Raw genomic sequence first — 138171 nt, 5'->3', positions numbered from 1 at the left:
GGACCTGAAGTTTGCCCCTCATCAGGTGTTTCATTTATTGGCCTGGCTGGTTTTCACTGAGCCCCTGCCACGTGCAGTGGAAGAGACAGACAGAGTCTCTGATCTGGCATTGCTCAAAGTTGAGCAGGGAAGACAGTCTATTAGGTAGTAACCACACTAAAGGGTAGTGGCTGCAGAGGACTGTAGGAGAACTCCAGGAGGGGCTGGCCAGATAAAGAGGGCTGTGAGGAAGGGAGAAGCAAGGGATCTGTTTGTGGTACATTCAGGGAAAGGAAAATAGTTGGGACTGAATTACTGAGGAGTGTGATGCAAGAAGAGGTTGACAAGATAAGCAGAGATCAGTCATGTGGAGCCTGGTGAGCCAGGCCAGGGACTGAACTTAGTGCTGGGTGTATTGAAATGTCAGTGGTGGAGGATTTTTGTGGGTTTTCTTTTGGGGAGAGTGTCTGGGGAGAGAGGCCTGGGTTCGACACCCTAGAAAAAGGAGAGAGTACAGACGAGGAAACAGGTTCAGAGAAGCAAAGTGAGTGTCCTGGCTAGGCTCAAGCACAGGGATTTAGAGCACGTGCTTTGGAGCTAGCAGACCTGGTTTTGACTCTGGGCCCTACCACCTACTAGTTGTGTAAGTTATCGAGCCCCTACGGCCTCCATTTGCTCGTCTGAAAAATGGGGGGAAATGCAGAGTTGTAATGATGAAATGAGACAGTAGGGGGGAAATTTACTGTGATGCTGGGGTTAGGGAAAGGTTCAGGAAGTTAAAATCTTCCCTCCTAGCCTGTCTCAGGGTCCTCACTATCTCTCCATGACAGGGCCCTGAACAATGCTACTTCCTCATTTGCTTTTTCGAGATCATCAAATTCTTGAGAACAATTCATGACATGTTTGAGCCCTCGTGAAGTAGCTGAATCCCCATTTTCAGAGCTGAGCAACCACTTTTGACTCAGGAAGTGAAACCCTGAGCAAGCTCTTGTAACTAGAGGTTCTAGGAAAACAGGAAAAACCTATGTGTGGCGATCGGTCCAATCCTGGCCTCTCCCCACAAACCTAAAGTACCCAGATTCCATCGCACTTGCTGTCAAGGACCTTTGGCTGAGTGAGGGTAGCTGAAGAGAGCCTTGCCTTCCTGTTTTTTTTTTTGTTTTTTTTTTGAGACAGAGTCTCACTCTGTTGCCTGGGCTAGAGTGCTGTGGCGTCAGCCTAGCTCATAGCAACCTCAAACTCCTGGGCTCAAGCAATCCTTCTGCCTCAGCCTCCCGAGTAGCTGGGACTACAGGCATGCGCCACCATGCCCGGCTAATTTTTTCTATATATTTTTAGTTGGCCAATTAATTTCTTTCTATTTTTAGTAGAGATGGCATCTCGCTCTTGCTCAGGCTGGTTTCGAACTCCTGACCTCGAGCAATCCGCCCGCCTCGGCCTCCCAAAGTGTTAGGATTACAGGTGTGAGCCACCACGCCTGGCCCTTCCTGGGTTTTTAGTAGTTTGGCTGAGCAGGACCTGCCATCACACTCTTCATCTCCCTTAGAAACTGTAGCTTCCACAGTTCCTGTCTCTTCAATCCAGTGTAGTCTCCAAGCTTCTTCTTGATAATTCCTCTCTTAACAGTAGTCCCTCACTGTTGCCTGTCACACCTGAGGCCAGGAGCCTGAAGTTGCCCTTAGCTGGCAGTATGGGGTATCTCACTTGCCTCCCTCCAGTTCTTCTGAAAATTGGGGACAGGAAATTATCCTCTGGCAGAGTGGGGAAGGATTGCTTATGTTTGCCTCCTTTTCTCAGGGGAGATCTTCGAGCTGAAGGCAGAGCTCAACAGTGACAAGAAGGAGAAGAAGAAGGAGGCAGTGAAAAAAGTGATTGCATCAATGACCGTGGGCAAAGATGTCAGGTGTGCAGGAGTAGGCTGGGTGGTAGCAGAAGCTGGCTCTCGGGAGAGTATAGCTTGTGTCCATTTCAGATCTTTCCTTTACAGGTATCTAGGAAACTGTGTCCCCTCACGTGGCTCCCTTCATGAACCTCCTTTCCCAGCAGGAGATTTTGTTTACACAGGAGTCACGAGCTCAGAGGCTGATGGGTCAGGTGGTAATGGAGCCAGTGAACTGGACTAGGTTGAAAAGGCAGCAGGCAATGGAGTGAGTGTGGCAGCAATCCTCTACCGCAAACTCCAGAGGATTGCTGCCGACTGGGGAAGAGGACCCAGTGCGGCCAGGTCTTCTGGCTTTTAAAAGAATGGGAAATCTGGATTTTTTATTTTAAACCTCTCTGTTTTAAATGGCCAGATGATATTGAGCAAACACTGTGTGGCCCAGGGGAAACACGACTGCAGATTGGATTTCTCTAATTTGTCACCAGTTTGCCACCTCTGGTTTGCACCTGCTGACCAGAGCAATTGGGTGCAGAATGGCTGATATACCTTTGCTCTTGCTTCCCACTGCTGGGAATGCCCGGTGACCTGGCTTGTTTTCCCATCTTTTAAAACCCATTCAAGGTCTGCCTTGCCCTAGTTGCCTTCTCTCATCACCCCAGCCTACTGCCCTGAACTCAAAGCATGTGTTTTGTATTCCTGTCACCCAGCACTAAATCTAGATTGTTCTCTTATGGGTACTGTGTTTACCTGCCCACCAGATTGTAAAGACTCCAATCCAGGGGACAAGAGTTTATGACAACTTAATGTTGCATGGTGTTTGAGAATCTACAAAACACTTTCAGATTTTCTCAGAAGTTCCGTACAATTGCCACATTGTGGGTAATGATGTTTTTACTGCCAGAGAAATAAGATAAAGGAGTAAAATGACTACCTATCAGTTGCATCATTTATGTCAGACCAAGGACTCAAGCCTAGCCCTTCTGAAATCCAAGTCCAGGCTGTTTTTGCCCATACCCTCTGCTCTGTGCCCTCATGGTGCCCAGCCCTGTGCCTTGTAGCCAGGGTGCTGACATGGAGCAGCTCCTCATCCAGGTACTATGACAGGATCACACTGCCCCAGGCTTCCCCATGCATCGCCCTATCGCATTGCCACCCTCAGCAAGGGACCTCCTGACAATGACTCAGGAGATGCAGCTATGCAGAGAGCAGCAAAGGGAGCAGGTGTCTGCTAGGAAAGCAGGCCACCTCCTAAGTCAGATTCCTTCCAGGACAAAGCCGCTCTCCTTCAACCAGAGCCCCACTGTCAGCTCCTCACAGAGGAAACATCTTTGTTCTTCTGTCTCAAAAGAGCTTGGTTTCCTGATGTGACAGACCCAAAAGAGCAAGTCAGGCTCATCACAGTTCTTCCTTCTCCCCCTTACCCTGCTCCCCACTCCCCGTTCTTCCTCGTGTGTCATCATCCAAGGTGACACATCCATTTCAGCTTTAGCTGGTCTCCTGCCTGTTGGGATTCAAGAAGTTCACTTTGACTGTGTTGCCATGGCCTTGCCTGTAAAAGCATCAGAATTCAGCAGGAAGGTGATGGTTCTAGAAATAGAAAATTGATCTCTAACCATATTTCACATCTCAAGAGGGCCTGTGACTGCGACCCTGGGTACCATGTTGGGAAGTGTTCTACCCAGTAGTCATGAGCATGGACTTTGGATTCAGACCTGGCTCCTCAGGCAGGTTATTTGACATTTATGAACCTCAGTATGTCTTCTGTGAAATGGGGATAATCCCCAGGCTTCTCAGAGTGGTTAAATGAGATCAAGGATGTAAAGCTCTTAGCACCAAGCCTGGTGTACAGCATGGGCTCCATTTGTGCTGTGCTAGTTCTTATGAGTACCAGGGCTGGCTCTTGTGGTGAAAGCAGCATGGTCCATCCCTGCTTCCTTATGACCTTCCAGAACCAGCAGCCCAATGTAAGGGGCCACGTTAAGTATCAGCAAAATCATTTTCATTTTACTCAGCACCTCTCAGATATCAAGGACCAGGTATCTTAACTATATTGTCTCATTGAATTATCACAATGGGCTGGGCATGGTGGCTCATGCCTGTAATCCTAGCACTTTGGAAGGCTAAGATGGGAGGATCACTTGAGGCCAGAAGTCTGAGACCAGCCTGGGCAACATTGCAAGACCCCATCTCTACAAACTAATTTTTTAAAAATTAGCCAGGCACAATGGTGCACACCTGCAGTCCCAGCTACTCAGGAGGCTAAAGCTGGAGGATCACTTGAGCCCAGGAGTTCAAGGTTACAGTGAACTATGATCACACCACTGTACTCCAGCCTGGGTGACAGAACAAGACCCTGTTTAAAAAAAAAATGAAAATTATGAGGGTCCTGTGAAGTGAGTTTCTGTTGTACTTTTCTAGCAAATGAGGAAACTGAGACTCGAGAAGAATACCATACAGCTAGCAAGAGGCAGCTCTGGGTTTGATGGACTCCTGAGCTCATGTTTGAACTGTGTGAAAAAAATCTAAGGACTTTTTTTACTTTTAAAATCACCCTTTGGGATTCCATTTCTACCCATAGGTGTTTGTTGGTAGCATAGCATCACTGATACCACCCTCCCTTTTACCACGAGTCCTGTCTGTCTTTCTCTTCCCTCCTACCCACTGTCCCCGACTCCCTGATTCTCAGCCTGAAAATCTTCCTCTTCCTTTCTTTAGCCTTCCCCATGCTGACACCATCTTGACCTTTCAGTGCCCTCTTCCCCGATGTGGTAAACTGTATGCAGACGGACAACCTGGAGCTGAAGAAGCTAGTGTATCTGTACTTGATGAATTATGCCAAGAGTCAGCCTGACATGGCCATTATGGCTGTCAACACCTTTGTGAAGGTGAGCAGGAGCTTGGTGGGAGTGGGGCATGAGGTGTGTACTGCTCCATCTCCCCTCAGTCTCTTGGGGTGTGGCCTGGTGGCCCCAGATGGAAACACTGAAGCTCCTTTCCAGACTGCCTGCCTCCTGCTGCCCAGCCTGAGGGCCTCTCCCACCAGCAGAGGGCTCCCTCTTGCAGACAATCAGGTGCTAAAGACCCTGCCTGACTCATCCCATGTGAGGTGGTACAAGGCCTGTTGATCCCCTCATGTCCCTGGGGGTGGCCATGGCCCTGCATACTCTGCCAGGGAAGTTTTCAGCAGACATCTGAGAGCTTCTGTGTTCCCTTCTAGGCTGCTCCTTTCTACATTTTCTGTAGAAAGTGTAGCTCTGTACACCTTCAGAACCTTAGCTCCACTAGCTCTGTCAGTGCTCAGATATGGGAAAATGAGGGTTTCTGTGTCCCAGTGGAAAGACTGAGGGTTGTGGTACTAGATGGATGTGGGTTTGAATCACGGCTCTGCTCTGTGACTTCAGGTGAGCTCCCACCTTCCTGAGAGCCTCAGCCTCCTCACCTGGGAAACGGGGGCCAGTATTGTACGTCTGCTGTGAGGATCAAAGGAGACAACGTGCATAGCCCTGCACAGTATCTGGCAGATGCTAGGTGCCTGTTATATGGCATTTACTTTTGGTACTGTCACCTGCGGTTGCTGGAGATCCCACAGCAACTGTCTGGTCGTTCAGCCCAGCAGTGCTCAGAGCTGCAGGTCAGGGAGAATTTGAAGCCACAGGTGGCTCATTCTGTCCCTTCCCCTGGCCTATGGCTTGTTCCCCTCAGGACTGTGAGGACCCTAACCCCCTTATTCGAGCCTTGGCTGTGCGGACCATGGGCTGCATCCGCGTCGACAAGATCACAGAGTACCTGTGCGAACCACTCCGGAAGTGCCTGAAGGATGAGGATCCATACGTGCGCAAGACAGCCGCTGTGTGTGTGGCCAAGCTTCATGACATCAACGCCCAGCTGGTAGAGGACCAGGGCTTCCTGGACACCCTTAAAGACCTCATCTCAGACTCTAACCCTATGGTAAGCCACTGCCACCCACCATGCCATCTCTACCACCTCCTGGGTTGCTTGGGAAGACCTTGGCTTGACCCTCCATGAGGCAGCCCCTGGTTCTTAGAAGTCAGAGAGCCCTGCTGGGTGTATCACTTGTTCTTGTGCTTTGCGGTGGTTCAGGTACCATCTTTAGAGGGAGCTAGACCTGGATTCCCATCTCTGTGCCTCTGACTAGCTGTGAGAACTTGGGCAGGCTGCAAGCTGCCTACCCTTGCAGATCCCTCTTTTTTTTTCTTTTTTTTTTTCTTTTTTTTTTTTTGGCGACAAGAGTCTAGCTTGGTTGCCCTGGCTAGAGTACCATGGCATCAGCCTAGCTCACACCAACCTCAAACTCTTGGGCTCAAGCCATCCTTCTGCCTTAGCCTCCTGAGTAGCTGGGACTACAGGTGCACACTGCTACGCCTGGCTAATTTTTTCTATGTTTAGTAAAGATGGGGTCTCCCTCTTGCTCAGCCTGGTCTCAAACTCCTGACCTCAAGTGAGCCTCTTTCCTAGGACTCCCAGATGGCTAGGATTATGGGCGTGAGCCACTGTGCCTGGATGGTCCTTCTTTTCTTTATCAGTAAGATGTATCTAATTGTGCATGGCTGGCGGAAGTGCTGTGAAGGTAACATGCATGGCATGGTCTGGCACACAGTGGGTGTGCGATCAGTACTAGTGCCCTCCTTCCCCTTCCTGTCACTGTCATTGTTGCTGTCTTCTTACCAAGACCGTCTGCAAGTGCCAAATGTGAGGTGCTTTTCCTTTTCCCCACATCTGTATAGGACTATAGAGGGTCACCCTTGAAGTAGCATAGCCTGGGAGACAGGACGTCAGGATGTGGCTGGATGGGACTCTAGTCACTCATGGTGGTGACAGCAGTTTGGAGGGCAGTTTATCAGGACCTGTTTAAAATGAAATACACAAATGCCTGGGCCCAGCCTTCCCCACTGTGTATCCTACAGAAACACTGAGCAACTGCCACAAATGGACACTGAGCAGCCAGTACAGGGATGGGCATCTGAGCAGTTTTTCACAGGGAAAAATTGAACACAGTGCAGAAACACACTTAAAAATAGCGCTCTAGGCCAGGTGCAAGGGCTCATGGCTATAATCCCAGCACTTTGGGAGGCTGAGTCTGGGGGATTTCTTGAAGCCAAGAGTTCAAGACCAGCCTGGGCAATATAGTAAGACCCCATCTCTACAAAAAATAAAAATTAGCCAGGTGTGGTGGCATGCGCCTGTAGTTCCAGCTGCTTGGGAGGCTGAGGCAAGAGGATTGCTTTGAGTCCTGGAGTTCGAGGTTGCAGTGAACTGTGATCATGCCACTATACTCTAGCCTGGGCAACAGAGTGAGGCCCTATCTCTAAACAAAATAATAGTATAACAGCTGCTCTAGTGGAAACATGTTAAGGGCCCAGAGCTTCACCTGGCAAGCCCTTCTATTCTCCAGCCCCATCTGTTCCCAGCAAGTTCAAGGAGTTCTGCAGGAGTCTTCTAGCTCTGAGAAACACAATTGACAAGCAATGAAATGAACTGTTATAGCTGGTAGACAGAGGCTGTTGTGTTTAGGTAGCTGGGAGTGCTTTCTATTGCCAGACACTTGGAGGTAGATCTTTCTTATTTTTTAGATGGTAGGTATACTTATTTTACTTGAAGTTTGCAGAGGAGTTAGCAGGGTGAGTGCTTGGAGTGGGTCATATGGGTCCAGGTCCTGCCTATGGGGTCATATTCCTTTCAGTATGTTCCACCTCTGGCCAGCCAGCATCATTACCCCACTGCCCCCTGGCCTATGAGCAGTACCTCCAGCCTCTGCCCCTTCCACCCTCTTAACCAGGTGGTAGCAAACGCAGTGGCCGCCCTGTCGGAGATCGCCGAGTCTCACCCTAGTAGCAACCTGCTCGACTTGAACCCACAGTCCATTAACAAGCTACTGACAGCCCTAAATGAGTGCACCGAGTGGGGCCAGATCTTCATTCTGGACTGCCTGGCCAACTATACGCCCAAGGACGACCGTGAGGCCCAGAGGTGAGCAGGTTGCCCACTGCTTGCCAGCCCAGCCTGAGGACCCGCAGACCTGGTCCTCAGGGGCTTCCAACCATGAGCTGGGTCATAGACCTTATTGGGCCCCTTTCCAGGGCCTTGCCCCACAAACCATCCTCAGACACGCCTCAAGGGAGGCCAGCTGCTTCCCACCTTTCCAGAACCTGGCAGTCAGTAGTGTTGCCTCAGGCAGCCAGCTTACTGCTCACTGTGGGCACAGGCAGGGCCTGACTTGAGAGCTGATGGTGACCCTGGTCACTTTGGCTGAGTCAAGGAGATGGGTAGCAGCAGAAGCCACCATTCATTGACTTATCAGTGGTGCCTAAGGCTCTGCTGCGTGCTTTCCGCACATTAGAGAATCTTTAAAGCAACTCTGAAGAAGGTCCTACCACCATCCCCCCTTTTATAGATGAGGAAACTCCAGCTTAGAGAAGTGGAGGGAATCGTGCATTCATCTAGCTGTGACTCACCTGACTTTTGGTTTTAAGCAACATTATATTCTGCCCCACTGGCATGCCCTAGCAACAGATGGAAGGGAGGGAGTTGCACTCAAGGAATATTTACCACGTGCAAGGCACTGTGCTCATCCTTTACCTTCATTATCTCACTTAGGCCCCTGGCAACTTTGTGAACTAGGCATCATCTCTATTTTATAGATGAGGAAACTGAGAGTCAGAGTAGTTTGAACCTGCTTGGGGTCTGTTAGCAGGCAGCAGAGCCAGGATCTAGATCTCTCTCCTACAGAAGACATGCTATTTTGATAACTAAAAACAGGATATTTTCCCTTGTCTATCTCTCCTATGTGCCCCATTGGAATGGACGGACCCCAGCATCTGTGAGCGGGTCACCCCCAGGCTCTCCCATGCCAACTCTGCTGTGGTGCTCTCTGCTGTGAAGGTGCTGATGAAGTTCATGGAGATGTTGTCTAAGGACCTGGACTACTATGGCACACTGCTCAAGAAGCTGGCCCCACCCCTGGTCACACTGCTGTCAGCCGAGCCAGAGCTGCAGTACGTGGCCCTGCGCAACATCAACCTCATCGTGCAGAAAAGGTACTGGAATCACCATGCACTTATGCGGCATGCATCCCCGGGGGAGTTCTTCTGCTCGGAACAGGGGCTCTCAAGGGAAACAGACCTGTCACCATGCGGAAGTTTTAAAGCATAGCTTAACCCAGGGGTTCTCAATCACTGGTGACTTTGACTCCCGGGGTCTGGGGACATTTTTTTTTTTTTTTGAGACAGAGTCTTGCTTTGTTGCCCAGGCTGAAGTGAGTGTCGTGTCATCAGCCTGGCTCACAGCAACCTCATACTCCTGGGCTCAAGCAATCCTTCTGCCTCAACCTCCAAGTAGCTGGGACTACAGGCATGCACCACCATGCCCGGCTAATTTTTTCTATATATATATTAGTTGGCCAATTAATTTCTTTCTGTTTATAGTAGAGATGGGGTCTCACTCTTGCTCAGGCTGGTTTCGAACTCCTGACCTCGAGCAATCCGCCCGCCTCGGCCTCCCAGAATGCTAGGATTATAGGCGTGGGCCACCTCGCCCGGCCTGGGGACATTTTTTGATTTTCACATCGGGGAATGGTACTGGCATGTCGAGCGGGTAAGGCCACAGATGCTGATCAGTATGCTACAATGAACAGCGTGGCCTCTTTAACAAGGAACTTTCAGGCCCAAAATGACAATAGTGACAAGGTTGAGAAGCCTTGGCTTAACCTAACCAGGAGCAGCAGGTTGGGTTAGGCTGACTTGGGACTTCTTAACCTGCACATTGGATGGTTTTAGAGTCCACAGAACCCTCCTGAAATGAGTTGTAAGATTTTGCGTGTCTGTGTGCATTTTTCCTGGGGACGGAGTCCATAGCTCTAGTCCAATTCCGTGAGTTTGGAGAACTCCGAGATGGTAAGGACTGTTGAACTTTGCATCAACAGTGAGGCCTAGGGGAGGAGTTTATCAGAGTCACTCCAAATGCCATGCAGCCCGTTTCCCTCCTCCCGTGAGAGTGACTGCAACAGTAAGTCTTTTCCCAAAACAGAGGGTCTGATTCCAGGGTAGGCTGGAACTGAAAAACAGTTGAACACTACAGAGTCTGAGGAGTTCTCTGGAACAATCCCCTCCTCGTCTGAGGCAGCTGAGTAAGGGAGCCCTGCAGCTCTAGGGATTGGCCTCCTTAGTTCTCCTCCCAGCCTTGTTGGTCCAACGGCTCACTCAGCAATCAGGACTTGGCAGCAGCAACTAACTGTTGAGTATCCATGTGTTACCTCAGGCCCGTTGCTATGAGCGGGGATATGCAGAGACTAAAGCTTCTCGTAGTCATTCTCTCTTGGAAGAGAGCATGCTCTCCTTGTCCTAGCTTCAGTCTGGTTCTTAGTACTCCCTGGGGGGCCCAGATATATTGGTTGAATAGGGACATTTGTGAAGGTTTTGGAGGTAAACATGGGAAAGCTTTCTGAGTGTCTAAACCAAGGAATGAAACTAGGGCTTCCCAGTTGCAGTGTGGTTTTTTTTTTTTTTTTTTTTTTTTGAGATAGAGTCTCACTCTGTTGCCTGGGCTAGAGAGTGCCAGGGCATCAGCCTAGCTCACAGCAACCTCAAACTCCTGGGCTCAAGCAATCCTTCTTTCTCAGCCTCCAGAGTAGCTGGGACTACAGGCATGTGCCACCATGCCCGGCTAATTTTTATATATAATTTTAGTTGGCCAATTAATTTGTTTCTATTTTTAGTAGAGATGGGGTCTAACTCTTGCTCAGCCTGGTGTCGAACTTCTGACCTTAAGTGATCCACCCACCTTGGCCTCCCAGAATGCCAGGGTGAGCCACCGCACCCGGCCTGCAGTGTGGTTCTTTACACATAAATGCCCTTAATAAGACTTAATAAGGTGTAGTGACTTGTAGATCTAGATCAGTGTGAAGGGCTCCCTGTGCTATATTTAACATGATAAATCTCTTAAGTTGTTCATGTCACTGAGACACAACCTGGCCTGGTCCTGGAATGTAGTTGGGCAGCTTTTGCCAAGTCCTGATTGTAGAAATTACCTTCTTGCTACCCAGCTCGGGGTCTCCCTTGTCCCATGGGGCATGACAAAGGCTCCTTGCTTGGCCAGTATCTCCCCATAGCTTGTGTACCCCATTTCTCCTCCCCATAGCACTGAGCCCCCGGGTTCCTCCTCTCTCTCTGTCCTGTCTTCTTCTTTACCCTTTGTCCTCATTCCTTTTCTTTCCTCTTTTCTGTTCTGGAAAGGGCATAGGAGGAGGAGTCAGGGGGTGATGGCTCTCGTTTTGCTGCCATCCTTATTAGCATTAGCCGTGTGACCTAGTACAGGCCTCTCAACCTCTCTGAACTTTCCTTGTCTAAGAAAACTGCAGTGGGTGGTGTCAGTTGAGGGCAGAAGGGTGTTGCCTTTGAGGGAGGGGCAGTGATGTGTGTGACAGTGCTCCACTGGTGACAGTTCCTGCCTAGCAAGTGCCTTCTCTGAGGTGGGCATCAATCATGCTAGATGCTTCTTGTCTAACTTTCATAAACAGGCCTGTTATGTAGGTGTCTGTGTCGCGGTCCCCAAGACCATCCCCACATTCAGAGATTTGTTAGTAGGATTCATAGGACTCAGTATATAGCTGTGCTCACAGCTTAGATTCGTCAGAGCAATGCAGTCAGGATACAAGGTGGGAATCCGTAAGAGACTTCCTTATGCTTTCTTCCACCCATGGGGGTGTCGCACAAAGCACACTCCTCCCCCAGCGACAAAATGCAGCAACATGTGTGTAATGTTTCTGCCTGGGGAAGCCTATTTGAGACTGAGCACCCAAAGTTTTTATTGGCTGTAACTAACAAAATTCCAGACTCTCAGAAGGAAAGCAGGTATTTAGCATAAACCTAAGTGTTTATACAAATAGTCTTGGCACAGTTAATCATTTAGGGAATAGAGAACACTCCTGAAATCCGACTTCCCACATGCCAGGCCTTTCTATGATTAGCAGACTAAGGTCTGCAGTGATAATGCTTTTCTGCAGTGTCATTCCCATTTCATGGGTGAGGAAACAGAGGCCTAGGGTCACAGGCTAGGATTGGGGCCAAGGTCTGTCTGATTCCCAAGCCTGTCACATGGTGCCTGCTGCCTCTCAGATGGGAACTTCTCTTGCTGTATTTCCTCTTCCCTTCCTGTGATGTGGTCAGGTAGGCAGTAACCAGTCAGAACCTTGCTCAGGCCAGTCAGTGGCCCTCTTCCCAGGAGCTTGCAGCCAGAGTAGTGACTCTGCCTTCACAGACATCAGACTCCACCTCAAACCCTAGAAATGTCCTGGCAAATGTGGAGGGGTTTTCTCATAAAGCTTAAGCCTTGCTTTTTGCTCTCTGGGCATCCTGCCCTACCACCAGGCCTGAGATCCTGAAGCATGAGATGAAGGTCTTCTTCGTGAAGTATAATGACCCCATCTACGTGAAGCTGGAGAAACTAGACATCATGATCCGCCTGGCCTCCCAGGCCAACATCGCCCAGGTCAGCAGAGCGTGGTTGTCAGGGCACGGGCGTTGGTGTCGGACAGCTCTGCCACCAACGAGCTGTGGTCTCTGGGCCAGCTGATAAGTCTCACCATTAACACTTTGTTTCTTAAAGAGTGTTTAGCAAGGGGCTTTGTAAGCAAGTAAAAAAAACTAATATTTTTGTTACTAAAGAATGTTCTTGGGTGGGGCAGGAGGGGCTACAACAAAAAGTAAAAAGAATGTTCTCTCTATTATTACCTGTCATCCATCCATTAAAAAGTGTTAGTTGGCTAGATCAGCCTAAAAAGTGTTGGCTAAATCAGCCTAAAACAAGGGTTGTCCAACCTTGCTTTCCTTTTTGGCACCTGACAGCTCCCTCCCTCCCTTGGGCCTTCTCCCTTGAGCAAGAGGCAGAATCCCATCCTTCTAGGGATCTATGTATACCTACTTCCCAGGGGTGTTCTGAGAGATTGCCCCATCAGATCCCCTTGGACCCCATCTTCTCTGTTTGGGCCACAGGTGTTGGCAGAGCTGAAAGAGTACGCGACAGAAGTGGACGTGGACTTTGTTCGGAAGGCTGTGCGCGCCATTGGCCGCTGTGCCATCAAGGTGGAGGTGAGGCTCTGGGACTCTGTCCTTGGCCAGGGAGGAGAAGGGAGCCAAAACCAGGAAACCAGTCTGATTCTAGCAGAATCTACCAGCTGCTTGTTGTCCAGGAGGCCCTGAGTGTCACCACTGGAGCTCCCAAGGCACCCATTGTATAGATCTGGTTGGTCTCCTTTTCACTCTGTAGTCTCCTTTAGGTCTTCAGGTTGCTGCAGATAAAATTAATCCATCATAATCATAGTTTACCTGCAAGATTAGCTGAGATGCTGGGTCAGCCATTAGCTGGTGGTGGCCCTGGTAAACTTAGCTTTCACTTCACAGAGCAGGGGCAGGGGCTCTGCCTGTTGAACTTGAGCTGCCCGTGTACCTCTTTTTCCAAGCTCCCCAGGGCCACTCCAGACCCTTGTGTCCTGGCATTTCGTCCCCTCCCATTCTCTGCTTGTGGAGACATACCTTGACCCCTGAGCCAGACTCACTTTAAATGAGTCTACTGGTGGCTAGAGGATCTTGAGACAGGATCTTGGGTCACCTGCAGCCCAGACCCTTGGTGCCTATAATGGTCTGGCCATCCTGAGAAATTTCCCTCATCAGGCCATTAGCACAGTGTGTGGGAATAAAGGTGGAAGAGCTGGTCTAAGCAGAGACTGTGTGAGTGTTTTTGGTCACAAGAGCCTATTTTATGAAACAAACAAAAGAAAGATGGCAGGATCAGGCTGGAGTATAGTCACTGTGCCCCCACTTGCCCTAGAGGAGCTCCAGGGACCCTCCCTGTTCTCAAGAACTCTGCCTTTGGCTTCTCCTCAGTCTCATTATGTCTCCCTATATCCCTGCCATCCCAGGGCCTTTATTTGGCACTCGTTCTCCCCCCTGTTACCTAGACATCAGGTTCTCCTGTTCTCCTGCTGTGATTAGGAAGATGAGTAAAGAGCCCCTGGCCAAGGCGTGGTCATCAGAGGCTTTCTTGGAGACAGGGTACAGGGTCCTTGCCCACACTCTCCTCCTCCTCCTACACAGCAATCTGCAGAGCGTTGTGTGAGCACTCTGCTTGATCTCATCCAGACCAAGGTCAACTACGTGGTCCAGGAAGCCATCGTGGTCATTAAGGACATCTTCCGCAAGTATCCCAACAAGTATGTGTCCAGCCCTCCCAGGGAGAGAGCAATCCTGCTCTGTTTGGGGTGGGGGGGGGGAGGAAAGTATGGTGGGAAGGAAAGGGAAGGGGCTGCTTTTCTCTTTCTTACTTGTCTGCTACAGACAGCATGCTCAAAAGAAACCCTTTGGTTTTTTCTTATTTCCCCTGAGCTGCCTCGTCTCTGCTCCCTGGGCCAAAATATGAGCTAAAGCATAACAGATAAAACTCAAATCCCCTTTATTCACATCTCTCGGGTCTTGCGGGGCAGCTGCCCATCTCTTCTGGCTCCTACTGGGTTGCCTGGACTCCTTTGGTGCTCACATGCCAGCTGTGTCTGGCCTTCCAGGTACGAGAGTGTGATCGCCACACTGTGTGAGAACCTGGACTCCCTGGATGAGCCCGAGGCCCGGGCTGCCATGATCTGGATTGTGGGCGAGTACGCCGAGCGCATCGACAATGCCGACGAGCTGCTGGAGAGCTTCCTTGAGGGCTTCCATGATGAGAGCACACAGGTGAGCCGACTCGGGCCAGGGCTTGAGTCATGACTGGCAGCTTGACCCCACTGTGGTCCATCCTGCCCTGGAACCCTCCCCTCCTAATACTGCATTGAGGACAGACAAGTGAGTGATGCATGGGTGATAGTCATGGCCCCTTTCCCTCCTCCACTGCGGCACCTCAAGGGGACACGTGGGACAGTCTCTGGTAGCGTGCATGGAAGCCAGGCAGAAGTTTCTGGTTTTGTTTTAATTTTATATTTATATTCCAATAGGTAGTACATTGACTCAGTTCAAAATTGAAAAGATACAAAAGGACGTATAGTGAAAAGTCTCCCTCCTCAGACTCTTCCGGCCACCAGTTCTTCTCCCAGAGGTCACCAATGTTCTTGTTTTCTTGGAGAGACTTCCAGAGATCAGTTAGGAATACACTAACAGATACACACACACACACACACACACACATACAAATATACACACACATATGCAGTCAATTCTCATTGTTCATGGTACTTTTGTCCCATAGTCACCACAAATGCTGAATTAGCAAGTATCAGTACTTCTAATACCATTGCTTCTAGGAGAAATACCAAGTTATGTTTCTGTAAGCATCTGGGTACACATTTTTGTCAACCAATCAACTTATAACCTTGTTTTTTGTGTGTTTTTGCTTAACAACACCCTATTTAATATGTATTGTTGATTTGTTAACATCGGACTAATGGCCGATAGCACTATAACTCGTGCCTGAATGAAGTTTATCTAGCACATGTATTTTCTCCGTAAGGCACATCACAGCCTTCTTATGCTTAGGAACATTAGACAGTACTTCAACACTGTACTTCGGGACCATTTTAAACAAAGAAATCATCAACAAAAAACTCAAAAATGTGAAAAACATGACACTAAATAGACTGCAGAAAGGACACTTGTTTACAGTATGAGAAGTGAAACAAGAAGGCAGAGAGAGCGCTGCCTTGTTCAACCTCAGCTGGGAACGTGTGTGTCAGGTGACTCAAGGTTTTCCCCACTCTGCACATGTCTGCAAATGACCACAAAAGCCCAAAGTGTTGATCTGGGGGCTACAAGTACATTTTAGCAAGTAGGATTCACAAATATGGACTCCACAAATAAGGAGGGTCAACTATATATATGTAATATGTCTTTTTCTCTTATTTATTTTAAGCACTACTGATAGCATACTATGCAAATTCACATTGTTCAGCACCTTGCCTTTTTCCCTTACAAATATATCTGAAGGTCATACCGTTATTAATTTATGCTTTATTTAACAAGCTTCTGCTGATGGATGTTTACATGTCCAGTCTTGTGCTCTTTTAAACAGTACTGCTATGAATAACCTGTTTAACACACATCTGCAAGTATATCTGGAGGATAAATTTGTAGCAGCAGAATGCTTAGTCAGGGGTCCTCAAAATTTCTAAACAGGGGGCCAGTTCACTGTTCCTCAGACCGTTGGAGAATGCGCACTGTGGGCCCGGGACGAGTTGGCTGCTAAGCAGGACAGGCAGTGGCGGCAAAAATACCTGGAGGGCCAGATAAATGTGCTAGGCGGCCCGTGTGTGGCCCGTGGGCCGTAGTTTGAGGATGCCTGGCTTAGATGAAAGCCTGTGCCTTGGAGAGCTTGGTAGCTGTTGCCGATTTCCCTAGGTGTAGAGATTGTGCTGACTTGCACTTCTAGCGTAGGTAGTAGGTTGCCCTTGCCCCCTCACCAGCCTAGTGCATCCTCATACTTTGTTTTTGCCAAGCTAAGAGATAGCAAGGGGTTTCGTTTGTATTTCTGTTATGAATGAGGTTGAACATCTTGTCACTTGTATTCCCTTTTCTCTGGGAACTATCAGTCTGTGAGCATAGAAGCCTGAGTTGCCCAACTAGGACAGTGTAACCACAGTGGATTTGAGTATGGGCCTTGGAGTGGGAGATCCCAGAATCCACACCCCTCTTCTACTTCTTCCTGGCTTGGTGACTTCATGCTTATCTATTTACCTCTGTGAACCTCAGTTTCCTTATTTATAAAATGAAAATCAGGCCGGGCGCGATAGCTCACGCCTGTAATCCTAACACTCTGGGAGGCCGAAGCAGGCGGATTGCTCGAGGTCAGGAGTTCAAAACCAGCCTGAGCAAGAGCAAGACCCGGTCTCTACTATAAATAGAAAGAAATTAATTGACCAACTAATACATATAGAAAAAATTAGCCGGGCATGGTGGCACATGCCTATAGTCCAGGAAGGAGGCTGAGGCAGCAGTATTGCTTGAGCCTAGGAGTTTCAGGTTGCTGACACCACGGCACTCACTCTAGCCCGGGCAACAAAGCGAGACTATGTCTCAAAAAAAAAAAAAAAAGAAAAGAAAATCAGTAAGACTTCCCTTCATCTTGTTGTGTAATGCTGGGATGCTTTGTGTAATGTCCTTAATACATACCCAGCCCAAAATAAACACTCCTTCTTGGCAGTATTTGTTTGGGTCAAACTTAGTTTCAAAAGCAAGCAAGCCTGTGGTGACACACATGTGCAATCCCAGCCACTTGGGAGTCTGAGGCAGGGGGATCCCTTGAGCCCAGGAATTCAAGTCCAGCTTGGATGACATAGTGAGACCCTGTCTCTTTAAAAAAAAAAAAAAAAAGGGTACTGAGAAGCAAACTGGCCAAAAAGGGGTTCATGTAGCTGGCAAGTCCAGGCAGCGTGCCCTCTTCCAGCACTCCTGGCTGAGGGTGGCATCGGGGCTGTCTCTTTAACCCTGTGGTGGCTTCTGTCTTGGGTAGGCTCCCAAGAGTGGGGACCACAAGGGCTGAACAGTTCCAGGCTACCTCCTTACAGCTTCACAACCCCCATGGAAAGACTTTTTCCCCTCAGTATTTCCAGCAAAAGTCCCAGGACTATCTATACAGATAATACTCTGTATTATCCTGAGCCAGTCACTATGGCTCTGATTGGCCAGGTCTCCCAGGTGCTGATCCCGGCCTGTGTGGATTGAAAGGGACAGAGAAGGGCGAGTCTCTGGAGCAAAGCCAGTGTTCTGTTCCCAGAAGACGGAATAGATGCTGGGTGAGCAAAACAACAGAACAGATGTCCATCACAATATCATAGTAATAATTCCCACCGTCACCCTCTCCCACTGCACCTGCCTCCAGGTTGCCTTCACTTCCAACACCGGCCTCTTCTCCCTTGTCTCTGAGAAGCAAAGCCCAGTCTGTGATGGCATCTGCCCCTGGGATCAAGTCCTGCTGGGGGTTACTGTGAGGATGTCCTGTAGGGGTGCGTTTCTGCCCATGTATTACAGTCCATCTTTTGCATCCTCTGCCTGCTCAGCTAAGCCGCTAAAGAGCTGGGATGAGAGAATCTGGACAGGGAGAACTGAGCCAGGAGTCTGGTGTCATGAAAAAAAAAAACACAGGCTCTGAAGTTTTGAATCCAGGCTCCTCCCGTTTTGTGCCCTGGAGTATGTTACTTAAACTTGCCAAACCTGTTTCCTAGTCTCTAGTACCGGGTTACTGCAAAGACTATTAGATGCTGAATGTAAAGTGCCCACTCCAGAACTCAGTAAACAATAGCTGGGTGGTGATGGTGTTTTAATTGAGTAGCCTATTTTAAGAGTACTTGTTTAGGCAGTGGCTCACGCCTGTAATCCTAGCACTCTGGGAGGCCGAGGTGGTAGGATCGCTCAAGGTCTGGAGTTTGAAATCAGCCTGAGCAAGAGCGAGACCCTGTCTGGGGTCTGGGGTCTGGAGTTTGAAACCAGCCTGAGCAAGAGCGAGACCCTGTCTGGGGTTTTATATATATATATATAAATAAAATTAGTGTCGCATGCCTGTAGTCCCAGCTACTCGGGAGGCTGAGGCAGAAGGATTGCTTGAGCCCAGGAGTTGGAGGTTGCTGTGAGCTAGGCTGACGCCACGGCACTCTAGCCCAGGCAACAGAGTGAGACTCTGTCTCAAAAAAAAAAGAAGAGTACTTGTTTAGTGTTTGACAATTTGCAACTCATTTTAGATTGTCTCTTGGAACCTCCTCATCCTTGGCTTCTTGGCCTCTCTAGCCATGGACAGGGAGCTCAGGGAGCTCAGAAAGTCTTGCCAGGGTAGTGCCTCAGCCCGGTCCACATCTTGCCCCTGTCTTGCCATCCCATCCTGTCTGGATGGCAGGGACTGCGGCATCATTGCATGAGAGCTGCCGTGTATATGCAGACCAACGGGGTGTCAGCGTGTTGTGGGAGCTGGGCAGGTTACTGAGCCAGGGGCCCCCGGCTCGTGGCCAGAGCACCCTCTGGCAGTAGAGCACAAGGCGTACCTCCGGGAAGCACAGCAGATCTGATGGTGATGAATAATCTAGGCAGCCCACTGACTGGGTTGGGGAGAGTCCCTGTGTGATGGTGTTGGTGGTGACTGCCGGGATGACAGCTGTTATGCAGTGAGCAGAATACACAATAGCTTTTTCACATTTGTTGTCTCCTTGACTCTTCCCATTAACCCTATGAGGTGTTATCCCCATTTTATAGATGAGAAAACTGACTCAGAAAAGTTAAATGACTTGTCCAGGATCACCCACCTGGGAAGTGATAGGACCAGAGTTCCAATGAGGTACGATCTGAATCTAGCTCCAAGTAAGCTGCCATAAGTTGCCATTTTGAAAGCCTGAAAACCTCTCCTTCACAGATTAGGATAAATGGCTTCCCACAGCTGCCCAGCCAGGGGCTGGAACCAGGTTTGGAAGCCAGATACTGGGTTGCCTCCTGCCTTAGAAACAGCCAGCCCACTGCTCCTCTGCCACTGGCCCACGTGTAGCCAAATTGCAGAGACCCAGGATCAATTAATTGCAGAAACAGACCACCTCCCCTCCACTCTGCCTCCCGCGGTCAGCCTGCCCTGCACAGGAGCCCTCCTGTTGGACAGCCCCGGGACATGCTGCCAGCACCGCCGCTGCTGAGCTTCCTGCACACACCCACCCTGCACACACCCACCCCGCAATCCTCCTGCCGCACGCCTGTCCCTGGCACAGCCTGTGGGCTCCTGGCGCTGCCCTGGCTCCAGAGGCATATGCTGTCCTCTTGTCCTAGGACTGGCAAAAATGAGAGTGTGGCTAAGGAAGACTGTGCGCAAAGAATTGTTTTCACATGGATGTTTTTTCAGTGAGCAAGTATTTCTTAAGGACCCACTATGCACTAGGCACTAGATTGAGCAGTAACTAGTGAGACAGCAGTGAGCAAGGCAGACATAGTCCCTGCCCACGGGGAACCACTGCCACAGGACAGCCAGCAGCTGGGGGTGCCGATGAGGATGGTGGAGGAGGTTGCAAAATTATGGGGGCTGAGCCAGGGGGTCAGCAGAAGAGCTGAAGGGTGAGGAAGTGTTGGCCAGGCTGCAGGAACAGGAGGCATGTCCGGGTGAACAGTGGGGACTGCTGGAAGGCCAGGCAGGGGTGGTTCCCACCCTGTGGAAGAAGTGTAGCTCCTAGATGGTAAGCTGGCTCTGTGGGCTGTGCTGGCATTGTTGTCACTCGTGGACAGATGGTCCCTTTAAGAAGCAAGCGCATGGGAGCTTCTCATGGTGCTATGGGGCTTAGAGCTCTGACAGGTTTCTAGGACCCTAGGGCTGGGCAGCAGCCCCCAGCCTGCCTGGGTTTGCTCCTTCCTGAGTGAGTAATGCCAAGGGCTGGGCCGCCCAGCAGCACCAACACCCCCTGCTGGCCTTAGCATGTGTGCCATGGCTAACCCCAAACCTAGAAGAGCTGTTCTTGGCTTCAAGGTTCTTTGAACACCCTCTTCCTCTTCAAGCCCTCATTTGGTTTCCCATTATCCCTGTGTGAAGCCAACACACTTCCTCCTTGGAACCTGTCTCCCTGCAGGTCCAGCTGCAGCTGCTGACAGCCATTGTGAAACTCTTTCTGAAGAAGCCAACAGAGACCCAGGAGCTCGTGCAGCAGGTCCTCAGTTTGGCCACTCAGGTGCGTGCTCCAGCCTCTGTGCTGTGCCTGGCACAGCCTTCACTCCAGCAGGGGGAGCTTTGGCCCAAGGATTCAGACATGGAAGCCAGTCCCACCCCTAAGACTGGCATCTCTGGGGGTTTGGCCCCAGAGTAACTGAAGTTCCCTGCCTTTAGGGAGCTCAGAGTCACACAAATAAAAACAGAGTGGGGTTAGTGGTAAAGTTGAGACAGACTAGGTGAGAGACAAGGGGGAGGTTTGTGGGAACCAGAGGGTTTGCATGGACAAGGAGGGCAGGCCATGGAGGGCAATCGGGATTGGAGACAGGAGCGGACGTGGCCTGCCTGAGCAAGCCTAGGATAGAACACCATGGGAAGTGAGCCCCGATGCTGGGATGGTTTTATTTAAGTGGTCTAGGGACAGGCTTATGGAGTGAGCATTGCTGTCATCAGCCAGTCCTGTGACCACACTAGATCATGGGGCTGTGGGAGGGTCCCCTCTCTTCACCTTCACCCAATTGCTCTGCTCTGAGTTTCATGTGTTTCTCATCACTGTCCCGCCCCTACCTTCAGGACTCGGATAACCCAGACCTGCGGGATCGGGGCTACATCTACTGGCGCCTGCTCTCCACAGACCCAGTGGCAGCCAAGGAGGTGGTGTTGGCTGAGAAGCCGCTCATCTCGGAAGAGACGGACCTCATCGAGCCCACGCTGCTAGACGAACTCATCTGCTACATCGGCACACTGGCCTCCGTCTACCATAAGCCACCCAGCGCCTTTGTGGAGGGGGGCCGGGGCGTTGTGCACAAGAGCCTGCCACCCCGCACTGCCTCGTGAGTGAAATCGGCCAGTCGTGGGCCTGAGCCTCTGCCCCTGCTTCCCACGTAGGCCTGGTGTGATGTGCCCTGGCAAGGCCTGAGTCTAAGGGAAACTATGATTCTAGAACCTTTTATCAAATGCTTATTACTATACACAAGATGTTTCCATGACGTCATTTGATCCTTATAGCAGCTCTGAGAGAAAATGTCCCCATTTGACAGATGGGGACAATAGGCACAGACAGTCTGAATGACTGTTCTAGGATCCCACAGCTAGCAGGGCTGGGACTCAGCCTTGCTTCTGTCTTTTTCCAGAGCCCCGTTCTTAACTTTGTCCTCTGCCACTCCCAAGTGGCTGGTCTGGCCTGGTGGCATAGTCCCCTGGGGACTGGCAACCAGTTTTCTCTTAGCATGGGCCCCTTTCCTTTACTTATCCCCATGGAGCCTAAACGATGGATCAGACATGGGAATGAGGAGGGAGTGGGGTTGTGTAGCTGGCCCTCTCTGGGCCTGCGAAGAAACCCAGTGCTGTTCTGGGGGAGCATCCTGGCATCTGAAGTCTCTCTGACTTTCTAAGACAACCCGACACCCCCACCCTGTTGACCCTCTCCCTTCCGTGTCCTAGCAGGAGCGAGAGCACAGAGAGCCCTGAGACAGCCCCTGCCGGAGCACCCCCTGGCGAGCAGCCGGATGTCATCCCCACCCAGGGTGACCTGCTGGGTGACCTTCTCAACCTGGACCTCGGTCCCCCGGTGAGCGGTCCACCCCTGGCCACCACATCAGTGCAGATGGGAGCTGTGGACCTTCTTGGCGGTGGCCTTGACAGCCTGGTATGTCCTGGAACCCTTCTGGGTGATGTTGGTAATGATCTTCAGAGGAGCCATCATTGAATGCCCCTCTCTATGCCAGACACCAGCCAAGTGCCTCAGGTACACTATGTTGAGTCCTTACCGTCTGCCCTCAAAGGTGGCTTTGTAACTTTGTACTTACATATGACAAACTGAAGCATAGATGGATCAGACAACCTTCCCTGCAAGACAGCACAGCCACTGAGTGGCACAGATAAGATTCAACCCCCTTGTTGGACCCCTGAGTCCCAGCAGACCTGGGGCATTGGAGGGCCAGTCCCAGCCCCTTCCTCTGACTCTGGCTCCACAGTCATCTTTGCCTGGTGAGGCTAGATGTTCTGGCCTTGAAGAACCAGACCTGTATCTACTTACCTACATGCTACACCAGTTGGGGACAGCAGCCCAGCCAGGCCTATCTGAGAAAGGCCTATGGGAGGTCAGGGAAAGAACTTCCTTCTGCCCTGCAGCGAGGGGAGTGGTGAGACTGCCCTGGGCACTGCCCTGGGCCTTCATCTGGCAGCTGGTAGGGCCAGGTGGCGGGGGAAGCTGGTCCCCAAAGTTCCAGCATGGGGGCAGGAGATAGGTGATAAGTGCCACTAGGGCAAGCGTAGGAAGAGTCGTGGTAGTCACATAGGATGTGAGGGTGGTGGGGTGAAACGGAGGCTGGGTAGAGCCTTTCGCAGAGACGGGGGTCTGGGCCTCTCGTAGGCTGAGGCACAGCCTCATACCAGACTCCTTGCGGGTGGGGCAGCGGTTGACTAATCATTTCCCTCTTTCCCTTTCTCTCTCTTGTCTCTCTCTGTCTTCTTTCCTGGCCTTCTCTCTGCATGTTGCTGCCTGTTCTCTTCACCCTGCCTGCTTCTGCTTGGAGATGGGGGATGAGCCTGAAGGGGTACGGTTCAACCCCATGTCACCAAACCTTCTTCGTGCCTGCCCCTCCCGAAAGCACTGGTCCAGCGTCCCATGAGGCAGATGAAGTCAAATCAGTCCCTCCCTGCTGAGCCATGGTCCTTGGTCCAGTGTCTTGGCAGCCTCTGCTTTGACCACTAGGCATCCAGCTGCCCCTGGGCCCCCACATCCATGAATTCTTTGCCTTGTCCTCATCACCCCATGACACGTTGCCTTGTCATTCTGAGGATTGCTGGCCCTCTTTAGTCCCCAGGGGCCCTCTCTGACATTCTAGACGGAAAACTTCCATCTGCTAGCACGTCCCCACCTAGCAGCATGTCTTGAGTCCCCATTTTATCCATGGGCTAATTGCTAGTTTAGGAGTGTCCCCAGCCCTTTCTCGGAGGTCACTCCCTAAGGCTCAAGGCTTGCAGTGCGCAGGAGGACTCAGCCTCTCTTCTCCCCACCTCCCTGTCTCCTTTCTACAACTCAGAGTTGATGTGGAGGCTGTGTCCCACCCCTGCCCCCCACTGTTTTCTAAAGAGCCAGGTGGCTCTGCTCATGCCGGGCCTCCGATGCCTGCCTCTGATGCTTTCCCTTCCTTTCCAGATTGGGGGCCCCAACTTTGTGGCACCCCCAGCAGCAGCAGTACCAGCCAGCCTAGGAGCACCCATCGGCAGTGGCCTGAGTGACCTCTTTGACCTAACCAGTGGTGTGGGCACCCTGTCAGGATCATACGTGGCCCCTAAAGCAGTAAGTGGCTCCCCTTCTTTCTTGGCAGGAGCAGAGAGGCTGTAGAGTGATGTGTGGGCCCTGGTGCTGTGCCTCAGGCCAGTATTGATGAGGGGAACTGGGGCCATGGGATTGCCGAGGAGAAGGGGCTGAGTCAGGCTTGGCAGGGGCCCCAGGAAGGCTTCCCCGTGGAGGGGTCTTAGGAGCACGGGCCTGCAAAACAAGTCAGGAGAGAGAAAGCCAAAGAAACGGCCTATGGCAAGGTCTGGAGGGGACAGAGAGCCCTCCTCTGTCAGGGAATCGGCAGAGGGCTGGTCCAGTAGGAGCCGTGGTTTTTAGTGTGTCAGATCCAGCGCCTTAGTTAGAACAGACGTTTTACAATGTCCCTGTTCCTCTCCTTAAATGGTATTGGTGACTGTGTAACCTACCTACACATTTAATTTCAAAAATAATCAGATGCTTAGCCAGGCATGGTGGTGAGCACCTGTAGTCCCAGCTACTCGGGAGGCTGAGGCAGGAGGATTGCTTGAGCCTGGGATTTGAAGGTTGCAGTGAGCTATGATCAATGCCTCTATACTCCAGCCTGAGTGACAGAGACCCTGTCTCAAAAAATAACAAATATTTTTAAAAATGAAATGTTTCTACTGCATGAAGGAGACATAAAAGAAAGAGAATACAAGAATATGTTTAAATGTCATAAATGCTTGGTCACACCCACCTGGCCACCTCAGGAGACATATGATGAAGTTGCCAGTGTTTGCAGCAGGCAGAGAGTCACCGTGACTGTGACAGCTGCAGATGGTGTTGGTAGCTCGGGAGCGTGCATGGTGTGGCCGGTGGTGCCATTATTCTCTGAAGTGGTAGCTACTCCCAGTAAAGTTCTGAACAAGACAGACAGGGTCCCTTGATTTCCATGATAGTTGTGCCCCAGGAAATATTAGGGCATATTGAAACCATGCAGAAAATACTCAAAAGGATGCAGGACAGTTGCTCATTGCGGGGACTGTTGTCTCCATGGCAGAAACTTCAGCATCCCTGACTCTGGCCCACTAAGCTGGCACCCCCACATTGTACCACCTGAAGATGCCCCACAGATGCCCACGGTGCCACCTAGGGCAGTACCACCCCCGAGACTCCTGGCTAGACTAGAGATTAGCGGGGGAGGAAGCTGGCGAGGTTGGCAGGGCCAGGCTGAGCTGTTTGCTCTTGATCCTGGCACAGAGGGAACCGTTGGAAGGTTTTAAGCAGAGGGATGAAACGGTCCAATTTGCACTTTAGAGAGACGGCTCTGGCTGCAGGAAGGGGTAGAGGGAGAATTCTGTGGCAAGGACAGATGAGCGCTGCTGTGGCCTGGGCGAGGACCTGAGAGCTCCCTGGGAGGGAGCAACAGCAGGATGTAGGGGTAGGGATGGGGGAGCAATGGGGCCAGAGGAGATGCTGGGTTGGGGGCACAGGAGTGGATAGGGCTGAGGGAAGGAGAGCTTATTTTAGGGTGAGAGAAGTACAGGCCTGGCACTAGGGAGAGCTCAGTGTGGGCTGCGTCATCAGCGTCAAGGAGGCTGCCAGAGGGGACACACCTGGCCTGATTCTCTCACAAAACTCGGATAGGAAGCCATGTCTGCCAGAGCCCCTCTCTCCTCTCAGGTTCCCTCCCCAGAGCAGGACACAGCTGGGCTTCAGGGGCATGGTAACATCTCTGTCGTGACCAGGGAGCCGTGAGCCAGTACCTGGCCTTCCCTGCAGTGTGCCCGCTGCACCTGCAGTGGTAGTGGCTGGAAGCCCCTCCCACAGCAGACAGCAACTCTGTTACTAGCAGCTGCACACATACATGCCAGGCCACGAGCATTCCACAGCCACCATCCCACTGGATCCATGCAGCGGCCTCATGCTGCTCGTTCCCATTTTGCAGTTGAGAAATCTGAGTGCTTTTGCCTAAGGTCATGTAGCTGGTAAGTGACAGAAGCTAGAATTGAATGCAGGACTTTGCTTTGGCACCAAACCTCTGTTCCCAACTCCTGTGTGACTATGGCCCCAAAGTGTTTTAGAACCACCTGTGCGCCTGCCTTCATGTGGTGGAGTGTCAGAATGAGCAGGACCGCAGAGAACACAGGACACGTGGCATGATGCACAGCATGCTCAGCTGATGAGTCGCTGTGTGGATTGGCTGCACCGAGGCATGAGGCTGACCTGTACCTGTTAAAAGCCCAATGTCACAGACTTCAGGCAGGACTGAGCGACACAAGAACAGCCGAGACTCCCACAGCCCCATGAGTGCCAGCCCTCACCAGGCACTGCAGAGCTACCAGGAATGTAAGGCCTGGAGCTGGCCTTTGGCAAGCTGGCCCTCTGCTTGTGTGTGCGTTCTAACAGGTGTTCTCACTGCTTTGTCTTAGGAGGGCCTGTGAGTGTTCTGGACTGAGTGCCGGAAAGGAGCGGCAAGGAGCTCACTATGTCAGGAGTGATCAGGGCAGGCTGCCTGGAGGAGGAGTCCTTGCAACGTGGGCAGGACTTTCCTCACTATCGTACGCACCAGGGGGTTCTAGGATGTGGGCATGCTCTCCCTTCAAAAGCAATAAATATTTCTCCAGAAATGTGAGCTCTAAGAAAAGAAAAAATAGGGGAAAGTAGCAGTAGGTAGGTCATCTGTATTTTCCTAACAGCCCTGTGACTACCTAGAATTATCTGTCATTCTCCAACCCCCTTGGTCAAGGGGACAAGGGTCAAGTTCCTCAAGCATTTGAGTCAGTGGGTAGTGACAGTTCACTGGTCCACTTGTAAATATTGAGAATTAGTTCTATTAGGACCTGTGCTAAACTCCACAAACCCATGGTGACCAAGAGCAATGAAGTCCCCATCCTCAGCCATGGGTGGCTAAGAGAGGGCCAGGCGAAAGGAGGCCTGATGAGGAGGGCTCGGGCAGTGTTTGTGAGAGAGCTGTGCCCAAGGTCAGGTTCAGCAGCCCTCTGCGTGCTTACTGCACGCCAGCTCACAGCTGAGAACTAAAGCCAGGCGATTTCTGCCCTCTCAGATGCGTCCAGGGGATGCGAAGGGTGCTGAGGGGTAGCCAAGTAGGGTGGCGAAGGGGCGGGGAAGTGCTTTCCAAGCAGAGGGAACAGTGATGTGAGGTCCCGGGGTTGGGGGCAGGGGCAGGCTGGGTCTGGGTAGGGGTGGGAATCAGGCTATGGAACCAGGGCCAGTGGAGGTCACTGCAGGATTGGAAGGGGTTTCGCAGAGTGCCATGGTCAGATTGCACAAGTCATTTCACAAGATGACTTTAGCTGCTATGGGAGGAGGGGAGAAGAAATGGGGCAGTCACCTGGGCAGCTGCTGTCATACCTGGGGAAGTCTGGTGGTTGCTCAGACACCAGTGGCACATGTGGAGATGGAGAGAAGTGGAGGCCATGGGGGCAGGTGTAGGAGGTGGCCTTGACATGATGCGACTTGGGCTGCCTCTCTGTGGCATGGTGGCAGGGTGGGGCTAGGGCTGGTGCCTACTGGCTCTGTGGTTCCTGGCACTGACAACTTGAGAGATGGTGGGACTTTCGTTGACAGCAGGTGTACTTTGGGAAGCTGTCAGGTGGGACATGAGCCTTTTGACCCCGAGGGGCCTATGAGCTGTCCAAGCGAGAATCACGGCCTAAGAGTTGTTTGGGTGTCCATGGGATGACGCTGGTAGATGTCCTTGGTGGGCAGGGCTGTAACTCACGCTGTGTACTCAGCAAACACTCCTGAATCCCGGCTCCACGCAGGCTCCCAGCCAAGGATGTGACAACAGAGAAGCAGAGCCCTTCCCTTGGCGAGCTCGCTGGGCACAGGGGAGACAGACACGGAGTGACCTGCCTTACATTCACACCCGGCTCACTGGGGTGCAGATTTGGGGAAGGAGCCTTCGTCAGGCTTCCCAGAGGAGGTGGCTCTTGAGCTGAGACCCAAACAACAAGGGCAGCCAAGCAGCAGAGGGCCTGCCAGCCTCGGGGTCCTCTTAGGTACTGTCCTTGGTCAGACCAGTTTCTACAATTAAAGGCCAGCCCTGCCTCCTGCAAGGGAGGAACAGGCTGTGACAGGCAGGAAGTTCTCGGGCTCTGGCCTGGGTCCAGGATGCCGTCGGGCACTCGGCTCTGTCCTTGTTCCGTCTCCTTAGCCCTACTTCCTGAGTGTTTCCTTCATCGACCTCTGAAGACTCACATCAGCCCTTGAGAGCACCAAGCGCCTGCCTATCCCCGGCTGCTCCAAGAAGCAGCCACACCGTGGCGGTGGCCCTAGGTGGGCCACAGGATTGTTCTCCTCATCCTGATATACATCCCAGTTATCCCCTCATGGTAAAGGCAGGTGTGAACTATCTGGGAGGCCCCTTCGGTGGCTGTTGAGTTAGGGTTGGGAGAAGAAAAACATACCTGCCCTCCCCACCCTCTTCCCACAGGTCTGGCTCCCAGCCATGAAGGCGAAGGGGCTGGAGATCTCGGGCACCTTCACCCGCCAGGTGGGCTCCATCTCCATGGACCTGCAGCTGACCAACAAGGCACTGCAAGTCATGACCGACTTCGCCATCCAGTTCAACCGCAACAGGTGAGCTGCCTGAGCCCCGCGTGCCGAGAGTCTGTGCTGGTGACTGCAGGTGGGGGCCAAGAGCTGGGATGTTCTCACCACCCCTCAGGCCCAAACCCTAAAGCAGTGGTTTTTCTCCCCAGTGACCCTTTATGGGGACTCCAAAGTGCTAGGCAGAATGGGGACAGCATCTCCCCTTATTTTTGCCTCCACTGTCTAAAGGAGTGTTTTATGAAGGGAAACCCCACACTCCAGCCTTGGAGCCTGCCTCTGACAAGCACCCCACATATCAGAAGGGGCCCGTCCCCCACTGATGGGAGCTTGGGGCCTCCTCTCCCGGGCCCAGGTTGCTCCCATCTTAGGGACCAGCTCTAAGAAGGCTGGTGGGGAGTGGGCCTGCCTGTCAGCCTCCCCTGTGTGACAAAGAATCAGATTGACACAGAGTCTCTGGGAGTGGTGGCTGCTCCAGGCCCCTTACCTCTACCAAGTCCCCTACACTGGTTTCAGTGGGGAATGTCACCTGTCCCACGCCAGCAGGGCTCTCTGGGGAAGCCTAGCAGCCCTCCTGATGATTCTTCTTCCTGAGCGCTCTAGTGATGAGCAAACTGAGCCTCTAAGAAGTTGACTGAAGGGGTTGCTTCCTCAGGGGGACCCTGTGGGCCTTGCCTGACCAGGAGGCGGGGGTCAGCTCTACCACTTACCTCAGATGACCCTAGTGGCCACAGAAGTGCTCCAGGCTCTTAGGGGTAGTCCCAGTTATTCCTTGGTTGTGCTTAGTAGATGAGGACACCTGGGCTCAGAGAGGGCAAGTGCTTTGCCCAAGGTCACACAGCAGGCAGCGGTGGAGCTCCCAGGAAAGCCTGGAGCACTGAGCCACCAAGCAGGCCTGGGGTTCCCTGAGTGGCCTCCTGCTGCATCCCAAACAGGCCTGATTGGCCTCATGGGCAAAGCACTGGCTGAGAAGGCAGCTCAAGCTGTGATTGTCAGTGCCACTCACTCCACAGGGTCTCAGACTCTGTGTCTTCACCTGGAAGGTGGAATAATGTAAACCTGCCCCTGCTTTTATTAGGATAGAAAGTTGTGTGATATCAAACACCCAATGTGGGCATCCTGAGCACTCAGTTCATAGCCCCAGCCTGTACTCAGTGACTCACCTTTCAAGAGCCTTCGGCTGGGTGTCTCTTGCTAATGCTGAGAGCTTCCTAACCTGCCAGTGTGCTGCCTTACAGGGGAGCGGGGCTTTCCTGAATTTCTGTGGCCATCACGTGACCTGGCCAGTTCTGGCCCAGACAGTAAAACCCAGTATGTCACTTGGGTCAGATCCCTCCTGGAGGATGTGGATTGGCAGCAGGGACTGGGCAGTCCCAGAGCTTTCAAGTTAAAAGGAGCTTACGGGCCAGGCCCCTGTATTAGACGGAGCTCTGTAAGGGCAGGACAGGGCCACTGAGGGGTGGGCAGCGGGGGCCGGGGGTGGGGGGGGGTGCTTGGGAGCATGTCTGTCTGCTCTAGGCCTGGAGCTTGGGTAGGCTGGCTTAGTGGAAAGGCTCCTTGCCCCAGCTCTGGACCCCAAGGAGCCACCTGTCCTGCCTCAGCACCTCCCCCTGCCATCCCCGCGGGGCTTCTCTCTCCCCAGCTTCGGCCTGGCCCCCGCCGCCCCGCTCCAGGTCCACGCGCCACTCAGCCCCAACCAAACTGTGGAGATCTCCCTGCCTCTCAACACGGTGGGCTCAGTCATGAAGATGGAGCCTCTGAACAACCTCCAGGTGTGTCCCAGACAGGGCTGAGCACCCGGTCCTTGCCCACCCCCAGCCCCAGGGGAGGAGTGGGCTAGAGTGGCCTGGGGCTACTGGCCAGGGTCAGCAGACAGCTGCATCTGTGGAGTCCTGCTCTTGGCCACAAATGTGTCAGGGGGAGGTCCAGGTCAGAGAGGCGACGGCGTGGTTACCAGGGAGGGTCGTGTGAGATCAGGGATGCCCTTCCTGGGGCCTCAGAGGTTGGCGTCAGCACAAGACGCCCAAGGACTGACCGGGACCCCCCATGCCTAGGTGGCCGTGAAGAACAACATTGACGTCTTCTACTTCAGCACCTTATACCCACTGCACATCCTCTTTGTGGAGGATGGGAAGATGGGTGAGTCACGAGGGACCCCCTCGGGTGCCTGGAATGGGGCTGTGGCTGGGGAACTTCGATGATGGCCTTGGTCCAAGTCATCTCTCACTCGCCACAGAGCCCTATGAGGCAGGCTGTGACTAACGAGCAGGCTGTCCAGGGCCACAGGAGGAGGAAGCCATGTGTGGGAAGGAGAGATCTGAGGCCCAGGGTCATTTGGGAACAGCACTGGTGTCCTCCTTTACAGAGCTGAGGGTTTGCGCAGGGAGGCGGGAGGTGCTGTGGGGGAGCTAGTACTTATTCTCAGACCCATTTCCTGCTGAGTGCTGTTGAGGGGCCACAGATTTGTCAGGGGCCCATCTCTCTCCCCTGGCCCCTTTCGCGCCCTGCAGACCGGCAAATGTTCCTGGCCACGTGGAAAGATATTCCCAATGAGAATGAAGCCCAGTTCCAGATCAGAGACTGCCCCCTCAATGCAGGTGAGGATGTCTGAGCCCCTGAGGCCATGCCACCCCTCACCTGTACCCAGGGTCCCCATCACTGATGGGCTTTCCACTGGCCGTCTGGCCCCACAGAGGCTGTGAGCAGCAAGCTGCAGAGCAGCAACATCTTCACCATCGCCAAGAGGAACGTGGAGGGCCAGGACATGCTCTACCAGTCCCTGAAACTGACCAACGGCATCTGGGTGCTGGCGGAGCTGCGGATCCAGCCAGGCAACCCCAGCTTCACGGTGAGAGCCCCACACTTGCCCTGCCAGCCCTGAAGCCTCCACCACGCTGTCCTGGGCAGCCACCTGCCTCTGCCTGCCTCCCAGGCCAGGGGGTGGCTCTGGTGGGAAACATTGTGCCAAGGGTCCCTTCAAGCTTGGCATGAATGAGAGTCAGTTCTGTCCCCCGAACAAACCTTTCTAGAAAGCTTCAAACTCAACCCCATCAATTTACCCAGATAAGACACCAAACTGGGTCTCAGAAAAGTGAGTTGAACTAGAAGATTCTATAATATTGGGCCCTATGAAGTGGCACAGTTGGCTGGGGCCCCCGACCAGGAAATGGCACTGCCGGGCCCTGGCCCTGCTCCAGGGTGAGTGCTTGAGTGCCTGGCCTCCTGCCAGTCAACTGCCTTTGAGTCAGACCCGTCAGGAGCTGGTGTCCATGGGCACGTGGTCATCCTGGAGGCCTGAGCTGCCTCTCTCAGCCCTGGAGAGCCCCATGCTTTGCTTCTCCCTGCACCCCAAGTCTCTGGCAGGCATGGCCCTCCAGACATTGCCTCTCCTGGGCCCCGCCGCAGCGTGGGCACCGTGGTTGGTGGGGGTCTGCGGTGGTGGCTTCGGTGGTGGTAATTTCTGTCTCCCTGTGTTTGGGTGCTGCATGTCCACCTTCCCTGCTGGTGCCCGTGGTGCAGGACTTGGAGGTTAGCAGATTGCTTTTCTCTTCCTCTTTCCCCCTCCACCCGCCCCAGCCATGTCTTGCACTCCCCGTCTCACGGCCTGGCCCCCACGCACTCCAGGTCTCCTGTCTGCACCTTGTCTCTTGCCTTTGCCTCACCCGCTGCTCCCAAAGCCAGGCAGACTCGTGTGCAGGCTGCCGACGCCACACTTTCGGCCAGGTGGCCCTGATCAAGGCGCTGATGCCCCCGCTTGCACATGTCCACAGTGCACAGAGCCCTTCTAGGCAGACCCAGGGGACCCCATGGGGCCACTGCTGCTGACTGCCAGAACTCCATTTCCCCCTTCCTAACTGCACCCTTCAGAACCAGCGATTTGGGGTGGACAGGGTGGGTGGCTTCTCTCTCCACTGCCTGCGTTCTCAAGCGCATACCTCAGAGCGGAGGCAGAGTCTTCAGTGTACCTGCTTCCTACGCAGGAAACTTGGATTAACCCCAGCACCCCTCACCGGCTCTCCCAGCCCTCTATGCCCCTCAGGATTCCCTGTCAGGCGTCGGTCTTGAGGACCCGGACCTCCGAGAGCTGTAGGGGGGCGGGCAGGCCTGCAGGGTGGGGCCAGGTACCCCCCAGCAGCCTCTGGCTCGTGACTCATGCCACTTGCCAGCGGGGCTCTGGTGGCTGTGCTGACAGCAGGTGTGTGGGCTGCAAGTATATTTGGTCCACCCCCTCTGCTGTACCTCACATCTGCCCAGCCTCAGCTGCCACCCAGCCACGTGTGCACACCACCCTCCTCCATCTGGCTCCTGCTCTGTTTTCCCTCCCCTCCCCTCCCCTCCCCTCCTCTCCAGAGAGGACCCCAGGGATGAGCGCTCTCTTCCCCCAACCCCTCTCCCCCTGCAGCTGTCCCTGAAGTGTCGAGCACCAGAGGTGTCCCAGCACGTGTACCAGGCCTACGAAACCATCCTCAAGAACTGAGGCTCCAGCCAGCGCCCGCCCCAGCCTCCTGCCAGCCCCACTAAGGAGCCCCCGGGGGATGGCGGCACCTCCTTCTCCTCATGGAAGGGCCAGGCGGGGCTCCTGGCCACCCAGGGGGCCCCCTGGTTCTGACTGCAGCACCCACCTGGGTTCTCAGGGCAGGGTGGCACCCCTCCCCGGGGTGCAATCTCAGTGCACTCCTGTGTTCCGGGACACCCCTCTTCCATTGCTGCTGACGTGTGGGGTCAGGTGAGGAGGGGACCAAAGGAAACAGAGCCAGAGCGGCGGCAGAAACCAGTCAGGGAGGCGAGGGTTCTCCTTTCCCTTTCTCCTGTGCTGCAGGATGAGTGTGGAGCTCACGCCTCAGGCTCCAGCCCCACCGCCTCGCCCCTTATCTCTCTTGGGTTGGTGTTAGGGGTCCCCCACTGCTACCTCGAGTGGGGTAGGTCCTGCCAGGCAGGCCTGGGTATACAGGGAGGGTCCCCTTGGTACCAGCAGAGCTGCTGACAGAGGGGCAGGGCTGAGCTGGGAGGAGCCCAGGGCCTGCACCCCGCTCCTGCATCTACCGGCCTGGTGCCCTGCCGCTGTGCCAGTCCAGCCGCAGCCCCTGAGCACTGCCCTGCATGGTCTAGACCAGGCAGAAGCTCCCAGAGCCTGTCTTCAGGCCCCTGCTCCCCACTCCTGCCTGAGGACTGTCACTGCCTGTGATACATTCCTTGGTGTCGCCCCAGTGAGCCCTGGGCTCCTGGAGCAGACAGGGCCCCGGATGGGGCCGCGGGCGAGTGGGTGTGCTTCCTGTTTGGGGTTTCTTTGGGGTTTCTCGTTAGTATCTGCTGCCCTCTCCCTGGCCTCCCAAGTTTCAGTTGTGTCTGATGGAGCATTAGGTTTTCCTGTTACTGCTGTTTAATAATAAAGAAAGATTCTGCTTTTGGCAATCACGGACACTTTTTTCCCCCTCCACCAAATGTCAGAATTGAAAACTGCCTCCAAGTGGCTGGGGACAGTTTTCTGACTCCTGCAGTAATTATATCTAATATATATACATAGAAAATATATATTGTATGTTTACTCTTATTTTCAAAAAGAGAAAGTGAATAAAAATGATAACATCAAGTGTGTCCCTGGCCAGTGTGTCAGGTCTCGAGGCTCTTCTGGGTGGGGGTCCTGGGCTGCAGGGACCCCAGGGTCAAGGGCTTGAGCTCTGTGCCTAGCTATGGCCCCTCCCCTGTCACTGTGAGGACAACGCTTTCCCTCCATCCTCTCCTTGGAAAACTGACTCCTGGGGCCTGGTGTCCCTGGCACGTCTCCCACCATCAATCCTGACTCCCCAGCTGAACTGTCTTGGCTTTTGATGCTGGCCAGAGGGCTGGTGTTCCCCTGACTCAGCTCCCAGGAGGCTCCTGAGAGTGGAGGGAGATGCTCTGATGGGAGAGGGGGTGGGCGTGATGTGGGCCATCCACCACTGAGGACACCCCTGGTGGCCCCGGTCCTGGTGCTGGCCTGGCTTCCAAGGGAGGGCAGCCAGATCCCAGGCAGGGCCCCATCGGTACAGCTGCCTCCTGGCTGATGGGGCCTCAGCCCACTTCTGTGGGGGCTGCTTCTGCCTGCCCTAACCCCTTGTACCCCCGCACCCCACCCACCTCAGACTCCGCTGCTTTGCCAGCTGGGCAGAGATGGCTGCCACTCTTGCTGGGCATCAGCAGGGGCACCTGGCCTTCCACTGCTCACCTCTGACCCCCTCGGTGTCACTGAGCTGCCCTGGGGACCATTGAGGCCAAGGCCTTTGATTGCACAGCCCTAGTTCTTCCCTCCCCTGAAAGTCCCAGCACAAACACAGCTAGCATCCCTGTCCTGTGGAACTAGAGGAGCAAGGTGGTGAGCCCTTGAGAGAGGCTGTCACCCTGGGCTGTGTTGTCCCCTGCCTCCCCTGACCCAAATGCCCTGAGTCACTGGCCCTGCAGCCTGCTGGCTCAATTAGCAGGACCTCAGCACTTCGTGTCCCCACCCTTCCACCGCAAGGCCAGGAGAATGCACGTGCAGGATGGCTGTCCCCACTGGAGGCCCAGGACAAACCACCTGGGGTGAGGAGAGCTGAGGAGAAAGGTGGGCTGCCTGTTTCGACAGAGGGCCTTGGACTGTCCCTGGACACCTCCTTGGGTTCACCCTCCTGCTTCAGTCTATGCTTGTGCCTCAGGTGAGTGTGGGCAGGGCCTAGCCGTGCTTGTGCCCATCTTTCACCCAAATAGTGCCTGGCATAATGGAGCACATGGGGAAACTGAGGCAGAGGGCCTCACACTCCCACTTCCCAGTATCACTGCATCAGGAAAACAAGCATGCAGGGCTGCCCTTTGGGACCCAGGCCTTTAGGAAAAGTGCTTTCGGGGGTATCCGATCTGTGCCCAACTCTGCCCTTCAGCTTCTCTGTCCCTCGCTCTCACATGTCACTGCTGGGTCCTGATGTGCTTCTGCCTCCCCGCAGGCCTTGGCAGCCCGCAGCCCGGAGCTGCCTGGCTCTCCTTGAGCCACCCGAGCCAGTCGGGAAATTCAACAATAGCAACCAGTTATGTCTGCAGGGTCCAATAAATACCTGAGGACCTTGTTTGACACTTTTTAATCATTGACTAGTGGTTTGCATTTGTTTTTTAAAAAATGAATGATTCAGGTGTTTGTTTTTACAGGAAACGTGGTTCAAGACCGTGGTGAGATCCCCCTCCTCCTCCTACCTCTTCCTACTTAGTTTTCCTCCCTGAAGCAGACGTTGCTTGATTTTGGTTTCTTGCAGGGATCTTCTGTGCATGAGTATAAGCAAATCCATGTAAACAATTGCAGCACTCCTAGACACTGCCACCCGTTTCTTCTCTGACCTAACAGTTATTTCGGGAGCTCTTTCCCTATGGGTACAAATAGACCCCCTTGGGAATCCTTGTGTGGAGGGGCCACCATTAGCCAGTCCCTGCGATGCACACTCAGGCTGTTTCTGTCATCTGTGGCCCAGGCAAGGCTGCAGTGAACATTGCTACATCCATCCATGCTCATGGGCACAAATGTACCTGTAGGATCTGGCCCCAGAAGGCATAACCAGTATACACATTACGTTTTATTAACAGTTGTTTTGAAAAAAATAATACATTCATATGGTTCAAAATGGAAATGGGAAAAAAAGAAGTAAAAAATCTATACCTTCCCCTCATTCCTCTCCCCAAAGGAAACCATTGGAACTGTCCAAAGATGCTCAACATTGTCTAATGTGGTATTTTCCCTTTTTATACACAAATCATAGCATGGAATACACATTTATATTTTTTTATAATATATCTCTGTGTTTATATCTCAGAGGCTTTTCCATTACTAGCCCACTTACACTGTCCTCATGCCTTTTTTTTTTTTTTCGAGACACAGTCTTGCTTTGTTTGTTGCCCAGGCTAGAGTGTGTGCCGTGGCATCAGCCTAGCTCACAGCAACCTCAAACTCCTGGGCTCAAGCAATCCTTCTGCCTCAGCCTCCCGAGTAACTGGGACTACAGGCATGCACCACCATGCCCGGCTAATTTTTTCTATATATATTAGTTGGCCAATTAATTTCTTTCTATTTATAGTAGAGATGGGGGTCTCGCTCTTGCTCAGGCTGGTTTCGAACTCCTGATCTCAAGCAATCCATCCGCCTCAGCCTCCCAGAATGCTAGGATTACAGGCGTGAGCCACCGTGCCTGGCCTTGAAATTGTTTTTAATATAATTTTCTCTTACTCTTTTCTTTCTAGTAGTTGTCTGATCTTAAGCTTTTGCATTTCAATCCTCTTCCATCTGGGCTTTATGTAGGAGTCAGGTAGGGATCCAACTTCCCCTTCTCCCCAGATGGTTCCCCAGTTGTCTCCACACCATTATTGAATAATTTATCTTTTCTCCACAGATTTAAAATGCCATTTTTATCATATACTAAAGTTTTCACATATATTTGGGTGTTTTCCTGGACTCTTTTTTCAAAGACAGAATTTCACTGTGTTGCCCAGGCTGTAGTGCAGTGGTACAATCACAGCTCTCTACAGCCTTGAACTCTTTTTTTTTTTTTTTTTTTGAGACAGAGTCTCACTTTGTTGCCCAGGCTAGAGTGAGTGCCGTGGCGTCAGCCTAGCTCACAGCAACCTCAAACTCCTGGGCTCAAGCAATCCTCCTGCCTCAGCCTCCCAAGTAGCTGGGACTACAGGCATGCGCCACCATGCCCAGCTAATTTTTTTCTATATATGTATTAGTTGGCCAATTAATTTCTTTTTATTTATAGTAGAGACGGGGTCTCACTCTTGCTCAGGCTGGTTTCGAACTCCTGACCTTGAGCAATCTGCCCGCCTCGGCCTCCCAGAGTGCTAGGATTACAGGCGTGAGCCACCACGCCCGGCCATCCTTGAACTCTTGAACTCCTGGGCTCAAGCAATCCTCCCACCTCAGCCTCCCAAGTAGCTGGGATTACAGGCTCACACCACAACACCCAGCTAATTTCTTTATTTTTTGTGGAGACAGAGTCTTGCTATGTTGCCCAGGCTCGTCTCAAACTGCTGAGCTCAAGTGATCCTCCCGCCTCCACCTCTCAAAGTGCTGGGATTATAGACATGAGCCACCACGCCCGGGCAAGAATTGACATTTTTATAATGATGCCAATAATAATGCTGGGTATTTATATGCAAATACAGGAGTAGGTGCTTTTCCATTGATTCAGGTTTTCTTTTACATCTCTGTAATATTTTAAATTTTCTTCATTTAAAGGTTCTTGCATGTACATTTGTTCTTACATATTCATGAGTATTTTCTATTTTTGGAATCCTTTTGTACATAGGCCCTCTTCCATTCTTTTCCATCTATTTATAATGTAAATATATGTTTATATAAATATATGTGAATATAGAACCAATATATTTATAATTAAATAAATAACAAATTCTATAATATAATTTTTATTGGGTTTTTTTGTTTTGTTTTTGAGACAGAGTCTCACTCTGTTGCTTGGGCTAGAGTGCTGTGGCGTCAGCCTAGCTCACAGCATCCTCAAACTCCTGGGCTCGGCCAGGCGCGTGGCTCACGCTTGTAATCCTAGCACTCTGGGAGGCCGAGGTGGGTGGATTGCTCAAGGTCAGGAGTTCGAAACCAGCCTGAGCAAGAGCGAGACCCCGTCTCTACTATAAATAGAAATAATTGGCCAACTAAAAGTATATAGAAAAAATTAGCCGGGCATGGTGGCGCATGCCACCAGTAGTAATCCCAGCTACTCGGGAGGCTGAGGCAGGAGGATTACTTGAACCCAGGAGTTTGAGGTTGCTGTGAGCTAGGCTGATGCCATGGCACTCTAGCTTGGGCAACAGAGTGAGACTCTGTCTCAAAAAAACCAAAAAATCCTCCTGGGCTCAAGCAATTCTTCTGCCTCAGCATCCCAAGTAGCTGGAACTACAGGCACATGCCACCATGCTTGGCTAATTTTTTCTATATATATTTTTAGTTGTCTGGCTAATTTCTTTCTATTTTTAATAGAGACGGGATCTCGCTCTCACTCAGGCTGGTCTCGAACTCCTGAGCTCAAGCAATCCTGCCTCAGCCTCCCAGAGTGCTAGGGTTATAGGCATGAGCCACCACACCCAGCCAATATACAATTTTTTTTTCATTTTGTATGTCAGGTTTTTTTTTAATTTCAGCATATTATGGGGGTACAAATGTTAATTAAGGTTACGGATACTGCCCTTCCCTCCCCCCTCCCCAATATATAATTTTTAAACTAAATTCCGGTTTAGTTTCTTACTCAGATTTCACTGATTTTTCCACTGGTTTTCCTCCTGTTCCAGAACCCCACAGTCCGTGCAGTCCTCGTGCCTCTTTATGTGTGGGGCAGTATCTCAGACTCTCTTGGTTTTTCATGACCTTGACAGTTTCAGGAGTACTGCTCAGGTGTTCTGTGGACTGTCCCTCAGTTTGGGTTTGTCTGATGTCCCATGATTAGCCTGGGATTATGGGTTTGTAGGAAGAATACCACACAGGTGCCCTCTTGTCACATCATGTCAGGGCTACCTGCTATCAATAGGACTTATCACTGTCAAGTTTGCCTGATCACCTGGCCAAGGTAGCATTTGCAGGTTTCTCCACTGTCGAGTTACTTCCCCTCCTTTCTGTACTCTATTCTTTGGAAGCAAGTTGCTAAGGGCAGCCTACACTCCCAAAAGAGTGTTGAGTGGAGGTACGTGGCTGCAAAAACTACTTGGAATTCTTCTGTAAGGAAGATTTGTTCCGTCTCTCACATGTATTTATTTATTCAATCATTTATATCAGTTTGGACTCATAGATAATTATTTTATAATTTGTGTTTAATCCAATACATTATTTTGTTGCTTAAATTGTTCCAGGTTTGGAGGCCCGGCGCGGTGGCTCACGCCTGTAATCCTAGCACTCTGGGAGGCTGAGGCAGGAGGACTGCTTGAGCTCAGGAGTTTGAGACCAGCCCAAGCAAGACTGAGACCCTGTCTCTACCAAAAAATAGGAAAAAACAAAAAAAACCAGTTGGGCATAGTGGCACACGCCTGTAGTCCCAGCTACTCGGAAGATTGAGGCAGGAGGATCCCTTGAGCCCAGGAGATTGAGGTTGCAGTGAGCTATGATGACACCACTGCACTCTAGCCTAGGGGACAGAGCAAGACTCTGTCTCAGAAAATAAATGAATGAATGAATAAATAAATAAATAAAATTGTTCCAGGTTTGGTCATTGAGAGCTTTTTCTAGTAGGCTCCTCTGTTCCTATGATATTGGTGCTATTTTCTATGCCTTACTTTCTGGCACTATAAGATGCTCCAGGCTCATCTGGTATTTGTCCTGCCCAACCTTAGAATCAGCCACTTCTCTAAGGAGACTGGTTCCTTTTACTGGAGAATGGTATCAGAAATCAAGATCTACAGGTGCTGGATATGTTTGTTGCTACTGAGGTTTCACTTCTTCTAAGCTCTCTCAGTTGGGAGAGCTAGAAAATGCATGTGGGGGCCGGGCGCGGTGGCTCACACCTGTCATCCTAGCACTCTGGGAGGCCGAGGCGGGAGGATTGCTCGAGATCAGGAGTTCGAAACTAGCCTGAGTAAGAGCGAGACCCAGTCTCTACTATAAATAGAAAGAAATTAATTGGTCAACTAATATAGAGGAAAAAATTAGCCGGGCATGGTGGCGCATGCCTGTAGTCCCAGCTACTCAGGAGGCTGAGGCGGGAGGATTGCTTGAGCCCAGGAGTTTGAGGTTGCTGTGAGCTTGGCTGACACCGCGGCACTCACTCTAGCCTGGGCAAAAAAGTGAGACTCTGTCTCCAAAAAAGAAAAGAAAGTCAGGCTCCGGAGCCCAAGGTCCTGAGTTCCAATCTCTGTGCTGCCTCCTTCCTGCTAAACTGTGGCCAAATCACTGCATCCCCCAGGCCTCAGTGAGCACGGGGCTATTGACGCTCGGCACATGGCAGGTCTGTGATAAACGGGACCTATCGTGAGTATCTGCTGCTGGTCTCCTCGGGAATGCGGCACGCCTGTGGAGTTTGCAGGACTTTGTGGGAGCTGGAGGACATGCCCAGTCCACAGTGTCCCCCATCATTCCAGAAACACACACTGGGACGGTGTGATGCCTCGCACACAGCCCTGTTCGTGGCTCCTGAAGAAACACGACCCAAGAAAGGGGCACTGTGTCGGCGAGGGAGGCAGGGAGGGTCTTCAAGAACACCCAGAACTGGCCCCCAAGGGTGGGCAGGAGAGCCCCTAGCAGAAGAGTGCCAAGAAGGAAGGGGGCGCTTTATTTATTCACTTTGCTCCCCAAAGCGATTGAAGCAGCTCACAGAAGCCGGAAAACTTAAAAACCCAGAAGTCTGAGAAGTTTCATTGTGAGAGGGGAAATCAAGTTAAGGGAAAAACGATGGCAGAAAGATGAAGTCAGGGGTCCACGCATACTGAGCTTGAAGACCTGGAACACTAGACAAAGGTCACTCTGAGCTCCCTAGTGGCGGAGGAGTGGAGTGCAGGTGGACCCAGGCCCCTGATCCAGCCTGGGAGGACGCAACCAACCAGTCAGGGTTTCGCTGTTCCTCTCCCGCGGCCACTTCCCAGGGCTGGGGTGGGCATGTTGCCCAAAGAGATGCGAGGGACCCTCCGCTGCAGAAGAGGCAGGGGATGGGGCACAAACCCAGACTTGCTGAGCTGTGTGATGGGCAGGACTTCTCCACTAGCTCCAGGGAGGGGCACTGGGCACTGGAGAATGATCTGGAGGCTGCACCCCTTTGAGGGAAGCTACAGGTAGAGACTCGGGCAGGAAGCATGGCCTCAGCCGTGTTGGAGGTAGTGTCTGGTTCTGTCTGTATTTCATCACCTCCAGCCCTGTTGGGCCTGGAGGACTCAGTGTATGCTGGGCTTGGCACCCTCTGTCCCCACCTCCCCTGGAGGACGGCCATTTGAAATAGGGTCTAGCGCTGGCCATTTCCCTGTGTGGGCAGGAGGAAGGCGGGAGGGGCCTCGGCGCAGCAGCGGAGACCCGGAGGTTGCAGACCCCACCGCACTTCTAACCTTGGAGATCCCGTCTCGGGCCTCAGTTTCCTCCTCTCTCAAAGGCCCATACCAGGTTGAGGCTGTAGGTTCAAGGATCACGTAGGTCATGCCTTAGTAAAGGGCCCGACACGTTTCTGCCCTCAAGAAACGGCAGAAGCCCCTCGAGGCGGCTGGCTTTGATGAATGGGGAGCAGAGACCCAGCGCAGTGCGCCCAAGGTCACTGCGCTGCCCGGCCCCCCGTCCGAGCCGGGCGGCCAGACTCCAGGGCCGGCCGTGTCGAGAGCCGGCGCTGGGGCCGGCGGGCTTTGCAGGCGCGGACGCGGACGTGGGTGGGAAGGGACTGCTGCTATTTTGGAGCAGGTGAGAGGAGCGCCGAACGGAGGGGGATGGGCCCTCCTCGGGCTCCCTGCCCCCAGTCACCTTCCTACGACCCTTCCCGGGAGGGGCGTCCCGGGGAGGCAGGGGGAGGCGGGAGGGGCAGGCGGGCGGTTACCTCATCGCCGCCTCCGGGAGGCCCGGCCCGCTCGCTCGCGCCGCCGGCTGGGGCGGCGATCCAGGCGCCGGAGCGGGAGAAGGACGGAGGGACTGAGGCTCCGAGAGACAGCGCCGGCCCCGCGCCCCGCGCCGCGGGCGGTCGGACCCCGGGGCCCCGCGCTGCCGGCGGCGCCTGGGCTCGCGCGGCGGGGCGGAGGCTGTGTCTGCGCGCGGCGCGCCGGGCTGCGGCTCCCGAGCCTCGGCCCCCGCCGGAGCTGCTCGTGCGTCGGCCACCCTGTGCCCGCTCGGTGCCTGTCCGCCTCCCGCGCCAGCTCCGTCCTCGGGCCTGGCCCCCCACGGCCGCGGGCGCGCCGGAGGGCGACGAGGAGCGCGGGCGCCGCGGCGCACCGGACCGGGCGCGGGGCGCACGGCGCGGCGCCGGCCCATGAGGCTTCCCGGCGCCGGGAGAGGCAGCGCCGGGCGGCCATGGGGGGCAGCCTGCGGGTGGCCGTTCTGGGCGCCCCGGGTGTGGGCAAGACGGCCATCATCCGCCAGTTCCTGTTCGGTGACTACCCCGAGCGCCACCGGCCCACGGACGGGCCGCGCCTCTACCGGCCCGCAGTGCTGCTCGACGGCGCCGTCTACGACCTGAGCATCCGCGACGGCGACGGCGCTGGCCCCAGCCCGAGCCCCGGGGGTGTCGAGGTAGCGGCTGGAGAAGCGGGCAGGGGCATGTGACGGTGTGAGGTGTGTCTGTTCGGTGCACACGTGCGTGTCCGCGTGGATGGCCCCAGGGCGCCCGACTACGCTCAGGGACTGAAAGATGAATGAGTGTCCTGGTTTCGTGTCTCAGCCCTCCCTCCCTGCAGGCCTGCAGTCGCCCAAGCCATGGGTGGGGAGATTTTGCCAAGTGGCTTTTTCTTCCTCCTGTGGGTGCCTCTGTCTTTGCCTGCCTCCACCGGTGGGTCCGGGTCGGTGCGTGGCGCAGCGTGGCCGCGCCTCCCCAAGGGTGCGGGGTGTGTTTGGGGCCCTGAGCAGAGCCGCAGTGAAGAGACTGGGGCCGGGCACAGGGGTGTGCCTTCTAGGGGAGACATTCTCTGCTCCCTCATTCCTGTGCCCTGGAGCAAACACCTGTTCAGTAATTTGTGCAAAGTCCAGGACAGACGCCCAATCCTAGGAGCTGAATGCCACCGAGAGGCGAAGAGGAAAGGAGCAGGCAGGATTAAGCAGCGCTTCCTGGCGGGGGTGGCATTTAAGCTGAACCTGGAACTAATTTACTGAGTGAATTTTTCGGTAAAACAAGTGGCAAGAATCATTTCTGGTGGAAAGACCAGCAGGTGCTTAGGCCTGGGGCATAACCGTGAATAGCTGGCGACAATCGGTGGTCTCTGGGGCGTGGTGGATCGCGGGGCTCCAGCTGAGGGCTTTGGAATTAGTTTTAGAGGCAATATAACCAGGAGGGCGTCTGGGGAGGAGAATGGCCTGAGCCCAGTTGAGCTGGGAAAAGCTGGAAGAAAGACGAAGATGGGGGTGCCGAGAGGAGAGTAAGGGTGAATGAGGGTGCCCAACGGGTTCCAGGCACGGTTTGGAGATTTTTGCCCTGGTGGCCATGAGGACTTAGGGCCCGTGGAGCTTGGGGAGGGGACATAGCAATCAGATAGGGGTGGCAGAGGCCTGAGGATGAACAGTGGGTTTAGCGTCAAAGCCGCTGCAGAGGATTAGGGGGCTGGATGGTAGGAGGGAGGATCCCGCAAACCCCGGCCTCCCGCCCCCAGGAGTGGCCCGACCCTAAGGATTGGAGCTTGCAGGACACAGACGCCTTCGTGCTGGTCTACGACATCTGCAGCCCCGACAGTTTCGACTACGTGAAGGCCCTGCGGCAGCGCATCGCGGAGACCAGGTGAGGGCGCGCCGGGAGGCGGTGGTGGTGGGCAGCCACTGCTGGTCTGACCAGGCTTCGCTGGGGGGAGTGAGCAGGGCATCCCACTGCTGGGGGGAGGGTCTCGGGCCTTCGGGATCGGCCTTTGCCCATGGGAAGGTCTCCAGCTGTAGGCGCTCTTTGGCCCACAAGGCCTGGTGTGTGTTAGGGAGGTGGCTGGGCGTAGCAAGGGGATGTGCCTAGTGTATATGCCCATGGGGGGATTCTCCAGGCGTGGGGTCCCTGGCACCGCGTCTCTCTTCCCCATCCGGCCCCTAGGCCGGCGGGCGCCCCCGAAGCACCCATCCTCGTGGTAGGCAACAAGCGGGACCGGCAGCGGCTGCGCTTCGGACCGCGGCGTGCGCTGGCAGCCCTGGTGCGCAGGGGCTGGCGCTGCGGCTACCTCGAGTGCTCGGCCAAGTACAACTGGCACGTGCTGCGCCTCTTCCGCGAGCTGCTGCGCTGCGCTCTGGTGCGCGCGCGCCCTGCACACCCGGCCCTACGCCTGCAGGGGGCGCTGCACCCCGCGCGCTGCAGCCTCATGTGACCAGATAGGACGCCGCCGCCCGTGGGTCCTCCATTTGACGGGAACAGGGACCTGGATTGGACCAGATTGCCCAACTTCACTCGGAATGGACAGGGCACAGTCTCCTCCCTGATTGGATGAGGAAACCTCCCACCTAATCTCCTGGGCGACAGGCCTGTCTTTGAACTTCATTGCATCCAGCCAGGTTCAAGCCCCATTTGACACTACCAGTCCTCTCTGGGACCTCACCGGGTGACAGGCCCACTGGATGGCAAGGACCTGGCCATGAATGTGACTGGAAGTGCTCAGACTGCTCCTGGAACTTCACTGGACATATTCTTTATGCCACACCTCTCGCTCCGTAATAAAAGGGGAAGCAATTTGAGTTCACCTGAGGGTCGAGTCTTAAGCCTGGGTCAGAGATGCCAGGCTTGGCCTCCTGGCAGTCACCTCCAGAATCCCAAAGTGTAGTGAGGACCCTCAAAAGGGTGTGATGGGCAGGGCGAGGTGGCTCACGCCTGTAATCCTAGCACTCTGGGAGGCCGAGGCGGGCGGATTGCTCGAGGTCAGGAGTTCGAAACCAGCCTGAGCAAGAGTGAGACCCCGTCTCTGCTATAAATAGAAACAAATTAATTGGCCAACTAATATATATAGAAAAATTTAGCCAGGCATGGTGGTGCATGCCTGTAGTCACAGCCACTCGGGAGGCTGAGGCAGCAGGATTGCTTGAGCCCAGGAGTTTGAGGTTGCTGTGAGCTAGGCTGACACAATGACACTCACTCTAGCCTGGGCAACAAAGCGAGACTCTGTCTCAAAAAAAAAAAAAAAAAAAAAAAGAAGGGTGTGATGGCCCCAAGGCTGAGTCCCCAAGAAACAGACAGGTGGCTGGAGCAAAACTTTACTGTCAGAGGCTCTGCTGAGCCACAGGTCCTCAGGACACCGAGCTGGACCGGTGGCCTGTAAGGCATTCAATAATATTAGTAATTAAATAGCAACGCTCATCCCCCAACCGGAATGTACAACAGAGGTCCCATTGTGCCATGTGGTACCGAGGGGTCTGGTCCCATGAGGTCTGGTACTCGAGAGGTGGAGGGGGCTCCCTGATGCAGAGGGGTTAAGGCCACAAAGGAAAAGGAGGACTGGGGTCTGGGGCAGCTGGGCTGGTCCATCACATCCAGGAACCTGGCTCGGCCCTTGGGGTGACCGAGTGCAGGGCATGCCAGGTCCCGAGCTCAGCGGGCGCGGATGGGCGACGGGGCCCCCGGGGTGTGGGGATGCGTGAGGGTTTACGGTCTGGCTGCGTGTCCATCCGACCCCGCGCCCAGGTGCCCGAGTGTTCTGGGCCAGCCAGGGTGCTCCCGGCTGCATCTAGTGGTCCCCCCATGCCAGGGCAGGGGCTGCCTTCATCAGAGGAACTGGACAGGGCTTGGCTGCGGGGCCCGGGCAGCCCGTTGGCCGTCCGGCCAGAGTCCCCATGTTGGCCACACTTGCCACCCAGGACGCTGAGGGATGAAGAGGAGGAGCTGGAAGAACAGTAGGCAGAGTCAGGCGCTGGAGGGTCTGGGGCTCGAGCTGGGTCGGGGGCTGGTCCGGTGGGGGTCCCGCTGGCGACGGCCTCAAGGGCGCGCGCGTTGGCCAGGAACTCCTCCTCCAGGCGCCGGAACAGCTGCTGCTCCTGCTGCGGGTCAAGCTGCAGGGGTGTGCGGAAGACACTGGCCGGCGTGGCGCCCAGCTCTGGACTGGGGCTGGAGAGCGGGGGAAGCCGGGGTGCCGCAGGGCTGCGGGCGCGGGGAGTCTGGGGGGTGCTCCTGCCAGAGCCCCCGCTGCCCCTGCCCCGGGGCACCCACGAGTGCTGCCCATCTCGATCCCTGCGCACGAGCAGTACCGCCTGCTCCTCCCGGCTCTGGCTCCGCGCCCGCCGGGCAGGGCTGGGGGCCGGCACCTGCGCCCCCCTGCCTCCTGCGGCCCCGCGGGGCCGACCGCGATCCAGCCCGTCTCGGGATTGGCTGCGCGGAGCGGGGGGCCTTCTTGGAGAAGCGGGGGTGCCTGTGGTCAGCCGGCTGGGTCGCTCCCTCCGGGGGCCAGTGCCCGTGTCGTCACTGCGGGCACCCAGGGGGCAGCTCTGGGCGGAAGAGGCTGAGGAGTCACTGTCCCCGGAGTAGCGGCGGGAGCGCGGATAAGGGGGCAGCTGATCCCGGGGCCTGGGGCAGGGGAACAAGAGAGAGATGGGGTATCACAAAGGCCCGGCATGCAGGAAGGGCAGGGACAGGAACAGCAGGTGTGTGGCTGGTGGACTGGGAGTGCTGGTGGCTGTCCAGGGCATCTGGGGACTTCCAGGGAGAAGTGAGACATTCAGTAGCAGCTTCCTGCAGCCGCCCAGGGTCCAAAGGCAGAGGAAGAAGGTCTCCTGGGCCCTAGACTCTCCTCCCCAGCCCTCCGGTCTCCCCCAGGGCGGGCCAGACCAAAGCAGGGGGTGGACTGGCTGCCGCCCAAGCCGCCACAGTTGTGTTGTTGGTTTGGTTGGGTTGCCATGGAGACGGGAAGCCAGGCCCACCCCCACCCACGGGAACTTTTCCCAGGGTGTGAGTCACTCTGGAGCACAGGCAACTCGTCATCCAGGCCAGGGCTGACACCCCCACCCTCTGGACCCCCCCACTTCCTCCCATATCTCACCTGGGTGGGGTCTCAGGCCCCTCCTTTGTGCTTCGTAAGCTGAGGGGAGTCATCTCTGGCCGGGAGCCCCTGCGCTCACTCCCCGGGACTGGGCTGCCAGGGCGGGGGCTGGGGGTGGGCGACACCCTGGGCGGGGAGAAGGCGCAGGCCCTCGGCTGGGACAGGCGATGGGCTGTGGGCACAGGACAGGCGGCACGTGAGGAGGGGCTGCAGAGATGGGCCCCATGCCAGCCACCCCCACCAGGGCACGGACCGGTGGAGGAGCAGCGACAAGGGTCATGCTTGTCCAGGTAGTGCTCTAGCGTGTCCCAGCCGCCGCCCACACGCACCATCACATGGCTCCTCAGCACCTGCGGGCGGTGTGGGCAGGTCACAGCTGTGTCCCATGGGCCTGGCAGCCCACCCCCCCGCGGCCTTCTGCAGGGAGAGTCCCGGACTCACCCGCACGAAGATGAGCAGGCTGGAGTCTCCCACGCGGTACTTCCCCTCCGAGACCTTGATCATGGGGAACTGGTCCGGGCAGGTGCAGCGGCCCAGGATCTCCCTCACCTGAGGCCCCCGAGGAGAGGCTGCAAGTCAGGGGTCAAGTCCCTCCTCCCGGGGCCTGCAGTCAGCAGCTCCAGGGTCAGGAGGAAGCAAGTCCTTCCGGGGCATGGAAACTGTGCTGCCCGGACGTGGGGGCAGCTTCCACATCTGACCTTTCACCAGCCCCCCTGTCGCTCAGGGCCCCGGGAGCAGCCCAGGATAAGATGGGGGCTGTGGTCAGGCCAGCGCCAGGCCCCGACGAGGAACATCCCGCAGCCCGTCCTCGTCCCCTCCCCTTCCCCCACATCACAGACAAGAAGGCTGAGGCCAGGGCCTGGAAGGAGGCAAGTCATGGGACACAAGTGCAGGGCATCCCTGCCCCTGAATGGGCACTGACGGAGGGGCCCCACAGACACGTGGGACGCACACAGGCCACCCTCCCAGCCAGCACACTGCACAGTGCCCTCCCCAGGCCCAGAACTGCCAGCCTGGCTATGTGGGCGGCCCTGCCCGCCTCCCGCCCACAGCGGCAGTGGCGCCAGAGGAAATGAGCAGGTGGGGCCTTGGGTGACCCTGGCCCAGGACGGGGGTGGGGCACCAGCCTCTGCCCATAGCCATCCAGCTACCCACCCGCCTCCTGGGCAGGCACATCATAGTCCTAACCTCCCGATAAGAAGGAAACTCTTGGCCCTGCTGCGGGGGTGGCAGGGACACCCAGGTCCAGGGAATGGAGGAGGGAGCCGGGGACATGGGCCAGCACCTCCTAAGCTCGGAGTGGGAAGGATCCTGCAGCTCCAAGCAGGACTTCCTGTTCCCGCCAATAGCAGCAACTCCAAGCTAGGCTCCCAGTGGTGCCTGGGGACTGGAAGGGCCCTGCAGAGCCCCTGGGGGCTTCCCCAGGCACTCACTGAGCACCTACTGTATGCCAGGCACCTTGCCCAGGGCTTTCCACGCCAGGTCTCTCAGCCAAGCATCATGGCACCCGCTCAACCCTGCGCGTCTGGGAGGCTGTGGGTACATCTGTCTGACCCTGAGCGCAGGGGGCGCACATAGGAGGTGCCCCAATCACGCAGCCCCCGGAAGAAGGAATGCACGCTTAGCAGGTGCATGGTTAGCACAGAAAGGAAGGGAAGCTCACGCCAGGAGCCAGGATTCTTTTTTTTTTTTTTTTGAGACAGAGCCTCACTTTGTTGCCCAGGCTAGAGTGAGTGCCGTGGCGTCAGCCTAGCTCACAGCAACCTCACACTCCTGGGCTCAAGCGATCCTCCTGCCTCAGCCTCCTGAGTAGCTGGGACTATAGGCATGTGCCACCATGCCCTAGGGCTAATTTTTTGTATGTATATATTTTTAGTTGGTCAATTAATTTCTATTTTTTTTTTTTTTAGTAGAGATGGAGTCTTGTTCAGGCTGGTTTCAAACTCCTGACCTCAAGCAATCCACCCACCTCGGCCTCCCAGAGTGCTAGGATTACAGGCATGAGCCACCGCGCCCGGCCAGGAGCCAGGATTCTAACCCTGGGCCCAGCTGGCCTGTGTGACCTCACCCAGCACCTCCCCAACTCCTTGGGGCCAAGTATACACTAGGTGCTCAACATCTGCAACCTTTCCGCGGGGCAGGCTGTCCTGCAGATAGCAGAGTGGACCCCAGGAGGTAGGGGACAGGTTGTGGGCACTGGCGCTGCCATCTGGGCTCTCGTGCGTGAGCAGTCCTGGGGGACTCACCAGCTCGTCCAGGTTGCGCAAGTCGCTGAGGGTCATGCGAGGCCCGCGGGTGGGAGCCCCTGGCGCGGCAGCGGTTTCCGTGGCGCCGTCCCCAGCCGCGGGGGCACTGGGCGCTGGGGGTGCGGCGCGCAGCTCCCGCTCGATCTCCTGTTCGAACTGCACGAGGCGGGGGGCCAGCAGGCCGAGGCGGGCCCCGCGCCGCGCCACCTCCAGCAGGCACAGCACCACGCTCTTCTCGTTCTTGCGCAGCACCAGGTCCTCGGTCTCGAACATGAGCACTTCGGGCACGCCCAGCTCCGAGCGGCACCAGCCGATGAAGGTGGCCACGTTGTCTCGGGCCATGAAGGAGCCAGGCGCCACGTTGTGCGCCTGGAAGGCCACCCCCCGGGCTGGGCGGGCAGCAGCCAGGGCGCGGGCGGCCTCCGTGACAGCGTTGGCATGTCGGCACAGGGTTGTGCCTGTGGCCAGGCCCTCCAGGAAGCCATCGCCACCGCCGGGCAGACCCAGGCTGTACAGGGCGTTGAGCCACTCGGCCAGGTCCTCCTTCATAGCCTCCACATAGGCCTCACTTGAGCGGAACGGCCGCACACTCTTGGCCGCTGAGCCCGCGATGCCTGCCACTGGGTCCGCCATGCCCGGGCCAGCCGAGTCACTGTGGGCAGGGACACAGGGCAGGATTGCTGTGAGGACCCAGAAAATGCTCAGAATAGACTAAGCTGCTGATCACCTGCGCCAACCTGTCGATCAGGCCAAATGCCCAGTTTACATACTGGCTGTGAGAAACTGCTCAGTGCCTCAGTTTCCTTATCTGCAAAATGGGTACAGTAACATTACCTGCCTCATAGGATTCAATGGGATAATTTTTTTTTTTCTTTTTTTGAGACAGGGTTTTTCTGCCACCCAGGCTGGAGTGCAGTGGTGTGGTCATAGCTCACTGCAGCCTCCACCTCCTGGGCTCAAGCGATCCTCCTGGCTCAGCCTCCCGAGCAGCTGGGACTACAGGTGCTCACCACACCCAGCTTCAGTGGGATAATTTTTATGAACAACTTAGTGTCCATAGGTGTTTGCAGTTTGGCTCTTTTATGGGGTGGCGATTGGGGGTTGGCTGAGGCCTCCCTCCTGAGCAGGGTGAAGGGCTGAGATGGGAGAGAGGTGAAACCTAAGGCCTGAACCCGCGGGCAGGAGAGGGACCCAGGTCCCCACCTCAGGGTGGGCTATCTCAGTGGTGAGGGGCTGGTGCCCATCCCACCTCTCGCAGGAAGGTCCAGACTCCTCCCCGGCCCCCTCCCTCTGCCAGCAGCGTGCCATTATAACAACGACAGTCCTATTATCAGTAACGGCAACGGCGGCGGCTGGGGCTGAGCGCGCGGTGGTACTATCTCCATTTTACAGATGAGGAAACTGAGGCGCATACAGGGTAAGCGCTGAAGGTCGCAGAGCCTGGGTGGAGGAGCCCGGGCGGCGGGCGCAGGGCGCAGGGCGCAGATCGCGACCCCGCAGCCCAGCCCGCCAGGGCCAGGCCCCGCCTCCACCAGCAGCCTCCGCAGCGGCCCAGGCCGCGGTGCGGGGCCAGCTCTCGCGACGGCGCCCGCAGGGCCCGCCGGTCCTCGGGCTCCTGCCCAGAGAGGGTGCGGGGCCGCCCAAGGTCACACAGCCCTGGGGAAGCGAGGCCGCGGACGCCGCCGCTCGGCCCCAGCGCGCGCCGGCAGGGCGTGCGGGTCCCGCGCTCACCTGGCTCATCCCGCGGCCCCGGGGAGCATCGCCGCGGCGGGCGAGGCAGGCCGGGCCGCCGCAGGGAGGCGCCGCCCGAGCTCCGCGCCGTCCCGCCGCCGCCGCCGCCGCCCCGCCCCCCTGGAATCCGGCTCGCCGGGCGGGCGGGGCTGCGCCCTTAAAGGGGCCGCGCCTCTGCCTGGGGCGGCCGCGCGCCGCCCCGCCCCCGCCGCCTGTCCCCGCAGCCGCGTCCACTCTCGGGCGTCCCGGGCAGGGGCTGGGCCCTTTCGATTCCCCGCCCCGCACAGTGACCCCCGCGGGCGGGCGGGCAGCACGGCCTGTTCCCGGGCGAAGGCAGGAAACGATAGGGGCCGGGGGCTGCAGAGTCACCTCCGCCGGGGCCCTCCGCGGGCAGATAACCCGGCCGCGCGCCGGGCGAGCTCCCCAGCAGCGCCGGCCCAGGGAGGGCGACGATGGCCCCAGGGACTGACGCCCACGCGGCGTGGGCGCCTCGTTCTCACCGAACGCTCGTTTGTAACCCTGAGGTTAGGGGAACCCGTTTTACGGATGGGGACACTGAGGCTCAGACGGGCAGGCGGGTGGCCACCGCCCGTGTGTCCAGGCGGGGCGCCGCCGGGCGCGGGAGGGTTAACCCCGCCGGTTCCCTGGAACTGCAGAGGAGGGACCTGCCCGGGAAATCCTGCCCCCTGCTGCCGCCGGCTGGCCCCGCCAGGCTGTTCGGGCGGCGCCTGGGGGAAGCACAGCCAACAATAGCCACGCTCAGAGCTTTAATAAAGCGCCTACTGTGTGCCAGGCCTGCTCCGCGCCTTCCTAGATGAGAAGGAACTAGAGGGTCACCTCTACGGAGGACCGTGTCGTCGTGCACAAACTGGGATGCAGTCAGGGAAGCAGCTGTGGAGCTGGGATTTGAATGTGACTATTCTGGGAACACCCTCATTCTAGGATCAGGAACATTTATTGAGCACTTACTGTGAGCCAGAACTCTTGGTGCCAAGCCACAGACAGGCACCACCTCGCCGAGAGGCCTCTCCTCGTGGCCTTGCCAAGATGGTTTCTCACTGACTGCCCTGGGTGTGGGGTGGAGGGGGCCCTGCTGTAGCCCTCCCTCCGCACCCTGGAGTGGGGAAGGCAGGGAACTAGGAATACTGATGGCTGACGCCTACGGGCGCCTACTGTGTGCTGAGTCTCTTGGCTGTGGCACCAGAGCTGGCACCAGACCCAGCCAGCTCTTGGGGCTTGCTCTCTGGCAGGGAGGCCGCCCCTGCAGAGACAGGGCTGCGGCGGGGGGAGGAGAGAGTGGAGGGGGCAGGTGAGGGAGGGCAGGTGTGGGGGGTGACCAGATTGCAGTTTTAAATCTGTGATCCGGGAGGGTGAGGGAGGCAGCGGCGTGGGCGTCTGGAAGGAGAGAGTTGCAGGCAGAGGGAACAGCGAAGGTTCCAGAAGAATGGGGAGGCCGAGGCGGGAGTGGAGGGAAATGGGGGAGGATGGGGATAGGTCAGAGAGAGAGGGCCTTGGGCCCGTGCCTCTTTTGGGGAACGTGGGAGCCATGGAGGCCTTTAGAGCAGGGGAGGTTGCCTTAGGTCTTCACAGGTTCCCTGTGGCTGCTGCGGTGGGCAGGGGCTGGAGCCAGAGCCCCAGAGGACACCTGGTGACGAGAGGACATTGGATTCTGGCTGTATTTTGAGGGGCAAGCTGAGGGACGTCCTGGCAAATTGGTCCCGAGAGGATGGAGCGGCTAGTACCGTGGGAGGGGAGGGCTGCTGGAGGTGGGGGAGGGCCCCAGGTTTTGGGGGAATCCAAGTGTGGACACTAAATAATTTAATCCTCAAAATAATCCAGTGAACTATGATAACTTTTATGTGTTCTCATTTTACAATTTTGGGAAACTGAGGCCCAGAGAGGCAAGGGATGTGTGCAGTCAGCAGCTGTGCGGTTTGACTCCTGCTTGTAACTGCCTCGCTGCGCTTCCTGGCTCTGGACACAGAAGTGGACTGGCCCCAGGCCCTGCTGTCAGTCATTGGGTGGGATGTTAAGTTCCCTGAGCCTCAGTTGCACAGTCTGTACAATGGAACAGTTGTATCAGTTGCGTCATAGAGTTGTGCTCTGTACGGCCCAGGCGCTGGGTGTCCATCCACGACTCCTCTGGGAAGGAGGGGTGACAGAGTGATTTACTCTTCCGGCTCCCCAGTTCCATGAGCTGTGGCCTGTGATCAGAGGCCTGTTCTGGACGGGTCTCCCATGCCTGATTGCAGGACATGGGGCAGCGGTGGTGCCGGCTTTGTTGGCGTGGTCGGATCCCTGGCCCAGGGCGAGGGGGGACTTGCCCTTTACCCCTGCTCTGTTAGGCAGTGGCGCAGCACCCGTGGGGCTACCCCTGGGAAAGCTGCCACAGCACCAAGGGAAGCCACGGGGATGCTGAGGGGACGAGAGGTCCGGGCTCTGGGGCCCCCAGGCCTGTGTGAGCTCCCTGTGGCTTGTTCCGGCGCTTGCCCGTGGGCACGTGGCCAGGTTTCTTGCACCCGCTGCCGGTGCCGTTGCAGGTAGAGGTCCGATGATGGCGGCGGAGTCCTGGAGCAGGGCCCTCGTGGCAGCTCCGGGAGCCCTGGGCGCTGGGTCGGTGAGCTCGGAGCTCTCCAGGCTAGTCCGGCCTATGAGCACAGCCCGGGATGAGCGAGGGACACGTGGGCGGCTTCAGACTTCCCTGTCCGGATGTGGATCCAGCTTTTGGGGTCCTGGCGCGGGACAGGTCACCCCCAAGCTGCCTCCAGGGCCCCATGTGGGCCTGCCTCCCAGGCTGCCAGCGTCATGCTGTCCTCGCCCTCGCCACGGCCCACACGCAGCTCTGTCCTCTGTCGGGCGTGGGGTGGGAAGGGCAGCGCGAGGGCCAGCTGCCCTCCGCCCCACACCCCTACACTCCTTCCGGCAGAGCACAGATTGGTCTCCCATGGATCCCATGCAGTGTAGCCTAGTGGGACCAAAAGGCTGTGTTGGAAACTTTTTTTTTTTTTTTTTTTTTTTTGAGACAGAGTCTCACTTTGTTGCCCGGGCTAGAGTGAGTGCCGTGGCGTCAGCCTAGCTCACAGCAACCTCAAACTCCTGGGCTCCAGTGATCCTTCTGCCTCAGCCTCCCGGGTAGCTGGGACTACAGGCATGCGCCACCATGCCCGGCTAATTTTTTTTTTATATATATATCAGTTGGCCAATTAATTTCTTTCTATTTATAGTAGAGACGGGGTCTCGCTCAGGCTGGTTTTGAACTCCTGACCTTGAGCAATCCGCCCGCCTCGGCCTCCCAAGAGCTAGGATTACAGGCGTGAGCCACAGCGCCCGGCCTGAAACTTTTATTCTAAATGTGAGGAATATAGGCCAGACCTTTTCTCTGACTTTTCTCTCTTCTGTACCTGCCCCGCCCACCCTCCTCTTCCTCAGCCAGCTTTGTGTAGCCCTTTGAGCCAGGGCTCAGAGTCCATGACTGTGTACAACTGTGCCCACTGCAGTCCAGACGTTCCTTTCTGTTTTATTGAGACAGGGTCTCACTCTGTTGCCCAGGCTGGAGTGCCGTGGTGTCATAATAGCTCACTGTAACCTCGAACTCTGGGGCTTAAGTGATCCTCCTGCCTCGGCCTCCCGAGTAGCTAGGACTACAGCTGTGCACCACCACGCCCTAATTTATTATTGTTTTTGTAGAAACGGGGCCTCGCTACGTTGCTCAGGCTGGTCTCCAATTCCTGGTCTCAAGTGATCCTCCTGCTTCAGCTTCCCAGAGTTGAGTGATTACAAGTTAGAGACACCGTCCCAGCCTCAGGCTAAGAGAAACAGGCCTGACATAAACACCTCCACCTGGGCTAGTTAGCACTAGTGACAAACCCTTCTCAGGGCAGGGACAGAAGGCTACTTCAGTCTGATGTGTGTGTGGTGGCAGCAGCTTCCAGTGACAGCAGCTTGTCCTCCCGTATTAGTGCTGGTGGCAAGCCAGGGAGGTGGGCTGATCACGTGCCCTTTGCTGCCAGAGCACCCGGCCTTGCAGAAACAGGTGCCTATATGTATTGAGGTGGCCGTCCTGTGGTGGGGGGTCTTGTCTCCTGGTGGCATGGCGGGAGAGCAGGTTCTGGACACAGAGGGACTACTCTTAACTCTCACCTTGGCCCCTCCATGGCAAGTCCTCCTTTGACCTCCATTCCCATCTCGTCCAAGAAGGGGTGTAGTAGACCGCTTGCTTTAAAGAGTTATTAGGAATTAAACACGTGGAGGGACTTAGTGCAGCGCCTGGAACCACACAGGAGTCCAGTGAGGCTGTGGTTAAGCATGGGCCTCCTGCGCGCCTTGGCTCTGACGCCTAGAGGCTGAGGTGGGAGTGTCTTTGGCCCCTTGGAGGAACCACACTGGCCCGTGTAGCTGGGCTGCAGAGCAAGCAGATTGGGATAGCAGAGGCCACAGGGGTCTTTGGGTCACAGCAAATGTGGGAGCCATCCAACGGTTTTGAGATGACTTCTGGTGTCAAAAAGTTGCTGTGGGCCGGGTACGGTGGCACATGCGTAATCCTAGAACTCTGAGAGGCCGAGGCAGGCGGATTGCTCAAGGTCAGGAGTTCGAAACCAGTCTGAGCAAGAGCACCCTGTCTCTACTACAAATAGAAATTAATTGGTCAACTAATATACATACATATATATAAACTAGCCGGGCATGGTGGCACATGCCCGTAGTCCCAGCTACTCGGGAGGCTGAGGCAGTAGGATTGCTTGAGCCCAGGAGATTGAGGTTGCTGTGGCATAGGCTGATGCTATGGCACTCACTCAAGCCTGGGCAAGAGACTGTCTCAAAAAAAAAAAAAAAAGTTGCTGTGGCCTCTAGGAGCCAAGGTGACCAGTAGGGGGCCCAGGGGCCAGGCGGTGGAGGTAGGGTAGGGGGGTGGATTGTGCTATCCTGGGTTTGGAAGAGCCAGATGAATTGGGTGGGGACTGGGGTCTGAGGGAGAGTGAGCCATCTTGGATGGCACCAAGGTTGGGGCAATGCTTCCGTTTGTTTGCCGCGCTGGTGTGGGGGATAGGGCAGGGGCAAGCCCTGCTCAGCACCCATCATCCCCCAAGCCGAGCTGGCACTTGCCCAGGGGGTGGCGTGTCAGCTGTGGGAGGCAAACGGCCCAGCGTGGGAGGACGGCTCAGCAGCACAGCCAGAGGAGCCCAGTGCTAGCCTAGAGGTCCTCCCACGTTCAGGGGCCAGGAGAGGGTAGCAAAGGTGATGGGGGACAGAGGGCACTCTGTTGACTGGGAAAGGTGTTAAGCAGCTGGTGAGTTTCAGCTACTATTTCAGTGAAGGCAAAGGAGACTGGAAGTGGTTTAGAAAGGGAGGTGGACATGACACTTTCCACGCGCTTCCCTGTTGGAGCAGGAAGATGGTTTGATGACTGGAGAGGACAGGTAGGGTTTTGCGAAATGAGTACAGGATGTGACAAAAAAACGGCAGAGGCATGAAGCGTGTATGTGGCAGGGCTGGGAACAGGCGCAGAGGAGCCGGCATGGAACTCCAGGACCCTCCTCAGGCAGCGCCAGGGAGCCCGTGTGCCCGAGGCAAACCCCACTGCCATCAGCAAGGCGGGCAAAGCAGCCAGTCCATGTTGTTCTCGTGCCTCCCCTTTTCTCCTTGAACCCTTGGATGTTCCTGAGAGGGTGCTGCGATGTCCCAATCTTTTCAGTTTCCCTCATGTGAGACTGGAACCAACTGCTACCTGGATGGACCCCACTCCCTCCCTGGTGGGGCAGGGTCCAGGTACACGTGCAGTGACTGCGGAACAGAGGCCGAGAAGGATGACTGTTTATAAACATTTGGAATTTTATTTAAAAAAAAAAAACATCACAACCATGACATTGTTACAGTTAGAGGCCCTCTTGGTTCTCCACGACACTGAGCATGCTCACAGGGGTTCCCATTGTTAAGTCTTAGTTAAACAACCATCTTTAAAAGAAAAAAAAAACTCGGCACACTACCATTTAACTTGTTTTAATGTTTCTTCACAAATGGTGAAAAATACTAAAGTACAGACAAGGAATAATCATAATGTTGTGGCCAACATTATAAATATGGAATTATAAATTTAAAACATTTTCTGGTTTAAAAAATAAATCTGGTAGTCAATGCAGCTCTGTGGGGTCTCCGCGTCTAGTAGGGCCGGTCTCTGCGCTCCTGACGGTGCTCGCCTCTGCAAGGCAAAGGGGGCGCTGTGGTCAGAGCAGGGAGGGGTGAGGACGGAGCCCCAAGACACCCTCTTCCTGACCCAAGCTCCCGCTTCCTTCCATCCCCTTGCTGTGCCCGCTTGGACCATCACATACTTATCCATTTTTCCAGGTCCTCCACGTCCGCCTCTTCTTCCTCCCATCTGTTCCATCAAAGGTCCAGGGGGCCCCCCAGGGCCACCTCGTCTTCCTCCGCCAAAGCCACCTCGGTCCATGCCCCGGCCACCACGGAAGCCACCTCTGTCTCCACCACGGCCACCTCTGAACATTCCACCAGGGCCACCACGATCCATGAGGCCACCTCTTCCACCCCGCATGCCGCCAGGGCCACCTCTGCCACGATCACCACCTAAGGTGAGGAAAGGATGGGAGACAGAGTCAGTGGGCAGATGCAGAGCTGCTCAGGATGTGCGTCCTTCTCCCAGAGTGGAACAAAGCAGATGGCTTTACTCAATCTCAACATCCAGATGACAATTTAGAAAGGACGACACAACTACAACCTAAGGTTCTTAAGCAGTGGGCAATAGCTGTTAACCAAAGCCCACAACTAAGTTAAGAACAGAGGTGTAGCACCAAGAACCTGAGCGGATGCTCACAAAACCTGTACCTACCCGGGGGCGGGAAGGGTGGCGGGAGGAAGCCTTCAGGCTTCGGGGCCTTACACTGGTTGCATTCTGTCCTCCAGGCGAAGTTCTGGTTTCCACAACCCCTGCGTAAAATCACGTCACAGTAGAAATCACCAGTGGAACTGAGATAGTCGAACAAGCAAAGGTAACACCTGAGCAGTCACACACTCCACTATCACTAGGCCACAAACTATTATGTCACAAACTATTAAGAGGATCTGTCTACAGAAAATGGCTTTAGAGCACAGCCTCCGGCAGCAGTGCACCCACAAGACTAGAGGAATATAGGGTGACTTCCAGAAGGTGCTGAGGCAGCCAGGGAATGACTGATTAGTGCCCCCCACCGGTCAGGGTCATGGTTACACTCCTCTAAACAAAGAATCCAGCAACCCTCCTCTCCAGGGTGGGAATGGGGTAGGTAGAGGGTGACCTCAACTAGCAGAATAGTAATTTGTCAAGAGAGGTACATACGTTAGGTTTTCATTTTTGGGTATTCATAAAAAAAAAAAAAAAAAAAAAAGAGAGGTACATACGGATTGGGACATTGCCAGTCTCCTGCTCGGTGTTGGACATTGCCTCCTCCAGAGGGGTTCCCTCGAGAACCTCGGGGCCCCCTTGGAGGGAAACCTCCTCTATCTCCTCCACGGCCTCCCATGCGACCCATGGGGCCCCCAGGACCTCCCGGGCCTCCTGGACCTGCAAAAAGAAATAGCAAATCATTTCTTTGCAGTACCAGATTTGCTACAGAGAAATAAAAATTACTAAGTAAATCACTGATATGACTGCTGTCATTTCCCCCTCACCAGCCCCACACCTCCCCACAGGCCCCGTGGCCTAGCTCAGGCATCGGCTTCTTCCTACAACTTCTGGGCCCCGCATAGAGCACTTTCCACATATATGACTTCATTTAGCTCCCACAACAAATTCCACTAGGGGCAGGCATTTTCACGATGCAACCAAAACAGAATAAGTCAATGGCAGCCCCAGAGGTGACCCAGCCAGAGTGGCTCCAAGCCACCCTAACAATCAAAGACACATTTTTCTTCTCTTCCTTTTAGTACCACAAACACTCACTGTCAGCCCCCAACAGTCTAGTATTGACTCTATGCATCTCTTTTGTATTTCTAATGGGGTTATCCACGATTAAAGTTTCTCAAAGGCAAGAAGTATATTGGAAAACATTTAAAGCAACACAGAAGTAGCTCAGAGAAAGTGCCTAGCAAATACCTCCACGGAGTGGCGGTGGCACCCCTCTGCCCTCACGGGGTGGCATACCACCCCGCATGCTGTTCATTGGAGGCTTCTTCCGAGCAAGAGAGACTTTAAGTTTGCTCCCTTGAAAGTCTTTCCCTGGAACAAGATTACAGAATACCAGTTACTCCCCCCTACACTCTTTTTCACCACATCATCAAGCCAGATTTGTCCCCAAATGCATCAAGTCTGCTTCTCCATAATCTTAAGATCTTTACTGGCAAGTCCAGAAAAAGGCTTTTTAAGATACTTAAAAAGCTCTCAGCTGGGTGCGGTGGCTCACACCAGTAATTCTGGGAGGTGGGGAGGATCGATTGAGCTCAGGAGTTTGATTGAGACCAGCTTGAGCAAGACCCAGTCTTTACAAAAAGTATACAATTTAGCTGGGTATGGTGGTATGCACCTGTAGTCCCAGCTACTCAGGAGGCTGAGGCAGGATTGCTTGAACCCAGGAGTTTGAGGTTGCTGTGAGCTATGATGATGCCACTGCACTCTACATGGGGTAACAGAGCGAGACTCTTGTCTCAAAAAAAAAAAAAAAAACCCAAATTCTCTACCCCACCCTAAGAAAAGAAGTATATTGGCAAGAAGGCTGGGTGTGCCAGGATTCTTGCCCAGCACAGGGTGAGAAGTAGGGATGAGAGCCTGAAGTGGCCAAGAGCAGAGAACAGGACTTGTCATTTGACAATTTCAAATTGCCATTGTTTGAAGTAAAATTCCAGGATTAATTTCAAGGGATCTCCCAAGTCAGGGCCGGTGACTGGGCCCTCACACAGCTGAAGGGAGGCAGGCAACCCACCTCCCCCAGGAGCAGAGGGAAGTCTTCCGGCTCCTATGGCTCAAGTTCCTTCCTCCTGCCAAACCCTACAGTCACGCAGAGGGAGAGTACATCTGTTCCTTGTCCCTAGAACCACATCAGAGCATGGTGTTCTAGCGGCATCTAACATTGCAAGATCCTTTATGTTTAAGTTGACACGTGCAACATTTGTTTCAAGACCCTCTGTGTGCCCAGAATGAGTCAACAATGCCAGTGAGCACATCCTACCATCAAACCACTCCACGGCAGCCTTGGCAGTTGGTGGGTCTTCATAGGACACTGTGGCGTCACCTTTGGGCTTTCCTGTTTCCTTGTCCAGGTAGATGTGGATCATGGGTTGCCCAGTTCTCTTGTTCATCTACACATAAAACAGTATAGTTAGGCTGTGACTAGAATATACTAGTTTGGTAGAAAAAAAATCCATGTGAAACTCGAGTCTCTCAGATTGTCAAAAGCAGTAATTTTTCACATGTAGACACACAGTCACTAGGATGTCAGTCTATTTGAGTAGAATTATGGATAACTTATTCTCCAAATTTCTACAACAAATGTATACTTAGGTGATCTCCTCCTTAGATGTGTTTAAAAATCTAAACAGACCTAAAAGCATGTAAGAAAACAGGATGGGCCCTTTTCCTTCCCTAGCCATCTTCACCTGGTGCCTGTGTACCCACTCCAGCATTTTCTATGCCCAAACAGGCAGCCACCTTATAGGGGCAGTCAGACATAAGAAATGACTGGCATAAACAAAATTATCCATAAACCATTAAGTATAAAGGCTGGGTGTGCTATTCAGATTCTTGGTTAAGTCCAAGATAGCCAGTATTTCTTCCAGAGCTAGAACGAAGACTAGTTTTTCCAGCTGAATGTGAGATGTAGCTGGCTTGAATTCAGAAGCCACACTGTACAAGAATTCATCTTCACATTTTTTCTATTGAGACAGAGTCTCACTCTGTTGCCCAGGCTAGAGTGCCGAGGCGTCAGCCTAGCTCACAGCAACTTCAAAAACTCCTGAGCTCAAGTGATCCTCTTGCCTCAGCCTCCCGAGTTAGCTGGGATTAACGGCATGTGCCACCATGCCTGGCTAATTTTTTACATATATATTTTTAGTTGGCCAATTAATTTCTTTCCATTTTTAGTACAGATGGGGTCTTGCTCTTGCTCTGGTTGGTCTCAGAACTCCTGAGCTCAAATGATCCGGCTGCCTCGGCCTCCCAGAGAGCTAGGATTACAGGTGTGAGCCACCGCAACCAGCCTGGGGAAATCTATTTCTTAATCTCCTTTGTTTCCAAAATTTTGATGGTAAACGCTACTTTCTTATTCAGGATAAACCCAACATACCCGAATAAACAAAATATTACATACATATTTAAAAAACCAATTAGCTTTTGGGGTGCACATATCCATGCGTGCACACACACAAGTAGAGAGAAATCTTATGTAATTTAAGATTTACCAAAATCAACTGTATTTCCACATAGCAGTAACAATCAGAAAATGTCATTTAAAAAGGACCATTAACCAGAGCAACTCAAGGAAACAAAATCAAAACTAACCACTACCTCCCAAACCTGGAAATGAAACTAATAAAAATTTGCAAGACCTTTAAGGAGATGGCCTTTACTGAAGGCCTAAATAAATAGAGACACATAATATTCATGGGAGGGAAAGATTACTCAGTTATTACAAAAATGTCAATTACCCTCAAACTGTTTTATGGATTTACTAAACATCCAATTGGGGTTTTAAAGTTTTTAAGTTTATGGGGTTCATAAGCTGATTCAAAAATTTATATTGAAGAGCAAAGAGTGAAGAATAGTAAAACATTTCTTTTTAAAATTTGTTTTTATTTTAGTGTATTATGGGGGTACAAGTGTTAAGGTTACTTATATTGCCCATGCTCTCCTCCCCCCCATAAAATATTTCTGAAGAAAAAGAAAAACAAGAATTTCCCCTAGCTAACAAGACAGAATAAAAACATAGTAATTCATCGTGGTATTAGCACCAGATCGCACAAACTGACCAAAAGTACCCAGGGGAGCCGTGAAATATGCCTGAGCAAGCTTTCTATGCGACAGAGACGCACTAGGCACCACTGGGGAAAGGGTACACTTGATAAATGCTGATGGAACAAAAGTCTCTCTTTTTTTTTTTTTTGAGACAGAGTCTCGCTTTGTTGCCCAGGCTAGAGTGAGTGCCGTGGCGTCAGCCTAGCTCACAGCAACCTCAAACTCCTGGGCTCAAGCAATCCTCCTGCCTCAGCCTCCCGAGTAGCTGGGACTATAGGCATGTGCCACCATGCCCGGCTAATTTTTTCTATATATATCAGTGGGCCAATTAATTTGTTTCTATTTATAGTAGAGACGGGGTCTCCCTCTTGCTCAGGCTGGTTTCGAACTCCTGACCTTGAGCAATCCGCCCGCCTCGGCCTCCCAGAGTGCTAGGATTACAGGCGTGAGCCACCGCGCCCGGCCTAAAAGTCTTGTCTACAGAAAAAAAATAGACACAGACCCGTAAGGAAAAAGTGATTAGCTCAGCTATATTAAAATCATTATCTTCTATTCATCAGAAAAAAATTATAGGAAGCCACAAACTAGGAAAAGATATCTGAAACTCAGACAAGGTTTAGCTTTCATATAATATGAAGAACTATTATCTAATAAATTAACAAAAGACAACGCAATGAAAAATGAGTGTTAAGACATACTGATCAACTCCTCCCTACCCTGAAAAACTCCATTCTCTTAGTCTCCCCAATTTCACTCACTACACCACCATTCCAGCTAATTCAGACCAAAACCTTCTCGTCACACCAGCTCCTTTAACTTGCCAAACTCCTTCCCCACACCTGTTCCCTTGTGGTCCCAAGTACATGTTTTCATCCTTCATTTTATCCCTGCCCTTCTTGCTTTATTTATTTTCCTGCATAATACTTAACATCTAACATACTACATTCAATTTTACTATTCATTTCCCAATCTATGTAAACTCCAAGTGCTCTTATCTGTTTGTTCACTGGTATATTCCCAGGCCTCAGAACAGTGCTGCCTTATAGTAGTGCTTAATAAAAATTCAAGTTAAAAAATGTCAAACAAGGCCAGGCTTGGTGGCTCACGCCTGTAATCCTAGCACTCTGGGAGGCCGAGGCAGGAGGACTGCTCAAGGTCAGGAGTTCAAAACCAGCCTGAGCAAGAGACCCTGTCTCTACTAAAAATAGAAAGAAATTAATTGGTCAACTAAAAATATATAGAGAAAAAATTAGCCAAGCATGCCTGTAGTCCCAGCTACTTGGGATGCTGAGACAGAAGGATTGCTTGAGCCCAGGAGTTTGAGGTTGCTGTGAGCTAGGCTGACGCCACAGCACTCTAGCCTGGGCAACACAGTGAGACACTGTCTCAAAAAAGCCAAGCAAAATATTATTGAAAATGTAGCTACAAAGAAATGGAAATAATAAAATTCAGGCTGGGGGAGGGGAGAGGGATTGAATTAAGAACTATGGCAGGTACTTCAAAGGTATTCTAATAGCTCTACTTCTTATAAGGGAGGTGGATACACAATGGTTTTTTCTCTATGTTACATAGTGTTCTGTAATTACTTTATAGTTCACAAAAAAGTGGTGTCCATACATGCAGTTGTACAATTAACTGATAATTATAAAAATGATGCTATGATTCTAAAGTTATCAGGTATGCTTAAATTGTGTTTAGCATTTCTTTTCCATCAAAAGATGGCTAACAGTTTTTTTTTTTTTGTATATTAAGGAGCAGGCTGGGCGCAGTGGCTCACACCTGTAATCCTAGCACTCTGGGAGGCCGAGGCGGGCGGATTGCTCAAGGTCAGAAGTTCGAAACCAGCCTGAGCAAGAGCAAGACCCCGTCTCTACTATAAATAGAAAGAAATTAATTGGCTAATATATATAGAAAAAATTAGCCCTAGGGCATGGTGGCACATGCCTGTAGTCCCAGCTACTCGGGAGGCTGAGGCAGCAGGATTGCTTGAGCCCAGGAGTTTGAGGTTGCTGTAAGCTAGGCTGACGCCACGGTACTCACTCTAGCCTGGACAACAAAGCAAGACTCTTGTCTCAAAAAAAAAAAGAGCAAACCATGAGACACCCAGAAAGGTCAGGGAACTTCAGAAACAACTCTCAATATCAACTGAATCTCTTTAAATTGCTCTGTTGGTCTGAAGTTTTGCCAGATAACCTGGTTATGCTTTTACTGACCTTAACAACCCCACATTGCTTAAAGAAGTCTGCCAGATCATCTAGAGTCACATTGTCATTTAATCCTTGCACATAAATTGCACTGTTGTCAGAGTCTTCATCCGGATCTACAGGTGGGCCTTCCAGAGAAAATAAGACAGAAGGGGAGTTATTATCATTTATCTATAAGAGCTTCATATCTAACTGATCACTATAACCTAATAGTTTTCATCAGAAATCTAAGAGCACTATCAACCATACTAACAAGAATGCTGTAAACCAAGTGCCTAATAGCAAGATTACTACAGTGGTCTATCAGGCTGCTGAACTCTATCATGCATTTACCTCTGTGCCATTAATTTGTAAAGCATAATACAGAAGTTCAAAATTACCTAGATCAAGATCTGGTCCTTCGTCCATGGGTCCTGCCAACCAGGAAAGATCACAGAAAATATTATTAGTGCACGTCTTGCAAGCTACAAACCTTACAAACACACATAGCTATCTACTACACCACCATTTGATGGGGATTCATTAAATTCAAAATGACCTGCACTGCTAAAATGGAGCAGTGCCTCTTTAACATTTGTGAAAGGTTTGCTAGGGTTTGCTTTTTTCTTTGCTGGTTTGCTTCTAAACCATTAACCAAATACACTCTCAATGCTTATGTGCCAAATTAGCGTTAAATTTAAGTCAAAATTTTCCTCCAAATAAACCAAATTTTAAAAATGTATTCTCCCCCATATTACAGAAGCAGTTGCTCAATACTTCAAGTTACCCTTTGTTTTGTAACCATAGGTTAACCTTATTACCCCTAAGACAATGCCGGCAGTACCCATTAGTCTCTTTTGTATAGATCATTTTTAAACCACTTATGAAACTAATAAAAAATTATAGTTTTCTAAAAACTGACTGTATTTTTTTTTAAACACTATCCATGGTAATACTCAAAAACTTACCACCAGGCTTATTGAAGCCACCTCGCTCTCCAGCGCTGCTGGGGGGATAAACGAAGAAATGAAGGCCTTTCCCTTTAAAAGCCAGTACCGCTCTGAGCCTTGGGGGGGCTCGTGGGGAAGAAGGGCACTGGCTAAACACATCTCCAAACAATGCATCTCTCTCATCTTGTCACTATGCCTTTCTTCAGGGCAGCTTGCTCAAATTTCCTCAATATACAACCTTGCTTGTCTGATTGATTGTACACACCAGTGTGGTTGGTTCCTTTCATTTCAGGGGCTGGTATTAATAGTGCAATACTTGGCAAATTAGGAAGAAAAAAACAGATCCCAAACACCCACCCCATCAGCTGAAAAACCAGGACATGTAGAGAGGAGGAGCAAACAGGGGTAACAGCTATGATGAACCTTTCCATGTTCATAAAGGTGCACCCTCAACCTCTCCCAGGGGAGAGCCAAATGAGGCCCTGGGCATCCTAACAAGTCACAGTATAAATAAAGCAGGAGACAACCACATTAAATGCCTAAAACACACAGGAGAGGACGCATCCAGCCAATCTTCAGCATAAAGCCATACATTTCAGGGCACTAATGGATTTAACAATTGCTGTGAAAGGAGAATTTACAACAAATACCAAGGCTCAACGGACTGGGGGTGCAACTTTATAGACATATCAGTTAAAAATAATGATTATGGCTGTATAAAATTACATATCTTAAAGAGGGGAGTGAGGAATATGAATTGGGCTTTTTGGTTAGATTATGTTTTCTTTAAATAAAGGCAGCTCCTCTGTGGGAGGCCGAGTTTTTTTTCTAACCAGTATTGCACCTTTAATACCTGAATATACAATTTCAAGCTGTTGCATGCAGCTTTGTTTCCTTTTTAAAAGTACACACCATAAAATGTTCTCTCTCTTTAAACACAAAAGTTTACACTTTAATGTTACACAATTCTAGAGTATTATACCTCCTCTGGTTCATTACCAAACAACAAGTATGCAGTTACCAAAGTTACAGAAGGATTCCATTTATACAATGAATACATTTTGTTAAAAATATTCTATGTATATTTTTCCTCTCCATATGGACACCGTGTCTAGTCCCACTTTTCATTATGCTGCCGGCTGAGTACTGAGTACGGGTACTTTTTAAGTATTGAAGTGTATACAAGGCTCTCACTTTGTAACCTGTAGCATATAAATGCGACAAAGCATGTTAAAAAGTTTCCACGTTTAACAGCCAATGAAAATATCAAAATACTGAGGCAATGAAAAAGGGCATGTTAACAACATTGAGTGCCTTACCTGCAGAAGACACTGAAAACCATCACCACACCACAATAAAAAAGGGGGAGGGGGAAATGCCCCTGTCCTGTTCCCACAGGATCCAACAGACCACTTCACAGTCTGTTGAAAAGCCTATAGGGAAAGCCATGGTCTCTTCTATGGCTCCAGGAGAGACTTCTCATCCAGAAAGAGGGGCCCCCTCTACTAGCAAAGTCTAGCAAAATTAATACAACGATTACTTCTGGAGTATTAAAATAAACTTCAAATTGTTTTGGTAATTGAAAAATACTAAAAATTCTAGGTGATTTGAGACGTGATGATAGTAATTTCAAGTGTCTACGGTCTATTTTAAAACATCCATAAAGAAGTGAAACCTTTATGATGGAATGACATTCTCCAAATCAGAAGATTGATTTTACTTTATATCAAATTATTCATAAAATTTTGCATGTTGTAAGTGACTTTCTTCCAATAAAGATTTCACTGAAGACTTCATTTTTAAAGTTATGCAGAATATGCAAAACAGTATTAACTATCAGTAGAACGAGATTTGCTAATGTGAAAGTTAAAGATTAACTTTTTACCTATTTAATTTTGAAGTTCGTTTCTATAAAGAAAGAAATGCTACTTAATTTTTCCTTGAGCTAAGAGTGGTATGCCAAATCCAATTTAGACTTGATATAACATTCTGCATAACTTTTTAAAAACTAGTTTACATTATATAGGGACAGAACACACACAGAACTAAGCCTTCTGGATTATGTTAACCACCAACATTATAGCTCACCTTTATCAAAGTACAGACACCAGAAAGGGAGGGGGGATGGGAGAAGGGGGGGGAAGGGCAGGCAGAGGTAGCAGGGTTATGTCATTGATCTAAACAAAGTTTTCTAAACCAGATTGTGCCATCAATCAAAATGGTCAAACTGATTTAGACTTTCAAAATCTCCAATGGGGAGTGATCCCATAATTATATACATTACTCTCCAAAAAGCTACTGGATTTTTCTGTGCTCCATCCAAACTCTATGTATCAATCAGGTGCACCTCAGGCCATAGTTTAAGGGCTATGGGACCAAGATCTTCATCATTACGTTCAACAATTCTGAGTACAAACAGAAGTTTGGGACAAACATGTGGAAAACAGCTGCATTCCTTTTCTGCAGTATATACCAGGTATTTCAAGACAACCATTCAGAGGCAATTAGTTAAAAACCTAGGGTCGTTAGAAGGGTTGTGTGTGTTCCATCCCAAATCTGTTACCCACAGAGGCTTTTAACCTCTGGAAATCACGAAGGGAACTGAAAGCTCTAGTTTCAAAACCATTCTTTTTTTCCTCCCCAACCCAACAAAGTAAATTGGCAGGGAAAAAAGCAAACTGCCACTTAATATATGCCACAAAGATGACATTTCCATGTCTTAAGAGATGGCTTGAGCTCTACAGATTGTCCATGGAAATGTAGAAATAAATTTCTTATGTCTTTCAGTCCCTTCTTTCCATTGAAAATCCTATGGATGAAACAAAATTAGGTAAAAGGAGAAAAGGTTTGCTCTTACCCCATTCCACCGCGTCCTCCTCCCCGCCCACCTCTGCTCATGCCTCCACGATCAAATCCCCCTCTTCCCCTGCCCCGGTTATCAGGGCCACTCATGCTCCGGTTCTCTCCTGGTCCGGAAAATCCTCCAGACTCCTGCCCATAAACACCCATGCTACTGGGGTGGTCCTGTCGGAATGAACCTGAGGAAAGAGTCACATTTGTAAGCCATGGACCAGCATTTACAACACTGCCTGATGTACTTTCTCCTGGAATCACAGAAATCTCAACTGCATAACCAAAGGTACCATCTTCTTTACACCATGATAAAGCACCCCTTAATCAGTGGGCTAAGTTCAACAAAAACTGCTGGTTTATAAAGCTGAAATAACCTTATATAGTTAGCCTAGAATAAACCACTTCCAAGCAAAAAAAAAAAAAAGCCCCCTGGCCAACATACATTTATAGGATTCTGTATCCCAAGATATCTCCAAAAGCAGCTGATTTAAACTGTATTCAAGAAACAAAAATAGAGCCAGTAGGGCTTTAGCATATTGCTGGGGGCTGAGCTCCATCAAACAGCACTTTACTCATTTCAGTCATAATGAGACATGCTCTTGGATGGAATTGAATTTAAGAGCAACAATCTAGGTAGAAACTGCGAAGACAGTTTCGTGTTTTTGATTACTTCTCTCCGCACACAAGTACTACATGTATTCTGTGAGGATTTTTTTTTCTTTGCTTAATGCATATAAACAAAAAACAAAACATGTATAGCATTTAGAGCCAGGCATGGTGGTGCACACTGTAATCCCAGCTACCCGTGAGGCTAAGGCAGGAGGATAGGTTGTGCTCAGGACTTGGGAGGCCAGCCTGGACAATGTTACAAGATCCCGTTCTCAAAAAAGAAACGTGTGTGTATATATATATATCTTTTACTTAACTATTAAAAATCACAGTAGCTTTCAACAGTTGCTTGGCCACTCTCTTTTAATGGTTTAGGGTGAGCAGGCTGTAAAGAATTCTGGATTTACTCACTGTACGTAACTTCCTCAAAGAGAGTAGGGCTAGCAGCCTAAAATACTTTCTCTGGTCAGTTACAATATCTTTTTTTGTAAGGCATACTAACAACAATTAAATTGGAGAAAAGCACTGATATCTTTATTGAGACATCCAAACCGTTATTACTAGGATGACAATGCCCTAAAGATGCATCCTGGATTCCAAAAAATAAACAATGGTAAAGAGCATTCCCCGTGTTCAAAAACTCCAAACATAATCATTCTTATTTGATTTTCTCTCTTAACAACTCACTCTGCTGCCCGTAGCTGCTGCTCTGTTGGCTATATTGACTTGGAGCCTGGCTGTAGGATCCAGTCTGGGGGGGGTAACTAGTGGGAGGCTGCTGCCCATAGCTGCTTTGTTGACCATAGCTACTCTGCTGTCCATAGCTGCTCGGTTGCCCATAGGTGTTCTGCTGAGAGTAACTGCTCTGATCATAACTAGTCGGCTGTGTAGAGGAATAGCTGAAAGAAAGAAAAAAAAAAAAGCTTTTTTAAGAAGGAGAGAAAGCTTATTACTTCTTCAAATACTCCGAATACAGGAGACATTCACAGCATATGACACAGACATTCTTAGACAGCCATTTTCTACATAATCAACAGTTTGAATTTAAAATAAGAAAATATTTTTGTATTCAGAACAAAACTTTAAATGGGGGAGGATAATTACTATAACAACCCATCTGTATAAGCCTTAGAGAATTTCTTCTTATACCCCCAGCCCCATTTAAAACAATGCTTATTTTCAACTATATTGAAGGCAAATATGGGAGTTTAGATGCTTCCAAAATTATCGTTTTAGTATTCACACGTGCATGTGGGGAAGGCTAACCCAGTGAAAATAACATTGAGAAAAATTAGGAAGAGTTAGGTGAGGTGTTCAGTTCCAAGCCTGCTTCCAATAACTCTCTTGAGTAACAACCATTTTCTGAAGAGACAAGGCTGTGTGGTGGTGGTGGGATGCGTGTGTATGCTGGAGTGTGCCACACAAAAGTAGTAGTTTTCCCTTAAAGATGTGTCTAAGTGTTCAAAATTGCTTCGGTATATAGTCTCAACCTTTCAGACATGTCTTGATGTCTATGAAATCTGGGCATTTATAAAGAAAAGACAAATTATGAAACTTCAGAACAAAGGAACTGTATAAAAAAATGAGTATTAAATATAGAGAGCTAGGAGCAGTGGTTTGTGCCCATAGTACTAGCTACTCAGGAAGCTGAGATAGGATTGCCTGAGCTCAGGAGTATAAACCAACCCCACCTGGGCAACACAGTGAGACCCAGTCTCTAAAAATTAAGATGAAAATGTGGCCAGGCATGGTGGCTCACACTTACAATTTAGCACGCTGGGAGACCGAGGCAGGAGGATCGCTCAAGGCCAGGAGTTTGAGACCAGCCTGATCAAGAGCAAAACCCCGTCTCTACTAAAAATAGAAACAAATTATCTGGACAACTAAAAATATATATATAAAAAATTAGCCAGGTACGGTGGTGCATGCCTATAGTCCCAGCTAGCCGGGAGGCTGAGGGAGCAGAAGGATTGCCTGAGCCCAGGAGTTGGAGGTTGCTGTGAGCTAGGCTAATGCCACGGCACTCTAGCCTGGGCAACAGAGCCAGTCTCTGTCTAAAAAAAACCCATCAGTATGTTAATTACCTGACAAGGAAACTAACCAAAGATATATTCTTATGGTGAAATAAAGCTTGAAAAAAAAACTTGTATTATACTCCTGACAAACCAAGATAGTGAGAAACAAAAAGGACAACATATTTTAAAGTACTATTAAACTAAGTGTCTATTACACCATAGCTGTGTGAATTCGATAGTCTCTGAATGTGAACCTATTCAACTTGCCAGATTAACTGCTCTCAGCACACAGGTATGGACCAGCTCTGAATAACACAGCCCAGTGTAAGCCCCGCCCACTCTTGCTCCAAATTGTATGGACACACGGTATCCTGGCAGCTCTGTTTGTCTCTAAACCTGTTCACATCTCCTGCACTTTAATGTGTAAACTGATGAAATGAGTGCAGAAAAGGAATTGCTACTTCTAACAAAACTAAGTTTTAACACTTTCAGATATAATCCAGCTTCAAATTAAACTTGTATGGGAAAACCTGCAGTTCTTTCTCTACTTTAAAGAAACCGAAAATGGACATCATAACTGCTGGTGTGGTTAACGTAAGAGAGAACGAGGAACAAATAAGCTTGCAGTCCAAAGAAAAGACCCTGGCTCAAAATTTAAAAGACTGGAATGTACCTTTATGTGTGTTAAGTAAAATGTAAAATGATTAAGGCAAAGCTATTGTTTTGTTGTTTACAGTGGCCTGCTTTATCCATCCTAACTGCATTGAAGAAGATGGCTCCTATGGTTCTGTTTATATGCTTTCATATGCTTCTGCTTTTCATCCTTCTAAGTAAAAGAGTAAAATTAAAGGGAAGAACCTAGAGTGGCAAAATGTTTTTGTCTGTATTTACAGAAAACAGTTATATTTATTGCCAGGCACTGCAATGGGAATCTAGGACTGAGGCTTTAATGTAACTAAATGTGGTCAGAGTTATCACTGGGAGAGTCAGATGATGTACCTGACCTGAGGAGGCCAAAGCAAACTGGTCAATAGCCTAAAAAAAAACAAACCTGTTTTGTTATTTTACTAGTTCATTGTTCACAAGAAGAAGAGACTGACTGACCTGGTAGGAGGGTAGGATGGAGGTGCGGTGACTGGCTGCATGGGGTAGCTCCCAGGTACCTGGGGATAACTGTAGTTACTCTGGCCGTATCCTAGGCTGGGTTGGTTGTATCCCCCTGTGGTAGACTGAGGCTGACTAGTCTCAGCAGGCTTGTTACCGTCTTGAGGTCTAAAAGTAGAAATAAAAAAGTCAGACTTTATCAGCCACGAAAATCTTGGGCAAGAACTTTACGAATTTATGAGCAATATGCAATGTTAGGATTGAGTTTGGAAATAAATACAATTGTAAATTACACCAAACCCAGTGTCAGTCCAACTATATTTGCTGGAAGAGAATATTATGGAATGGGAAGAATCAATCATATCCACAAGACAGACACCAACATGCTTCATACATTCCACATTAACAGTTATAATAGGCAGTTATAATATTGTGTTGCCAATTTAAGTGATGGCGGATGGTTTGTTAAGAAAAAAATGCTTTTTCTGAAAGGGGACTGTTAAATAAGAAACTTTTAATAATAATGCAAGTCTTAGGGTAGAGTAACATCATGGCATTATAAATCTGGAAAATTTGCGGGTTTGTATTTCTCGTAACAGACCAGAAAAAAACATTTCCTAACTTGGACTGCCATAAATGAATCCAACTTTGCCCTAAAGTCTCCATAACAGAAACACCAGAGTCAGGCAAGACGACATATACACAGAGCCTCCCCTCATGCTCAGATGAACTGGGAACTACCTGTTTAATGATGAAAATTAATCTCAATCCCAAGGAAAAAAACCCAGGGGTTTCTATTATCTCTTTGCCCTAACAGTTTATACCAAGGTTGTAGCAGAGTGAGCTGGAGCTATTTTAAGCAAAGCCCCCAAGAATCAGCAGGCAGACCAGAGATGAGGAAGAAGTACTGGTCTTTCCACTGACCTTAAATTGATCACCGATCACAAGAAATAAATAGCTGTTTTAAGGTGCTAAGGATTGAAAATTAGGAAAAAGGGAATCCAAAAAGATGATTTATGAAAAAAAAACAATTCATATATAAAACCATCCAGCTATGGCTTGGATATACTGGTGCATGACAGCATCAAATAGGACTTCACACATTTTTTCTTCCACTGACTTTGGCCAAGGTATGGACTTCATACGTGTGATAACACTCTGAAATGCCTAGGGCAACTGAAATAGGGCCCTTCAGGAATCAGTTTAACCAAACTACCACACAGGCTGTCTAGCAAGTGTAAACTACCAAGTGGTTCTGATTACTCACTGTGCCTTCTAGAAGTAATTTCATGAATGTTTGCCAGAGCTAATTTCTTACTTCTACAGCAGACAAATGTCTAACTTACAAGTTGATTGCTTGTTTATTCCCTAGAAAGTCTTCTTTCAAATCAGAATTCAATGTTCCTTCAAGACTGTAGGCAGAAGCCACCTAAGTGCGCTGTCTAAAGCAAAGACCTAAAATCTTCTAAGTAATAATACTGTTTACCTGCTAACTAGTCATGGGGTATGAGCTCTGTTGAACCTAATATTCATCCTATAGCAGGGTACTCAGTTAAGAATTTATACTTGCAGCAAGAGTGAGACCCCGTCTCTACTAAAAATAGAAAGAAATTAATTGGCCAACTAAAAATACATAGAAAAAATTAGCTGGGCATGGTGGTGCATGCCTATAGTCCCAGCTACTCGGGAGGCTGAGGCAGAAGGATCTCTTGAGCCCAGGAGTTTGAGGTTGCTGTGAACTAGGCTGATGCCACGGCACTCAGTCTAGCCTGGGCAAAAATGCAAGACTCTGTCTCAAAAAAAAAAAAAAAAAAAAAATTTTTTTTTGTCTTTTCTGCAACTAAAGCAAAAAAAAAAAAAAAAAAAAAAAGAAAAAATAATTCACTAGAGGAACTCCATAGTAGATTTGAATTGGCAGAAGAAAGAATTAGTGAACTTGAAAATAGAGTGATTGGCCGGGTGCAGTGGCTCTCGCCTGTAATCCTACCACTTTGGGAGGCCAAGGTGGGAGGACAGCTCAAGATCAGGAGTTTGAAACCAGCCTGAGCAAGAGCGAGACCCTGTCTCTACTAAAAATAGAAATTAATTGGCCAACTAAAAATATATAGAAAAAATTAGCCGGGCATGGTGGCACATGCCTGTAGTTCCAGCTACTTGGGAGGATGAGGTAGAAGGATCACTTGAGCCCAGGAGTGTGAGGCTGCGTTGCTGTGAGCTAGGCTGACACCACAGCATTCTAGCCCAGGCAACAGAGTGAGACTCTGTCTCAAAAAAAAAAAAAAAAAAATTTATACTTGTGTATGATATTTAAATTATCAAGCTTCTGTATCAGCAGCCCCCAACCTTTTTGGCACCAGGGACCATTTTCATGGAAGACAATTTTTCCATGGACTGGGAAGGGGGACAATGATGGTTTCAGGATGATTCAAGTACATTACATTTATTGTGCACTTTATTTTTATTATTACATTGTAATATATAATGAAATAATTACACAACTCACCATAGGTTGGAGACCACTGCTCTATATAATGTAGACAAAATCATGTCAACTGCTTAAGATGAGACAGTACTGTCTGACTTCCAAGATATGGATACATCTTTTACTGAATACTGGATCATACAACTATTTCTTGACTCACATCATGCTTCCTCTCTCCACTGTCCTTGTACTGTGAACTACCAGTATTCCCCAAAGAGAAAGCTCTTACACATTTACAGGCCCAATAAAACCAAAGATTAAAGCATCAAGTTTACAATTCTATCAGTCATTTTGTTGTGAGAAAAACACACGCTCAATTTTCTGCTGGGTTTTGTAAAGTAAAACCAACAGCCTTTTCTGACTCCAAAAGGTCACCATTCTGAAACCAAACAACCCATTCAAGTGATATTCCTCATTTTAACCTTTGGATGGCACCATTTCACCGCTAAATGGAAAATATTTCTGTGGTGTGTTCCAGCACATTAGTTACTAGCAATCATTAAAAATGAACTAAGTCATGGATTCTTTAAGTGTGCATAGCTGCCCTCTTTCCCTCAAACCCAAGGCTGATGCATTATAGAATTCAGAGTAGGTGAGTGTGGCCTTACCTTGTAGGTGCGGTAGCTGCCGGCTGCTGCCCATAGGCTGGGTAAGCAGGCTGAGTGCCATATGCAGACTGAGCTGCATAGGAGGCCTGGGTGGTGGTGACTGTAGCAGTGGTGGTATCATAAGCACCAGTGCCATACCCCTGGACAGGCTGGCTGTACGCCTGGGGGGCAGTTGGAGTAGTATAACCTACAACATAAAGAAGAGCTGTGTCAGATTTCCAGCCCCCTCAGAGAGCTGCCTAGATACTTACTCAAGAACAGAACAATTCGTAAACCACCTACTTTAAACCATCACAATATTTAATCATTTAAATACTCTCCCTTTAGCAACAGTAGTAAAAAAACAATACTTAAAGCCTAACTTCTCTAAATATTCCTAGTAAAGCACTATTTCATTTGTTCTAAAACCACACCTAATATAAAGATGTTATGCTATAGAAAATAGGGTTCCCTCTGCCTCCTCTTGAAGGAATTCTACAGAAGATAAGTTGGCTTTTGCTAAGTCTATACTGATTTTGCTAGCAGGCCTCCTTAAGAACTTTCTCAACTAAAAACTTAAGTATTCCAAAAAACCCTCAAGCAGGAATAAAATACCCCATAAGGGAGGTAAAAGGCATTACATAGCATTTATTCTTTCTATTTAAAAAAATTAATTTAGGGGGTGAAAGCTGAATTCCATTGCATGTATATATTGCATAGCTGTGGGTTTGGGACTATGGTGTACTAGGCAGCTGAGTAGCGTACATTGTACCCTACAGGTAATTTTTCATCCCTCATTTAAAAATAGCTATGAAATAATGATCCAGGTACTAGTTTTAGTACTACAACCTCTAATTTGGGTAGTAATTCATTTAATTACTTTCTTTCAGTCCCAAACGCTGCATCATAGGCAGCTCTTGTTTAATTTTAAAAAACTAGAAATTCTATAGAACATGGGTTTTATTTTCAGTGGAAGATGTTAACACTTGATTAAACACTCCAAGAAATGCTAGTTTTGTTTCAGGTGACAACTACAAAAAATCTTGTTTTCAGCACAAGAGTTTGAAACGGCACATGAGTAATAAATATACACACTTCTACAAATCACTTAACCAACACAGGTTATGCTATTTAAAGTTTTTTAGTAAATAATCTTAACCCTTTGCACTTGCTTGCTTTTCTCGATTCCTTTATTCTACTCGGGATTTAATTTTTTAAATACCACAGATTTTACAAAGCGCGGGAGTAGAATAAAAAACTGGAGTTTCTTTTCATATAAAACTTATTTGTATTTTTTAATATTTCAAATTATTGATACATTCAAAGAGTAATTTTAATCTCTATATAATTTTTGCTAACCCTGTTGAGTCACACTCAACATCTGAGTGCAAAGGGTTAAACTAAACTTTAATATTCCCCCCAAACAAACCTTTAAAAGTTAATGTTTTTTACATAATGAAACTGTGAGATTCTAGGCTGGTTCTCAAGTTATCCAACTTCATTCCTCTCTTACTTACCTACCACAAGCAAAAGGGCCCTTTCTCCCTGCTCAGCAATACTGGAGGTACACCTTAGAGTCTCCCTGCCTCCCCCCTTCAGTACTTCCCTCACCAAATGTCAGAAAGACCTGCTCTCACAGGTGTGCTGCAGACCAAAACGGAGTCTCTCCTTAGGTCCTGCCTCTGCCACACCAGGCAGGATTCACAACTTTTCTTTGGAACTTGGGCTAGAGTGTAACCCAAATCCCAAGTGTGCAGGTCTTGAGTCCCTTTCCTGTTAGAGGTGTTACAACGATTCCTAGTTCTGGGCTCTTTTTTTCTCTTGGCTAATGGGTACAGTTAAGCCATCCAATAAAAAGTCTGGTCTAGATGTCAGCACTTATATCTGAAGGAAAATCCAAATTTCACTAAGCATGTAAGAGTTTCAGGCCAGGTGCAGTGGCTCACATCTGTAATCCTAGTACTTCTGGAGGCTGAGACAGGAGGAACACTTAAGGCCAAGAGTTTGAGAGTAGCCTGAGCAACACAGCAAGACCCTATCTCTACAAAAAATTAAAAAAATTAGCCAGCACACACTTGTAGTCTTAGCTACGTGGCAGGCTGAGGCAGGTGGATTGCTTGAGCCCAGAAGTTTAAGGCTGCAGTGAGCTACGATGACGCCACTGCACTCTAGCCCAGGTAAAATTGTGAAACACTGACTCAGGAAAAAAAATGTGACAACAAAGAAAAAGTAGTTTCAGTATTTAAAACATATCAAGACTGTTCGTTTCAATTAAGATTTAGGGCTTTAATACAACAAGCCAAAGATAAACATCAGCTTCCTCTTGTACAATCTAAAGTGTCACCTTTTGTAGCACAGAATATACTACTTTCTTCTCCATCCCAAACATTTAAAGGGAAATCTAAAATTAATTATACACAACAGTAATTTCCTTATCAAAACTATTATGTTGAAATGTATATGTAAGTATATTTCACAAAATGGGGAGCCCCAAGCAATGGAAGTGTTTGAGTTGGCATGTTCAGATGAACTGCTTATTTTTTTGCAGTGTCCTAAGGTCAACCATATAAAGCACCCATTTATTTAAATTTAACTAGACTCTAATTCCATCCACCCTACTACTCTCACAGATCCCCCCCAAATAAGATTTATAAGAACAATTAAAAAACAGAAAAAAAACCTCAAACTAATCAGGGCAATAACTCCTGTCATAAAACTATGCAGCAACAGTTAAGGCCTTGTCATGCCAAAGATTACAGTAACAGACACTGGGTTAATAAATAATCTTTTAATTAATCTGTAGTACCCACCCAAGCAGCCAAGCAAAATGAGAAAACAAAACCAAACAAAAAAAAAACCAAACAAAAAAATCAACAGAGCAAAATGATTTAATGACAACAAAAAAAAGACCAATGCAAAAAAAGAAAACAAATCTACTATGTGCTGACAACTTGAAGGTAAAGGGTGGTAAAGAAAATTACACAAACTGACCAAAATTTTGTTCAACAGTAAAAATTAAGGTTTAAAAATTCTACCTGAATTAAGATTTATATAGCCCCTTTTCTTCTGAAAATGAATTTTAAAAAATCCCAGAAGAGAACAGTGTATTTTTATCTATTCCCTCCAATAATTATCCAGTGACTTTTATGTGTTAAGGCATCACAGGGTAAGGAAAAAAGAAGTGTGCTTGAACCCACTCATTACATTATCAGGCTACTACTAGGTTCAGGCACTTCTCTCATAAGGTTTAATTTTGATTCTTATACCCCAAAAGTTGTTGGGAGGATTAATGGAGATATGAAGGGTGCCCCATAAGCTATGAAGTCTATACAAACATTCTTTATTATTACTAAGTGCAATCTCTGGCTCTTTATGTATTAGAGTGTCCTACGCTTTTGGGCCCACAGTCATAGTGGGATTTAATCAATGACAATGCAAATACATGGCTCCAGAGGACCATTACTTTGCCTACGAATCACTTTATTTCATTTCTGTAAAATGATTCCAAAGGCTAGATCTTAAGTCATATTATTTATTTTCAAATCATACTTTTTATAAAAATGTAAGAGCTTTGTAAAATGTAAAATTCATCTCACAATTTAAAAATTCTGTGCTAAAAATCCAAACTGCACAATTTTAGTTCCAGTTCTTTCCATAGTTGCAATTACCACCCACTAGAAAGTTCTGATAACCATTTCCCATCCTATTCAAGATACACATTAGATAGGTTAGCAAGTACTTCTCATCAAATGCATTGGTATTCAATGAGATAAATCAGACAGGTACTCCCCCACTAGATTATACATAATTTGGAAAACTGCAGATAGTCTGAAAATTAGTGTTTTGGCATCTTTAAGATCTTCTTGTATTGAAATATTCTTTTGTAATAGTAGTAACAAAATAAAAGGAGGAGGGAAGGTAAAGCTCCTGAAACATTTCATAGCACTAAACACAAAAATTACTATAGATTTTACACATAATTTCACTCAACCTCAGTATCAAGATACAATTTATTCTAATGCTTAGTTTATTTTACAGCTTCTCAGAATGCTGTTTTTAAAATATATATACGTATTCAAGGCATACTATGTATTAAAATTATTCACAACACTTAAAACAAAATAAAATGTGTCTGGACTAGAAACCAACAGACAAACATGATACATGCAGGGTGGCAGTTGCTCCTCTAAATAAATCTAATCATGCAATCTATCCTTCAGGGAATAGAGGAAAATCAGCTGGTGAGGTATCATCTGAAATACCTTTGGGAAGGTAAATAACCATTATTAAGGCTTGACACAAATAATGTTAAACAGTATAACCTTTCCCAAAATCATACAAAGAAATCAGACATGGACCTGCAAATGGCACCTGAAGCAGTTTTTCATTAGCACCTTGTTGTGTGTGATGTTAGAAAGTTTGGCGATTAAACAAATGAAAACACCTAAAGGGTTAACATTACAGGGTTAGACAAGATGGAAAGCATTTCCCATGCAAGAATGAGCAGGATAGTCAAACCTGTACTGGTCCCTTCTACTGTGGAAAGCACAAAACAAAAAGTAGAGGGTATACTATCAGATGAAGCAAACAGATGTGAAAACCAGTTTGATTTTTAAGCAGCTCAGTTTAAGAAGGCTCATTCTTACTCAGTATTAGCATTAGCACAATCTTTTACAAAGTCTCCATTTTGTCTGAGATTATTCAATACACTATATAGAACAGTTAAAAGGAAAGCTCTTTTTCTCTCTTGGAATTTATCCCACCCACATTCTTTTAGAGATCTCTCAATACAAAGAAAGGGAAAAACGAAAAAAAAAAAAAAAAAACACCTCCTCCTATGAATTAAAGAACCCCAGGTGCCAAGGTATGGACCAGAATATATATCCAAGAGCATGAAGTAACAAGCCTCTAAGCAAATGCCCTAGCCAACATGACCCAGAAATCTCTCCAAGGCAGGCCTTACCAGTGGGAGGCTGTCCATAAGAAGTCGCATAGGCGGTCTGCCCATAGGTCGCAGTGGTCTGAGCTTGGGTATAGCTGACATCAGTGGGCTGTCCATAGGTTCCATAGCTTTGTTGCCCATATGCCTGCTCCAAAGAAAATGAATACAAAAACCTCATATGTGAACCTTGTATTTTAGCAATAAAATGGACTTCTTAGTTTCTAAATTGGAGAACCAAAGTCAAAAATACTGCTTTCTAGTAAAAAGATTTTAAAAACAAAATGATCACAGTATTATGAATGCTTGCTATCCCTTGTCTAATTCACTCATATTTTGGTGTAGTTAACTACAAAAAAGTTCCAGAGATAATTAGGCAAAACCTCAGTTAACTATACAGAAGATGAACAAGACACACTCAAGGGAAGAGCAATACAGGCACAGGTGTATATAATTGCTAGCACTTAGTGTAGCAGTTTCAGTAACTGGAAACAAATGTTAAGACGACAAAATGAACAAAGAGAAAGAAATGAAGATGAGGCTAAAAAATCTGTCAGATAATTTTGAAAACCAGATTTTCAGTATGACACAAAGATTATGCCACTTCAAAGAAAATAAAGCAGAAAATTGAATATCCTCTTATGGTTAGCACATCCAGAGTACTATCTTTTGAATTTGGATATCAATGATACTGAAAAATCAGGCAAGGAATAAGCTGTTCTTTCAGATGTTAGCATGATCATATTCTAGGTCTGAGTGACCAGTTATATAAGGTCTGCCAGAGACATCACATTCTGCCTGTCTTAGAATGTGCTTCCATTGCAGTTATTAGCATCCATTTTATAGCATGGATAATTTCAAAATCTGAGGTGATTCTAAGAACACTAGGAGGCTAACTTCTACAGTCTGCTGGCCCAGGCTTTTAAAAACAGACTAGTGCAATGGAAAGAGTTCAGGAGCTCCTCAGCTAGGCAACCACAGTTTTGGGGGCTAACCTCTCCACTTACTTACTTGCAAGCTACATAATACCTATGCACTGTAATTTTCTCATCTGCACAAGGATCTTATCTTCTTTCTTTGCAGAACTGCTGTGGTGATTAACTTAAATAAATAAAACATGTAGAAGGACTAAGCATGGAACAAGGCGCCTAACTTTAGAAAGGATGGATACTAGAAAGTTATAGAGAGCTAACTGCCAGCTGAAAACAAACGCTAGGAAAACAAAATGAACGAAGAAAAAAAAAATGAAGATGGGGCTAAAATCTGTCAATTTTGAAAACCAGATTTTCTGCATGACACAAAGACTTCAGACCACTGCAGAATGAAGTCCTTTGCAATCCCACTGTGACATTTCAAGATACCTGGGTTTTTTATGATTATAAGTATGTTACTATTTCACTTTTCTATTACCTAGTTTTTGAAAAAGATCTGTGCTAGCTATTGTTTTAATGGCTGATAGAAGCATTTTACTTGGAGATGGAGCTACATATAAATATTTTAAAGATTACCTGGGTGGTCTGTGCATATCCTTGAGTGGGCTGGGCGGTGTAAGCGCTGTAGCTGCAAAAGAATTAAACATGAGAACTGAACACTAAACTTCAGATAGCATTATTATATTCTCTACAAGTATAGGAGGCCCCATACTCTACACACATTGTCACAGACAGAATACTATGTAAAAGACTCACTTACCCCTGCTGGGCTGCAGCTTGGCTGTAGGTACTGTAATCTAGAGAAAAACAAGTAGAGAAAATAGCGTGAAGTTAACAGAAGGAAACAGGAAGAGAGGGAAGGAATTCAGGTGGCAGGAAGAATTCTGTAAACTGTTTAAAGGAGACCTAAAGGCCAATACAGGGCCAAATGAGTCCCTCTCATCTCTCTCTCTGAATAAGGTACTAGCTAATGAGGTCAGCTGATGTGGCAGAAATACTCTGCATGTTCCCACAACCACAACCCTCCCCCCCTCAACCGCAGGCTGTCATTTCAAATACGTGATCATCACATCATCTCAGGCTGAGAACAGGACCCATTAACAGGATCACAAGTTTTTACTTTCATATAAAAAGACATGCACCAGTATTACAACGTTTATCCTCAGACTGGTTACATTAGTAGCCACTTCTCTTCAAAAACTAATTTTTCTAACACTACCCTCACTTTAGCAAGTGAGACCCACCATAATTCCCTAGTACAATGACAGTGAAATGAAATGGCAGAAAACAAGAGGACAGCCATCACAATCCAGTGTTTTAAAGCACTTGCTGACTGTATCAGAGCTACATGTGAACAATAATTCAAATGCTAGATGTATGATAAATCTTGGCAAGGCAGAGTTAAGACACAATCCCAAAAACTGGCAGAGAAGAAAGCATTTACTCCTTCTGGGAATAATTTGGTTTCAGGTAATACCATTTTATTTCTTAAAACTCAAAGTGACTTTAACTTTAAAAAAAAAAAAGCACACACAAATTTTCTTCCTTCTCCAAGTAAACTTTCCCATAAATTTCCATAAAATTTACAAATGTATCAAAAGGAACTAAAAAACTCTGGTCCAATGAGAAGTCTACAAGTAGTGGAAACAAATAAAAAACAAAATAGTTACGCAGTTTTCACAGCACTACTGAATTAAAGTTACAGAAGCTCGGTTTTTAAAGGCAGTTAAAGTAATTGTTTTTAAAAATTCTGCTCAATTCTTTCCTCTCCACAAGAATACATATCTTGTTCTGTGTCTGAAGACAGTATTGCCTTTAGGAAGGAAAGAAACAGGTCCTTTCTTTTCAACCAGTAAGTAGTCCTTCACCCAAAAGCAATAGTTGACATCTCAGCTCTTCACGGAGGGGTTCTACCCCACTCCATGCAATCCAAGGCTAGCCTCACAATCCCTTGGCCTGAGAGTACTTTGCTGAATCCACCTCTTTTTTTTTTCCCCCAGAATCTTTAGGGCTCAAAAGTCTACACACCTTTTTATATTAGCTTATTTTTCTATGTTTCTACACTTCAGTGGACTTTCCTTCTGTACATATATTCTCAACTCAGAACCCTGGATCATCAACATTACCAAATCAACTGCCCAAATGCTATCTACAATGAACAAATGCTTCTGTTCAAGACAACCTTAAGGCATTTTCAGTAGTACGAGTCATACTCTCTATGTGGCACATAACAATTAAATGGAAATAATTCCTTCCATGTGGCATCCACAAAATAAACACACCAATGAAGCATCAGAAACCAGATAATTCAACCTACATTTTGAGGAGGTCTTTGCATGAGAAATGATCCTGATCACTGACAGGTAAGTTAAATGTTTGCAAAAAGACTTTTACACAAGAGCAGTTATGTAAAACTGGCAAGGCTGATATGGAACAACTAATGACCTCCTATCAGTGTGAAACCAGAGGATTTGCCCTTACACTGGTGGGCTATGGGAGGTAGCAAACTTGTTTCATGAGAACTTATCGCACACAAACATTATATGGTCTCCATATGCTATGCTATCTTTACACACTGGTCAGATTATTTAGAACAGTGTGTGTTTTAAATTCCCAAACGTGCAGTTGAAAATTTCACTAAAAATATAGCACAGGTCGAGGAAAAGAAGAGCCTGGGGGACCTCTAGGGTGCTGGCAATGTTCTATTTCTTGGTCTGAATGGTTACTTGGGAGTTTGCATTGTAATTCTTTGTTAAACTGGACATATGCTTTAGACGCTTTTCTATATGAGATGTACGTGGGGGAAACATCTACTATTATTCAAGATAGGAGCTTAGATACTTTACCCAAGCTGCAGAGATTAGAGCTCAGACTACAAGAGTTAGCACAGGGCAACTTTATGGAAGGGTAAAATGCTTTGATGTAAGGTCAAAAGGACTCAAAAAGCTTTTAAAAGGTCTAGGTTAACGCCTACATTTTGCAGGAATGGAAACTAAGGTCCAGATAAGTTATGTGACTCCCCAAAGATACCCCAGCCAGCCCTAATAAATACTATGTGTTTACATCAACCACAATTGCAATTCTTTAGTACATGGTGTTTACTGGTAAACAAGGTTTGAACACAGTCAACTGAAAAAAGGCATCACTAGCCACGCAAAAATTTCAACGTACACGTTTTGCCTTCTCAAGCTTTAGCAAGGGAGAGGGTACAAAGGGCACCCTGGAAACCATTTCCTACCAAGATGTTTTAGACTGGTTATTTCTAGGGGCACTGACCGAATAGCCAAAGCTTACCTGTTTACTAATCACAGCTGAGGGGAGCTTTAAAATTGTCCTAAGTCGCTTGATTCTGGACTCTTTCCAAATCAAAACTCTGAAGGATCTAGATCTTTTGCTGTCTTCCCTCTTATCTTCTCCCACCATCTCTAAGGCCTGGAGTTAGGAGCCTAAGAATACCAGCCCCGTCCAGGCAAAAATGCTCCACCCTAACAACCGTGGGTTAGTGTACTAACTAACGGGCTGCAAGCTGCAGGGGATGGCTAGGCTGTACTCTTCAACACTCCTTGCAGCAAGGACCATCATATCCACCACATCCTAAGAGTCCCCCCCCCCAGGCTTTCTTTCAAGTCCACTACTCGCCCCCTTTCGCTCTCCTCTATATGGCTCCACGAAATAAACAAGCCTGCCGGCCTAACGCAGGCGAATAAACGTGCGAAACCACTGCTTAAGCATAATTCAAATGCTGGCTCGGCCTTTTGTTCCTCCTAGGTCAAAGAGGCCAGAAAATTCTTTCTGGTAGGATTTCTGGTCTCTCGAACCAGGCTGGCCTTTTTATACAACGGATGTCCCTCGGCGTCTGCTGAAAAAGGGCCCTGGGAAGCCACTTAATTGCTTTTGAGGGAGGGAAGGAGGTGGGGTTAACAACGATTAAAACGGAAAAGCCCAAGGAGGCGGTAAATTGGGGGGGTCCTGTAGGGAGGAGCACATTCTGTCTAAAAGAAGCCCGGCTTGAAGAGGGAAGCCGCCGAGGGGACAGCAACGCTGGACGCCCCAGCCGACCAGGCCGTAAGAATGACGGGGCTCCAGCTCATAGGCCGGCGCCCCTCGGCTCACAAATCCGCGATGTCCTTTTTGTTTATTTGCTTTTCCCCCGGGTTTCTCCATGAGGGAAAGTCGCCCTCGGGCTAGGGCCGCCTCCCTGAAAACGGGGAGGGGAGGGCCACAGGGGCAGCAGACCCGCGGCGTCTCGAGCTGCCATCTGGGCTCCCCCGCCGGTTTCGAGGTGACGGGCTCAAAGCCCGGCCGAATCCCCCCCTTCCTCACGCGGGGCCTCGGAGGCCGCAGGCCCCGCCCACGTGGCGGGCGGCCCGGAGCGCGGGGCCCGACTGCCACACAATGGAGGCTAAAGCAGGCCCCGCGCGCCCCCGCCGCCGCGAGCCCCCCGCGCCCCGCGCGCCGGAAGGTTCCAGAACCGGCCCGCCCGGTGGGGGGAGGGGAGGGGAACGCGCGCCCTCGAGCTCATCGAGGCGCGGCGGGTACCTCCAACCTCTCTCGGCTACTCCGCTCAGTCGCCCTGACAACCCCCAGAGACAAGCGGCCCCTAGTTTGGGCGTCCAAGCTGTCGCCAGCGCCACCGCAGTTCCACCACACTCACCCGTGGACGCCATTTTCTATCCTTCCTCCTCGTTCTCTCAACGTCCGTCTCCCTCTCGCTTTCCCTCTAGGCGCCGCACTGCGCAGGCGCAAAAGCCGCAACCTCGGGCGCTACCATCGGGCCAGGCCACGGGGGTGGGATAAGAAGGATGAACACTGCTTTCTCGTTCTTCACGTCTGCAGCTCTTGTCCCAGTCCTCGCTAAAGAGCGCCAGACGTGACGCGAGGGTCAAAACAGCGCCTAAGGAGCCAAAGCGCCGGGGACTGGGTCTCGGTATCAAACCGGAGCGGTTCTCTGCACGAGCTCAGGTGGTTGGGAATGGTTACGTCCGCGGGCTCTAGGGACCGTCTCTGAAGAGTCTGCCCTGGAGAGAAACGGAGAGCGGCGGGAGGGCTGGGGGAAGGGACCCGGGCCTAGAACAACTGCTGACTAATCGGCAGGCGGCGGAGGCGAGGGAGGGGGTGGCGCGCCGGCCAGTCGGCCGGGGTCACGCGCCTACGTGTGTGCGGAATGGGTTCGGGGTTCCCGGGTATCGGCCCGGAGCTCGAGGCCCGACTCCCCGCCGGGAGCCCCGCCCGGCCCTCCGGGGTGGGGGGCGCGCTCCGCAGTGAGTACCCGGACACGTGGCCGGCCCCGAGACCTCCCCCGCCCCAGTAACGGTCGGGTGGAGAAGGCCCTTTAATCTTCCTGCATCCAGTACCTACCTTTGTTTCTACAGAAGGGGAAACTGAGGCCCAAGGAAATTGAGTACCTTTACAGTCACAAAGCTGAGTTCGACCCAGACAGACCCTGGGACCCCCACTCTGTCCACCACCCGGAAGAATCTTCCCTGTCCCTGTCTTCCCATTCTGTCCTCCTGGTTTCCCAGTAAGGTAGGCAGGGCCTGTCGGGGCACAGCCCCCTTTTATAGGACGAGGAAACTGAGGTCCCGCGGGTTCAAGTCCCAGTTCTGAGCGTCCATGGCTAAGTCCTTCACCCTTGCTAAAGTGCCTGGTCAGGGGGACGGTTGTGAGGGTGCAGGAGGAGGCTTACCGTGGGTGCCTTGGTCCCAGACCCTGCTTCCAGGTGGGGCTGACACCTGCCCACCTTGAAGCTCAGTCCAGCCCCCTAGGTGGTGCCCAGGTCCCGGAAAGGTCAGGGCTCACCCTCAAATCCCCCAGCAGGCCCAGGAGCCAAGCCAACCTCTTTCTTTCATTGAATACATGTGAATCACCAGCTGTGTGCTGGGAGTGCCCCGGGGAACTTGGGGATGAGTTACGAGAAGCTTCCCCTCAAGAGTTCAGACCACTTGCCTAGGGAGACAGGCCAAGCTATGCTCATAGGGTAGGATAAGAGCCATAATGTGGGGGGGCAGGGGTGGGGAAGGGGACATTTGAGCTGGGCTTTAAAGGGTGAGTAGGAGTTTGCCTGTTGGAGAGATGGAGGAAAGGACATTTTAGGCAGGAGAGCTTTCCACATTTTTGCTACAGGAAAGTAGTGGACGCAGAGGATACCCTTGGCAAGGGAGCAGATTAGGCAGCCTTCTTGTCTCTCTGGGATCCTGCTTCCTACCTTGAATCTGCCCCATGGGAGTCCTGGGACAAAGAAGCCTGACCAGGGGTGAAGGGGTTCAGTAGGGCCTGGAAGACAGGCTTGAGGCAAAGGGATAGCACAGGGGAGAAAAAGCCTTGCTTTGTGGGCAGGGAATGGCCCTCTTTGAAGGCCAAAGATGGGAATCAACTGGTCTTGAACTCCTGGCCTCAAGCGATGCTCCCTCCTTGGCCTCCCAAAGCTGTGGGATTACAGGCATGAGCTACCATGCCAGGCCAGAAAAGGATTTTACTAATCCCCATTTTACAGATGAGGAAGGAGAGGCTCACAGGTTGGGAAACTTGCCCAAGGACTTAAAGCAAAAAGAGGTGGAGTGGACACTGGAACTTTCTGGTGCAAAGGGAGCTATGGCCAGAGAGGCTGTGTTCAGGGCTGGGGAGGAAAGGGACATCTCAGTCCCAGGTCACAGTATGGCTGAGGGTGTGGGACTCCTGCTGCCCCTCCTCTACCCCTTCTACCCCAACTCCTCCCCAACTCCTGCTTGCCCATTGGCTGGCCCCACCCTCCTGGTCAGGGGCAGCTGAGGCCATCTGGAGCCCTAAGGCTGGGCACAGCGGAGGGAGGAAGATGGTCACCTAAGGGAAGGGGGAGGCAGAAGAGGGCTAGAGATGGTACTAAATTTGCCCTGGGGGACTGTACCCCTATTTATGGGAGTCCATGGCCCTAGTTCAACATCCCTGGCCCTGTTCCTCTCACTCAAGACTTCAGGGCCTATTAGGACTCAACTCTTAGTGCCTGTCCCCTGCCCACCACCACACACAGGCAAGATGAGATGATTAATAAGCACACAGGTTAGGGTCTGAGCTCCACCATGACCAGGCTGCTGGGCCTGCCGCTCTAGCCTGTTTCCACCTCTGTAAAATGGGGCTGTTGGTAAGGTAGTTGAGAGGGTGTCGATGAGATAATGCTACAATAATAACTGTTATGTTTCCTCACCCCCAGCACCCCAGCCCCAGGACGACCCTTGACCACGACCACCTTCAGCCAAACTATGTGTGCCCAGGGCCCCCCTGGCCAGCTGTCCCCGGCACTGCCTCTCGCCTCCTCAGTCCTGATGCTGTTGCTGAGCAGCCTGTGGCTGGCGGGGGCCGGCCCCAGCCTGGCCCTGGCCCCGGAGCTGCTGCTGGACCCGTGGCAGGGTGAGGGCAGCCACACGGACCTTGGAGGAGGCAGGAACCTGCTGTAGGGCCTGAGAGCAGTTGGTAGGAGCAGTGAGTGCCCTGAGGAGGCTGGCCTTAGACAGGAGCATGCCCAGCTCACCCATGGCCAAGAAGGGAGGGCAGAGGTGTCTCGGGAACCCAAGGGTAGGAGTTCTTTTCTGACAGCTTCCCTTTGTGACCGCTTGCCCTTGAAATAAAACCTAAGACTTTCAGCCTAAGCATGAGGATGGGGAAGAGGCTTGTAGGGTTCAAGGAATGACCCTAGTTGAGCACCTGTTTCTCAGTAATAACAACAGGTCCGATTTACATTTGAGGAACCCAAATGATGCTTGGAGAGGTTAGGTGATTTGTCCAAGGTCACAGCTTTGGGGAATGGGGTAGCCGCAGATTGGAATAGGCAGTCTCATCAGAACTCATGTTGTCAACAGGGTGTGATTTGGTCAATAAGTGAAGCGCCTCCATGGTGCCTGGGACGCAGTGGTTGCTCACTAGCTGGCTGCTAGTGAGGAGACCGAGTGGTGGGTCAGTCAGGCTTGTTCTGTTTAATGCAGCAGGGGAGTAGCCATGGTTTTTGGCAGCCCTCGGTCCCCTCTACCAATGGTTAAGTGCTGGCAGTGGGCGGACTGGCTCTTGGAGAGGGGAGGCTGGCTCGGTGGGTGGCCCTGGGGGAGGGTAACCCCCAGCCCAGCACACTGGGGCCAGCCTTGAAGGTTGGGGCCACAAACCTGGCACATAAGCCCTTTCTCTCTCCCAGTGTACCGGCTACTGACCCATGCCCTGGGCCACACGGCCCTGCCCGGCCTGCTCCTGAGCCTGCTGCTCCTGCCTGCCCTGGGGTGGCAACAGGAGTGCCACCTGGGCACGCTGCGGTTCCTGCATGCCTCCACCCTGCTCGCCTTGGCCACTGGCCTGCTGGCTGTACTGCTGGCAGGCCTTGGGGTGTCCAGTGCAGCCAGCAGCTGCGGGTACATGCCTGTGCACCTGGCCATGCTGGCTGGGCAGGGTCACTACTCTAGACAGCCCCATGGGGCGCTGCCACCATGGCTGCTGCCATGGCTGCTCCTCGCCCTGACCCCATTGCTCAGCTCTGAGCCACCCTTCCTGCATCTCCTTTGTGGCCTCCTTGCTGGCCTGGCCTGTATCCTTTGCCTGAGCCCAGGGCCCGTGGGGACATGTGGGTCCTGTGGGTGCCTAGGAAGGGAGTGGCACAAGGGGGTGAGGCCTGAGCAATGCCAGGACGCTGTGCACACACATGCCAGGAGCACCTCCGAGTCCTCTTCTGCGCCACACTCTGGGCTGGGGACTGGAGCTCATGACCAGGTGCAGGTGCCAGTGACAATTTAAAAGGCTCCGCGTGGGGAGCCTGGGAGGGCTAAGGTGGCAGTCGCCTGGCACTTCACTCTGTGAAGGTGGCATCTGAACAGAGACATGCATGAGGAGGGGTTTGGGTGAGGAGAAGTGAAAAGAGAGAGTGGGTCAGGCAGAGGTGGCAGATGGTGCAACTGTTGGGGCTGGGGACAGGCAGGCTCTGTCCCTCCCTGGGAACAGAGAGGCAGTGACCTGTGGCCAGGGGTACAGTGGCTTCAACATAGGCATTTGCTATTTGCTCTCAAGATGCTTAATACCTGTCATGGGACACATCCTGCCAAAGAGAGCAGGCTGACCCTTGCAGTCGCTCTGGCTTTCAGGAGAGCAGTCTGTCTTGGGCTGGCATGCAATGCGGCCCACGCCTGGCTGGTTTCGGTTTCCTTGACTGGCTGCCCTGCCCTGGGCAGACAGACGCCGCTGGGGCCTTCTGGTGGCTGGAGCTGTCGGAGCAGCGGCTGCAGGCACTGCAAGAGGGCGTCGTGTGCAGGACCCTGGCAGGGTGCTGGCCGCTGAAGCTCTTTCCCACCCCAGGCAGCCTGGCTGAGCTGCCTTTCGTCGATCCTGCCAGAGTGAGGTGAGGGTGACGCTGGGGACACTGTTCCGGGTGGTGGATGCCATGCCCGGCCATGCTCAGGCCTCTTCTGCTTCTGCTCCTCCAGGCCTCCCTTCCCTGGGCCTCCTTACGTGGCCTCCCCTGGCTTCTGGTCCCACAGTGAAAGCACAGGTCCGTTCCCGCTGGGCCTGAGGCCTGTGCAGCCGACCTGGGAGGGCTCCTCGGAGGTGGGCCCGGACTGGGCCGGGGCCAGCTTCTCCCCAGGGTCTCCGCTGTGGGCGGCCCTGGACGAGCAGATGCTGCAGGAGGGGATCCAGGCCTCGCTCCTTGACGGGTCGGCCCAGAGCCCACTATGGCTGTCCAAGTCCTCTGTCTCCTCTCTGCGGTAAGCAGGTGGGCAGGGATGGCGTCCTTAGGTGTCGGGGCTGGGGTGGCCCTGACACTCCCTCCTTGTCCCCCGCACACCCTACAGGCTACAGCAGCTGGAGCGCATGGGCTTCCCCACGGAGCAGGCGGTGGTGGCACTGGCAGCCATGGGCCGTGTGGAGGGTGCCGTGTCACTGCTGGTTGGTGGGCAGGTGGGCGCAGAGGCCCTGGTGACCGAGGGGAGAGGTGGGCTTCCCCACCCTGAGGGCCCTGGGCCCCCCTAGCCCAGGCGGAAGGTGGGAGCACCGGGCCCTTGGGTGATGAGGTCTGGCCCATAGGTGGGTAGCCTGAGCCCCCACTCTGTCTACTGAGGGCCACCGGGGGTATGGGGCACCCCTGGGGGCAGGAGAGGCCCCCCAGCATGCTGCCCTGGTACTATTTAAAATAAAAGTCAGTTTGTTTTTCAACCTGGACCTCCTTAGAGGCAGCAGTTGTGTCTGACTCTTCCGCGTTGGCATTAATGAGTGAGTGATCAACGAACAAACGACCGCAGGAGGAGCTGTTCCTTGTCTGGCCCTGGGCAGCCTCTTCCTGCTTGTTTCCGGCTAGTGTCCCCCCATCAGGTCTCAGCCTGGGCGGCCCTTCCCGGCTGCCCCCGTCTGAGCACACACTGAGACCAGGCTCGTGGGATCAGAGGGGCCTTTATTGGCCAGTACACGGCGACCTCCTGTGTCTGTCACAAACACTGGTGGGAGCAGGCGGCCCCTTCCTCTCTGTGTCCCCGACCCCGACCTGGGACACTGGGAAGGGGCTGGGGGCTCGAGGCAGAACTGAGGCAAGGAGCCCCCACAGTCCAGCCAGAGATGAGGCAGCCTGACCTCAGGGTTGGGGTCCCAGCACTGGAAAATAAGAACGGGGTCGCAGGGGGCTCCCCACGGTTTGGCTGGGGAGGAAAGTGAGGGAGACCCCTCTGGTCGTCCCTGCATGTGCTGGGGGCCAGACAGAGCTCTAGCTCCCGGCTCCCAGCTCCCCAGTGCCTCTGGGCCGGGGTGCCAGTGAGACAGGAAGCCCCGTACCTCCGACCCCTCCTTGAAGGCCCGCATTACCCCTTTCCGCACAGGGAAACCGAGACCCTGGCCTCATCCCCTCCTCCAGCTCGGGCCCCAGTCCCTGCTCAGCCTTGGACATGTGCAAGGTGCCCGGGCCAATACTTGCCCACCCCTAAGGCCTGGATGGCAGAAGGGACCCTGAGGACATTAATAAATATGGACGGGCGGTCCCTGGAGGCAGCTGGCCAGGTCCGGGCTGGGAAGGGAAGCCTGGCTTGGTCCGCCCCAGGGGCCGCCACCGCCCTCAGCCTCTCTCGTTCCGGCTCTTGGGGGCCACGATCCGGTAGTTGGCCGCGTGTCCGCCCCTCTTGCCCCGAAGGAGGCTGGGGGTCCCCGTGCCAGCAGGGCCTGCCCCAGACCCCAGCTCTGGTTCTGCCGGAGGGAAGGAGAAGGAGAAAGGCCACGTTAGGGGGTCCATGTGGGGTGCTCACCTCCTCTTGGCCCTCTGCGGGGTGGCAGCACCAGGCACCCTCTGCTGAGTGCAGTCCACCCTGCTGTCTGGGAGCAGAGCTGTGGGAGGGAAGAGGGTCTGCAGGCTGGTGAGTGCCTGCCCCCAGCACTTAGCCCCCCCACCCAACGAGAGCTCTCAGGGCCTCTGTGACGCCTGCTTTGTCAAGCGGGGATGACCAGATCCACTGTGTGTGTGAGATGCTGAGCACACAGCGAATGCGCCATAAAACATATGGTGCTTTTTATCTGTCCCACATTTTGGGGTGGAGGTGTGCCCTGAATCCCCCCATTTCATAGCTGGATAAACCGAGCGAGGGAATAGACTCACTTGGGCGAGGCTGCCAGTTGGGGAAAAGGCTCAGCAGGGCCAGGCCCTGCCCTGCCACTGACCTCTACGGACCACTGAGCACTACTGTGCAGCCTTGGGCAATTGGCCCCCTAGGCTGGTGTGGCTTTGACCCAAGTCTCTTGCAGGTCTGGTCACTGTGAGTTGGTCAAGAGATGTACACTTACATGATCAAACGCCTCGGTTTCCCCGGGCCCCACGTAGTGCCTGGCTGAGTGGCGGTGGCAGCAAACCTTTACTGATGGAGCCCAAAGAGCTAGAGCTTAATAGGGGAGAGACCCAGGGTGGATCCCTGGCTTTACCATTGCTATCCCTGTGACCCTGAGGGAGCCACATGAGCCCTCTGAGCCTCTGTTTCTTCATCTGTAAAATGGGCATAGTTTTGCCCACCTTGTGTCCTAATTGTAAGGATTAGAGATGACCAATGTAACTCCCCCAGCTGGGCCAGACATGTCATAGCTGTTACTATTACTGTTGTTAACTCATAACCTAAACACGAACTCCATCTGGGTCTTTAGTTAGCACCTGCGGTGTATGCTGGGCCAACTGGGAGTGTCCCATCCCCTTCTGTGTTCCTCCCCTCCTGCACCTTTCCCTCCAGGCCCAACCCAAGCTCAAGGGGCTGCCCTCCCAGGCTCGTGGCCACTGACAGTGGGCACCAACCTTTCAGGCTACGTGGTACTTCTTCCCTGGACTGTCAGAGACAGAGCCGGCTGAAGGCAGGGAGGGACAAATCTGGGGCCAGAGTGGCCCAAATATGTCCCTTCTAGCTCCTGCCCCCCAATCCTCCTGAGAAGGTTGGGGACACCTAAAAGGTGCTGAGAGCCCAAGATTTGGTTGTTGGACCCCCTCTGTAAAAGGAGAGGTCTCGGAGATGGTCACTGATGTTTCTAGAAGTCAGAGAAGCCATGTGGCATGGTGGGAGGGGCTCTCGGACCCCACACACTTTCCAACCTCTAGCCCCCTGCTCATGCGAGCCTCTGTCACGACTGCCCTTCCTACTCCTCCCCCAGCCCCCTCGCAGGGGACTCCCAGGCCCCCATGCGAGTATCCCATCTTCCCAGGAGTCTTCTCCAACCCGCAGTGAGAAGTGACTCTTCCTCACTCACATCCTCTGCTGCTCCTGTACCCCTTATCCCTAAAGATACCAAGGACTCCCTGCCACTTGACAGGCAGCGCCTCAAGACGGGGACCTCTCTGCTCTCCAGGGCCCCAGTGACACCCAGGCCCGGCGTTCAGTAGGGGCTCGCTGGGGTTTCGCTGAATGAGGAGGCTTGGCTCTAACCTTGACCCTCCTTGCCTGGGACCTGTCTCCCAGCTTGTAAAATAGATTCGAGGTAGGACGTGCTGTCGTCGAGGCCTCTGTGAGCTGATGTGCTTGATGGGATATGGGATGGGGCAGTCAGGCAGGGAAGGAACAGAGCCAGGCCCTGAGGCAGCCAATCCCGTCCTCAGCCTCACCCCCAGGAGCCAGGTGTAGGAACAGGAACTGCCTACCTGGTGCCTAACCTCCTCCTGTGCCACCCAACCCGCCTTCTAGCACTTTCTCAATCTGGGCCCTATCAGATTCTCTAGCCCCTACGTTCTTTCTGGTCTCTTGGCCCTTGCTCATGATGTTTCTCTCTGCCTGTTAACTCTCCCCAGATCTTTGCCCTTCAGTGATGTCTCCACTTAGACATCACCTCCTCCAGGAAGCCCTCCCTGAGACCCCCTCCGACCTCCCCCAGGCCTGGGCTAGAGGCACTTCTGTGTTCCCACAGCTGCCTGTAGTTGCTCCACTGTGGGATATCTCCCCTTAGGTTTCACTGCCAGTGCCAGGGCTCTCCCCAGCCCCCTAAGCTCCATGAGGGCAGGCTGTATCTGTTTCATCTGGTGGAGCCTGTGCCGGCAAGGTGCCTGGCACAGAGCAGGTACTCATTCACTGGAGAACTAGTTACCAGAGGCTTCTCTGCCAGGCACCATCTGCTGCACGTATGGAAGGATGAAGAATGAGTGCTCTCTGGCCTGGGCCAAGCATTGGAAGGCACCTTCTGCATGCCTGAGCCCTTCCCAGGCCTTTCCTGGAAGGGGCTGCCCGGGGCTGCCCGCCCTGCCATTACCTGGCCAGATGATGGCTTCCAGCAGGGTGACCCGTCTGGCCAGGAGCTCCAGCTGAGCCTGCTGCTGCAGGAAGCTCTGTAAGCTAGGAGCCTGATGGGAGATCGAGAAGAGCAGACGGTGCGAGTCTGGCCTCTGAGGGCTGGGCTGGGGAGCCGAGGGGGGACGGCAGTGCCAGCTGGCTTCAGGGCGGGAGCCTGGGTGTGAGTCTCTATGGAGACCTCTGTCTCCACTTCTAAGGTGGGGACAGGGATTGTCTGGCTCCTCAAGTGACCAGATGGCTGGGGAATTGCTCTGTGAATGCCTGGGGTGCAGGTCTGGCTCTCTCAGGCCCCCAGAGGGACAGGTTAGAAGGATCAAAGGGGGACCGGAAAGGGGGACACCTGAGGCCAGGAGGGCTTGCTCTGTGAGAGCCCGTGGGGCCTTATGGCGGAGGAGGGTCAGAACTAGCACGTGGTCCCCTGGGGCCTGCACTGGGCTCTGTCACCCATAGTCCCCTGCACTTCTGGAGTCCCCAGCTCCATGACCTACTGTCCTGTGGGCCTGGAGACCTGACTCTGTTACCCATGCTAAAGCCGGACTAGAGTCTGGGTCTACTACCCATAATCCTCCTGGAGGCCTGGGCTCTGACTTCGTTACCCATAATTCCCTGCACAGCTGGAATCTGGCTCTGTTACCCACAGTCCCCTGCTGGTCTGGAGTTTGGGTCCATTGCCTGTAAGTTTTTCCAAACCTGAAATCTGTCATCCCTGGTTCCCTATAGGCCTGGAAACCACGCTACCCACAACGCCTGGAGGCTGAGGTATGACCCCAGCGGTGGGGCCTGCGTTTCTAGGCCACCCTGCAGCTGTGGAGGAGGGGACCCGTCAGAGGGCCTCCCGGGCCCACACTTGACCAGGGCACACCTTCTACAGCCTCATGACTGGGACTAGGCCAGTTCTGCCCCAGGAGGGCTTGGGGAAGGCCGGCAGGCAGGGGCTGGGCTGTCTGTCCGTCTGTCTGTCTCTACTCACCATAGAGCCCAATCATTGTTTCCAAGATTAAAACCCTCTCAGCTAAAATCTTCAAAGCCTCGCGTAGTTGGTGCAACCCCTCCCCCTGCGGAGGAAAGAGACAGATGCAGCCGTGAAGGGGGCTGGGGAGGGGACCCTGCAAAGCCTGTTGGTGGCCCATGCCCCACCCGGGACATGCACCTGCAGCCCCGCACCACCTGCCGCAGCCTGGGTCCCCTGGACAGTCAGAGCAAGACCAAGAGATGACAGGAGGGGGTAAGGCAGGCGAAGCAACTCCTGAAAGACCTCAGAAAGTCCCATTGGATCCCAGCCAGCTGCTCTCCCTGCACTGGGCAGAGTGGCTGTCCACAGCCTGCCACGGAGCCTGTTCCGGAGCCACCCCTGAGCTTGCCATGGAACCTGCCCCAGGGCTGCCACAGGCCTCCCCGTCCTCTAATCTTTGTCGCCTAAGACTAGCTGCTCTCCCATCACCTGCACAATTCCTGCCACATCCCTGGGCCGCCTATGCTCTTATTTACTTTATATTCTTTTGTTTTTGAGACGGAGTCTTGCTCTGTCACCTGGGCTGACATCATCTGTGGCATCAGCCTAGCTCACAGCAACCTCAAACTCCTGGGCTCAAGTGATCCTCTCGCCTCAGCCTCCTGAGTAGCTGGGACTACAGGCCCACACCATCATGCCTGGATAATTCTTCTATTTTTAGTAGAGATGGGCTCTCACTCTTGCTCAGGCTGGTCTCGAACTCCTGACTTCAAGTGATCCTCCCACCTCGGCCCCCCACAGTACTAGGATTACAGGCATGAGTCACCGCACCCAGCCTACTTCATATTCTTTAAATTGGCTTTTGCCATAAATTATCCCATTAACCTCATTATAATTAACTTATCAGTGAGGTCAGATTGGTTACCAATATTTCCAATCACACCAAATTGATATATAGATATATCAATTGATATATAGATGCTTCTTTGCTTACACCAAATTGATATATAGATGCTTCTTGACTTTCAATGGGGTTACGTCCTGATAAACCCACTGTGTGTTAAAAATCTAAGTCAAAAGTACAGTGGGCGGCTGGGCGCTGTGGCTCACGCCTGTAATCCTAGCTCTTGGGAGGCCGAGGCGGGCGGATTGCTCAAGGTCAGGAGTTCAAAACCAGCCTGAGCAAGAGCGAGACCCCGTCTCTACTATAAATAGAAAGAAATTAATTGGCCAACTGATATATATATAAAAAAATTAGCCGGGCATGGTGGCGCATGCCTGTAGTCCCAGCTACCCGGGAGGCTGAGGCAGAAGGATCACTCGAGCCCAGGAGTTTGAGGTTGCTGTGAGCTAGGCTGACGCCACGGCACTCACTCTAGCCTGGGCAACAAAAGCGAGACTCTGTCTCAAAAAAAAAAAAAAAAAAAGTACAGTGGGCTTATCTGGACGTGGCCCCTTTGTAAGCTGAGGAGCAGACTAAATGCCTATCACTTTCACACCATTATAAAGTCGAAAAATCCTGACTTGAACTATCATGAGTTCAAGGGGACTCTCAGTACATGAGTAAAATTAGGAAATGAGTTGCATTACTGCTGGGGAACCTGCGTTTAAATGCAGGCAGACCTGAGGCCCAGGCCCAGTGCCCCTTCCCCAGCCCTTCTCACTTTGGGCTTCTTCCCAAGAAAACAGCCCTCACTCTCCCAGGCTCGGCCTATGCCAGGTCTGTATTTTGGCACGTCCTGGTGCCTCACCCACAGCCCAGCCTTCTGCTTTAAGCAACACCAGTCTGCTGGGTGTGTGTCTCCGTGTCTCTGGCCCCAGGTGCTAGGGATGTGGCAATGGGCCCACAAAGCCCATCCTTGAGGCCACCCAGCTCTGGGGCTCCCCAGTCCCCAAATGGTGCCAGCTGCTGCCCAGGGCTCAGCCAGAGACCTCACTTTGACTTCCTCCCAATCTGTCTGTCCTTTCCTTCCCCGGTCTTGCCCACATTCCACACTCCCTCTTTCCTAGTCCAGCCCAAAGCTATTTCTGGAATGTAGATATCTCAATTCCAACGGAGCGCCAGGATGACAATTAGAACTACCCCAGCCCTGACAACATCTGGAGGTCTCTCTCGGGGTCCTTCCTGCAGCACAGATGAGTGAAGGGATGTATGATATGCATATTTGCACAGTTAAAATCCAATCCTTTAAGGTAGTTGTTCCCCACAAAAACATCTAAACCACCGAGAGGTCTCCTAACCTAGCCCTTATGAATGAGCTGGCCCACTAGGGCTGTCCCTTATGATCCAGCTGTCTTGTCCACATCACACAGATTGGGCTTCCCTCAGGCCACTTAATGGAGGGGTCTCAGGGTGACCACAGGCTGCACACCAAAGCAATCCCCCTTCAAGTATCACAGGAGCAGGACCTAAAAATGGATGCCTTCAAAAGTTCCATGAAACCATTCCGGCATGAACAGTGGGACAAGCTGGCATCATGAAACTTCTAACGAGGCATAATAAAAGGTCACCCTGCCTGGGCAACACAGTGAGGCTCTGTCTCTACAAAAAAAATAAATTAAAAAATTAGCTACACATGGTGGTGCACACCTATAGTCCCAGCTACTCTGGAGGCTGAGGCAGGAGGATCGCTTGAGCCCAGGAGTTTGCGGTTGCTGTGAGCTACGACTCCCCCACAGATGTTCATATATTTAACCTGCATCTCATCATGAGGAAACAATCAGACAAATTTAGACTCTGGGACATTCACAAAAAGACAAAGTCAGAAGCAGAAAAGGGCAGAGGTCTGCTCTAGATTAAAAGAGACGAGAGATGTGATAACCAAATGTGAACCTTGACTAGATCTTGGATTTTTTTAAAAAAAGAGGTTTAAAAGGCATTTTTGGGACAACGGGTAAAATTTACATGTAAGTCACACATTAAATGGCATCATTATACTGAATAAATGTTAGCTTCCTTAGGTGTGAGAGTTATTAATATTGCAGTTATTAGGGAGAATGTCCATATTCCCCCGAGATGCACGCTGAAGTGTCAGGGGAGATGTAGATGAGGTTTGTAGCTTACTTTTACTTTCAAACGAATTGGGAAAAAGACATAAATATATAAAGAGAGAAATAGAGAGCAATTGTGGCAAAATACAGTCATGCACCACATAATGACGTTTCAATGATAGGTGGAATAGCTGGATGACAGTCCCATAAGATTATGATGGAGCCGAAAAGTTCCTGTTGCCTAGCATTTACTATACTGTACTTTTTCTTGTTATTCTAGAGTATATTCCTTCTAATTATATATATAAAAAAGTTATCTGTCAAACAGCCTTGGGCAGGTCCCTCAGGAGACATTCAAGAGAAGGCATTGTTATCATAGGAGGTGACAGTTTCAGGAAAGTTACTGCCCCTAAAACCCTTCGGGTAGGACAAAATGCAGAGGCAGAAGACAGTAATATTGATGATCCTGATCCTGTGTAGGCTTAGGCAACTGTGTGTGTTTGTGTCTTAGTTTTTAACAAAAAATTTTTAAAAAGTAAAAACAATATATAAAAGATTTTTCAACAGAGGAAAAAAGCTAGTAAGGATATAAAGAAAGAAAATATTTTTGTATAGCTGTGCACCAAGTTTGTGTTTTAAGTATTATTACAAAAGAGTCAAAAAATTAAAAAAAAAATCAAAAAGTTTGTAAGGTAAAAACATTAGCATAAGCTAAAGTTAATTTATTACTCAAGAAAAGTTGTCTTTTTGTTTTTTAAGAGACAGGAGTCTCACTATTTTGTCCAGGCTGTTCTTGAACTCCTGACCTCAAGCAATCCTCCTTAGCCTCCCAAGTAGCTGGGATTATGGATTTGAGCCACTATGCCCAGCTGAAGAAAAGTATTTTTTATAAATTTAGTGTAGCCTAAGTGTACAGTGTTTATAAAGTCTGCAGTAGTGTATAGTAATGTCCTAGACATTCAAATTAACTCACCACTCACTAACTGACTTCCCCAGAGCAACTTCCAGTCCTGCAAGCTCTATTCATGGTAAGTGCCCTATACAGGTGTACCATTTTTATCTCCTATACAATTTTTTCAAAAAGTTTTGAGACAGAGTCTTACTCTGCCACCTTGGCTAGAATGCAATGGTGTCATTGTAGCTCACTGGAACCTTGAACTCCTGAGCTCAAGCCATCCTCTTGCTTCAGCCTCCAGAGTAGCTGGGACTACAGGTGCACGCCACCATGCCTGGCTAATTTTTTCTGTTTTTTATAGAAATGGGGTCTCACTCTTGTTCAGGCTGGTCTTGAACTCTTGGCCTCAAGTGATCCTCCTGGCTGCATGAGCCACTGTGCCCAGCTTCTTATACCATATTTTAAATGTACCTTTTCTACGTTTAGTTATACAAATACTTACCACTGTGGTACAATTGCCTACAGTGTTCAGTACAGTACAGTGTTGCAGCCCAGGAGCTACAGGCCACACCGTATAGCCTAGGTGTGTAGTGAGATACACCATCCAGGTTTGTGTAAGTTCACTCTGCGATGTTTGCACAGCAACCCAATCTCCTAAGGATGCATTTCTTAGAAGGTATCCCCATCATTAAGTAAACACATGAATGTACTAATAATTGGTCACTCTACAGGAAGGGCAGAAGGAGATTCATTGTACCAACTCTTCTGTATATTTGGAAATTTTCAAGATAAAAAATCTGGGGGGAAATATTTTTAAAAATCCACTGTTTGGAGCCTCCCAGATGAGTGTCCTGCTGCTTGTGCTGATGACACCCTAGGCCCCTCCAGCCTGGCCTGCCATCTGCTCTCTGGATCTAAGTGTCCCGGGCCTGCTGGACACGCCCACTGGGCTGTAGCACAGACACCTCCCTTTGCTCCGTGGACAAAACTCAGCACGCGTGATTCTCCAGGTGTTCTCACTGTGTGAGTCTTCCTTCGCTCCTCACTGCCCTCCACAGCTAGGCCAGCACACGAGTGTCTCTCAGCTCCATCGACAGCTGTCTGTCCTCACTGCCCCGAACCCTAGCACTGGCACCCACGGTCTGTCACCAGGATGACCACATAGCCTGCCTTGTCTTTCTCTTCCGGCCTCTCCCATCCATTATCGCGGCAGTCCAGAGGGGTAGTTCTCAAACAAAACTCCAGCCACATCACTCCCCTGCACGTAAATGTTTCAGTGAGTCCCACTGCCCATAGAACAAACTTCACATTCCTTAATACGGCCTCCCAAGTCCCGAGAGGCTCTCTGGCCTCTGTCTCACTCCCTGCCTGCCGCACTGCCACTGCAAGTATCTGCAGCTCCTCAAACACCCCAGGCCCTTTGCACCTGTCCCCTCTCTTCTGCCTGCACACCGTGTGCCTGGTTAACGCGCCTTTCAGGCTTAACCTGTCTCCTCCAGGAGGGCACTAAAGCATCTCCCATCCCAGCTGAACTCCCTTCATCCCGTGGCTGCCGGTTACAGGTCTTCATTCCCCCACCTTTATTCACCCTGAGGTCACATCCGAATGACATCTGTGTCCCACTCCAGGCCTGGCACCCACAGAGGAGATGCTTGGGGAATGGTAGCCGGTTCTCTGGCCCCGGGAGCTTAAAAGCTTCGGCTCCTGTTCCCACTCTGCCAAGGATTCTCTCTGCAGAGTTGGGCCTCAGTTTCCCTGGTCTCATCTAGATGGGCTGGCTGAGCCCAGTCACTCCAGTTCCTGTAGTGCACACTCATGACCACCAGGTGTCACTGCCGCACCGCAGCATGGCCAGCCTCTCTGAAAGCTGTACTAAGTAGGGCTTGGTAGGTGGCGGGTGTATAGGAGCCCTCAGGGACCTTGCCAACACTGGACCCCATCCCCACCTGCCCCCAACAGAGGCAGGCCCCCAGCCCCCAAAGCCTCATGCAACCCCCCACCCAGCGGTTCCCTCCCAGGCAGGCAGCAAGCAGGGTAGAAGTGCAGGTGGACCACGGGGAGGAAGTGGATAGGCAGGGGCCCTGCTACCTCTTGGGGACCCCTCTCACAGGTGGTCTTGGGTTTGAGGACTGGTCTAGGCTGTCCCAGGCATCTTGTTCCCCTGCCAGGGGTCACCATGCGGGGACAGGACTGCCCAGCCTAATTCTGCCTTGACCTAGCCTCTCCCACCATTCCTGGGCTGGGTGGAAAATGTGCTTCCAGACCCAGGGCCTCCGGGAGAGGCTAGTGAGGGCCTGGGGGAGGGAGAGGGCCCAGCTCACATGGGTCTGCTGACCCCCAGCTCTGCTCATGGTCATCCTGTCTATATTCTTAAGAGGCTCTGGAGCCACAGAGGGTGGGCGGGGGCTTGCGGGGGATACAGGGGCAGCAAGGGGGCTGGGAGAGGCTTGCTGGAGGTAGCAGGGCCCCAGTAGTCATGGGGAGACATGGGGGAGGACTCGTGCAGGGTGGGGGGCTCCCACGGCTGTATCCATCACTGACCCCACAATCAATAACTGATAGGGCAGGGCAGGTGCTAGCTGCTACCAATATTCTCACTAACTAGAGCCTGCCAGGAAGTAGGGCATCCCGGCCAGACTGCTAGGGAGGGGGCAGGGAGGGTGGGGAGGCAGGACACCACCCTCCAAATGAGCCTTCTAATCATCCAGCCTGCAGGGGTGTCTGCCTCCACTGTGTCCGTTTTCCAACTATCTCCTATGTCAGCGATGGTTTCCAGGTATCCTGATCATGGGGCTTTTGGGCATGGTGTGTTTGTTCTAGGGTCCAGGTCCTTCCCCCATGTGTCTCTTTGGTGAGGAGATTTCTAGGCCTTGAAATGCATTCAAGACCATTACTTCTAATGATTTATTATGATAGTTTCTAGGACCCCACATGAATCATGGGATTTCGGGGTGTTTGATTTCTAGGTCCCCCACCTCATTTACTCTTGTGTCTCCTGTGGATGTGACAGTTTCTAGGCTTCTCTTCTCATTCATCATGGGTCCCCTATGTATGCGATGTTGTCTAGGACCTTGTGCAAATATAGATCTTTTGGGTATAGTGGAGTCTAGATCTCCTGACCTCATAAACCATGTCAAATATGTACATAATGGTTTTGAGGCAACCCTTCCCATGCGTTGTGGATTTCCTAGGTGTATGGTGGTGTCTAGGTTCCTTGTCCCTTTTATCACAGGCCTCCCTTCCTAGTCTCCATGGCTGTCCTAAGGCCTCCTGGCCCATTCTTCTATGCTGACACTGTCCTCGTGCTGCCCTTTCTTCTGCAGATATAGGAGTGGAAGCCGAAGCCCTTGCTGGGAGGGGCTACGGAGACAGGAGATGCACTCTGGCCTGGGTCAGCCCACACTGCCCAGGAGAACAGGCAGAGCCACCCTGGCCTGAAAAGGCCACAGAGGGAAGGCAGAGACAGGGACAAAGACGAGCTAGAGAGCACGGGGGTCTGCTGACAGGGTTGGCCCACCCAGCTAGGAGGGACTAGAGCTGAGGACAGCCAAGGCTCCCTGCCTGGGCAGCCAGGCTGCCACCAGGGTGCGGGTAGGGTGTTCCCACTCCCAGGGCCGCGGGTGAGGGGACGTTCCCCTGAGCACCCAGGGCAGGGCAGGCATGGGGAGGCCAGTGCAGGGGCAGCGCTTACCCAGTGGCTCTTCTCACCAGGGTCGCCCTTGGGGCCAGGTTCTCCCTGCAAGCAGAGACAGAGATAGAAGCAGTGAGGAAGGGAAGCAGAGAGGGAGGGAGATTTAGAGAGAGACAGAGAGTAGCTTATATCGGATTAACATCAGATAAAAACAGGGAAAAAAGGCTGGGTGCAGTGGCTCACACCTGTACAAGTCTGTAGCCAGGCTAATTAAGAAAAAAGAGAGAAAAAAAAAAGGGTCATCACTAGAGATCCCATGGACATGAAAAGGATAATAAAGAAATATTATGAAGAACTCTGTACTCACAAATTTTATAACTTAGGTGAAATGGCCCAATTCCTTGAAAGATACCATTTGCCAAGACTCACACAAGAAGAAAAAGAAAATCTGAATGGATATATCTAGTAAAGGAATTACATCAATAATAACCTTTCAAAACAGAAAGCACCAGGCCCGGATGGGTTCACTATTGAATTCTACCAGACACTTAAGGAAGAAATTATACCAAATTCTCTATAAATCTCTTTTGGAAGATAGAAACAGGAGATATTTCCTAACTCACTCTATGTGGCCAGCATTACCCTAATGCCAAAACCAGAAAAAGACATTACAAGAAAAGAAAACTACAGACCAATATCTCTCATGAACATAGATGCAAACGTCCTCAATAAAATATTAGTGTAGGCCGGGCGCTGTGGCTCACGCCTGTAATCCTAGCTCTTGGGAGGCCGAGGCGGGCGGATTGCTCAAGGTCAGGAGTTCAAAACCAGCCTGAGCGAGACCCCGTCTCTACTATAAATAGAAAGAAATTAATTGGCCAACTGATATATATATAAAAAAAAAAAAATTAGCCGGGCATGGTGGCGCATGCCTGTAGTCCCAGCTACCCGGGAGGCTGAGGCAGAAGGATCACTGGAGCCCAGGAGTTTGAGGTTGCTGTGAGCTAGGCTGACGCCACGGCACTCACTCTAGCCCGGGCAACAAAGTGAGACTCTGTCTCAAAAAAAAAAAAAAAAAAAAAAAAAAAATATTAGTGTAATTATAATTTTATAGAATTATACAATTATAATTCTATAAAAAGAATTATGTACCACAAGTAAGTGGGATTTATCCCAAGTATGCAAGGCTGGCTCAATACTCAAAAATCAATGAGTGTAATCTATCACATCAGCTAGCTAAAGAAGAAAAATCATATGAATAGATGCAGAAAAAGCATTTGACAGAATCCAACATGATAAAAATTCTTACCAAACTAGAAATAGAAGGAACTTCCTCACCTTGATAAAGAACATCTACAAAAATTCTACCACCAACATCATACTTAATTGTGAGAAACTCAAAGCTCTCCTGCTAAGATCAGGAACAAGGCAAGGATGTTCCCTCTCACCACTGCTTTTCAATATCTTACTGGAAGTCCTAGCTAATGCAATAAGACAAGAAAAGGAAATATAATGTATATGGATTACGAAGGAAAAAATAAAACTGTTTGCAGATGACATGATTGCCTACGTAGAAAATCCAAAAGAACTGATAAAAAAATTCCTGGAACTAATAAGCAATAATATCAAAACTTGCAGGATACAAGGATAATATACAAAAGTCAATCACTTTCCCATATGCCAGCAATGAACAAGTGCAATTTGAAATTAAAGACACATTACCATTTAATTATCACCCCCCCAAAATGAAATACTTAAGTATAATGCTAACAAAATACGTACAAGATCTACGTGAAGAAAACTACAAAACTCAGATGAAAGATATCAAAGAAGAACTACATAAATGGAGAGATATTCCATGTTCATAGATAGATAGACTTGATATTGTCAAGATGTCACTTCTTCCCAAGTTGATCTATAGATTCAATGCAATACTAGTCAAAATCACATCAAGTTATTTTTTGATATCAACAAACTGATTCTAAAGTGTATTTTGGTGTTGTTTTGTTTTGTTTTGTTTTTTTGAGACAGGGTTTTACTCTGTTGCCTGGGCTAGAGTGCAGTGGTGTCGTCATAGCTCACTACAGCCTCCAACCCCTGGGCTCCAGCGATCCTCCTGTCTCAGCCTCCTGAGTAGCTGGGACCACAGGCATGCACCACCACACCAGGCTAATTTTTTTATATTTTGTACAGATGGGGGTCTCGCTCTTGCTCAGGCTGATCTCAAACTCCTGACTCAAGACCCCATCTCTACTAAAAACAGAAAAATTAGCCCAGAACTAATAAAAATAGAGAAAAATTATTTGGGCGTGGTGGTGCTCGCCTGTAGTCCCAGCTACTCAGGAGGCTGAGATCCCTTGAGCCCAGGAGTTTTAGGTTGCAGTGAGCTATGATTACACCATTTCACTCTACCCAGGCAACAGAGTGAGGCTCTGTTTAAAAAAAACAACAACAACAAAAAAAACGTGTTAAAAGTGGAGAAAACTGCCAACTTTATATCCAGCAAAAATATCTTTTAAAAATGAAGGTAAAATAAAGACAATTTTAGATAAACTGTTGTCAGGAGACATATATTATAAGATAAGCTAAAGGAAGTTGTTTAAGCTGAAGGAAAAAAATATGAGACAGAAATCTGGATGTATTGGAAGGTATAGAGTATTAGAAATGGTAAATACATCAGTAAATATAAAAGACCATTTTTTCTGTATTCTTAACTTCTTTAAAAGTCTACTGTTTGAAACAATGATAATAATGTATTGTGGGGTTTATAACCAACGTAGAAGTACAATATAGGACAACAATGGCATGAGAAACGAAGAGGGTGAAAAATAGAATTACCCATGTGTAATGTTTCTACACGTACATAAAGTGGTGTAATTCTTTTTTTTTTTTTTTTTTTGAGTCACAGTCTCAACTCTGTTGCCCGGGCTAGAGTGCCATGGCATCAGCCTAGCTCACAGCAACCTCCAACTCCTGGGCTCAAGCAATCCTACTGCATGAGCCTCCCAAGCAGCTGGGACTATAGGTACGTGCCATCACACCCAGCTAATTTTTTTAATATGTTTTTAGTTGGCCAATTAATTTCTTTTTTTCTTTTACTTTTTCTTTATACTTTATTTTCTTTTTCTTTCTTTATTTTTGCAATCCTACTTAGCTACAATTAATTTTTTTCTATTTTTTTTAGTAGAGACAGGGTCTCACTCTTGCTTAGGCTGGCTTCGAACTCGTCCTTGAACAATCCACCTCGGCCTCCCAAAGTGCTAGGATTACAGGCGTGAGCCACCGTGCCCGGCCAAGTGGTGTGATATTAATTCAAGTAAACTGATCAGTCAAGGATAAATATTGTTATCCTTAGACTAACCATAAAAAATACAAAAATGCATAGCTAAAAAGTTATCAGTGGAGATAAAATGGAATCACAAAGAATATGCAAAAGAAGGCAAGAAGAGAAATCTTAATATAAAAAAGTAAATAGAACAGAAATAGCAAGACGGTTGACATAAGTTGGAACCATATATGGACCATATATGGACATAAATGGTTTCATATAAATGGAACCATTTCAATAATTGTATATATCATCAAATGTAAATTAACTAAACTGTTTAAGAAAAGCAAGACTAAGTTATATGTTGCTTATAAGTGATGATGTGCTTTAAATATAAAGACACAGGTTGAAAGAAAAAGGATTGAAAAAGACATGCCATGCAAATGCCACGTGTAAGAAACCTGGTGTGGCAACGTTAATAGCAAAGTTAGAATTAAAGACAAGTATTGGAGGGCGGGTGCTATGTAAAAAATAAAGAATAAAAAAATAAAGACGAGTATTATCAGAGGTAAAGATATTAAGGTATTAATTTCATTTTTTTCTATTTTTTTTTTTTTTTAGAGACAGGGCCTCGCTCTGTCAGCCAGGCTAGAGTGCAGTGATCATAGCTCACTGCAACCTCGAAATCCTGGGCTCAAGCAAAAAGATATTAATTTCCTAAGTAAAATAACCAAGGAGATATTAAAATCCTAAATGTGTATGCACCTAATAACAAAGATTCAAAATATATAAAGCAGGCCAGGCGCGGTGGCTCAGGCCTGTAATCCTAGCACTCTGGGAGGCCAAGGCAGGTGGATTGCTACAGGTCAGGAGTTTGAAACCAGCCTGAGCAAGTGTGAGACCCCGTCTCTACTAAAAATAGAAAGAAATTAATTGGCCAACTAAAAATATATAGAAAAAAAATTAGCCGGGCATGGTGGTGCATGCCTGTAGTCCCAGCTATTCGGGAGGCTGAGGCAGGAGGAACGCTTGAGCCCAGGAGTTTGAGGTTGCTGTGAGCTAGGCTGATGCCACGGCACTCACTCTAGCCTGGGCAACAAAGTGAGACTCTGTCTCAAAAACGAAAACAAAATATATAAAGCAAAAATGGACCAAATTAAAGGGAGAAGTAGAACAATCTGCAGTCAGAGGTGGAGAGATGGAGAGAGAGAGAGAAATAGAGTCCAAGAGACAGACACACAGCGGGAGATCCTAAGAGAATGATGGGTCCCAGAGACAGGGAGCTGCTGAGAGTAGATGGAGTCACCCTGGACCCAACAGGGAGGGTTAGGGGCTCTGGTCACAGAGGCTGGAGCCCGAGCGGGAGGGGAGTCTGGGCCTGGGGGACCCTGCAGGGGTGGCTGCAGGGACAGCATCACTTACCCGCTGCCCCGCAGCGCCTTGGGGGCCGGGTTCCCCGCGCAGTCCCTGCGTAGAAGGGAGGAGAGGAGTGGCGTCAGCTATTGGGGGCTCTGACCCGGGGTCCCCAGGACTCCCCAGAATGCCCGATGCAGGGCTGCCTGGCTACTCACTCTGTCGCCCTTCTCTCCTGGGTGGCCAGAGAGTCCTTTGGGTCCGACGGGGCCTGGAGGTCCCTGTGGAACAAGACAGGGCTTCAGCCTTGTGTTGGGCGGGTGGGATGAAGTGGGCAGGGGATTGGGGGGCAGGGGTGCTGGGGAGGGGTTCTCTACCCAAGGCCTGGACCACAGTGGGCAGCTCATGCAGCTCAGTGTTAAGAGGACTGAGTCTGGAGTCAGACAGTCCCGCTCCAACACATAAATGCTGCCATGTGCTGGCCACACCCCTAGGGCGAGAATTTACTTTTCTGGCCTTAGGTGGTAACAAGTAATACTTGCTTCTTGTTACATGGATTGAATGAGAAGATTACAGAAAGTAGTTTGCATATTAAATGATCAATAAATACTAATTGAATGAATGAATGAATAAATGAAAGGATGGATAAATGGATTCAGGGACATAGGGGTGGGAGCACTTAGAGAACAACTCACCATGTGTCCAGGACTCCCAGGGACACCTGTGGGGCCAGGAGGTCCAGGGGGACCTGGAAGAAGACAGGACGTCCTCAGGGCCAGGACAGAGTATAATGCCAGGAAGTCCCCCATCAGCTTCCTCCTGACAGCCACGGCCCTCCCTCTGCCATCTACTAACTCCACCCCCTACCCCAGGCCTGGACTCAACTTACCCACAGGGCCTGGGGGGCCTGGGGGCCCAGTGGGTCCCTGGGGCCAGTGGCTGCTGGTCTCAGTGAAGGTGTTGGACAGTAAGGGGTCCCCTGGGAGAGGAGAGACAGTGAGTGAGCAGAGCTGGGCGGAGTGGGTGGTCAGTCTTCAGCGGCCACCTCCACCAAGACAGCTCTGACTGCCCTGCAGGGCAGCCTGCAGCATGGCTGGGGCCACTGGGCACCTGCTCCCAGGGTGGGAAGTGGGGCCAGCATTGGCCACGCAAGACCAGGAGGCAGGGAAACTGGGGTTCTAGCCCCAGTGCAGTCTAGCTGGTGACACACGGCAGGACTCTCCACTTTGCTGAGCCTGTACTGTCGTGACTGTCAAATGGGAATGATAAAAGCTACCATTTGCTGACCATCTACAGAGAGGCAGGCTTCTCTGAGTGTCATCACAGAGTTCTGGGAGGCTGGCACTGTCACTGTCCCCACCGGACAGATGGGAACTGAGGCTTGGAGAGGGAGAATGAATAGCGGATAGAACGGACGGTGGGAGGAGGAATGAGTGACATGGTGCGGGCCATGCACCAATGACACGATGGAGATGAGGTTGAACCTGGCTCCACACTCTGCCCCACGTGCAGGTCAGGCTGGGCTGCCAAAGGGAGGAGGACAAGGACACAGGTCAAGGCCCCGCTGGGAGGAGGATTCGGGGCCCCTCTGAGCACAGGGCCAGGCCTGCAGCCTTGGGAGCTTGGGGCTCTCTGCCTGCTGCTGGGCCTTGACATTCCCGCTGCCGAGGGCTGGACTCTGGCCAGCTCCAAGGCGTGAGGAGGGCCGGGTGCCAGGTGGCTCTGAGCACAGGCCCTGGAGGCTGCCTGGATTTGAGGCCATTCCACCATGCCCTGGCGGTGGGACCCTGGCAGGTGACCTCCCCTCTCTGGCACTGTGTTCCTTATCTGTGAACACAGGAGGACAACAGTACCCGTTTGTAGGACTGGGTGATATGTGGCCTACCGTGAGCGAGCCCGCCACACAGAAGGTGCCAGCAGATGGCAGCGGGCACTGCAGTGACGGCTACCCCACTCTCACCCCACACCGACCTCGACCTGCCAGGACCCCGGGGGACTCACCATGCTGGGAGATCCGGGCATGAGTTGGCCCAGTGGGAGCTGGGGGCCCAGGGGGCCCAGGAGGCCCTGGTGGGCCTGAAGGTCCCCTCTCTCCAGGGCTGCCCACTGCTCCAGCCTGGCCAGGGCTCCCTGGGGGACCCTGCGGACCTGCAATGGAATCACAGTGGTTGGGGGTGTGCAGGAGGCAGGGAGGCCCAGGGTGGCCTCGAGGAGGCAGGACAAGGCAGCCAGGGCAGTGGGCCTGTCCTCCATGGCCATCTGTGAGGGGTGAGCACAGCACCCCTGTCCTCCACCCACTCAGCTGAGCCTCCTTCCGGGGGGCTGCCGTACCCTCCACAGGCCCCACAGGGGCCCTGGTCACCTGCAGCGTGCACTGCCGTTTCCCCCCTGCTGAGCCCCTATGCCTACTGGTCTGGGAGCTCCAGGAGGGCAGGGACATGTCTGAGCCCACCTAGCGCCCAGCTCGGAGCCGGCTGATGCAGATGCCCGGGGAACACGGGCTGAGTAACCCAAGAAAGGGTTTCAGGGAGGCTAGGCGTGAGTGGGCGCCGGAGGGGTGGGGCGTGGAGAAGCAAGTGGGCGCAGGGCCCCGGCCACCTGGGCCGTGTTAGTGGGGGCAGGGAAGGAAGGCCCAAGCCTGGGTCCCCCCATGGGGGGATGGCCAAGGAAGCGAGGTGGGGGTCAGTGTCGTGGGTACTCACCTGGGGGGCCTCTTATCCCCGCTGGGCCCCGGCTGCCGGTGTCTCCCTTCGGGCCAGCGGGCCCAGGCAGCCCCCGAGCACCGACTCGGTCTGGGGGGCAAAGTGCACTAGGTCAGCAGCTCCAGACTTGCTCCCGGCCCCCAGCCTGGCCCCAGCCCCCCAGCCAGCACCTACCATCTTGAGGGAGCAGCGGGGCCCTCACACTCTCTCTGGCTCCTGGCAGCCCTGGGGTGGGGGGGAGGCAGGGCTCAGTGTCCCCACTGGGCTGGGGACGGAGAAGCATCCAGAGTGCCCACCCCCAGCTCCACCCTGCTGAGAGACTGAGGCCCACTAGGGGGTGGAGCTGGGAGTCAGCGGCAGGGCGGGGTCCCGAATCTCCCACGGGAGCACGCTCTGGTCCAACCCACTCACCCCGGAAGCCTCCATCTCCAGGGCTGCCCTGGGCAGCCGGGGAGCCCCAGAGCAGGGCAGGGTCCTCAGGGGCCGCTGGGGTGGGGGGCACTGCCCGCTCCGTGACAGTCAGCATGGCCACCTGTGGAGGAAGAGGGAGACAGGGACAGGATGGTACCAGGGTATCATCAGGGACAGGCCAGCCCAGGGGAACCTGGTGCAAGAGGCCCAGAGCCAGCAGAGCCCAGCATGGCGTGGGGACCCAGAACAACACCAGGAGTGACTCAGCTTTCCCAAGTGCACAATTCATGACGCTCATTGTGGAAGCACCATCACACACCATCACTGCCACCCAAGTTGGGCTCTGTGATCGCCATGCTGGGCCACGGTTGTTTTCTACGCCTATCTACATAAATAACAGAAGCTTCTCTCAGTCGGTTAAAGCACCACAGGGTTATAGCTGGGAGAATGTTCGCTAAATTTGGAGAGAAGTTTGGGAGGATCTGACATGAAATAGAGGCCCGGAGGTGTACACAAAATCCATTTCTGGGCGCAGGGTGAGGAAGGTTCTGGAAAGTTGGTGGTGTCCCATCAGCCGGGTTGTGGGGGTCACGTGGGCCTGTCCAGAGAAAAGCTGAGGCTCTCAGGCAGACCTAGGACTGAGCTGCCTCTCAGGCTGGCCTCCCCAGCTGGGAGCGTGGGTTCTAGCACCTGCTGTTTAGAAGCTTCATTACATCAAAGGCACCTGTTCCTGTTAGAAGTATTTTAAATGGGTGCCTAGTATTCCACAGAGCAGATGCCCATAGCTATGCAACCACCCTTCTGTGCCCTGGTTTGCAAATTTCTCTACTGATCGTTAACACTTTGGTGAACATTTTCGCATCTGATTGATTTCTTAAGCTAAATTCCCAGAGGTGGAGTACAGGATATGCACCTAGGTGTACACATGTATACACATGCGTACACATGTTTAGAAAATCTGGAAAAAAGATGCTTAAATGTCAACAGTGGCTCTCTTTGGGGGCACGGAAAATTGCTGTGAATGATTTTCTGGATGTTTTTTCACATTTCTGATATTTTTCATGCTTCTAAATCCAGAATGACTTACTTCTTTTCTTTTGAGACGGAGTCTCACTCTGTTGCCCAAGGCTAGAGTGCCGTGGCATCAGCCTAGCTCACAGCAACCTCAAACTCCTGGGCTCAAGCAATCCTCCTGCCTCAGCCTCCCGAGTAGCTGGGACTACAGGCATGCACCACCATGCCCAACTAATTATTTATATATATATATATATATATATACACACACACACACACACACATACATATAATCTTTAGTTGTCCAGCTAATTTCTTTCTTTTCTTTTTTTCTTTTTTTTAGTAGAGATGGGGTCTTGCTCTTGTTCAGGCTGGTCTCGAACTCCCGTGCTCAAACAATTCTCCCACCTCAGCCTCCCAGAGTGCTAGGATTACAGGTGTGAGCCACCACGCCCGGCCCGAATGACTTACTTTTTTCTTTCTTTTTTGTGTTTTGAGACAGGGTCTTGCTCTGTTGCCCAGGCTGGAATGCAGTGGCATTATCATAGCTCACTGTAACCTCAAACTCCCAGGCTCAAGCGATCCTCTTGTCTTAGCCTCCTTAGTAGCTGGGACTACAGGTAGTTGCCACCATGCCCAGCTAATTTTTAAATTTTTTGTAGAGATGAGATCTCACTATGTTGCCCAGGCTGGTCTCTAATCCCCAGCCTCAAGTGATCTTTCCACCTCAGCCTCCCAAAGTGTTGGGATTACAGGTGTGAGCCACTGTGTCTGGCCCACATATACAGTCTTTTTTTTTTTTTTTTTTTTTTGAGAGAGTCTCACTTTGTTGCCCAGGCTAGAGTGAGTGCCATGGAGTCAGCCTAGCTCACAGCAACCTCAAATTCCTGGGCTCAAGCGATCCTCCTGCCTCAGCCTCCCGAGTAGCTGGGACTACAGGCATGTGCCACCATGCCCGGCTAATATTTTCTATATATATTAGCTGGCCAATTAATTTCTTTCTATTTTTTATAGTAGAGACGGGATCTCGCTCTTGCTCAGGTTGGTTTCGAACTCCTGAGCTCAAACGATCCACCTGTCTCGGCCTCCCAGAGAGCTAGAATTACAGGCGTGAGCCACTGCGCCTGGCCCTACAGTCTTAACTGTAAGTGGGTGCTAGTATCACCTCCACTCTACAGATGGGGAAACTGAGGCACAGCCTGTGAGCGGGCTTCCCAGGGAGGGGCACTGGAGGAGAGGCCAGGCGTGTCCGGCAGGGGAAGCTGCCTGCAGAGTCAGCTCAGGGCTGTGCTGTGGGTTGCTGAGGGCCAGGCACCCAGCACGCGTGCGAGGAAGGGGCCGGGGGGAGGGGGAGTGCTCACCCACCTTGGCCTCCAGCACCTTCAGCCGCTCGCTCAGCTCTGACACTTTGCTGCAGTTGAGACAACCTGCAGGGAGGGGAGAGGCTGGGGTTGTGGCCAGAGGTCCCAGGTTCCCTCTCGGAGCCCTTTAGCCCCGGGGGAGGGCTGGAGGGAGGGGACAGCCACCTGATGACCCCAGCCTATGCAGAAGCCAGTGTGGGGGCGGGGCTACAGAATCGCACTGGGTCCAGGATGGATCCGGCCTTGTGCGCTCCCTTGGACATCAGAGCGTCCACACAGACCGTTTCTCCCAGAGCAGGGCCAGAGACCTGACTTCTGGCAGCCTCTGTGTCCAAAACGACCCCTTTCCCAGAAGCCAGGCCAGGAAATACTGCTGCTTCCTGCCTGGGCAGGGCTAGGCCTTTGGTGACTGACAGCACAGTCTGGATTGGGCTGGCCTCAGAGGTGCCATCCCGTGACCCTCCCCCAAACACTGTCCAGCTCCTCCACCCTGGCCCCCTCTGTGAAAGACCCGAGTCATTTGTAACAGCCCCGGGTATTTACCACCCCGTGCTGAGCCAGCTGGTCTCTCCAGCCCTCACCATGACCCTGTGCCTGAGCCGGGTGTCACCCTCATTCACACCTGAGGACACTGAGCTCAGGGTAGGGGTGAGTGGGTGTCCAACAAGTACAGTACCCAGGAGCCAGTCCCAGTGTTGCCCCCTCATGGGTGTGGGGCCTTGGGCAGGGCAGGTGTCCCCTCTGACCCTCAGCTTCCGCCTCTATAAAATAGGGACAATGCGGGGGGGGTGTGTGGATAGTTGTGAGGTTTAAAGGAGCTGACCATGGCAAGTGCCCGGCACAAGGCTTGGCACACTCAGACACTCAGAAAAGCATCATTTGGATAAAATGAGTCAACGGGGGCTTGGGCCTGCGTCTGCAGGTGTCCGGGGGTCCTGGGTTTCGGGGTGCCTGGGCCCTTCCTCTGGTTCTTGAAGCGCTCTGTCCAGCCTGGGGGTGGAGTCCTGTCCTTGACCCTCCACTATTCGACCTGGCCGCCTTTTAGAACAGTAGCCACGCCGTCCTGGGCCCCTGCAGGTATCCCCCAGCCCAGGGGAGCCCCCAAAAGCCACCCCAGGACCCACCTGAGAAAGCTGTGGGCCGAAGCGCCATCCGCCGCATGGTGTTGCCCGGCCACCCGGGCTCCACGAAGCCAGCAGAGCCTGCGACTGAGGGACGGAGAGGGTGAGCGCTCCGCCAGCCCTGCCATCCTTGCTCCTCGGGCCCCCTGCTTCCACTGTTGTCCTAGCAGGGATCCCCCCTCCCCTCGGAGAGGTGGAGCAATTCACCTGGGCCACACAGCATGAGCTGGGCTGAGCTGGGGCAAGGCTGGCCACTGGATGGGGCTGGTGACCAGGATGAGGCTGGGGGCTTCCCCAACGACCCCAGCCAGCTGCCTGGGTTCAGAGTTTAGAGCTCTCAGACAAGCTCGGGTCTGAGCCCCATCCTTTACCGACCTGTGCGACTTGTCCTCTCCGGACCTATTTCCCCACCTGTGAAATGGGACACTAAGGCTTCTTACTCGTGTGCAGCCTGAGCATGGCCGTGTGCGAGGGTCCCACTGTGCGCTCACAGGGCCGGGCACACAGTCAGTCCTCTGCGACCGCTGCCGTCCCACTCTCCCTGCCCTGCTCGGTAAGAAGAGACCGAAGTGGATCCAGCCCTGGTTTTAAATGAAAACCAGAGGGAGGCGGGCTGCCTGGGAGCCCACCCCGGCCGCCACCCCTGCCTGAGCAGCTGCCCAGGCTGGTCTGGCTTTGGGGCCGGTTTTCTCCACAGCTGGAGGGAGGGGGCACAGCTGGAGGGGCTGGGCAGCAGTGGCAGTGTGCCCCTCCACCCCCAGGGCCTGCCTTTTAAGGCCTGGCAGTGTCGTCTGGGGGGAGACAAGACCCAAATAAGGCGTGGGCTTGGCAGCTCGGAGCTGGGCTGTGGGTTGAAGCAGGGAGCAGGAGGCGCCGCTGGGAACTCAAACCAGACAGGCCCCCCTGGCCAGCCCCCAGGGGAGGCTGCCAGGCCCTGCTCCGGTCCCACCATGGGGCCTTTGCTCAGGCTGAGCCTGCGTCCCCAAGGGCCTGTGACTTGCCTAGACACGGGGGGTAAACCTCACCCAGGATGGAGGAAGGTGGGTGGCCAGCCCGGGACTGGGGCAGGCCCTGGGGTCTCTGGACAGGGGCCGTGGCTGTGAACCAAGCCCGTGCTACGTGCGTCACCCAGCCCCGCTCCGTCCTAGCAGGCAGGTAATAACCATAGCCAAGCCCTGCCTCCTGTTCACTAAATGCAGAATGGGCCCCGCACACGCTAAGCACTTCACGTATACGCAGTCTGAACTGTGAGTGGGTGCTAGTTCACCTCCACCTTACAGACAGGGAAACTGAGGCATGGGGCAGCTCACTGTCCCCCATGCTCAGAAAAATGGATGAGTGTGTAGGACCCATCCCTACTTTTTCCCTTGGAGGAAAACGAGACAGACGAGTAGAGTGACTTGCCCACAGTTGTCCCCAAGAATGTCTAAAGCCTGCATCTGAACCAGGCAGTCCAACTGCAGGGCCCCACCTCTTTTTGGGGGGCCACCAGCAGAGAGGCCCAGTGTCCAGCAAGAGCACCGGTGCCCAAGAAGCATGGCCCCGCCAAGCCCTGGTCATCCTCTTAGCTCCCAGGTGGAAATGTAACACGTCATTCTATTACTCTTTTCAGGAAGTTGACCCAAAGAAGTGCTTAGCCCAGAACAAGTGCCCGGCACCCAGTAGGACCTCAAGAGCGTCTGTAAAACTGATGAACGCATGAATCACAGGCTGAAAATTAATTTCCAGCAAGCAAACGAAACAAAAGGCAGGCACAACTGTCTTGAAGATCAGCAAAATGTTCTAATGTCACATGAGGGTGTCCCTGAGTTATTCATCTGTAAACTTGTGGTTGGAAATTCTTTTTCAAACAGTTTGTTTTTGGATGCTTTGCCAGGAGCCAGAGAGAATTAGAAAAATTAATAGAAACACGGCCTGACCAGCAGCGTAGATTAAGAGGCTCAAGATAATGTAAATAATGAATTTACATTAAAGAGAGAAAAAACTTAAAGAAATAGCAAAACTGTCAAAAAGACCAGAAAATGTTGACTTTGGATTCAGGGTTCACAGAAATTATCCAAAAACTCTCCAAAATTCTGATAAATGGACAGAAATACTTTAAGGGACGTCCCAGGTTATAAAATGGCCCCACAGCACACAAAATTCCAGCAGGGAAGAAGCCACGGGTTGGGGGGAGATCCCCTGTTGGACAAAGAGGTCACATCCCTCCTACTGGTGTTTGGCCAGGGGCCCTGAAACAGGCCTCGGTGGCTGAGACCCCCCTCACCCTGGCCCAGTGGTCCCTCCCAAAGGGCTCCTCCTGGGACCACAAACCCCAGTTCCACTCTGGGAGCCCGACTGTGGGCCACTTCCCACCATCTGGGAGGTCCTCATGTGCCTTACACAAACGCGAGCACACACACACAAACACACACTCACACATGCATGAGTGCGAGTGCCTTCCTCCAATCCCTACAGCTGCTGGGCCCATGTCACCTCCTCCAGGAAGCCTTCCTGGACAGACCAGGGCACCCACTGCTACCCAAGCCCCCTCTGGAGCTCTGATCGCCCTGTCCTGACCTCCAGCGCTGTCTGGAGTTCAGGCCTTGTGCAAGGCCTGAAGCACAAGGCCTGGCTAAGAGGCTCTGAGCTCCTCCTTCTCGTAGGTTCTGCGCCCCTTGACAGATGACAGCACTGAGGCCCAGAGAGGGGAGGCTGCCTGCTCTGCCCATGCGGTGGGAGGGTGGGATTCCAACCCTGCCCTAAAGGGGGAACGAGGCTGTGAAAGGTTGGGGCGTGTCCCTGGACTCCACCTCTGCACTCTCTCTCCCAGGAGGGAGGGAAGGGAGGGGCTTCCTCGTTCAAGACTAACCCCCAGATCTGCTTGGCTCCTCCCCAGCCCGGCCCAGGTCTCCTGCAAGGAATTTACTTTGCAAATGTAAATATTCGCTGCTGGGGGTCAGAGCCAGGCGCGAGGGTCACAGCTGGGGCGGGAGCTCCCAAAGCCCAGCCAGGAGGCCTGTGTCCAGCCTGGCCCCCTCTTCAGGGTGGGCAAAGTTCCCGTTCAATTCCCGGGCACATGCTTTACGCCAGGCCCTCGGGAAGAGGAAGTGTGACGGCGGGGTGGGGCCACCTCCGCCAGGTGGGAGCACCAAGAGGGTCACAGACAGAGGGACAGCCACCGCTGAGGCCGTGAATGGGACAGGAGGCCAGTGTGGGTAAAGGATCAACTAGAGGGAAGGCGAGGCTGGGGCAACACTGGGCCTTGGTCCCACAGGCAGGGGCCGGTGGGGAGGTGTGGGCTGCCCAGACAGGAGTGTGGGTGGCCGGTGGTGGACGAGGGCGGATTTGCGCAGTGTTTAGCCCTGGGGACACCGCATCTACAAAGTGAAGCACAGGCCTGGCGCCGCACCTGGCACCAGGTAAGAGCCAGGTGTGTGTGGGACGTGCCCAGCCCTGGGCGGCAGGAGGGGCTGGGGGCCCGGGAAGGGCCCGGACTGCAGCCTCTGGTGTGTCACCTTGGGCAAGCTCCCCCTGTCTGCTTCCCTATCACGGAGGACAAGGGCTGAGGGTCCACGGATGGGAAGGGACATAAGTGCTGAGGACAACAGGACTTACGTGGGGGAAGTGGAGGCAGCCCGGCCCACCAGCCTTGCGGAGCCCCAGCGGCCCGAACACGCTGCCCTTGGAGTCCTCAGCCGCAGAGGAAAGGCCCTGGCTCCAGAGTCAGATTGACTGGGTTTGAATCCGGCTCCTCAGCCCATAGGCCCCACCCTGGGCAAGGCGCCCCCGCCCCCACAGCCTTGACTTCTGGACACACTGGCACGACGCAGGTGGTGTGCTCGGCAGGGAGGACGGTGGCAGCTTTCCTTTCCCTTGTCATTATTACTGCGGAACGGCCTGGGGCCTGGGGATGCCGCAGAACTCAGGCCAGTGCTTACCTGCTGTGTGACCTGGTGTGTGACCCACACCCTCTCTGGGCCTTGCAGTCATCATCTGGACAAGGGGCTGATGGGTGGGAGATCTGTCTGCAGGGAGACCCCGAGTCAAGGTGACACGGAGGTGGCTGCTGCATAGGCCAGTCCCTTCACCTCTCTGAGCCTCAGTTTCCCCATGTGTGAAATGGAGCCTGTTCTAGCCCCTTCCTCACAGACTGTCGTGAACATCAAATGAGACCATCCTCACTCCTTGTCACAGAGCGAACCCCCCCCCCCCGTGCGGACGGGAAAACTGGGCTGAGAGCAGGGAAGTCCTTCACTAGAGCCGCCAGCCTCACAGACATCGAGTCCAGAGCCCCGAGGCCAGCGTGTGTAGCCGGGACTGAGAAGGGGGTCTCGGAGGTGGCAGCAGGCAGGGCTGCGTCTGCTGGGTCACCACAGAACCCCCAGCACGGGGGCGGGAGGGGAGAGGCAGACACTTACGGAGCCTCTACTAAGAGCCAGGCTGAGCGCCCAGTTCTCAATCCCAGGTGACTTCCAGATAAAGCCAAGGCTCAGACTTGCCCCAAGTCACACGGCAGAGCACAGATGAGCAAGCGGAAGTCTGGAATGAAGCCGCCCCAGGCTGCGCTGGGCCCTGCGGCCCCTGGTGACACGGCTCTCGGGCCCAGGGTCAGGTCACAGCCGTGGGCAGGCCGCGAGGGCAGTCGCCAGCAGGGGAAGCAGTTGGAGGAGCCGGGCCTGAACGCAGCAGTGGGAGGAAGGGCGGGGCCCGGGGTGGGCGGGGAGTGTCCCCACGCCTCGCCGCCCCACTCCCACGGCCCAGCACGGCAGATTTCCGGAATACTCAGGCAGCCACTTGCCCACCTCCCTTTCCTCAGCTCCGACTCTGTGGCTGGGAGAGGCCCCTCCTGTCCCACTGGCCATCACATAGCACCTGCCAGGCGCTGCCAACAGCGCGGGGGCTTTGCTGCTTCATGTCATCCCGGCAACGTCCCCGGCCTCTCCCACCCTGCCCATTTCGCAGCTGAGGACGCTGAGGCTGCTGCAGGCGCACCGGCAGCTCAGCACGCTCCTTCCGGTGTGCGGGAGAAGAACGCCACCTGGATGGCAGCCCGCCCCGGCTCGGGCCCCTTGCACAACGACTTGCCCAATGGTCGAGGAGTCCCTGGCCCAAGGCCACACAGCTGGAGTGTGGCAGAGCTGTCCTGGCTCAGGGAGCCCTGGGTAGCCCTGTCCCCAGGCCGGGACCTGAAGGCCCCACGGGGGGAACTGGCAGGCATCAGGGTTGGCCTGGCCCGGCGCCGGCTCGCACCCCCGCCTCACCCCCGGCCGAGCCCTCAGCCCTCAGCCAGCCAGGCTCCTGCATGTGCGGCTTCCAGCAGCTGGGTTCAAGGGCACAGGAGCTGTCCCCACCTGCACTCAGCCCTCGCCCTCTCCTTGACGGCCCAGACACCGGGAAGGTCTGCCCTTGGGAGGGGAGACAGGGACACAGTGGCCTTTGTCTGGGCCTGAAATCCGCCCCTCCCACAGGGGCTCCTCTGTGGCCTGCTTGGCAGCTGCCCTCCTGGCTGGCGTTGCCCGGGCCCTCAGCCTTCCCCACTTCCTCCCCCGGGGAGGGCAGGGCGCAGTTCCCCACGCCCCTCCCACATGGCTGCTGCTCTGCAGGGCGTCTGGCCTGGGGGGCCCAGCCCCCCTTCGAGCTACTACATTCCTCCCAGGTCCCCTGGGGACTCCCCCACCCCAAATCAGAACCCACCAGACCCCCTCCTGCCCCTACTTCGTGGTGAGTTTTACCCCCATCCCCATGTCCAGGTGATTTTGGGCACTCAACCTGTCTCTCTGGGCCTCAGTTTCCCCATCTGTGAACCGGGCTGTTGCAGGGGCTGTGGGAGGTGAAGTGTATAAATCTCTCAGAAGACGCCTGTGAGTGGTGGCTCCTACTAGCACTACCTCCCCTCGATACACAGGCTGCGTTTTTACGCACTCGTGTTTCCGGAGTCAGGATACATCCTGCAACCTGTGTTCCACGTGCTGCCTCGGGGACCCTCTTTCCACCCAGGGATCTCTGGGCCGAGGCTGCTTCTAGGCCAGCCCATCCTCTTTAGGGACACGCTTGGGAACACAGCTCTTGGTGTCCCCAAACCTGGCACCTGCTGGGTTCAGCCAGGTGAAGGGTGGGGGAGGGCAGACTGCTCAGCAGAGGCAGGTGTCCGGGAGGGGTGAGGGGGAGAGGGGTCTCCAGGTGACAGTGTGGCCGGGCTCTGCCTTCACACAATGAAGGTAGGAGGGGTGAGAGGAGTCCCTCTGCTGGGGACATGCCCCACACATGGGAGCCCAACCGAGTCCTCCCATCCGGAGGCCCAGAGGTGGAGGCGGGGAGAGGCGCCGGGCAGACAGGGCTCGGATCCTGACTCTGCCTATCGCCTTCCTGAGCCCGGCGTCCCCGGGCAGGGTGGGCACAGCCACGCTTACCTCTCTGACCCTGAACGGACTGAAACAGCCCCGTGTTCCCACGTGGCGTCTGTTACCACATCATACAGGAACGTCCAGATGGCTTTTTCCCAAGTTTGGAGGGGAGACTTGGGACGCTGTGACTTAAAATGTGGGCTGTGCAGCAGGTGTAAAATTCTCCTGAGAGTCTCCCAAGAGTCACCGCAGGGGGTGGGGGGACAACAGGCACAGCTGTGTCTGCACCAGGCCCGTGTGGCTCCAGCAGGCTTGGCTCTGTGTGTGGGTACTGTCCACGGACTGAACAACCGCCCTCCTGTGTACCTGCGCGAGGCACCTGGCCTGCCGTCGCAGGGCTCCAGAGCCAGCCGGGCATCCTACCTTCCTCGCAGCTCACCCCCGAGTGCCCAGGGCAGCACCTCCACTCTCGGGCGGTCACCGTCTTGTACATCACCTTGTACGTGGGTCTCACCACCGTTCTGTAGCTGAAAGAGTCCGCAGGTGGCCCGGCTTAGGGTGTTCTGTGGCTTTTCTCACCACCCCGGACGCCCATGGGGACAAACGCAGAACCTCCAGGATCCTCGGCCACCTCCAGGTCCCCTTGGAGTCTCTCTCCTCTTGCATTCTGGGATTCCGCGCTCCCTGCCCAGCCCCCAGCCTGGGTACGGGACACCAGCTGGACAGGAAGCCCTGCAGGCAGGGCCATGTCCCTCCCCAGGGGCACTCCAGGGTGCCCCGAGAGAGCACGAAGGGACGATCTGAGAACAGGCCTAGGGCCAAGGCTGCCTTTGCCCCACCCGCCCTGGGGTCCAGCTGTGCCCTGCACTCCCTACACCATCCCACCCCCAGGCCTCTGCCTGCACCCCAACGCCAGCAGCTCCGTCCCCACCTGCTCCCCGGGCAGCTCATGGGCCAGGGGCAGTTCTGCAGCACTCGCTGAAGGTAGGTGCCATTTTGCACATGGCACGAGACGGTGCGGGTCACCACATACGAGCACCAGTTCCTGAAACAGACCCAAAGAGAGGAAGCTCAGTGCCACGCAGGGCCCCCTGCCAGGGACTCTGGTAGGACGGGCGAGGAGGTCCCCATTCCCTCCGGGAGCCGTGAGTGCCCAGGCCGAGAGACCGCTGAGCTTGCAGAGTCTGCTGGGCCCCGCTGGGACTCTCTGTGGCTGAGGTGAATTTCATGGCCCTGGGTGGGGCGGCCATGCTGTGGGCTCTTGCGCAAGATGGGGGTGGGGCACGTCACGGGGCTCCCCCTCCTCACATCTCCTCTCTCCAACCTCGACCCATCAAGGCCACCATTGCTTCCTGCCTCCCACCTGGGCAACCTCAGTGGCCTCTCCTCCTGCCCCTTGGTCCCTCCCTAGAGGGATGTCACAGAATGGAAACCTGGTCACGTCCCCCCGCCGAGAGGTGAAATCAATGTCCCAAGCCTGGAGGACTGACTTCTCCAAATACCAACTGCTAATTATGCTGCACTGCAATAGTGAGCACTTACTGTATGCAGAGGGTATTTACACTATTGTGCAATGGTGAGCCAGGAAGGTACTCCCCTGCCCCCATTCATAGAGGGGAAACTGAGGCTCGGGGAGGTGAAGACAACTGCTCATGTCACAGAGCTGGTGCATAGAGAAGCCAGATTTGAACTCAGGAATGTGGATGGCCTGGCCCAGCTTCTGACTCCATCCCAGAGGCCTCAGCTCCTGTCCCCTCCCCATCTCTAAGAGCTATGGTCTGTGGCTCTGTGAAGGCCCCAGCCTGGGAACCCAGTGACCCTGGGCTTGAGGCCACAAAGGAAAGTGTGGGGGGTGGGAGGCGACCAGGCCGAGAAGGGTCACCTGAAACCATCCCTCCCTCCCCACCCCCTGCAAAAAACACACAGTGCCCATGACCCCGTGCAGGGCCAAGCACCACCAAGCACCTGGAATGTCCCAGCCAGCACCGAGGTGTCCTCACCCACCGCCATTCAGCCCCCAATGGCCGCTGCCTTGCCCCCACCCCAGCCCACCAGAAGGAGAAAGTCCCTGGCCAGGACCAGTCAACTAACTTGAAGTAGGGGGCTAGGGATTAAGTCCCTTCACCCGTCTCTGTCACGCTGGAATCAGTGCAGGAGGAGGAAACAGCCGGGACAAAGGCCTGGAGGTGGCAAGTCTGGAAGAAGGGACAGTCCAGCCTGTCCATGAAGTGGCAGGAGCTCAACAGAGCCCCGGCCAGCCATCCTACGCAGAAGGGACAGGTGCTTGCTATAGCCCCATCAGGAATGGCACAGAGCTGGGAAAAGCCTAAATAGCCATGGAACCACCAGGCACAGGAAATCAGATGTTCTGACGAGGCCCAAGGTGTCCGACGCTGGGCCCGAACACCGGCTGTCGCGCAGGGCTCGGGGAAATGAAGCAAGTACTGAGTAATGATATAGGATGACTGCATTTCTAGTAAAATGAGAGAGAGAGAGAGAGAGAACTATTTACACATGTGTGCATATATACAGATATGTGTGCATAAAGTTAGAAAAAATTACACTCTTCTCAAATTGCCACCCCTGGAGGTGAGGAGGGCTTTCCATTTGCTCTGTCTCCCCCATGAACAGCAGCTCAATTTACCACACTCATTGCATGCCAGGAGTTGTGCCCAGGGCCTGGCATGCGTAGCTCATTTAAATTCTGCACCCTATTTTTTTTTTTTTTTTTCAACTCTTGGCTCTGCAGGGTGATTTTTGGTTTGGTTGGTTGTTTTCTTTGAGACAGGGTCTTGCTCTGTTGCCCAGGCTAGAGTGCAGTGGTGTCATCGTAGCTCATTGCAACCTCAAATTCCTGGGCTCAAGCAATCCTCCTGCCTCAGCCTCCCAAGTAGCTGGGACTACAGGCAAGTGCCACCAAGCCTGGTTAATTTTTAAATTTTTTGTAGAGATGGGGGTCTCACTATGTTGCCCGGGCTGGTCTCGATCTCCTGGTCTCAAATGATCCTTTTGCCTCGTGACCTCCCAAAGTGATAGGATTACAGGCTTGAGCCCCCAAACTGCACTGACCTGCACCCTGCTATGGCTCCACTTCATAGCTGGAAAGACTGTGGCTCTGGGGTCTAGGATATGCAGTGGGCACCAGTCCGGGCTGGAACTCAGGTCCCCTGGTCCCGGAGCTTGCACTATGAACCCCAGGCCGGAAATGTTTCTCCGGACAAGTCGAAAAGGATTTTACAAGTTTAAAAAGATACATTTCAAGGCTCTCCATCCTACAGAGCCTCAGGTCTCTAGAGCTGTGGCTTTGCATACATTAGGGTATGTATGGAGGGTGGGGACATAAACCCCTTTGGGAAATGTGGTTCCTCTCTAGAAAAATGTGTAAAACTTGGTGTGCGAGTTAAGGGGGTTCACAGGCTCCCTGCAGCCTATGTGTTGCTCCCCAGCCTGCATGGGGGCTCCATGAGTACAGGAGAGAAGGAGGGAGGGAGTAACCTGGCAGAGGAAAGTGAAAAACTCTAGACTCAGGAAGGGGCTCCTGGGCACAGCGTGAATACGCTACGCCAGTGTGCAAATGCACACAAATATGCACATGCAATGCACACACATGCAAATTCATGCACACATGGTGTGGACACATGCAAATGCACATCCAGGCATACGGGCAAACATGCCCACCAGTGAGCACATGCACACGGACATACACATGCATATGTGCATACAATTCACAAATACACATATGTCCTTGTGTGCACGCACAGATCTACAGAAGCACACGGATAACATACACACTCGTGCACACAGACAGACCACGTCAAATCCAGCAGGACCCTTAGGCACACAAATGACCATCCTCCCTGCACAAGTCCATACCCGCAGACACAGTACTGTGAGCCGTCACATACATGCACACACATGTACACACCAGGACACACACGCTTGTCGGCGCTCTTCCAGGGACACACAATCACAGTCGAACCTCCTCCCTGCAAATATGTCCACACTTGCATACACACTCACATACCAACACACGCACACACGCCTCTCACACGGACACAGGCTGCAGCTGTGATCTCTGCACATGTCCACACAGGTCTGCGTGCCCTCACTCATGTACACACGTGCACACACACCTCTTACATATACACAAACAGGCAGAGGCAGGCCCAGTCACACACAGGGCTGTGAGTCCTAGACGGGCAGGGGGAAACGGGCCTGTGAGCGTCCACAGTTGCCTGAGCAACTTTTTACCAGGGAAGCTAGAGAAAAACAATTTTTTTTCCTTCTCCCTTAATTAAAATCTCCCTCATGTGGGCCCCTGCCTGGCTCCCTGGTTTATCTCCCACAATCTGGACTCTGCTCGAATCCCTGCTTAGGAGACATGGAGCTGGTGGCCAGCTAGCCAGACATTTCAGACAGGAAGAGACACCAAAGCCGGGTGGGTTCAGGGTCAGCCCCTCGCCCCCTCCCCCACCAATAACCGTGCCCACTCTCCCCTTGAGGACCCAGCCCCGGGGCACCCAGCGCAGGCCTGAGTTTCTCTGCAGGGCCCCTGCCTGGCCTGGCAGCCATCCTGCCCTCTGTCCACGCTCCACAGGCAGCTGCGGGCTCTTCCTACGACACAGACCCAGCGCTGCCACTGCCCACGACGGCTCCCCACCGGCTGCACGCCGCGCCGGCCCTGTCCTTCGTTCCTCATGCTGCTCGCCACTCCTGCACACTGTGCAGCCCCCTCCCGCCTCTGACCTTAGCATGGGAGGATCCCTCTGCCTGGAGAGCCCCTCCCCTTGCTCCAGCAAACTCCTATTCATCCCCTTGGGCCTCAGCCTTGAGGCCCAGGTGGGGTTGGGCCTCTCCGGGGGCACCCGTGAGCCACTCACTAGCTCTGAGCTGTATTCTCTCCTGCAGGTGCAGGGGGAGGAAATGCAGTGGGACTATGCTCAGGGATGTTGCTGAATGACTGGATGACTGAGAATGGACTATGGCCCTGGGTAGAGCAGCCAGCAGGTTCCAAGAGATAGGTACCATCCCTGCTGCCCCGGGGCCTTCCCGCGCTGTGGTGTGGTCAGCATCAGCTGCCAGGTGAGGCAAGGTGAGGACAGGGGCTCAGGGTGCGCCACTTCTGTTCACTCAGCAGAAGTGGGCCCCTGGGAGGGAGAAAACAGGCCAGACCAGCTCAGCCTGGCATTGGCCAACCCCACCGGGGCCCCACACCTATACCCACACTCTACCTCCTGCCACGGGGGCCCAGGGGACTTTGTCTCCAGAGGGCCCGGGGCTGCGATCCGGAACAGCTATAGGGGCTAATTGCGGAGGCAGCCAAGCAGGCCCCGGGCCAAGGCCGTCATGAAAAGGAGAGGAGAGAAAGGCGCACACACTTGGCTGGGGGTGGGGTGACAAGAGCCAGAACCCCAGACTGGGGGTGAAATTCCAGCCCCGGCCCTGCTGCTTCCTAAATCAGGGACCTTGGACAAGGCCCTGACCCTCTCTGACCTCACTCTGTGCATCTGCAAATGGGGACAGCAGAATCTCCTCCGGCAGGGGAGGTGCCACACAAAGCGCTTAGCACAGAGATAACAGCTATTGCTAACTCTTGTTCCTGGACTCTGGGGCCACAGCCCTGACATGGGCCCCACACCCGGCAGCTGTGGCCCAGGGGCTTCCCAGGAGAAGCTGTGTCCCAGGAGACACCAGCACAGTGTCTCCTTCATAAGGTCCTCTCCTTGACTTTGGGATAGGGATTGTCAGGCTCTGCATTTTACAGAGGGGGAAACTGAGGCTCCAAGAGACAGCACCTGCCCAGGGTGCACAGAGCTGGGATTTGAGCCCCGCAGAGAGCGGCTGGGGAGACAGCATGCATTTCAGAGCTCCCCACTCGCCCCAACCCTGGGATTTTCCCAAAGGAAGCCCGTGCTACGGGGGTCAGTGGCCTGTGCCAGGACGCTGCGATGGCTTGAACCCTAGAGCTGCTCGCCGAGATGAGCAGTTAAAGGAAGTGGCTTCAGGCTGGGCGGGACCTCCGTGGGGCAGGAAGCAGCCCCAGCAGGGCGTGAGGGGCTGGCAGGGGCAGGGGCCAGCCAAGGCAGCTCTGCACAGCCCCTGGGGACCCTGGTTCCGGGGGTCTCAAAGTCTTACCACATTCCTGGGGCTGGGGGCGGCCCCTTGGATGCCTTCCCAGGCCACCCCCTCCTGAGGACAAAGCCTCTTTTCTGCCTCTGGTCCCTCGGCTGCCAAGGGGTGCCTGGAGCCCCGGGCTGGGGGTGGAGGGAAGGCTGACAGAGCATGACATCCCCATGCTGTCTCCAGTGACACTGGGACAGGGCCACAAGCGGAGGCCCTGGCAGCTGAGGACCAGACTCTGGTCCCAGGCTCCTACCCCACGCAATGCTGGTGAAAGCAGGAATCACTGTCCTTGAGGTCCTGTGCTTGTCCTTCCCGGGGGGACTGTCACCCTCAGAACAGGCCCCGAGCAGGGATAAGTGAAGGAAAAAGAGGGAAACAGAGAGAAAACTGAGAAGTGACCTGCCTCAGATCACACATCGAGTGGGTGATGGAGGCAGGAATAAAACCTCGTTCTGTCTGAGGCCAGAGCCCCTAACTTCTAACCATGACCTAGAAACGTTTCGCAAGCCCCTAAGCTGACAACCCCTCTCCCTCCTCCAAGGAGCGCTGCTGAGGAGAGAAAGACACTGGATCTGGAAACTGGCCTGGATTGAGGGGCCACTTTCCCCCTCTAGGACTCAGTCTCCTTATCTGTAAAATGGGAGCAATAGTATTGCCCACAGGGCTTTTGTGAGGCTCAGGCTACTGTGACAGCCAGCTGTGAACAGATAGGGTGACAATCCCCATTGATCACCAGATACCTCCTGCCCATAGCCGCCATCCTGCTCCCACCCAAGAAACCCTGGGGGGCTAGGAGTCTGGGCTGGAGGGCCCTGCCCTGGACTGGGTGGAGGGGTTTCATGGCCTTAAGCTCTCTGACCATCATCCTGAGCCTGACACTGGGAATTCTGAGTTCAAAGTCTCTGTCATCTTAGCATCCGGGGTCCTGGGGCTCACACGCATGCTCCGGGCAGGTCATACCCCCTCTCTGAGCCTCAGCTTCTTCCTCTATGAAACAAGCCGCCAGTGGCAGTCGGGAAGATTCTGGAGGTGACAGATCCAGGCCAGCCATTGTCGTCAGCACACAGTAGGTGGTGGCTGTGACATCTGCCACGTGTCTGTCCCTGTCTCAGACAACTGCTCTTCTGGCCGTGATGCCTCAGCCACCTCCATGCTCCAGCCCAGCCCATGTCACCTGCTCTTGCTAGCCCAGCGGGGCACGCTGGCCCCTGACCACTGGGAAAGGGGAATTTCTGAAAAGAGTTAAAGAATTGAGGCCGTAGGGGGTAGGGGCCAGGCAGGCCTTTGAATGGGATGAAAAGGCCTGGAGAGGCCTGGCTACTCCACATTGTCTGCCTTGGACAGCGGCGGCGCCTGGCCGGTGAGAGGGGACTAGGGGGGGCAGGGGCTGCTGCAGCCAGGACACCAGCCGGGGAAGGTTCCAACACTGTCCTCAAGGCCAGAAACTCAGATTGGAACCCAGCTCTGCAATTAATAACCCATGAGCCTAGAAGATGATGTCGATCCTCTGGGGCCTCAGTCTGCTCATCTGTTGAATGGGGTCCGTTTTCCCTGCTCCATTAGGCCCTTGAAGGATTAATGGTGACACCATAGGTAAGAGCCCCACGGTGCCAGGTTCCGGGAGATACTCTGTAAAGGCCAGCCAGAGAATGTCCCCAGCCACTAGGAGAGCAGCAGGAAGGCAGAAGGATTCCTCTTGTCCCAGTTCCAAATGCCAGGTCCCCGGGGAGCCTCCGACAGGACCCAGTGGGCTGAGGCTCCACCCCAGCCCTTCCTCCGAGGGGAATTAATAGCCGGGTACTAAAAAAAGCCAGGAGCAGGGAAAGGGGAGAGGGGGGTCCCCGAAGAGTCGGCGAGGAGGGCTCGTGGGCCTTTCCCACGTGCAGGGGGAGGAGCCCTCGGGCCAGGGCGACGTAAGTCCTGGGGGGCTTCGTCCTCCTGCGCGTGCCCCTTCCCCTCCCCCGCGGAGGGGCTGCGGCTCGGGACACGGCTGCGGGACCTCGCGCTCCCGGGCTTCTCAGACAGCGGCGGCGGTCCCCGCCCGCGCCCGCGGGCACCGGGGCGGGCACGGGTCGCCCTCCAGTCCCGGCCTCGCACGGCGGCGGTGCGCGTGTGCCCGGACTCCAGGTCCCCGGCCGCGCGGGCGGCACCGAGCGGGGGAGCCTTACCTGCGCCCGGAGAACGGGGCTCCCGCGACGCTCCACGCGGCGCCGCCGCCCGGGAGCAGCAGCCCGAGGCAGAGCAGCGCCCAGGCCCGCGGGCCGCCCATGCTGCGCCCGCCGCCCTCCGCGCCCGCGCCGCCGCCCCCGCCCGCCGGCCGCCGCCAGCCGCCCCGGACGCGCGAGCGGTCCCCAGCGCGGCGGCGGGAGGCGGGGCGGGGGCGCGCGCTCCCGGCCTCGCCCGCCCCTCGCGCGGCCCCCGCCCCTCGCGCCGCGACCCGGAAGGAGCCGGGCGCGGCGCCCCCGCCGGGAGGCCCGCCAGGTGCCCACCTGCGCCCTCGCCGCGGGCCCCTTCCGAGGGCGGCGTGCCAGTTCCGAAGTGCCCTCCCACAGGTTGCAGACTGGGAAACTGAGGCCCGGACCACAGCCGGGACCCGAACCCGCCACGCCTGAGCGAACGATGTCGGGGACTCATCCCGTGTCTCGGCATCTCTGCGGGACCCAGCCACCCAACAGAGGCGTCCGGACCAGTGCGTGCCGCGCCGTGTGTGCGGGGCTTGTCGCCGCCGCAGCTGCGTGCCCTCTCTCAGTTCAATCTGCAAGCCACTCCGCCCGAGGTGGGCACATTCTCCCCGCTTTACACATGAGAAAAGCGAGGCCCAGCCACTCACAGCCCCCTCCCCTCCAGGGGAAGACCTGGGCTAACTCCATAAGTGCCCTGTCTACTCTTACTCCCATTTTCCAGGTGGAGAAACTGAGGCACAGAGGATGTCATCTATCAAAAGCATCCTAGCAGTGGTTGGCAGAGTCAGGATTTGAACCCAGGCCTCCTCACTTCAGAGGGGTGTCAGCTCTTACCCACAATTAGGGAAGAGTGTAGACAGCATGTTGGTCTGGGCCTCAGTTTCTCCATCTGTAACAAGGCGAGGATTGGCGTCATCTAGAGTTTCTTCATGTAGGGAGCATGGATGAGCACGGGCTTCTGGGGGGAGGGCTGTGCATCCGCCAAGGTGAGCGCAGGTCTAGTGCGTGCGTATGGGGGTGCGTGTCTGTGCCGCGTGCGTGGTGTGTGTGTGTGATGGATGTGCGTGCAGGCATGAACGGCATCTGTGTGCATGCGCGCGATGCGTGTCTGATAGGAGTGTTTACGGGGAGGGACCAGAGCTTTCATCCGGGGGGACCCAAGCCCCCCAGCCTCCCAGCACAGCCTCTAACTCTGACTTCTGCCTGAGTCGATGTGCAGCAGGCAGTCCTGGCCTGGGGAACCCCTTGCCCAGCTCAGCCGTGCGCCCTGGGCCTGTTCCCGCCGTGGCCTGCCCGGACCTGAGATCCTGCCAGAAACGCTCCCCAGAGCGTCTGGGGAGCTCTGATCCCTGGGGACCGCCACCTCTGATCCCTGGGGACCGCCTTTCCTTAGCTCACCAGGCCCCAGGCTGAGTCAGCATGGGGGAGCCATCACCAGTGTCCCGAATAGAGGAAGCTGATTCTCTGTCCCCCGAGGGGGCGGGGAGAGAGAGCTGGGTTCAAACCCTGCCATTGCCACTTCTGCCTGAGTCAGCCCAGGCTAGTCCTCCCTCTCTGAGCCTCAGTTTCCCCTTTGTGAAGAGGCTAGTTTACCTTCCTTACAGGGTAAGGATTGAGATATCGTGGTAATGCCCTGGTACCCACTGTCCCTTGCTTCACATGGTCCCCCACGGGCTCACCACTTCCCCCAACAACACCATGGCGCCCACTTTGCCTCCTTGGGGAGCTGCCTTTCTCCCTTCCATACGAAGTTCTGGGGCGTCTCCTGCACTATCCCTCTGACCCCCAAGAAATGCAGCTCTGCGCTTCTCTGATTAGCTTGTTTTTGACACAGCTAGAGCAATGACTCAGCCTCCTGGTGACAGGCTACTCCTGACGGGCCACGTCCCAGGAGGACCCCAGGCCCGTCTGAGGCCCTGATCAAGCGGCTGGAATCAAACCCCACCACCCCATGGGCGCTTTGACAGGCAGACAGCTGTATGGGAAGGAGAAGCGCTGGGCAGTGGCTTCTGTCCTGGGGGTGCCTTGGAGGGACCGAGAGGTGTCTGGGACCCAGATGGGTGCCACAGAACGAGGAAGCGCCACTAGGTCTGTTTGCAACATGTGCGAGATGCTTAGGTGATTAATGGCATTCACATTCCTTAACCAATGCCACCAGACTCGTGGGAGATTCAGGCCACTGAAGGATTTCTCCAGCAGGGGACTTGCTTGGTAAAAGCTGTTATTAACATTTTCACATCACAGCAGAGGGGCCTGTCCTTGCTGAGGCTGGGATCCCTGGCGCCAGGTGTTTGTGTATAACAATAGCCAGACCGGTGGCAGTGTGGCCTGGTGGTTACCACCGCACAGGCTCGGACCCCATAGCTCTGAGGGCCAGTTCCTGAGCCACCACTGGAAGCTGTGTGACCTGAGACAAGTCACTTCCCCTCTCTGAGCCTCATTGCCTTGCCTGAAAAAACAAGCCCCAGGACCTTTATTAAATCCCTCTGGCTCAAGAGTCTGAGCTTTGGGGACAATGCGAAAGCATCAGGTCTCCCTGCGGTGGCCCTAGGGGACAACTGAAGCCCCCTTTTAAGGGCTGGTTTTCCTGGTGGACATTGGCCTGCTTTCTGTCCTCTTTCCTAGCCGAGCGGAAAGGCAGGAAATGCCACGAGGGCCTGGGATTTGGTCATTTGAGGTTTCAGTGTTTGCTGAGATGGGGGGCAGAGGGGCTGGATGGCTCGAGGTCTCAGCGCCTGGCCCTGCAGGCGGGGCCTCCCCGTGGGGGCCTGGTCCTCTCCGCTGCCAAGACCAGACCACAGCCGCCAGTAACGACAGCGGCTTCCGTTCCCGAGCGCTGACCGGTGCCAGGCGCTGTGCTCAGCGTTTTGCTCGCATTGTCTGCTGCCTTCCCCTCTGCCACCTGGAGGCGGCCTCACTCACTGTCCCCAGGTGTGGCGCCCACGGCTGGTGAGTGATGGGTACCGGCTGGCGTGCTCACCAGCCCCGCCACGCTGCCACCCTCTGGCTGAGCCCTGCGGGGGCTGCTTTGGGGGGACAGAGACCTTGGCTCGGGCCTGGGCTCCCATCTGGGGCCGAGGAGGGCGGAGAGAACACATGGACACAAACCACCCGGACCTGGACCCATGCACATGGGGACCACACAGGGACACACACAGCGCCACCCTCCCGAGCGGGCCCCGGTTCCGGGAAGCACAGCCTGTCTGGTGCGGAGTCACTGAGGCGTCCACCCTGGCCTAGTCCAAACAGGAAATGCTTTCTCCCAACAAACAAACCTGGGCTGCAGCCTCCTTCCCGTGGCCTCCCTCGGCGCCGGCTAGGGGCCTCTTCCCCTGCCGGGTCCCACGGGACAGCCTCGCCGGCTCGGGGTGCCCCATCGTGTCAGCCCGGTTTACACCCCAGCTCGTGCCAGCCCCGCACCCACACCTGCCCATCCCCCAGGTGACGAAGCAGCCAGAGCAGGCCGAAGGCTGCCCGGAGCCCGTGGTGGCAGCCACCGGGGCCTTGGCAGCGCCTGGATGCCATGAAAGGGAAGGGGTGGCAGCCTTTGAAGTTGTGCCCAGACAAAGGGCAGGGCCCCAGGGCCAGGTGTCCCTGCGCCCCTCCTGCTCGGAGCAGGGGGTGCCCCACAGCGCCGGGCCGGGGCGCTGGGAGACCCCGAGAGCCTGCAGCTGCCCGGCCGGCTTATTTCTGCTCCGTGGAGCTGCCCTTCCCACCCAGCTCGTCCCCGCCTCGCCAAGTGGGACTGGGGCTGCAAGGCAGTGACGGAGGAAGGAAGCTGCCGGACAGTCATAAATCAGGGCTCGGCCCCGCGGGGATCCGCAGGAAGACAGCCCCGCGCCTTGTGCAGGGGTAGGAGGACAACAGGATGACAGGGCCGGGCACAGCAAGCATGGCAGGACGGGGTGCCAGCGTGGGGCTTAGGAGACCTGGATGTTCCATGTGATGTAGACAGAGTCCCTTCTCTCAGGGCCTGTTCCCCCATCTGGAATATGGGGGTGAAATGACGACTTGGGGACTTCCCTGTGACTGTGCTTTGCGGACTATGAAGGGATGGACAAATGAGAGGCCTTCTCCTTAACAACGTTTGTTCCCACTTCCCTTCCTCTGGATTTTGCCCCAAATCCTGTCCTTCCTGTGCCCCCACCCACCTTTGCCACATCTGCCTTCTCTGAGGTCCCTTACTCTGCTTCTCTGTCCACACATCCCCTCCTACAAAAATGAACTCATAATGGCTGGTGCATGGTGGTTCACGCCTGTAATCCTAGCATTCTGGGAGGCCGAGGCGGGTGGATTGCTTGAGGTCAGGAGTTCAAAACCAGCCTGAGCAAGAGCAAGACCCCGTCTCTACTATAAATAGAAAGAAATTAATTGGCCAACTAATATATATAGAAAAAATTAACCGGGCATGGTGGTGCATGCCTGCAGTCCCAGCTACTTGGGAGGCTGAGGCAGGAGGATTGCTCGAGCCCAGGAGATTGAGGTTGCTGTGAGCTAGGCTGATGCCACGGCACTCACTCTAGCCTGGGCAACAAAGTGAGACTCTGTCTCAAAAAAAAAAAAAAAAAAGAACTCATAATGGAGTCTCCTTATGCAGCATCTACCTAAGGAATAGAGAGAGGAGCTGTTGGCTTGTTCATACTAAAGTGTGAATGGCTCATATGTTTAATGTTGGGAAGGGGGGAATTAACAGAGATTCCTCTCCTTTAAACCCTGAATCGTTGGTATCACTGGTAGTGGAACTTCTAGGCTGATGAAGGGAATATTTGGTGACCAGGGGCCTGGGAACATGGTCTGCAGAGTGTGAGAGACAGAGAGTGGGTGAGTATGTGTGAGTGTGTGAAAATGTGTGTGTGTGAGTATATGAATGTGTGTGTGAGTGTGTGTATGCATGTGTGTATGAGTGTGTGTGAGTGTGCATGTGTGAGTGTGAGTGTGTGGGATGGCAGCTCTCACCGATCCAGGCTCCGGTGGCTGCCGGGTGCCGGGTGAGGTTTCTATGTAAATTTCCCCCTCCGGGCAGGTCTGCAGGGGTCAGCGCTGATTCAGGAGCTGTTCCTATGAGTGGGGTCCCAACCCCAGGCTCCTGGAAGGCCACAGGGGTGGCTCCTGAGGGCCATGGCCCCCTCCCTGCTCACTGAGAAGGATCCTGTGGCCCTGTCCTCAGCAGGCCTGGCCCGGGGCTCCCAGATGTCCAGGACACAGGAGTGTGGAGGCCGTTCAGGGAGGCGAGCAGGGCACAGCGGGCCTGGCCACAGGGCGGGGCCTGCCCAGGTGGTGGGCCAGCAGGCAACTGGGGCCCCCACCCCGCCTGTCCCATGTCAGCTGGCTGGTGGTACATGAAGGTGAAGTTGGCTGTGTCCCCCTGACCCCAGAAAGGAGGAAAAGGAAGAGAGGGGGAGGGAAAGACAGAGACAGAGAGACTGAATGTCAGAGACAGAGATAAAGACAGAAGCAGAGACAGGGAGACATAGATAGAGATGCCGAGAGAACAGAGACTGGAGGATAAGAGGTGGCGTGAGGACCTGGGGGTGGGGACGGGCCCACGCTGAGCCACTTCCCACGGGGATGTAGGCCCTATATGTGTGACATCATGTTTATCTCAGCCGCCACAAGGAGGGATTTTGGCCCAGGAAAGGGAGGCCAGTGAGGGTGGTAACCATTGCACAGCTAGCAGCAGCAGGCCGGATTCAAACCGGCTGCAGAACCTTGGAGCAGGTGGCCAGGAGGGCCCAGGAGCCCAGAACCAGCCCTGGGACCCTACACTGTGCACGCTTTCCTCCGTAACAGGGGTCCATCGGCCCATCTAGGCTGCTTGTGCCCAGGCCTGACGTGATGTTCCCAGGGGCATAGCCGACTGGCCTTGGACTGGCAAGAAGGGTGGCCTGCTGCCATGGAGGGGCCCGACATGGGGTGACATTGTAGGCCCCCACCCTGGCCAGGAGGAAGTTCCAGTCTCATCTGTGTCTTCCTCACTGAGTAACCTTGGCCAAGTTGCCTCTTTTCTCTGAGCCTCAGTGTTTTCACTTGGAAAATGAGGACGGCGACACTTGTCTCAGGGTAGGTTGCTACGAGGAACATGTAAATGAGGCGTATAGAGCTCAGGAAATAGCACCTGTGTTGAATTGGAAGCATGTTACATGTAGTCTGCAGAGTGAGAAATCTTGGCGGCCTGGGACAGAAAGAAGGGTCAGCTTTTGGCAACAAGAGTATTGGGGGAGAATCTGGAGCTTTCTAAAGGCCCCTGGCTACCAACTGTGGCCTGAAATGCTTCTATTATATTAGCCAGTCTCTTGGGCTAAAGTAAGAAAAGCCCATGTTGAAATCCAAACTCTCCTCCAGGAGGGATACCGTATCTCACGGGACCAGATTGAACCCCTCATTCATTTGCTGTCCTTTTCTTTGGCTTTGCAAAGCCGGCTCTGGGAATGGGTCCTCTGCCTGCAATTAAGAAGCTCTGCCACTGGGTGGAGCTGTGGCCTTGCACCTGCTCAGAGATGAGCTTGCTTTCTTTTCCTTTCCCCTGTGTGAGCCAGCTCTGATCCACTTCTAGAAGGTGTATTTTTAGAACAGAAAAGGAGGGATACAGAGCCGGCTTGGTTGGTGGAGAAGAGGCTGTGATCACTTAGCTATGTCTGCACTGGGCAAAGGAGGGGGAAGTAGCAGACTGTGCCACGCGCTCCTCCACCTCTGGGCTGTGCCTCTCAGTAGACACGTGTGCTTTTCTATTTAATAGTACTTTTCAGACTGAGTAGAACTCTTTTAAAAATAATTATGCATAAATATTAGAATTATTAATCACTGTGTAAGAACGGATGCTTATAATAACTATTTTGGGGCCTGGTACGGTGGCTCACGCGTATAATCCCAGCACTTTGGGAGGCTGAGGCTGGAGGATTGCTTGAGCCCAGGAGTTCAAGACCAGCCTGAGCAACATACGGAGACCCCGTCTCTACAAAAAAATAAGAAAAATTAGCCAGACACGATGGTGTGCACCTGTAGTCCCAGCTTCTAGGGAGGCCAAAGCAGGAGGATTGCATGAGCCCAGGAGTTTGAGGCTGCAGTGAGCTATGATCGTGCCACTGCATTCCAACCTGGGTGATAGGGTAAGATCGTGTCTCTAAAAATAAAATAAAATAAAAAGGAATTATTTTTGTAATAAAGAGCATATAGTTTGGGAACAGATACTTACATAGCAAGATATTTAAAAAAGCAAACACTTAGGTATGGCCTTTCTTACTAATCATGAATGGTTAAGAATTTCAGATTTGTTTCACAACGGTTTGAAAGAGGATCCTTTTGTGCCTTTTCTTACCTGCAGGTCTGCGGCTGCCCGCTCGCTCAGCCTCTGCCTTAGCGAGCCAGTTCTTGGAAGAAACTATAAAGGAGCCAGAAAGCCTTTTTGGCTGTACCCTTCTTAAGAATTGCTGAGTTTTATAAAATCATTCTTTTTCATCAGTAATCCCTCCGCGGCTTCTTAGAATCTTTTTAGTGGTAAAACATTATAACAGCAATATAATATCATTAAAACAGGTTTGAAAAAGAAAATAAATCACCCGTAATCCATCCACCTTAATATGATTCCCAAGGTTTTTGTTGGCTTTGTTTTTTTTTTTTTTTTTTTTGCTTTTCTTTCTTTTTTTTTTTTTTCCCAAACAAAAAGAGGTTCCAGCCCTTTGAATATCTTTCCCTGACCCCCGGGCCTCCGAAAATCCTCCTCCTTTCTCTGACTCTAAGCTGTTTGTCTTTTGAAGTCAGAGCTGGTTTTCTCTCTAATCTGTGCTGAATGGTCGTTATTGGTAGTCACACGTGGGATGGGAGGGGCTGGACGCAGGCTGCCTCCTGCACAGGGAGGGCTGTCACACTTCTGTGTACTCGAGTGGCTGTCCTGTCACACTCCGTGTCAGGACATGTGAGCAAAGGGACAACTGCAGAGCCTGACACACCGGCTATCCGCGAGGACGTCATGGGCATGTCAACATCTTCTTGTTTCCAACTTGTCACTTTGGTGATATCTAATGTATTGTTTTCGCAATTAAGGATATAAGTTATTTTTAATTTAAAAAACACACGCATCACAGGCAAGTGCAATATGCCTGAATGTTCATAGCATCATTCATAACAGCCCAAAAGAGAAAACAACCCAAACGTCCAACAGATAGCTGGATAGATGACTTGGGGTCTATCCCCACGATGGAGTATTCTCCATCGTGGGGATAAAACGATGTATTTGGAGTATTCTCCATCATGGCCATAAAAAAACGAAGCACCGATACATGCTACAACACGGTGAACTTGAAAACACCACGCTAAGGGAAAAAAGTTGAACACAAAAAGCCACATATTATATGATTTGGTTGCTAGGGAATGTTCAGAATAGGGACATCCACAGAGACAGGGAGCAGACTGGGGGTTGCCAGGGGCTGGCAGATAGGGAGGCATTGCGAATGGGTACGGGGTTCCTTTTGGGGCGATGGAAATGTTCTAAAGTTGATCGTGCTGATAGCTGCACAACCGTGTGGATGTGCCGAGTGCCCCGGCGCGCTCCGCTGCGACCGGGTGCACAGCGTGTGTGTTAATTACGTCTCAGTGAAACTGTTATTCACATACCTAAAACGTACACACGTTCAAACAGAACTTCAGACTTTAAAAGTGAGGACAAAAGTGCTCTGAGGAAAGGTGACAGGGGCTGGGAGGGCGGCGCCCTCTGACCTTAACGCCACCCCACCAGAAACAGCGCAGGACGCCCGCCGGGCAGTGGCCCTCTACAGTGAGCAAGACGGACGTGGCGACGTGGCCCTGAGCAGGCTGTGCTCCCAGTCTGAAGGGTGAAGATGGGTGACCCCAACATCCTAGCCCACTGAATAGCCGTGATGGGGACAGCCCAAAGGGGCCCCTAATGCCCAGGTGGTCAAGGCAGATGGGGCACCCAAACTAAGACTTGGTGGGTGAGAAGAAGGCATCCAGTGGCGCCTGGGTGGAAGAGTGCCAGGGAGAGGGAACAGCGGGAACAGCATGGGGGTGGCCTGGAGGCAGGAGAAAGCTTGGAGCCCCCCAGGAACCAAAGAAAGGTCAGTGCGGTGGGAGCAGGTCGGGGGAGGGGCAGAGAGGTCAGCAGGGCCAGGCCTGGGAGCTTTGGGGGCCACGTCTGAGCTGCCTCCTGAGGCCCTGGGAGCCACCGTGAGACTTTAAGCAGGTGGGCATCCACCTCTGGCCTCTGGCCACAGGAGCTGGAGACCAGGTGACCAGGGAAGGGGGCCCCGCAGCCCAGCTTGGATGATGATGGTTGGGGTAGGGAGGGTAGTGGGTTGAATGGTGCCCATCAAAAGATATGTCCATGTCCCCACACCTGGGAATGGGACCTTATTTGGAAAAAAGTCTTTGCAGATGTAATTAAGTTAAGGATCTCAAGATGCCATCATCCTGGCTTGCCCAGGTGGGCCTCAACCCAATGACAAGTGTCCTTAGAGAAGACACAGGGGACAGAAAGAGAAGAGGAGGAGGTCATGCAAAGATGAAGGCAGAGACTGAAGATGCAGCCACAAGGTAAGGGACGCCTGGGGCCACCAGAAGAGGCGAGGAAGGCTCCTCTCCTAGAGG

The 138171-nt window shown here is 52.6% G+C and overlaps 6 protein-coding genes and 1 non-coding gene across 29 annotated transcripts in view; 4 read left to right on the top strand and 3 right to left on the bottom strand.

Annotated features, from left to right (window-relative positions):
- AP1B1 (adaptor related protein complex 1 subunit beta 1) overlaps positions 1-33749 on the top strand; it is a 54314-nt gene extending 20565 nt beyond the window's left edge. Inside the window, exons 3-22 of one of the 3 annotated variants that reach the window (XM_012763839.2) lie at positions 1777-1882; positions 4611-4746; positions 5564-5809; positions 7659-7849; positions 8695-8916; positions 12244-12364; positions 12868-12963; positions 13969-14084; positions 14433-14598; positions 20439-20537; positions 21089-21348; positions 21962-22163; positions 23053-23073; positions 23679-23822; positions 28222-28367; positions 29980-30109; positions 30392-30476; positions 30848-30934; positions 31031-31185; positions 32740-33749. In XM_012763839.2, the coding sequence (XP_012619293.1) occupies positions 1777-1882; positions 4611-4746; positions 5564-5809; positions 7659-7849; positions 8695-8916; positions 12244-12364; positions 12868-12963; positions 13969-14084; positions 14433-14598; positions 20439-20537; positions 21089-21348; positions 21962-22163; positions 23053-23073; positions 23679-23822; positions 28222-28367; positions 29980-30109; positions 30392-30476; positions 30848-30934; positions 31031-31185; positions 32740-32814 (2804 nt within the window). In that variant the 3' untranslated portion in view covers positions 32815-33749. Of the gene's footprint in view, positions 1-1776; positions 1883-4610; positions 4747-5563; positions 5810-7658; positions 7850-8694; positions 8917-12243; positions 12365-12867; positions 12964-13968; positions 14085-14432; positions 14599-20438; positions 20538-21088; positions 21349-21961; positions 22164-23052; positions 23074-23678; positions 23823-28221; positions 28368-29979; positions 30110-30391; positions 30477-30847; positions 30935-30984; positions 31186-32739 lie in introns of all 3 variants that reach the window. The other 2 variants (XM_075996688.1, XM_012763842.2) reach the window with 2 other exon arrangements.
- LOC142863812 (small nucleolar RNA SNORD125) lies at positions 28896-28990 on the top strand. The gene has a single exon (XR_012914447.1). It is a non-coding gene; the product is annotated as a small nucleolar RNA SNORD125 (small nucleolar RNA).
- A 7843-nt stretch (positions 33750-41592) lies between the features above and the next one.
- On the top strand, positions 41593-44750 carry RASL10A (RAS like family 10 member A). Its single transcript, XM_012763834.2, has 3 exons — positions 41593-42528; positions 43599-43723; positions 44021-44750. The coding sequence occupies exons 1-3, from the start codon at positions 42310-42312 to the stop codon at positions 44286-44288; spliced, it is 612 nt and encodes a 203-aa protein (XP_012619288.1). The 5' UTR covers positions 41593-42309; the 3' UTR covers positions 44289-44750.
- Positions 44751-45151: 401 nt separating this feature from the next.
- Positions 45152-51048, bottom strand: GAS2L1 (growth arrest specific 2 like 1). The gene is made up of 6 exons (XM_012763833.2): positions 50918-51048; positions 49187-49838; positions 47382-47489; positions 47194-47290; positions 46941-47112; positions 45152-46468 (listed from the first exon to the last, which is right to left on the bottom strand). The coding sequence occupies exons 2-6, from the start codon at positions 49817-49819 to the stop codon at positions 45436-45438; spliced, it is 2043 nt and encodes a 680-aa protein (XP_012619287.1). The 5' UTR covers positions 49820-49838; positions 50918-51048; the 3' UTR covers positions 45152-45435.
- A 5676-nt stretch (positions 51049-56724) lies between these two features.
- EWSR1 (EWS RNA binding protein 1) lies at positions 56725-85304 on the bottom strand. Of its 15 annotated transcripts, none has more exons than XM_075996667.1 (18): positions 85159-85304; positions 81265-81301; positions 81081-81132; positions 79597-79723; positions 79152-79169; positions 74655-74841; positions 71565-71732; positions 69133-69344; positions 67841-68021; positions 65002-65039; positions 64435-64467; positions 64064-64182; positions 60070-60199; positions 59001-59123; positions 58307-58469; positions 57759-57856; positions 57244-57496; positions 56725-57113 (listed from the first exon to the last, which is right to left on the bottom strand). In XM_075996667.1, the coding sequence occupies exons 1-18, from the start codon at positions 85169-85171 to the stop codon at positions 57074-57076; spliced, it is 1992 nt and encodes a 663-aa protein (XP_075852782.1). In that variant the 5' UTR covers positions 85172-85304; the 3' UTR covers positions 56725-57073. The 15 variants fall into 15 exon arrangements, with proteins under 15 accessions (XP_075852782.1, XP_075852785.1, XP_075852784.1 ...); XM_075996670.1 differs by having other exon boundaries at positions 65002-65036; XM_075996669.1 differs by having other exon boundaries at positions 79597-79720.
- Positions 85305-85562: 258 nt separating this feature from the next.
- RHBDD3 (rhomboid domain containing 3) lies at positions 85563-90662 on the top strand. Of its 3 annotated transcripts, none has more exons than XM_012763827.3 (6): positions 85563-85765; positions 87691-87887; positions 88663-89046; positions 89688-89850; positions 89936-90214; positions 90302-90662. In XM_012763827.3, the coding sequence occupies exons 2-6, from the start codon at positions 87740-87742 to the stop codon at positions 90477-90479; spliced, it is 1152 nt and encodes a 383-aa protein (XP_012619281.1). In that variant the 5' UTR covers positions 85563-85765; positions 87691-87739; the 3' UTR covers positions 90480-90662. The 3 variants fall into 3 exon arrangements, with proteins under 3 accessions (XP_012619281.1, XP_075852802.1, XP_012619279.1); XM_075996687.1 differs by lacking the exon at positions 85563-85765 and adding an exon at positions 85895-86030 and having other exon boundaries at positions 89990-90214; XM_012763825.2 differs by lacking the exon at positions 85563-85765 and adding an exon at positions 85895-86030.
- Positions 90663-91450: 788 nt separating this feature from the next.
- On the bottom strand, positions 91451-128669 carry EMID1 (EMI domain containing 1). Of its 5 annotated transcripts, none has more exons than XM_075996685.1 (16): positions 128557-128669; positions 121197-121310; positions 120689-120792; positions 113943-114026; positions 112823-112884; positions 110444-110564; positions 110207-110257; positions 110033-110122; positions 109332-109478; positions 108220-108309; positions 108026-108078; positions 107549-107611; positions 107400-107444; positions 102770-102814; positions 95211-95295; positions 91451-91676 (listed from the first exon to the last, which is right to left on the bottom strand). In XM_075996685.1, exons 1-16 carry the CDS (start codon positions 128655-128657, stop codon positions 91549-91551), a joined length of 1383 nt encoding a protein of 460 aa, XP_075852800.1. In that variant the 5' UTR covers positions 128658-128669; the 3' UTR covers positions 91451-91548. The 5 variants fall into 5 exon arrangements, with proteins under 5 accessions (XP_075852800.1, XP_075852799.1, XP_075852801.1 ...); XM_075996684.1 differs by lacking the exon at positions 95211-95295 and adding an exon at positions 94200-94290; XM_075996686.1 differs by lacking the exon at positions 91451-91676 and adding an exon at positions 94200-94290.
- Between the last annotated feature and the right edge of the window lie 9502 nt (positions 128670-138171).

Source organism: Microcebus murinus, chromosome 22, assembly GCF_040939455.1.
Source record: "Microcebus murinus isolate Inina chromosome 22, M.murinus_Inina_mat1.0, whole genome shotgun sequence".
Classification (NCBI taxonomy): domain Eukaryota; kingdom Metazoa; phylum Chordata; class Mammalia; order Primates; family Cheirogaleidae; genus Microcebus; species Microcebus murinus.
Note: the sequence above shows the minus strand (reverse complement) of the source record. Positions and strands in the feature narration are given on the sequence as shown.

Excerpts from the sequence above, each read along its gene's own strand:
- RASL10A (XM_012763834.2), top strand. The coding sequence starts at position 42,310 with ATGGGGGGCAGCCTGCGGGTGGCCGTTCTGGGCGCCCCGGGTGTGGGC. Across the intron at positions 42,529-43,598 it reads CGAGCCCCGGGGGTGTCGAG|GAGTGGCCCGACCCTAAGGA; the intron begins GTAGCGGCTGGA and ends TCCCGCCCCCAG. Across the intron at positions 43,724-44,020 it reads CAGCGCATCGCGGAGACCAG|GCCGGCGGGCGCCCCCGAAG; the intron begins GTGAGGGCGCGC and ends TCCGGCCCCTAG.
- GAS2L1 (XM_012763833.2), bottom strand. The coding sequence starts at position 49,819 with ATGGCGGACCCAGTGGCAGGCATCGCGGGCTCAGCGGCCAAGAGTGTG. Across the intron at positions 47,291-47,381 it reads GCCTGCTCATCTTCGTGCGG|GTGCTGAGGAGCCATGTGAT; the intron begins GTGAGTCCGGGA and ends CACCGCCCGCAG. Across the intron at positions 46,469-46,940 it reads GGGCCTGAGACCCCACCCAG|GCCCCGGGATCAGCTGCCCC; the intron begins GTGAGATATGGG and ends CCCCTGCCCCAG.
- EWSR1 (XM_075996667.1), bottom strand. Across the intron at positions 57,857-58,306 it reads GACTGGCAATGTCCCAATCC|GGGTTGTGGAAACCAGAACT; the intron begins GTATGTACCTCT and ends GATTTTACGCAG. Across the intron at positions 57,114-57,243 it reads GGACCTGGAAAAATGGATAA|AGGCGAGCACCGTCAGGAGC; the intron begins GTATGTGATGGT and ends TTTGCCTTGCAG.
- RHBDD3 (XM_012763827.3), top strand. The coding sequence starts at position 87,740 with ATGTGTGCCCAGGGCCCCCCTGGCCAGCTGTCCCCGGCACTGCCTCTC. Across the intron at positions 87,888-88,662 it reads GCTGCTGGACCCGTGGCAGG|TGTACCGGCTACTGACCCAT; the intron begins GTGAGGGCAGCC and ends TCTCTCTCCCAG. Across the intron at positions 89,047-89,687 it reads CCTCCTTGCTGGCCTGGCCT|ACGCCGCTGGGGCCTTCTGG; the intron begins GTATCCTTTGCC and ends CTGGGCAGACAG.
- EMID1 (XM_075996682.1), bottom strand. The coding sequence starts at position 128,657 with ATGGGCGGCCCGCGGGCCTGGGCGCTGCTCTGCCTCGGGCTGCTGCTC. Across the intron at positions 110,565-112,822 it reads TGAAGGTGCTGGAGGCCAAG|GTGGCCATGCTGACTGTCAC; the intron begins GTGGGTGAGCAC and ends CTTCCTCCACAG. Across the intron at positions 107,612-108,025 it reads CTGGGAGTCCTGGACACATG|GGACCTCCAGGCCCCGTCGG; the intron begins GTGAGTTGTTCT and ends CTTGTTCCACAG.